The sequence below is a fragment of the Malaclemys terrapin genome, chromosome 10 (genome assembly GCF_027887155.1).
Source record: "Malaclemys terrapin pileata isolate rMalTer1 chromosome 10, rMalTer1.hap1, whole genome shotgun sequence".
NCBI classification, from domain to species: Eukaryota; Metazoa; Chordata; order Testudines; family Emydidae; genus Malaclemys; species Malaclemys terrapin.
The window spans coordinates 74,836,023-74,980,201 of NC_071514.1; the positions used below are offsets into that span (position 1 = coordinate 74,836,023).

At 46.3% G+C, this 144,179-nt stretch overlaps 2 protein-coding genes across 2 annotated transcripts in view; both read right to left on the reverse strand.

Moving 5' to 3' along the window:
• Positions 1-237: 237 nt before the first annotated feature.
• On the reverse strand, positions 238-115,723 carry ADAP1 (ArfGAP with dual PH domains 1). Its single transcript, XM_054042635.1, has 11 exons — positions 115,355-115,723; positions 96,727-96,857; positions 95,522-95,613; positions 82,521-82,603; positions 37,163-37,275; positions 31,740-31,886; positions 22,056-22,139; positions 18,025-18,087; positions 13,798-13,869; positions 7,077-7,305; positions 238-6,149 (listed from the first exon to the last, which is right to left on the reverse strand). Exons 1-11 carry the CDS (start codon positions 115,437-115,439, stop codon positions 6,121-6,123), a joined length of 1,128 nt encoding a protein of 375 aa, XP_053898610.1. The 5' UTR covers positions 115,440-115,723; the 3' UTR covers positions 238-6,120.
• Positions 115,724-140,755: 25,032 nt separating this feature from the next.
• LOC128844290 (cytochrome c oxidase assembly protein COX19) overlaps positions 140,756-144,179 on the reverse strand; it is a 3,488-nt gene continuing 64 nt past the window's right edge. Inside the window, exons 1-3 of the mRNA XM_054041878.1 lie at positions 144,055-144,179; positions 142,453-142,564; positions 140,756-141,414 (exon numbers count right to left, since the gene is read on the reverse strand). The exon at positions 144,055-144,179 is cut by the window's right edge and continues 64 nt beyond it. Coding sequence (XP_053897853.1) covers positions 141,327-141,414; positions 142,453-142,564; positions 144,055-144,136 — 282 coding nt within the window. The 5' untranslated portion in view covers positions 144,137-144,179 and the 3' untranslated portion in view covers positions 140,756-141,326. The remainder of the gene's footprint in view (positions 141,415-142,452; positions 142,565-144,054) is intronic.

Genomic DNA, 144,179 nt, shown 5'->3' on the forward strand with positions numbered 1-144,179 from the left:
TTGGATGGGGCGCTGGAACAATTTGTACGGTGTGGGGTGTTAAGAGCCATTGGCCCAAACTGTAAACCTTGTATATGATGAAAACCACAAGCCGGGAGGGGGGAGATGCGGCAGCACCCCCAGCTCCAGCACCTATAAATGTGGATGCTGTACGTTAAGACTGACCTAATGTCTATGTACAGCTCATATTTCCTTTCATATCACCTGTGCCACAGACTTAACATGACACATGTTCCATTGAGTTGACATAATAATTTATTGGTTTGAATGCCATTTAGTACCACAGTTTTATTACCAGTGACATAACAAATGTATACAACTGACAAGATGGATTTCAGATTACAAACACTAACTTAAGAAATGCATTTGACACTCAAATGTATTGTTCCGTTATTTAAGTGGACATGTTTCATTAGTTCAGGTAAAAATTCAAAACATGATATATACAGTACTAATATCCATTATATCCACCTGGACATTCCAAGACTTCCTTTAGTCACAATTTTCTGCAATTATGTTGAAATGTCACTTTAAGCAGCTTTTGACAAATAAAATAAAGAGAATTATAGTTAAAAAAGTGCAACAGCCAGTTTGTAGCACGAGCAAACCTGATGTCGGCCAAGGAGCTGTGAAGGAATGTATAGGATACAATGGGTCGAACTGTTTGTGCTGGACCTGTCAGTATAAAAGAACTGGAAAGATCAAATCTCATGCCTCAAGCTGGCGTCCCCCCAACCTCCCACCAAATCAAATTCAGCTCTTTTCACAACCGAGTGACACAAAATAACTGAACTAAGACCTCCCTCCCCAGCAGGGAGGGGAGTCTTCTCTGGACGCCAGTGGGGTGACTGATGATGAATACTTACGGCAAGTAAATCTGTCGTGATGCCCTTTTGTGGAGTGCAATATTTGTTTGCCAAAAACCTTTGAGTCATGTGACAATTCATTCATGCAGGGCTCTTGGCACAGGCTTAGTATGGCGTTTAAAAGACCCCGCTCCCTCCATCCCCCCCAAATCTGTAAGGAAAGTGTGGTCAGGGTTAAGGACAGAGTCACTCTATCCAGTTAAAAAAAAAAATCACCGTGACTGACTTGGTTTCACTATCACGTCAGCCTCAGGCTGGTGGCTGTCTCCTACACATCCTGATGCTCAATTACTTTGTTCTTGTGCTTGGTGGAGGGGAACTTAGCTTCACATCACCTCTGTGGTCTGGAGCCAGCCCTGGGTGCAAGTTAGAGCAGCCTCAAGGGCCCCTATGGCCCAGGTAAGAAGCGAATAGCTATACTGTACCGTTCTCGTGCCACAGCCCTGCCACAATCTTTATGCTGGGGCAGGTGGTAGGGAGACCTCTACCAGCCACGGTGGCCCTGTAGTGTTTTCAGGGAGGCCTTTTAAGGTAACTCCACAGAGCAGTATAAAACGGCCTTGTTGTAACCGAGAACTAGACCTCCTATTTTTTACCCTGCCATTGGCCAGATGGTCTATAGCTTGCTGTGCCTATGAATGAGGCTCAATGATGCCCTCCCATGGATGAGCTCAAATGCCACAGGTAGGGGCACAACGTAAGTGAGATTAGCTAGAAAGAAATGAATGTGAGATAGTTCGAGAGAATCTGTTGACTTTCTAGGGCAGGGGTGTCTACATTTTTGCTGAGCCAAGGCCCGTTTACCAGGAGGCCCCACGTAATTTGACATATAATGGACTGGACTGCAGCCATGGAGAACAACAGGTCCAATTCCAGCATCACTTACACAGGTGGATTCCTGCTCCAGGCCATGGGAGTCACCCTCCCCCTGTATGTGAAGTCTCCACTGGTGCCCAAGTGTGACTCCCCAGTGTGTTCTGGTCAGCGAAGCTCCCCAGCTCATGGTCTAGTGTTGTGGGTTGGGATCTGCATTTTCCACAGGGCCCCCCCACCCTCACATTATGCCACCCATTCATCCTGCCTTACTACCTCCTTTGTCTCTCCCTTGCTGAATTTTTCCACACTGCCCTGTATGCTTGGAACCCCTCCTGCATCCAGGCCCCCTCATTCCTTGCCTTTCAACACACCCTCCCTGCTGCCTCACAGCCTCTGGGAAGCCCACACACGTCATCCAACTCTGTATATCAAATCTAAACCACTCAAATGGCGTCATTTTGTACTGACCCCAGGGTTAAATCCTTGGGGGAGGGCTCACATCTCCTCTGATTTGTTGCTGTGCTGGATGCTGTACGAGGCAGAGAGAGAGAGAAATTTACTGCCGCAATCAATGCTCGATAAAGAAACATGAATCAGGGACCAAAGATAGAAGAGCACCCGCAAAAGATTGGCTGGGTGGCCTCGCTCATTTCTGGATCTACCTTTTCAGTGACATTTTTCTCTCTCCCCCTTCATAATCGTCTTGCCCCACTAGACTGTCTGGGTTGCTCCACACTGCACAGGAAAGGCCTGTGGTAGCAAGTCTCAGAGCCCAGGTCAACTGACTTAGGCTTTCGTGGCTCACACTATAGGGCTAAAAATATCAGTGTCGATGTCTGAGCTCGGTCTGGAGCCCAGACTCTGAAACCCAGCAAGGGGGGATGGGTCTCAGAGCCCAGGCTCCAGCCTGAGCATCTACGCTGTTATTTTTAGCCCTGGAGCAGGCGCTCAAGTCAGCTACCTGGGTTCTGAGACTGACTGCTGCAGGTCTGCCGGTTTTTGCAGTGTAGACATACTCTGTCTGTGCCTTTCCCTCTCAGATTTAGCAAAGCTCTCAGTGCACTTACAATGAAATTTACCCTTGTGCAGAGGTGCCACAGAAGCCCTATGCATTGCTTAAGTCCTTAATGTTGGACATAAGTGGTGCATAAGCCTCCTGCTTGGCCTCTTAACTGGGCTGAATAAATAACAATGGCGACCATTGCTCAAGTGTGAGTTGAGAAGATATAAAAACCCAACATACACTGACGGGCCTGAGGCCATGGACCGTGGGCATCAGGAGATTTATGGTCGTGGAGGGTAAGTGTGTATTTCAAAGCTAGTCTGATTGTTGGGTCCCCTCCCAGCATGGAAATAGCAACATGCAGATGCACTAGGAGGGTATTGCTCAATCCCCCCAGCTTTTGTGCAATGTTCTCTCTTGGGAGTAAACTGGAAAGCTCTGAACTATAATTAGACCCACGATGCCCTGCAAACAGGGCCAGGGTTGCGCCCAGCTGAAGGACCGTGAGTTTTTGTCTGTGCTTATCGACTGACTCTGAATGCTGAATTCTCACACTCCACTGTGTAGGCCCAGGGCCAGCGCTTCCACTAGGCGACCCGAGGCAGTCGCCCAGGGCGACAAGATTTGGGCGGTGGCATTTTGCCATCCCCGGCGGCAATTTGGCGGTGGGGGTCCTTCTGCTCCGCGTCTTCGGGGTGCTTCGGCGGCGGGTCCTTCACTTGCTCCGGGACCCTCCACCGAAGCACCCTGAAGACGTGGAGCGGAAGGACCCCCACCGCCGAATGCTCTGAGGAGGAGCGCTGCTGCCTAGGGCGGCAAAAACCCTGGCGCCGCTCCTGTGTAGGCCTACAGTGTTCCTACGGGGACATGCCACAGTCATAGTGTGATTTCTCTGAGCGGACATTCCTTTGTCAGTCACGGGCACTTCCTGGATGTGCACTTTGATAAGCAGCTAATGAGGCCAACCCCACGGATTTCTTTTTAAAATCCCATTTGAAACTAGCCTACATCAAGTTAGCATGACTTACAAGGTGTGACGGCCACTTACATTACATCAATGTATTTATAAATTCACCTTTATGATAGCTTGAGAATGAGTCATTAGCAACATTTACACATCACAAGACCACGGAAGCCGAGCTATTTCAAATGCCATTTTGGCTGAGCTTCCGAGGAAGTGCACATGCAATATTCTTCAAGGCATGGCCATTGTGTGCTTCTGCAATGCACTGTAAAGCCATCTGGCTGGATCTGCTATGAATAGAGCCCTTTGTTTTGGCTAGTACCTCATTCAGCTCAGCCTCTCCACAACTGAAGAAACGCCGAGATAACATGTTAAAGTCACAGACAGGCACTGGCAATACAGAAGGAATTGTTTGAAGGAATGATCTGTGCAAGTGGCATGCGCATCTGCACCGAGTCACACTTTAAATCATGCCCTAAATATACCCCCAATCCTGCATTCCTTACCCGCCCCCCATCGGAGTCCATTGGCGCTGACATTGTGCAAGGGATGCAGGATCAAGTCTTAAATGGATTCTGTTCAAAGTGTCGGCTAAGTTCATTTCTCCAAGGTACGCTGCATATCTCTGCCTCAGGCCTGGTCTACACACGGCGGGAGGGGGGGGGGAATCGATCTAAGTTACGCAACTTCAGCTATGTGAATAATGTAGCTGAAGTCAACGTACTTAGATCTACTTAACGCGGTGTCTTCCCTGCGGTAAGTCAATGGCTGACGCTCTCCCGTCGACTCCGCCTGCGTCTCTCGCCCTGGTGGAGTACCAGAGTTGACAGGAGAGCGCTCGGCGGTCGATTTATCGTGGCTAGACTAGACACGATAAATCGACCCCCGCTGGATCGATCACTGCCCGCCGATCCGGCCGGATCACTGCCCACCGATCCGGCCGGTAGTGTAGACAAGCCTTGGCGTCAGCATCCTGGATGTCAGTGAAAGCTCTTTGCTTGGCATGATACTTCATGCAACAGTAAGCCACACTATGGTGTGAGGAGAATGCTCCCCAAAGCCTTTGGAGTCAATAAAATTTCTTGGCAAATCATTTCCTCATCACCACACTTTGAACAAAAGCAAAACATTTAGTCACTTAACCACCAAACAGAATAAAAAAAGAAGCATCTGAGACCCTGTCCAGTATACACGGTCTGTATGGAATAACACAGAAGCAATTTACCATTGAGACCCTTAATTTAAGCACCTAAAAGCAGTATTTACGTTACTTGCTTTTTAAAGCATTTGCATCATCCGCACCACAGAGCATATTACACTGCTTTCCGACGCGTCATTGCTAACTTCAAACTCCCCTTTCTGGTTATAGTTCATCATTCCTTCACTTAAAGACAATGGGTTTTAAGCTTGTGCTCTATATTCTGTTAGGACTTAATGATCTCTTGGGAGATGAGAAAATGCTTCGTAAAAAGAAAGTTGGGACAGTGAGTTCATCAGGGAAAACCCTGTTGAATTCGAATACCCTGGCCCTGCCAGGAGAAGGTATCCCAAAGACTAATGTGTCTAAACTAGAGGCTGAGAGCAAAGCCAGAGATGTGAACTTTGAGAGACTTCAGAGTCGGATGAGAACTTCACAAATTTGCCCCTGTGACAATACCAGGTCCAGACTCTCCAGAATGTTGGGAAAGTTCAGATCTGAAAAACTAGGATCAAATTAGAACCATTCCTGATCTAAACTATTGAATCATTACAGAAGATAAAGGGCAGGTAGCCAAAACCCAGTCGTCATTAGTAAACTGTTTTTGAAGAGGTCTATATATATGAGAGACAACATGAAGCGCTTTTTCTTCCCTTCTCATCAAGAGCTAAATTGCTCATTTCCATATTCCACAGGATGTTTTGCATCAGTTGTTTCTAGCCATTGACCATGTTTACAGACTGTCAAGCACACCATATCTTTGGGATGTGCCATTAATGTTTTCAAGTCAATCATCAATACCCTGTGAAAATGCTACTTAGGGAAAACAGCCAAATTTGTTTCACAAAGTATTCTGGATCACTCTGGACGGGGTTGTGCTATTATTACAAGTTAGCACAGACCCAGGGGCATCCTGGTGCACATCATTCAGAGTCTACGATGTTGACAACGTGCTCAGGTATTTGTGGTATTTCTTTACCTAATGTAGTGAGATACACAAAATGGCGGCACATGGAAGTGTAGCCTATGGACGAGCATTAGGTGGTGCTGTAAACAAGAGCCCCACAGCGCCTACCTAGAGAAGTGCAAGGTTTGTTTTTGCTATGGCTCAGCAACTTCTATGTGATGTTTGCCGCTGACTTCTTGGCTTCCAACAGGATTAAGTGAAGGACTTTTTTCTAATTTTCTTTTATTATTTTTTAAACATTTCAAATAAAACCATCTTGTGTTGTAAACATAATCTCATTCCTTGGGTCTGCTCCGACAGTCCCAGCTAAGGTTTATGCTTGAAATGGGCTTCCACTGAAATGAAAAAAAAAAAAAACCAAAAATAACGATGCAATGGATGTTAGAAGACGGATTATCATGCAACCCTTTGGGATCCAATCCACCAGCCGGGCTTAGCTTTGAACAAGTGGCCGTAGGGGCTTGTCTTCACTACAGAATGTTGTTGTGTTAGAACACGACTGCAAAGAGTCGTGTTCACCATTGCGTCAGCTGGTCGTGGCTAAACCCTGATCCCAGAAGCGTTTACTGATAATCGGCTCACAAGATACTGAACATGACACATCCTTGTATACACTGATCTGTCAGCACTTAACTCGATTGTTAAAAATCAGGTTTACGCACACTTAAGTGGATTCCCATGAAAGGTTCCTTATAAACTATTTTTTTAACTTCAACTGAATGCCGTGTTCATAAAGGTGCCGGAGAATGGGTAAAGCATAATAGAGCTTCCTCTATGCTGCCCCTACCAATGGGCCTCCACTCTAGACTGGCAGCACCACCTCCAGGGTAGGTTTCCTCATCCTGCCAATACTGTTGATAGGGGTACCACTTTCAGGTGGTGGTGATGGGGATCGTTATTACTACAGTAGCAGATAAAGACCCCAACTGTGATCAAGGCCCCATTGTGCCCCACTGTCCATACACATAGGGAGAGAAAGCCCCTGCTCTGAAGAACTTACAATCCAAAAAGACAAGGAGACAAAGGATGGGACTAAGGGACTGCTATTGTCCCATTGATGTGGACACCTATCTACTAGGAATTTGACACATTTTGCATAAGCTACTGAACCGGCAGCAGATGGTAAGGACTCCCCATGCAGACTGGATTGGATTTAGAGGTGGAAGGCTCTGTCTCTCCTTCAATCTCCCCATTCTCTAATGTATGGAGGATAAATGGAGGCCTTAATTCTCCAGGGGTCTCAGTCTGGCAGGGTGACTTACCTGCATATTCCTGAGGCAGCATCGGCCTGCTTATGACTTTCTGAAAAGCTGTAATCCATTCTTGCTGATCACTTTCTGTCTCACAAGCAAAGAGAAATTTTCTGTCTGGGGTCACAATGGTTATCCCATACTGCCAGTGATTTCCCTGGGTGGATGGTGGGAGTCCTTCCAGGACCTTGTAGCTGTTTTCCTTGCTCCCAATAAATACTTCCCCTCTAGCAAAGGCATCCTACAAGATATAAATAAATGATTCAGAGCCCTTTCAAAGTTCCTTGACAAGGTGATGTGGAATATGGATCACGCAGCAAACTAACATTAGTGTTCTCCCTGCAGAGCCTCCAGCACTCACATCAACAGAAAACAGTGAGAGAGGCCTACGAAGCAAATTCCCAAGGTCAAACACCCGCAAAGATTAGAGGTGTTTGAAATCCACCAGATTTCAGTTTTGCAAATATTGTAGTTCCTACTTAATAATGAGCCAAACCAAGCCCCTGGATTCCAACCTTCCCCCCCCCCCCCCCCAAACTTCAGGTGTTCTAAATCCAGACATATTTTGTGCTTTGACCTCATTCCCAGAGAGAGAGAGAGAGACCTACTACTGCCTCTATCCTTCTAACCTCTCACCCCCAAAACTCCTCATTAATGCGGATCAACTCCAACGGTACGTCTACATTACCCGCCGGATCTGCGTGTAGCGATCGATCTATCGGGGATCGATTTATCGCGTGTAGTGTAGACGCAATAAATCGATCCCCGATCGCTCTCCCGTCGACTGCTGAACTCCAGCAGTGAGAGAGGCGGAAGCAAAGTCGACGGGGGAGCTGCGGCCGTCGATCCAGCGCCGCGAGGACCCGAAGTAAGTCATTTTAATTCAATCTAAGATACATCGACTTCAGCTACGCTATTCTCGTAGCTGAAGTTGCATATCTTAGATCGGACTCCCCCCTCCCCCCAGTGTAGACCAGGCCCAAGAGTTTGTGGGTCAGATCCTCAGCTGATGTAAATCATCACAATTCCATTGACTTCTGATTTCACGGCCTCCATGCCTTCAGTGGAGTTCTTTCGCTTTACACCAGCTGAGGATTGGGCCCAGGGATTCTGCAGCCTCTCAGGCGCTTGCTCCAATCCCAGACTCTTCTATTTTTGAAGTTTTCCAACCATTTAACCTGCACGTTCCTAGCTGCATTTTAAACTTTTCAGCTTGATATTTTTCTAGCCTGCAAGATAGAACTCTCTCTCTCTCTCTCTGATATATAATCTTTGGTGTCATTAATTCCAGTGAAATGGAAACATTGCATGTACTATTATAAAGGTCTGTACTATGTGGCAATTATTCTCTTACCAGACCTGTCAGTCAAGACAAAAGAGAAAAAGGTGGGTGGCCAGTTGCTTAGAGCATGAAATTAGGAGCCTTGAATTCTAATCTCAGCTCTGCCATTGATTTGATATGAGGCACTCATCAAGTTACTTAAATCATTGTTGGCCCGATTCTGATCACATACTGGAATAAATGAGAAGTGGCTCCAGTGGAATGAGATCAGAATCAGGCCCTTTGAGGGGATAATAATCATCATGCCTACGCTGGAAGGATGAGGTGAAGATGAGTGTTTTTACAGTGCTTTGAAAGGTCCCATGGTCAACATTAAAATCTTTACAGCTTGGTGTTTGGAATAAACAACTGTCTATCTTAAGTTCTTACGCGGACCCCATTCCCATATTTCAGTATTTCAGCACCTCACTATCTTTAAAGTATTTATCCTCACAACACCTCTATGAGGTAGGGCAGCACTATCGTCCCCATTTTACAGATGGGAAACTAAAGGTATGTTTACACTGGATCTGGAGGTGTAATTTTCAGCTGTGGTACACAGACCCCAGCCAAAAAGATCAGTGTAGTGGTGGGACAGGCTAGCCCCAGGGCTGGATTTAGGGGCAGGTGACCCAGACGACCGCCTGGGGTGCCGGGTTTGTGGGGCGCAGGGCTGGCAGATTTACAGATCCTAGCGTGCAAATTTATCGTCTTAAGGACAGGGATAAATTATGCAGGCAAATCGTGCATCAAAGTCATGAAACGGGCTACAAATGCAATAAAAAATTAAGGTATTCAAAAGTTTAACAAATGGGGGGGGGTGACGAACTGGGACTGTTCTTACTGTGGTCTGTGAATGCTGACAGGGGAGTGGGGCTAGGATAGTCTGCCCGAAGGCGAATACCTGGGCGTGTAACATGAGAGCCCAGGTGACACCGTGGCCCGGGGAAACTGAACAAAGGCTGTGGGAGGGGTCGCTGAAGGCAGAGTCTTGGAAGCTGGGTGGTGGGATGGTGGGGAGGCAGAGATTGCTCTGACCTCCCAAGGGGGCGGGGATGCCCTGGGACCCCAAGATGGACCTAACTGAGGGGGTCCCTGTTGTCTGTGCCTGCAAGACCTGTCTTGGACTGTATTCCTGTCATCCAAATAAACCTTCTGCTTTACTGGCTGGCTGAGAGTCATGGTGAATCGCAGGAAACCGGGGGTGCAGGGCCCTGAGTTCCCCAATACTCCGTGACAACTGGTGGCAGCGGCGGGATCTACTGCACCCCGTGGACGGCGCTTCCTGCAGTAAGTGACTGGGGAGCAGTAAAACGAAGGGGGATTGACGGGGACCAGGCGTGCTGAAGAGTGAGAGAGGGACGGTTATTACCCCTGGGAGTGTGTGACCAGCGAGAAGGACTTTTGCAGTAACAGGGTCCCCCGGGGGGATCGCAGCGAGTGGTCCCAGGGGCGGAGGAGTCTGCAGCTTGACCCTGGCAGAGAGGTGGTGACCTCGAGAAGGGCTGGCACACTAGGGGGCCCCCTGGGAACTGTGGGGAGCTGTGAGCACACAGGCCGGTGAGTGGCCAGCAGGAAGATGTATGCCAAGCGGCTTAAGAGCGACCTGGTGGAGCTGTGCAAGCAGAGGGGGCTGTGCATTGGGAGGCTCACCAAAGAACAGCTCATTGCCCGGCTGGAGGCGGAAGATCGCGCGAATGAACTGATCCCTGTGCCTCAGGGAAGCAGCCTGGCAAATGCAGCGCAGGCATCAGAGTCTGTCCCAGCTGGGAGTGGTCAGCCGGCTGCTGAGGGCTTCCCGAGACCCCTCCTTCCTATGCCTAGGGGAAGGGTGGGGAGGAACCCAGCAAATACCGAAGGCGCCGTGACCCCCTGGGCCAGCAGGGAATCCTCCCGGCGAAGCTCGCCGGCCAGCAGAGGATCCTCCCGGCGACATTCGGCATCCGTGGAGCGGAATTGGCTGGAATGGGAGAAAGAGCTAAAACTGAGAGAGCTGGAGGATCGTGAACAACAGAGACAGCATGAACGGGAGGAGAAAGAGAGACAGAGACAGCATGAAGAGAGACAGCGTCAGCATGAACGGGAGGAGAAAGAGAGACAGAGACAGCATGAACTGGAACTGGCGAGACTGAGGGGCAGCGAACCCCCAGCTGCGGTGAGTGAGGGGGGGCCCAGGACTGCACGGAGCTTTGATAAGTGCATCCTGGCCCCACGCAAGGAGGGGGAGGACATGGATGACTTCCTGGAGGCCTTTGAGATGGCCTGCGAGCTGCACCGGGTTGATCCCGCGGACAGACTCCGGGTCCTTACCCCCTTACTGGACCCCAAAGCCGTGGCATTGTACCGCCAACTGGAAGAGGCAGAGAAAGGGGACTACGGACTATTCAAAAAGGCCCTGCTACGTGAGTTTGGGCTGACTCCTGAGATGTACTGGGAAAGGTTCCGGAGTCAGGATAAAACCCCTGAGATCTCATATCTGCAACTAGCCGTCCGCATGGAAGGATACGCCAGCAAGTGGGCTGATGGGGCCCAGACGAAGGAGGACCTGGTCAAACTGCTGGTACTGTATGAGCGGTGCCCATCCGACCTGAGGCTGTGGTTGGTGGACAGAAAGCCAGAGAACCCGCGACATGCAGGCCGGCTGGCCGATGAGTTTGTAAAGAGCCGGTCAGGAGATAGAAGGGAGGAGTCCCAAAGGAACAGTCCCACCACAACGCAGAGAGAGAGTCACCATGGGACATCCCCGTGGGAAAATACAGAAAAACCCCATCAGAAGGGAACATCCGGCGTCAGGACCATCCGACCCACCCGGGGGGACCCATGGGACATGGGCTGCTACCACGGTGGCCAAAAAGGCCACATACGGGCCCAGTGCCCCAGGCTCAGGGACAGACTGAGCAGACCGAACCCGCACAGGGTTAACTTGGTAGAGGCCCAGACGGACGAGGGGCAGGCTTCTCACGCAAGAGGGGCTGGCAGCTTATCAACTGCTCAAGAGAGAGAAGGGCCCCAGGCCAGCTCCTCTAGGGGGCTGGATGCCCAAGACTCAGGGTTTTTGGTTTATACGGTGGGCGCGGGGCTGTCCCTCCGGAGAGAGTACCTTGTTCCCCTGGAGGTGGATGGGAGGAAGGTCGATGGATACTGGGATACGGGCGCAGAGGTGACGCTAGCCCGGCCCGAGGTGGTGGCCCCAGATCAGGTGGTGCCCAACACCTACCTGACCCTGACGGGGGTGGGCGGAACACCAGTCAAAGTGCCCGTGGCAAGGGTACACCTGAAGTGGGGGGCCAAGGAGGGCCCCAAGGATGTGGGGGTACACCCGTATTTGCCCACTGAGGTATTGATGGGGGGGGACCTGGAGAACTGGCCAAGCAGCCCCCAAAGGGCACTGGTTGTGACCCGCAGTCAGAGCCGGCGAGGGGCACTGCGCCCTGGCCTTGGGGGGGGTGCCTTGCCTGAGGCGCAGGACCCTAGCCTGGTGGGGAGGGAACGCCCAGGGACACGGCTCAGGGAGGCTGCAGCTTCAGACCCAGCGGGCGAGAAAGAGCAGGTGGCCATCCCTGTCCCAGCTGCTGAGTTCCAGGCCGAGTTGCAGAGAGATCCCTCCTTGCGGAAGATAAGGGACCTGGCCGACCTCAATGCGGTACAGACCATGGGACGAGGTGGCCGGAAAAGGTTCCTGTGGGAGAAGGGGTTCCTGTACCGAGAATGGGCTCCCCCAGGGGAAATGGAGTCAGGGGGGATCAGGAGGCAGCTGGTGGTACCCCAGAAGTATCGCCGCCAGCTGCTGTGCCGGGCCCATGACATTCCCCTCTCAGGGCACCAGGGAACCTGGCGTACCCAGCAGAGGCTGCTACGGAGCTTTTACTGGCCTGGGGTCTTTGTTACTGTCCGACAGTACTGCAGATCCTGTGACCCCTGTCAGAGGGGGAGGAAGGCCTGGGACAAGGGGAAAACAGCTTTAGGACCCTTGCCCAGCATAAAGGATCCTTTCCGGAGGGTGGCCAAGGTTAAAAGGGCGGCTCTAAACCAAGGGAGCCCAAAGCACAGACCCCCAGACTGGAGCGCTGGGAGAAGACCACAGCCCAGTTGGAACCCCAGAGGTATGGGGGTGGAAAAAGGGCACAGGCCGTATAAACCTTCCCACATGCGAACTGCGAGTGCCATCAAGCACCCCCGACATAAGGGGGGGCGTGAAACTCGAGGGGCCTGGTGTAATTCCCACCAAGGAATGGGAGGGATGCGGGGGCATCCATGGGAACGGGGGTAGGTTCGAACTTCCCCAGGTCACTGGCTAAAGTGACCCTGCTCAGTTCGGTCTCGAAGGGGGGAGAGATGTGACGAACTGGGACTGTTCTTACTGTGGTCTGTGAATGCTGACAGGGGAGTGGGGCTAGGATAGTCTGCCCGAAGGCGAATACCTGGGCGTGTAACATGAGGGGGGAACACCATTTGGTCTAAGGCTACCCCCAAGTACAATCCCATCTAAAGCCCTATGCATGTACGTAGTCCTGCTGCTTGCACTGCTGTGGCTACACTGCTACGTTTAGCGCACTAGCTCGATCAGAGCTAGCGTGGGTATATGTACCTGAGCCAGCTCCAGTGTAGACATACCCCGAGGAATAGGGAGGCTAAGTGAATTGCCCAAGGTCAAACAATAAGCCTGTGGCACAGCAGGTCTCCCAAGTCCTAGCTTAGTGCCCTAGCCATGGCCCATCCTTCCTCTCAGTGGTAATATTAATTAATACTGTGACTACCACGGCAACGTTAATTACTAGCAACGATTTTAGTTTGGGATTTTCAAAGAAGCCTCATGGAGATAGGGACCCAGTGGAACTGGGCAAGTAACTCCCCTGAAATCCTTTACCAATCCCAGCCCCGATGGCAACAAGGCACAGAAAAGCCCTGCAAAAGAGCCGAGGGAAAGAAAAATCTGGTGAATGAAATAAAGGTCAGGAAGGGGGGAGGGATAGCTCAGTGGTTTGAGCATTAGCCTGTTAAACACAGCGTTATGAGTTCAATTCTTGAGGGGGCCACTTAGGGATCTGGGGCAAAATCAGTACTTGGTCCTGCTAGTGAAGGCAGGGGGCTGGACTCAATGACCTTTCAAGGTCCCTTCCAGTTTTAGGAGATAGGATATCTCCATTAATTAATTTATTTTACTAGATGACCTCCTGAGGTCCCTTCCAACCCTGATAGTCTATGATTCTAAGGGACTCGTTTAAAGCCATTTAAATAGGGGTTCATGGATGTTTCCGTGACTAACTGTGAACCAGGCTATTGTGCACTGGGCTTTGGACCAAAGTCAAACAACCTGCCCCAAGTATTTTCACTTTATTCCCAAATTAGACCAAACTTCATTACAGGCTATTCCGTGCAGACGCGCGCTGAGCTCCAACGCCCTTGCCTTACCAGAGGATCTTTGAAATACATCAACCTTCGGTCGTCCATGGTGAACCATCGCTTCTTGAAACCTTCTGTTTGCTAAAGAGTTGGGAGGGAAAAAAATGATTGAGCAAAGGCAAAGGGAAACCTGGCTCGCTTCTAGGGAGAGAAGTTGAGGGAATTTACGGGGCGCTAGTGTCGTTCAAGGTACACCTCTACCCCAATATAACGCTGTCCTCGGAAGCCAAAAAATATTACTGCGTTATAAGTGAAACCACGTTATATCGAACTTGCTTTGATCCGCCGGAGTGCGCAGCCCTGCCCCCCCAGAGCACTGCTTTACCGCGTTATAGCCGAATTCGTGTTATATCGGGGTAGAGGTGTCGTTCTGGTGGGCGAGACGTACTCAGCCAGTTCAGAAAGGGCCGGTTCCACACTAACTTAAGGGCAGAGTGGCTATTATCTGCCAATGGGTGATAATACTTCTCAGTACAACAGGACCATTCATTTCAATGGGAGTTTTAGGGAGGGAGAATTGACAGGCTAATCTGTCAATTGTTTTAAGATACATTTATATCCCCTCCTCCACCACTCAGCCTGTGCCTCCGCACACCCTAGCACTGCTGTCTCACAGTTCCTCCTTATCAACATTTCCCACACCAGGGGTCTTTTAGGTACAGCATTCGCCGCTTCACAAATGTGTGAAGTCAGGAAAAATGACCCCTATGCACCTTATGATGAACAAATGCCTTGGGATGTATGTTTCAAGGAGAAAGAGACACCACCTTAGCACAGCTTTTGTGTGGCTACAATCTACAGTTTGATCAGCTGCAACCTCCTATCCCACAGCCCCTGATTTTCCAATGTAAATAGATTCAGGGTCTCATAGCAACAGAGCTTACTGAAGTTCCGACCTCAAGAGAAGTTGTAGAAAAGACCTGAATTTCTCATACGAAAAGCAAGCAGAACCCTCAAATGTTGTGCTTTTGGGGCACTGTGTGTGTGTGGGGGGGAGGGGAATGGAAACCACTCAAGGCCATATTTGTACCTTATAGAGAATTAAAAGAAAAAGACATAAACCAGTTTTTTCCTCAGTGCAGGTTGCCTTTAAGCTTTTTTACCTCCCTCCTTCAAGCTCCTCACACTCCGAGAGCTGTTCCTCCCAGCCAGTATGTCAATGCCATTCCTCTAATAGCCAGAAGAGTGCTGGAGAATGGCAGAAGATGCTTCCTCCATTCCAACTCCAGAGCCTCCAGCACCCGGCCAACCCAGGAGTTTGAGATCCCTAGATTGTAGCACAGGCAGTAAATGGCCAGGCTACTGGCCTCATTAATTTCAGTGGATTTGTCACCATTAGTCAATTCACCAGCTGATCCCACTGAATTCTAGAAGGTCTGGAAAAGCTCATGATTGGCTGGTGTTTTGATTGGATTAGCAGATTTCTAAATTGGTTCAGGTATGTCATGGCCCTTGCAGCTCTAAATCTCCAGCAGGGTTTGTTTGTTTAGGGTAGGATTGTGCATTTCTTGGAATGCCCCATTTACCTCTATTAGACATGAAGACAGGGCATAGGTGCCGATTCTGTGAGTGCTGGAAAAAAAAATAGTGGGTGCTCAGCACCCACCAGCCACAGTTAATCAGGGGTGCCACCAAACAGCTGTTTGGCGGCTCGGGAAGGGGCTTGTGGGAGGCAGAGAGCAGCGAATGGTGCGTGGGCAGAGCCTTGGGGAGGGGGTGGAGCAGGATGAGGCAGAGCAAGGGCAGAGACTTGGGGGAGGGGATGGAATGTTGACAGGGCCTTGGGGTGGAGTGGGAGTGGAGCACCCCCAGAGAAAAGTTCAGCGCCTATGAGACGGGGCTTTTCTAAGCGAAGTGCTGTTTGAGGAGCCTCATCACTCAGTCATTTGCAGAATGCTATAATGGCTGGAGCTGACACTGAAGGCAGCTTGCTCTTCAAGTGTGCGAGTCACCAGGATTGATGGCAAATGCCTGTCCTTGAAACAAGAGACCCAAAGCATAGCCTGGAGGTCAAATGTGGCCCTCAGAGTTCTAGCAAGCAGACTGTGGCCATCCTTATCTTTAACAGGGAGCTTCACCTTGCAGATCCCAGCATGGAATGTTCTCAACCCAGCCATCCACGTGCATCAATTTGTAGAATTGCATGCTGGGATCTGTAGTCTCCAGAGACCTCAGCTCTGTATTATATAAGTGGATGGCTGCAATCTGCTCCATGTCATGCAAATTATGCATTTTATGAAGCTCTCTGGCCGTGCCCATGTAGCTCTCAGTTGAGCTAATTATAATTAACAGGTGTCCCAGTCCTATAAGGGCTGATCACAGAATAGACATCAGAAGGAAACAAAAATGACCATAACCAATTTATCTGGCCTTGATTTCTGAAATGTTTCTGTTCTGACAACTACAATCTCTTGTTTCCTCCCCTCCCTCCCCCCCTGGCTTTAAAATGAAGAAAAAGAATTTAAAAAGATAATAAGAAACAGAGTGCCACAATGTTAAAGAAATGCTCCTGCATCTAAAAAGATGGACTCAACCTCCACCCGCTAAATGCTGCCCAACACTTAACCGGGCTATATAAGGAGATCCTCTGTAGCTGTTTAGTAAGACAGGCCCCATAACATGCAGCAGCTGTTAGGGGAACTAGTCATAAAAAGAATAGATGTAAGTCATGTAAATCAATGGTACGTACATTACTACTATCCAGGGCCTGCCATAAATTATGGCATCCTCCTTTTCACACAGTGGTTTTTAACGCTTTGTTTACACACAATAGTTGCACCACTTTATATCAGTTAAAGCGGTACTGGTACCTGGCATCTATGCAGTGATACTGGTATCAGAGTGCTTATACTGATGTAGCTTATTCCAGTAAGGGAAGGGGAATAAACGTTATAGGTATACGGCACCTTTATACTGGTATAACTGTGTCCACACTAGGGGTTGTACCAGTATAATGGTAAAAAAATCCCACCCCTAAGCGACATAGTGATACCAGTACAAAAACCAGGTGCAGATCAGGCCTAAAGGTTTTTTCATGCATAGATGACATTTACCACTATGAAGAAGGCCAGCACGAGGTCTATGCCTACTGGGCTTAAGCAGTGTTTACGCCATGCGCTAGCTCTCTGCATGGGGATGAATTTCACCCATGTATGAAGAGATGATTATACTGTTCAAAATGCTCCTCCTTCACCTGATTGTGTCCCCACTGCAGCTGTGCACTCCTGTGTTAATGAATTTGGGGGGCAGGGCGGTGATCTCATATAATAGCTACCAAGAAGAGGGGGTTCTGAGTCATAAGCGGTTAGTCCATATACTAGAGAGTGTGAAAACGGGCATTTACTTGGCAGGAAAGGTGAGAGTCCAGCTTCAACAGCGGAAGCATTTCCTTGCCTTTCCTTTTCCCCAGAGGGATATAAAGCCCAAAGAGAAGAGTCATTACTCAATTCTTGGCACAGTAGGAGATTTTATTCTCTTTTTTCCACTTGCTGACAAGGAGGCCTGAAAAGCCAAACCCGCTCCCTGGTTGGAGACTGGCAGTGAATCCAGCGATGTGGGCATTTCCCACGTACGCAGCAACCCCTTGTGCTTCCACAGAGGCCTTGAACGCCTTCAGACACCACCTTTTCCTGGCTGCCAGCTGTGCAGGGGAACCTCCCATTCTGCAGGCATGCCATCCACATGCCCTCCATTCCGAGGGGGCGGGGAAAGGCACTACAGAGTAGCGAGCAACAGTGGCTCTGTGCATGGGATTTGCTGGGAGCGCGGTGAGGGGATTGAGCTGGTGGATCTGTTGGTTCAGAACACCATGTAGTGGGGGCACAGTGATATGGAACGGTTGCACGTGCTACCTCTGATGTGGGGCTGATGCAGGGAGAGACAGGTTGAATCTCTCAGTCCCACACCAAGTTCTTTTACTCGTGCATTGCACGGGGGAATGTGGATTTTACCTTTAGGCTATCTCTAGCCTGCTTACAAAACTAAAAGCGCACAGGAAAGTGCAATGAATAGTGGAAACAAGGGTGGGTAGCGGGGAGAGCACAAGAAACTGGGATATAAAATCCAGTGTGGGGTGCAGAACAAAGAGATAGTTTCAAAGGCATTGAAGTGTCGGTATGTGGCTGGATTTCACACCTTAACCCTCCCAAAGCACATCTGCCCCACTGTTATGTGGATCACAACGCAGTACAGAACAAACTCATTTTTGGTATGAATACAAAATACATGATGTCCCACCTTTGGCCCAGTTTTTTCCATGTAACCTTCCTTCAAGTAGTTCCTAGAAAGCTTTGGCACCAACTAGAGTTGTCAAAATAAGAAAGCAAAAAAAAGTACAATGTTAGTGCACATTAGACAGATGGAGACGTGATGTGTTGCAGACACAGGCTTACGTGATGTCATGCCAGAGCCCCCAGTTATCATTTCAATGGGAGCTTATGGAAAAAAATGTCAAGAGAAAGAGTTACCTACGGCCCACATACAGGCTGGGGACAGCTTATGACACTGCTCTCAAGGCATACTAAAATGGATTTATTTATTCCTATTGTTCTCTCATCTTCCCATAAGAATTTTTCAGTTTCTTTGACCCCGTGTTAGCTTTGTAATACAGGTATGACTACACTGCAAAAAAACCCCAAAACACCCGGCCACTGCGAGTCTCACAGCGCAGGTCAACTGACTCGGGCTCGCATTTCGGGGCTAAAAACAGCAGTTCCTGCTCAAGCTCTGAAACCTGGTGAGGGGGGTGGGTCAGAATATTGAGAACTGGAGGCCTTAAGTTAGGTCTATCCATCGTCTGGCACCCAAATAAGTGGCCTCGTTTTCACATGTACGGAGAACTCACTAGCTCCACTGACTTTCATGAGGACTACTGGGTGCTCAGCGCTTTTGAAAATCAGGCCACTTATTTAAATGTCAAACTATAAACTTAGGACCTAACTTGAAGCTCCCAGTTGTTAAATTCTTAGCTAAGAGCTCTCTGAGGCCTAATCCTGCCCCCCATTAAAGTCAACAGCACAACTCCCATTGACCTCAAAGAAAGCCAAATCAGTCTGCAGTCCAGGACCCTGTTGTCCCCAGATATTGTGAGAACTGGGGTTGTATCCAAAGATGTAGCGATAATATTTAATTATTCATTACATGTATTGCAGTGGCACCTAGAGGCCCCAGTCAGGGTCCACTGTGCTGGGTGCTGTAGACACATAGTGATCCCTGCTCCTGGGTTTGAGGAGGGAGCAGACCCCAGGGAAGCCCTGAGATGGTCCCAGTTTCCTATGCCCGCTGCCCCTCAGCTTTAGGGCCATGCCAGGGTTCCCTGGCTCACTTTTCAATAGTTACACTATGTCCTTAAACATTCAGCCTGGTTAAAGTAGAGACAAATCATTCTAGGTAGCCGCATTTATGGTTTAACTGTCCTACAGATGTTGCTCATGAAGTCCTTCAGCCCAGTCCTGCTTCCACTGAACTCGGTGCCAAAACTCACAGTAATTCCTATGGGGTTGGGATCAACACGATTTAGAATATTAGGGTTGGAAGAGACCTCAGGAGGTCATCTAGTCCAATCCCCTGCTCAAAGCAGGACCAACACCAACTAAATCATCCCAGCCAGGGCTTTGTTAAACCGGGCCTTAAAAACCTCAAGGATGGAGATTCCACCACCTCCCTACGTAACCCATTCCAGTGTTTCACTACCCTCCTAGTGAAATAGTGTTTCCTAATATCCAACCTAGACCTCCCCCACTGCAACTTGAGACCATTGCTTCTTGTTCTGTCATCTGCCACCACTGAGAACAGCTCCATCCTCTTTGGAACCCCCCTTCAGGTAGTTGAAGGCTGCTATCAAATCCCCCCTCACGCTTCTCTTCTCCAGACTAAATACCCCCAGTTCCCTCAGCCTCTCCTCGTAAGTCATGTGCCTCAGCCCCCTAATCATTTTCGTTGCCCTCCGCTGGACTCTTTCCGATTTGTCCACATCCCTTCTGTACTGGGGGGACCAAAACTGGACGCAATGCTTCAGGTGTGGTCTCACCAGTGCCGAATAGAGGGGTATAATCACTTCCCTGGATCTGCTGGCAATGCTCCTACTAATACAGACTTGGGAGGTTCTCATCGCAAAGGGTGTTTTGCTGGAGTAAGGGCTGAGTAAAACTCAGGGCCTGGTTTTGTAACCCTTAAACAGGAAGGCAGCCCCAGGGACACCAACAGGCTACTTGCCGGAGTAAGGACTGCAGGATCGGCCCCTAAGAGCTGGTCCCAGATCATTTTCACATCAGGTATGAGCCCCAGACACCCAGTTGTTCTCTCCTTTCCTCACCTGTTCTCAGATCAGTATGACCCAAAAGCTCATACAGAAGAACCACAAGCTCTAATATGCCATCTGCCTTTAAAGGCTATTACACATGTCTGTGAACTCCCCTTCTGCTGAGATCTACTCAACAATAATTACCAGGGCCTAGGTTATTTTTAAAAATGCTTGGTGCAGATGAGCTGCTAGCTGTGAGATCTCTGCAGATGGATGCGTGAGGCTCTTTAAAAAGAAAAGTGAGACTCACCAGCAAATGGAGCTGACAGGGCTGATTAAACACTTCTCACCTTCCCCCACTCCCAGCCTCGCATTTAAACAAGTTATTTATGGCAAAGCTTTAAAAATTATATTCCTGTGACATGCAATTCTGTCTAACAAAAGGCTCTGATAAACCAGTTATGTGATCACATAAAAAGCACCCTGGAGAATCCCACAGCCAGGTTGCGGAGATCCTGAATATCTTAATCTCCAGTCTTTAGACTGGCAGCCAGCTGCTTTCAGAAAGTAGTTTTGTCTTGACTGGAAAGAACCTTTATCACTTCAAGATTCTTAACCCTTTGCCGCCAAGCATCATGCTAAGCTGCATCCAGGGGGCAGTATTTTTGTGTGCAAAGTGTCCTTTCTGTTGGACACAGACTTTCCTCATGTAGCAAGGCCAGGCCAGCTTAAACCATTATAAAAGGCTGCAGGTTTCTTAAAAGGCGTAGTTTGTGGTTCTTGTGTCTATATCAAAATATCTACCCTGTCTCCTGAAGCTCTTAGCCTGATTCTCATTTACATTTAGGCCGCTTTACGCCACTCGAGCAATGTAAAAGAGCCTGAAAGTGGGTATAAATTCCAGTAATACCCTCTGTAAGATGCCTTAGTGTAAGTAACAATAAGGTCTGATCGAGTTTTCCACCAGCATAAAAATACGAGAATTTTACCTTCCAAGGTCATACATCCCGGCTTGCAAAATTCTACTCACAACCTAGCCCCACCAGGTAATCATTTCTTTTGATGGGCACGTAAAATCTCATTAGTTTTTCTTCTGTTGTCAATGGTATTGGGAGAGCAACCAGATTTCTAACATTAATCATCATGTGAATGGCCAGGCAAAAAGGTTTTGTGTTTAGGGCTTGTGAATTTTCATGAGAATTTTATATGGCAGTGTACAAACAAATTTAAACAGAATCAAGTACTTAGAGATGGAAAAGTCTTATTAGACAAAGGTTACACTGCAGTGACTATATGCGGCATTTGCACCACGAGTACCGAGTAATTATGCTTTTCAGTACCAATATTACCACTAGTTCATACAATCATTAGTTAGTTAATGCAAGTGGATTCTAAAATATATGTATTAGGTATAAAACCAAGGAGGTAATAGTGCATAACTCAATCATGTTGTTAACTTGGTGATTATATGAATTAGTGGTAATTACACATATCTAAAAGCAAAACCATCATGTAATTAAACTGTAATTGCAGTGTAACTACAATGTAATACACTCATATTATAAGGGTAACTCATCCTAATATTTTGTGACTATCCCTGCAAATTGTAGCTAGATCATCAATTCCAGCCTCCAGCAAATGCAAGGCAGATTCTTGCAACAGAAGCTGCATCAAATTGTAAAGCAACACTGCACTTGATCTCAGCCAGAAGGCCAGGTTTTGGTAAGACACTCTCCCCCTCACCGTTTTATTTTAAACTCCATTTTAAATGCGTAGCTTTGTAGCAAGCAGCCCTTTACAACCACAGAAACAGGATCTGGCACAATACAGAGAATGCAGGAATTAAAATGTACACCCCCACCGCAGTTTCTGTGGCTAGATGCAGTAGCAGGTGTTGCACCTGGACGCTAGTTCCCAGCAAAATCATTTTAACATAATAATTGTAAAGCAGACACTGAAGAATGGAGGGTTCGTCAGGCTTTCCAGCTTGTTAAGGAGATGCTAAAAACGACAAGGAAAAACTCACATCGACATCGCTAGCTCCAGGGAACGCCACTTGTAAATAATGGAACCGTGCTGCACGGATGGCATTGAACCAATCCACTGTTTCCTAATAATGAAAGAGAGAGGCTGGAGTCAGCAAACATACAATCTGCACAGTGATCATTGCGGTGATGTTGCTCTGACTTGTCTTCCCCATCATTTTGTCTCCGGTAACAGGGCTCAGCTGTGCTGTGGTTCCGAAGAGGGAGGGCCAGGCAAAAGCAGAGATTTTAAAAATATGCCTAAGCCCCACTGAGTTCAAAGGGTGCCTAAGGGCTTTGCCGAAGAGGGATGGACTTAAGCACATGCCCCAAGTTAAGCACGTACTCAAGTGCTTTGCTGAATTGCAGCCTAAAGATACAAACAAAATTAAATCAAAATCTAGAATGTAATTCAGTTTCCATGGCTGAATTGTACTACCCAGTATTTCTCAATGGTGTTCTTTGAACACTGTATTCTATTTCAAAAGAAGTTAGTTTTGCTCCTTTTGTATTTCCCCCCCTTCATTAGCCAGCAGTGATCAGCTTGAAAGACCTGGTAACATTCTGCAGCACAGCGTTCATATTCTATTGGAAATAGTGGAATGGCAATTAACCCTTTGAGTACAGGACAAAATATACATGCAGGTGGCAATGGCCACGCCTACACTATGCAGTAATCGTTTTCATTAACACATGGGGTGTAGTCAGCAATTTCTTCTACAACTGCTTAGCTCAGGACAGGCCATGGGGAGACCCTGTGTGGCAACCACAAGCAACACATGTTCTTCTAGTCAGACTGGAGGCTACAGTCAGAGAACTAACAGAAAACCTCTCTATGTTCACTACAACAGAGCCCTGTCTCTTCTCTCCTACATGGGATTGTTATGACGAGGGTTGGACAATACAGAACACACAGTATCACAGTGTACAGCTGCCATTTCATTGTACATATGTCTGAAGTCCCTGCACCAAAGCTTACCACAAAGGATTCTTACACAACATTTCATCTGACAGAGTGCATTTTATTAGCGCTTTGGTAACATGCAGCAGTCTCCAGATGCCACAACATAAAACAGTCACTGCAGAACTGGGAAGTTTCATTTCTCAAAATAAAACAAAACAAACACAGTTCTATTAGGGTTGAGAAAAACTTGTACCACATGAGTCATAATCCATAGCTCCCAGCCTGCAGCTCAACACCTCAGGCTACGTCCTCACTACGGTGTGTGTGTGTGTGTGTCGATTTAAGATACGCAAATTCAGCTACGAGAATAGCGTAGCTGAATTCAACGTATCGGAGCCGACTTACCCTGCTGTGAGGACGGCGGCAAATCGACCTCCGCAGCTCCCCGTCGACGGCGCTTACTCCTACCTCCGCTGGTGGAGTAGAAGCGTCGATTCGGGGACCGATTGTCGCGTCCTGACGAGAGGCGATAATTCGATCCCCGAGAGATCGATTTCTACCCGCCGATTCAGGCGGGTAGTGTAGACCTGGCCTAAGTCAAGCTGGGCCTGGGATTGACTAGGATGTGTGGTTTCCAGAAGAAAGCCCAGGTGCTGCAGGAAGTGAGGTTGGTGATTCAGAAGGTGCATTTATTATTATTTATAATTTGTATTACCATAGCACCAAAGAGTACCTGGATACCTGGACCAGGACCCGATTGTGCTACGCACTGTACAAACACAACAAAAAAGACAGTCCATGTCCCAAAGAGCTTACACTCTAAGTGTAAGACAACAGGTGGACACAGACAGAGGGGGAAATACAAGGAAACAATGAGACAATATTGGTCAAGCCTGACAGCCAGTGGTCTCAGCACACCAGCAGCCTGTGGTAAAATTTATTATAGGCATCACAGCAAAGGAGAGTTTTAATGAGGGAGCTCTGTGGCTATTTACGGTGAGTTCATCCCAAGCGTGAGTGGCCGTATGGGAGAACGCTTGCTTGAAAACATAACAAGTGAGCAACGTAGGCTGGCATCACTGGCTGATAGAAAGTGGGAGTCAACATTTCAATAGTGAATGAGAGAATATAGGTAGGTTCCAATTCAGCAAAGGACTTAACCATGTGCTTGAGTCTCATTGAGGCCAATGGGGCTTAAGCACATATTTTAAATTCTTTGCTGAATTTGGGCCTATTTTAGGGTTTTATACTGCCACCCATTGCCGTGATTTCTGACCACCTTCCATGTAAAAATCTATAGTAATAGTAAAGTCCTTAATGGACTTCCTGGAGTTTCTAGCACTTTTTCCTTTTTGGAGTAAATTCTCTTTTTATGTTATGTCTTTAATGATTTAGATTGTACTAGTTTCCCTTTTTTCCCCAGGCTGATTTGTGGATTTGTTTCTGGAGAGATTTCCAGATCTTGTGCTGTTGGATTTTTTTTTTAAGTTTCATTCAGGACATTTTAAATGAATTTAAAGTATATTACCTGCATCAGTGCACTTTCAACTACTGCATTACAATTCAAAGGTATGAGACAATGGAAGGTGTTCTGGAAGGGATGTCCGACACCTGTCTGCATCTCAATAATCATTAGTGTGGAGGAAGATTTTGAAATAACTGCATGTTATTAATACATGTGAAGACTTCACTAACTCACAAGTCTGGAACATTTTAAGTAAGCGAGACTTGAACCTACAATAAACATCTCAAACTCTTTCAAGTGAGGTTGTTTTAGCAGAGGAGAGAATAAATCAAACCTGAAGCCAACTTCTAGGGATGCTAAACTTTTCTATGCTTCAGAGCCAAGATTTTAAAGAGCAGCTAGTGATTTTGAAGGCTTTCATTGTTGGATGTCCAACCTGAGACACCTTAAAGGGGCCTGATTTTTCAGGACATGATGTGCCCTCGAAAACTCATGGGTCTTTTAAGTGTCTCAAGTTCAGCAAAAATAGAAGCACTCAAAATTGCTAGGTATTTTGGAAAGTCTTGGCCAAAGGTCTGAGATTTTACTTAGTCGTCTTTTACTCTTTTATCTGGAGTAACTAAACAGACCCAGCCCTCACCATACCACCAGAAAGAGGAAGAGCAGAAGGCAGTGGAATCTGATGTTAGTGATGAGCAAATTGAGTTAGAATTATGGGAGGAGGGAGGTTTTTTTATCAAAATGCAGATGAAGAATAAATACAATGCCACCAAATGGGTCAGTAGTTTGTTTGCTTGGGATCTCAGGTTGGAGGGTTGCCTCCCTGACCCTTATAATGTGTTATAGTGTTTTATGACATCTTTCCTCCCTACATGGGGGCAGGTCCCCTGCTAGGGTAAATTGTCATTGCTCCATTGACTTGTTTCATAGCTTATTAAACAGCTATCCCAACATAAGGAGGGCAATGGTAAAATCAAGTTTATTCTAGCAAGTCAGAAAAAAAATCTACAGGTGAGTATGGCAAGACAGGAAGATCAACCATCAGGAACTGAAATTAAATTATAAATATAAGGAAAATAATCTCAAAATAACATATCAACCAGAAAAACACGTAAAATTCCTTGCCTATTTTATGACTAAAAGGATGTCTTTTCAAACAGCCTCTGAAGAAAAGAGACTCATTTATCGCTTTATGCCTCTAATACCTCAGCAAGCGGAAACTAAGCTATTGACTGTTACATTTGACTTTGGTGGGGTCTCAGCTCTTTGCCACTTCACTTGTGAAGGAGAAAAAGAGCAACTGCTAACTCCAGATTCTTGATTCTAAGCAACCACATTGTGCCTCCAGCCCCAGACTTGAACTTCAACATCCATACATTGTGGGCCCCGCCTCAGATTCATGAGCCCAGGGAAACCTACAGCCTTCCAATGTGCCTTCCTACCTGACAGTTCCCGGAATAGCTGGCTCTCAAGCAACAGATGCTTAAGATATCTGCATCTCCAGTTGTATTAGAGATGCTATGCTGACACCTCTTTCAGTTCTATTGGACCCAGCACAGTCCAGTAACCAAACATTTCAGAACCTTACCAAAGCTCGGTGTAGGGCTTCGAAACAGGGGCAGCTTTGGGGAGAGGGGCTCCCCCAACTCATCTCTTCTCTAGCCTGGTAGTAACCCAGCAGCTTAAGGCTTTTCGCCTTCCAAGCAGGGTGCCCTACAGGAGACTTCCTGTAGAGAGGAGCTCAGGAAACCAATTCAGTAGCTAAACCCTGAACACTCCAGTAGCCATATGTAAATGGTGCTGTGTGTGAATGGTCTGGGCTAGCGCCAATGTCACCCAACTCAATTACTCGAATAGGTTTTAATGGTACAATAGACTCAGGAGATTGATTGTTAAAAGTGATCAATTCCCACTCCTCAGCCACTCCTACCCAAGCAGCGTGCATATTTCAAACAAGACTTTGCCCTTCCACAGCACCTTCCATCTGAGGCGCCAAACCCACTTTACAAACATTAATAAATTAAGCCTCACATGTGTGCGACAAGTAGGCATCTACCTGGGCCATGTCTGCATGAGAGAGCTGAACCGGTTTAATTTAAATCTGTTTTGAAACCAATATAGTTACATCAGTGCAAACTCCTGTGTGCATGCTCATACTTGTGGCACCTTAGAGACTAACAAATTTATTTAAGCATAAGCTTTTGTGGATGCATGCAGTGGAAAATACAGTAGGGAGATACACAGAGAACATGAAAAAATGGGTGTTGCCATACCAACAATTAAGGTAATCAATTAAGGTAAGCTATTAGGTGAGCTATTATCAGCAGGAGAAAAAAAACCTTTGTAGTGATAATCAGGGTGGCCCATTTCCAACACTTGACAAGAAGGTGTGAGTAACAGTAGGGGGAAATTAGCATGGGGAAACAGCTTTTACTTTGTGTAATGACCCATCCACTCCCAGTCTTTATTCAAGCCTATTTCAGTTTAACTTAAATCTGTTCCTAGTAGACTAACTAAACAACACAAAAAACCAAACCAATACAAAAAATGCCACCCTTATACTGGAATAAGAATCATAGACTTTAAGGTCAGAAGGGACCATTATGATCGTCTAGTCTGACCTCCTGCACAACACAGGCCACAGAATCTCACCCACCCACACAGTGGTTTGCACTGGTTTAAACTCTCACCTTAAGCTTTACCAGGGCAACTTGCCCATGTAGATGAAGCCCTAGGTATTTATGCCACACTCTCTCCTGGTTATAGCATCTGAGTCCCTCTGTTATTTGTATTACATTAGCACCTAGAGACCTCAACCAAGTTCAGGACCCCACTGTGCTCCGTGGGCTACATAAACAAGGTAAGAGACAGTCCCTGCAATAAAGAGCTTAAACAGATAAGACAGACAAAGGCTGGGAGAGGAAACTAAGCTACAGAGAGGTGAAGTGACTATTTGCCTCATTTTGCAGATGGGGAAACTGAGGCCCAGGTAGATGATGTGACTTGAATGAGGTCACCCAGGAAGCCAGAAACAGAACCCCGACCTTCTGAGTCCCATCCTGCCCTTTGGCCAGAAGACCACTCTTCCCTTTTAAAGCTAAACAATATCATCTCCAGCTTTAATACATTTTCCATTTAAAATTTAATACTAGCTTTTAACATTTAGTGCCATTTGAGATAGCAACACTTTGTTTCAGTGAAAACTCTGTGGGAAACAGTGGGGCTCTTTACATAACTATTTAACTGATTGAATAAACATTGAGATGGGCCTGTGATTACTTCACGTTCTGGACTACCCAAGCTCATGAGAGGAGCGTTCTGGCATTAGAACTACTTGGAGAGCAATCCCAGAGCGCTCTCAGTAAGTTTACCTCCCACCCATTGCATGCTGATGTACGACTGAGCTCCGACACTGTATTAATGAAACCTCCCCCTAGAGCTGGGCTACATTCAGTTCTGATGGGACATTGCTAACATCAGTCGTTACACTGGGGATGAATGAGGCCCTGTGACAGTAGAGGGAAAAGTCCCAAATCAGGTCACTCCTTTATAGCAGCAGTTCTCAAACTTCATTGCACCGCGGCCCCTGCCCCCTTCTGACAACAAACACGACCCCAGGAGGGGGGACCAAAGCCTGAACCCACCCAAGCCCCACTGCCCCCGGGGGGGGGCAGGCAAAGCCTGAACCCCATTGCTCTGGGCAGGGGGGCCAAAGCTGAAGCTCAAGGGCTTCAGCCCCATGCAGGGGGCCTGTAACCTGAGCCCCGCCATCCAGGGCTGAAGCCCTTGGGCTTTGGCTTCGGCCCTGGGCCCCAGCTAATCTAAGCCAGCCCTGGTGACCCCATTCAAAGGGGGTCGTGACCCACTCTGTGGTCCAGACTCACAGTTTGAGAACTGTTGCTTTATAGTCTACACAACAGCTCAGCATATAAAAGCTACATCAGAGGTCTGATTCTCCTCTCACTCACCTGAAGAAGAGCTCTGTGTAAGCTCAAAACTTTGTCTCTCTCACCAACAGATGTTGGCCCAATAAAGATATGATCTCACCCACCTTGTCTCACTGTTGTAACGCAGGAATAACTCCAGGGCGAGAGGAGAATCAGACCACAAGGTCCTTCTTAAAAGAACAGACAAAGCCACACAAACCACTTCTTCTATGAGGCTGTTCTGCAGGGAGTTTATCATTTTAAAAGAAAAAAAACTAGCCCTGTCTGGGTTTCCCTGTATGTTTCATCTTGTCTGTATCTGTCTTTCAGCTGTTCGGGACAGGGAAAGTTTCTATTTTGTGTGCTGTACAGGGCCAAGTAGATCATCAGCACTAAACCAATCATAAATAGTCACGATAACATCTACATCTTTCATAAGCAGGAGTCGCTGGAGTAAAATTGTTGCCAGGGAATTGACTGTCCATGACATGAGTGACACCTTGCCAATGTTGAACAGCTACCTCGTGATCAGGTTCATCACCTCCATTGTATAAGACTCTGATACCTTGTCACAGCTTTCACATGTGGGGCAGTGGGAGTTTTTGGGGAGAGCCCCTGTGGGGGGCAGCTCATTGAGATTCAGAAACACACTGCACTATTAACTGTGACTGTCTCCTTGTGCGCTGAGCAATGAACTGCAGTGTGCTAAGACGGAGAAGCCATCGCCACTTGATTCAGACCACTAGGCTAAAGAAACACAGCTCTGCAAGTATATCACCAAAGCAATCACAAGGTATGCAGACCTAATCAAGCACCCCTTCCTGCCTATGGCAAGACCTACCCGTTTGAAAATGGGGAATCGGTGTTTGCTTTCATCCATCCGTCCATCCATCCTTTGCTAGACAGAAGAGCTAACACCATGGAAGCGCACTATTCTACTGACTAATTTGACCGGACACACTAATTGCTGCCTACAAGGAGGGTCAGAACTAAGCAGGAAGCCAGTTCAGATCCACTGCAGCGCAGCACAAAAGCAAAAAGGTGTTCTCAAAAATTACCTCACCCTGAATCTGTCACAGAGGAAGAGAGATCGCTTTTGTTACAGATCTATCAATGAGGTATTGTTTTCTATTAGCACCACGGGCTTGTTTTGTCTGGAGATGAGTTGGGGAGTGAATCTACCCTGCATCTGGACCGCTTGCCACTAGGAAAGCTGTTGGATTTACGAGGTCTGTGTGGACAGATAGTGAGCAACTGGTTAAGCAGCAAGGTGATCCTTCTTCTGCAGGAATGGCTAGTACTGTGAAACCCAGCTGTGCTAGTCTGACAGTCCCTGCTTAGTTTCATGCAATGTCCAAGGATGAAGGCAGCTTGACAACCAAAGGAAAATAAATCCATAAACATGACAGCTGTGGGCTTTAATTTGATGACCATTTCAGGGTTGGCCTTATGATCCAGTGGGTTCCAAGTAGCTGGGGGAAGGAAATACAGTTGCGAGATGGCTCCTGTCACTCCGGTCCCACTCTCTGAAATGACACCAGTGATGGGAGCCAACCCCTGGATCCTATGAACTGCTAAGCTCCTTGGGTCTGGATAGTGACTGACCACTGCAGAGGCAATGCAGGGTCACACACACCCCTCCCGATTTCTGCCTCCTATTTAGCACAGAGTTTTTCAATCTGTGGAGCACACCCCCCTGAAAACCATCACCTCCTGCCAGGAACCGGCGGATCAGAACCTGCTGGGAGCCTCCTGGCCCACTCGGGCCCCTGGCTTTCCACTCTAAATGTGCTCTGCCCCCCTGACGCATTCTTGCCTCTCCCGTGACAGCCTGTCGCCAGCCAGCAATGCCCCCTGGAGCTGGCCCCTGCCCGCAGAGGCTGGCTGCCACTAGAAGCTCCCAGAGGCGCTTGTTCGCTGCTGCCCTGACACTCCTGGCTCTGCTGCTGCTCCTCAGGCCAGAGGTGACACGTGGGCGGTAACATCTCCCTCCTCCCTCCACCATCAAGAGTTACCTGTCATCTCTGGATCCCTGCTTCTAAGTCTGGGTCTCTCAGGTGCATTCTGAGGTGCAGACCCTGAAGCCTCTGTCCTCCTGATCCCCCCAGTTGTTTGGACACATTCCCTGCCAGAGACCACGTGGCTGCGGGAGTTCTTCAGGGACCACATGGCAGTACAGCAAGGCACACGGGCTTAGGAAAGGGATTTCACACACACACACACACACACTTACACTTAAGAAGGACAAGAGAGTTACAGCTCTATGAAAAATCACAAACTGCTGAACACCGCTCTCCGGCTGATCTCATCCCCTTTTGTGAGCCTGAGTTAGGTCCTTAGGGAAGGCACGGTACCTCCAGCCTCCACTCCTCTGCTGGGCTTTCTCTTCCTGGAGATGGAACAGCTTCCTTTGGCTTGGAGGAGGAGCACATCTTTTGAAACAATCTCTGCCCCTCTGGCTCAGGTGGTCAAGCCAGGAAACAATTCTCTCAGCCAGGTGTGTAGGCTGGAGGAGGTCCAGACCCCTCCACCCTCCAACTGGTTTTGGCATCGAATGTCTATTCAAAGTCACTGGCCCTATGGGGGGCAGCCCCATTGTTTCACCAGAGGAGAGCCACTCAGTCCGGATGGCTCTTGATGGCAGCCTGTCGCAGCTTTCCAGACACAGCTTCCCCACTACGTCACATTCCTGCTACAGAGTGGATGATCTAATCCAGAGCGACGGTTCCAATTACAGATCGTGTTCACACAACCCAACGGAATTCATAACTGGAGGCAGACATACCCCCCCAAACTGTCGCAACTGCCTCTCCAATCTGGCTGCCACACAGCTGAGGGGAAAGTGGGTTAGGACTACATTTTGGGGTGCCCATGGGCAGCGCTGCTCTTACATATATTTAGAGAGACAAAGTGGGTGAGGGAATATCTTTTATTGAACCAACTTGTTGGTGAGAGAGACAAGCTTTTGAGCTTTTACACAGTACATGCATTTATTTAGAGGCATTCAGGGACCACTTGGTTTCTTCCCTCCCCCTCCCCAGGAGGCTCTGCCTCTTCTGCCCCTTCTATTTGCTTCCTATTAAATAAAAAGAGAATTTTTATTGCCACTAACCCTGTAGTTCCATTGCTTGGAAGGCGCTAGGCAAGGGGGCACCGCATGTGGCTGTTCTAGTGCATCTAGGCTGGGGTGACCAAATGTCCCCATTTTATAGGGACAGTCCTGATATTCGGGGCTGTGTCTTATACCGGCGCCTATTACCCCCATCCCCGTCCCAATTCTTTGCCCTTGCTATCTGGTCACCCTAAGTACATCCCTTAGACCAGGCTCTGTGGAAGCACCCATGTCACCTGGGACCTAAACCAGCCTATTCCGTTAGCTCTGAGCTCTCACCTTGCCATCTTCATGATAGACAAAGATATTCCTTGTGCTGTTGTCCTTCAAGTAAGTGATTTGTAGTCCATGTGGGTTCCCTATTTTTGAAGGTTGGAAAGTCGCATTTAAATGTTCAATCTTCATAATTGCTTTGGGTTCTTTTGCCTGGAAAACACAGTTGAATGAATAAACATCTGAAAAGCAACCAGAAAAGCATCTTTCAAACCAGCGTGCAGTTCATGTAATCAGAAATGCTCCCTATTCAGGCTGCTGGTCAACAAAACGGCCTGGTGATTATGCAGCAAACTTACCTAGCCCACCATGAACAGCTGCCGTCGTCTTAGGAAAGCGCTTTGCAGCTCTGGGAAATTCAGCAGAGTTGGTGTAATACTATAGCACAAGGGGGAAGGTTCAGGCCAGAAGAGGGGTGAACCAGCTAGGTCACAAGACAAGATGCTGTGCAATACAGTGACTTCAGACATGCCTCCTCCCTAGCACAAGAACCCCCTCTCCCACGCCCTTCTCAGTCACCTTCCTCCAGACTCCAGATTCCCACTGGCATCTTCACCGGACTAGCAAATGGCCTGTATTTTTGCCTGGCTGAGCACTATTACCAATGTGCTCAACCAGGCAAAAAATACAGACCACTTACCAAATAGGCCAGGATGCTTTCAGCATCCCAAGCATCCTGGACCAGTCCACTGCTGGCCTGGGAGAACTGAACATTATTCCCTTGCCAATGACAATGAATCTCGTATTGCCACGCTATCTGTCCGGACGCAAAGTGCCAGTTTCCACACGGGTCATGCTCTCTCTCCTACACAAACACATTTGTTTGCTTTTAACTGAACTCCTCACATTGCTCTGATCTGCCCCCACACTGGGAGGTCCTTGGGCAGAGCAAGAGACAGCCGAGCACTTTCCAACCCTCGCAAAGGAGGAAAATCATTTATTTCTCTGGTTAGATCTGTTTTACGGATTAGGTCTAAGTAGGAGTCTGGGAGCTGGGACCTCCTGCGCACTAATCCCAGGGCTGACACAGACTCCCTCCAAGGCAGCTTACTGAACATCTGTAGCACAGGTTCCACTCATATGAAGTAGGTCTAACAATTAACCTGCCCCAAAGGGGCCCTCTGTGGATTTAGCTACTGAAGGTGAATAAAGCCCTTTGACGATTAAGGACCCTACTACTGTCCACTTGGTACCACTGGTTTTATGCCGCTGTAGCTCCCTTCACTTACAACTGGGTGCAACTGGTGTAAGACAATGGAGAACTAGGCCCTAAAAGCGCTATGCACCGTGCGTCAGAACTTCAACTGGTGCAAATCAAAGTAGCCCCACTGATGTCAGTCAAGAATCTTTCCCTGTAAGTGCTTTTATTTATTTAGCATGTGCATGGTCATCTAGCCAAGCGCTGTCATCTTCAGTGGCGTGATGCAGTTCTTCCAGGCCACCGCGGAACCTAGTCAGCAGGCATTCATCGACAACATGTGTCATCGTCTGCGTCGCGCCGCAGCTGCACAAAGGGCTGTGATGAAGGCCCCGGCAATACTGGTTGGCTGCACAGAGACCTTGCCCAGTCTGGAACCTGTTCAACAGGGACCACTGGCGATGGGGCAGGTCAAAACCAGGCGGGCAAATTGTAGGGTCGGCGACGAGGGACTGGCTGGGGATTATAACAGATCCATTCCTCTCGCCAGAGCATTCCTGCTCTAACGTCCTGGCGTGGTGGATGAGACCATAATGGGCGACGTGACAGCAAACATGCAGCTAGTGGTTTAAAAAGGTCGTTGTGCAGCGGCAGGCTTGAGTTGGCGCGAACTTTCTCCAGTAACTTGCCAGTGGCAACCTCTCATCTGATATGAGGAGGAGCGATATTGCTCAGAACTGGGAGCCATGGGAGTGGAGTCGGACGCAGGGTGCCAGAGATGACACGCATGGCAGCATGTAACTGCGTATCCACCAGTTTGGTGTGTGACGATTGACTCCAAACTGGTGCGCAGTGCTCCGCCACCGAATACAAGATGGCAAGCGCTGACGTCCGCAAAGTTGGAGCACGGGCACCCCATGACGAACGTGGCCAGTTTGCTAAGAAGATTGTTGCATGTTTTAACTTTAGCTGCTGTTTTCCTCAGGTGGGCATGGTAACTCAGAGTGCCGTCTAAGGTCAAACGTAGATAGACCGGTTCTACTTCATGCTTCACCTTCTGACCATTCAGATAAACATTCAGTTCTCGGGTTGCGCTGGTGTGATGAAGATGGAACAAACTGGAGACTGTTTTTATGACACTTGGCTGGAGGTTCCAAGTGCTTTAAGCCCTGTGATTAGATGCATAAGAGTGGAACAGCCACTAAACTTGCTGGAAGCCATGTTTATTCAGCGGTGGAAATTGGCCAGCAGTTTGTATCTATTTTGTTCTAACAGAAACAATGACCAGGAGGCTGGTTCGCATTCTTTGTAATCTCTTCTCCCAACTACTTCAACAGTGAATTTACACTAGTCATACTCCCTTGTCCAATGCCCCTCCTAGGCGAAGATCTCTAAGTGCTTATTGAAATAAGCCTCCCGAGGCCATCGTGAAGTAGGAAAGCATCATTACACCCATTTTTCACAGGGGGCTCAAATACAGCATGGCATGGACCACTTGGGTCCTGATCAAAGTTATCCCAAAATAGCCAAGTGCCCCTTCAGAGGAGAGACTGGTGATGATTTTGGATTCTTTGGCTTTAGAGCCAGAAGGAACAGACATGCCCTTACTCTGTACAAGTGAGAGCCCACTCCACCTACAGCCAAGAAGAAAAATAAACCAGCTCCCACCTCCTGTAGGTGGCCTGAATTCAACGAACAGGCAATACTTCAAATATATCTAATATGCCTTGGAGATGGCAGCCAGCCAGCCATGACACAATACACAAGCAGGCCCAATAGAAATGGACCCTGGAAGAATGGGCCTAAACCAAAATCCTGGATTTATGAACATCGCTATCTCTGTGGACAGGCTTCGTGAGGGGGTTTTCTTTTCCCATGACTTGGCTTACAACTACTTGCTTGAGTGAGATGCGACATCTGCCACAATTATTTTTGGGCAGGGAGCAGAGTACATCTAGGATCACAGCAGCTGATTTTTACCATGTGCATATGGTCAGACTAGCTGAGCTCCTGTATCCCAGTCACCAGAGGGTAAGTCCCCACCTCACAGCGAATACAAGTGTGCAGCCCTGTGCTCATGAAGCCTTTCTGTGGTTTCGAAGTGGATGTGGATGTGAGAGGTGGTGGGGAAATCCAAGCAGGGTGGAAGTGTGTGGACAATATGGTTCCCATCACACCCGTGGTTGGTGCTGGCGTCACATTGAGTACCATGAAAGAAGTTTTTAAACCACTGGAGTGGACGAAAGCAACTTCATCTGGGTTACCAGAGACTCTCACTTCCTTTTAGGCTGTGATTGCATTTCTCCCATCCACAAACCAGGACTGCCTCAAAGAGCACGTGGTGGAGATGACGACAGCGATACCCCTCTAAATTAGCCACTGGAAATGGAGGAGAAAGTACCGGGAGAGATGTCTCTCCCTCCATTACCATTCCTCTCCATGACGCCATCGCTCATCAAGCTGCCACAAAAGACAGCTGCTGGTTCGATCCACTATTATTTTAACAGAATTTTTGCCCACGGCTTGTTAACGAAAGATCTTACAATCATTAAGCCCGTACACAAAACGGCTGGCAAATCCTAGGATTGAGGAAATAAGGCTGACATTAAAAAAAGGCTGCAGGGGAGCAGAGGGATAATGCTTGAGGCGCGAGGGAGAGGGATCAGCATTAAAAGTGACACTGTTTCGATGCATCGGCTGGTTAGTATTGAATCTGAATGTCACTCCTGACACCACTAAATGAACTGGCCCAACGGTACTTACAGATAAGGACCCAGATTGGGGTTGGGGAGTTGTGGGGGGGAGTTGTGAGAGGAGGGGAGGAGAGAGGGGGGTGCAGCACTGCCTGGGTTTGACATTAACAAGAGTTCTACTTGGGTGAGAAGGAGAACTGTAGTGTGGGAAACTAACGAGAGGATTTGGGGGTAAAACAAATAAAATAATGTCCAGTGTCCACATCTCACCACATACTTTCATCCAGCATTCATACAGACTAGCTGCACCATCATGCGTTTAATGGCAGCGCTGCCTCCGGCACGGAATACTGTTCAGAGACAGATCATAGACTATGAGGGTTAGAAGGGACCTCAGGAGGTCATCTAGTCCAACCCCCTGCTCAAAGCAGGACCCCCAGACAGATCAGATTTTTGCCCCAGATCCCTAAATGGCCCCCTCAAGGATTGAACTCACAACCCTGGAGTTATCAGGCCAATGCTCAAACCACTGAGCTATCCAGCACAGCTATGTGTTAAGAGCAGGCAGTGGGGCAGGTGGCAAATCAGCTTCTCTTCCCTACTGACTGGGGCCCACAGAGGTGCAAGGTTTTCACAAGGACGGCAAGGCACCGCTGGGTTTATGTAAAAAGGCCAGGAAAGCACATTGGATTTCTCTGCTTGGTGAGTGCATGACAGTAAAGTTCCTGTCCATTCATCACAAATGTAATTTTTTTTAATGGCTCCACGTTTCACTTACAATAAATGAGATCCACTCCTGAGAAGAAGACAAATACTTCCTAGCCTGACACTGAAATATAAAAAACCAGATGGATTTTCCTTTATGACTGTTTGTCATGGTCTTTAAGGGAGCATTCAGAATCCAAAGGAGAACTCTTCACTATCTGCCCCTCTGTGCCCTTGGAGTTTACAAACCAAGGACTGCAGCTGCCGTAGGCTTTCAAATTCCTTTGCTATCCAAACACCACAGTGGGCCTGCAGCCTCTCCTCTGTTGTGTGATATTGCCGCCACCACAGTGTGGCCGAAGGCATAAAACTGATGTAGAGAGGATTGGCGGCTCCTTATGATCTAGCATCGCAGAGTAGAGCCAGGAGAAACTTCTTGCTCTCAGAAAACAAAGATGATGGGATCAGGGAGCTGCAGAACTCTACACATGTGGGCCCAGGTATTTAGATGTTGCTGTGCTCAGTGTTGCAATGCATAATTGATTTAGGAGCCCAAATATCATTTTGAAAGGGGATTTAGGCACTTAGGAGCCAAACTGTCACTGAGAGTTTATGGAATTTGGCCTCCTAAATGCCTAAATCCCCTTTTAAGATGAAATTTTGGCTCCTAAATCAGTTCAGTATTGTACCACTGAGCCCAGCAATATCTAAATACTTTTAGAAATCTGGGCCTTGGGCTTTCGGTCCTAGAGCAGTAGAAGAATAAACGACCTGGCGTCTTTGAAAAGTTAGTGACTCCTTATGACAAAATGGTTCCAGGGGGACTGTTTGATCAAAGACAAACCCACATGAACAAAACCTCTGGTGACTGTGCTGTGGTCCCAGATGCTTACATCATTTTTGTTGAAGTACTTCAGAGCGCCTTCCCGTTCCGATAACACAAATTTTCTGCTTAAGAACTGCCCATTGTCACGTCCTCTCTTCCAGAGAAGCCCTTCTCTGTACCCTGCAAAGGAAAGAAATAACAGAGAATCATGAATGAAAAGTTTTGTTTTTTTAAAGAGAAAAGCTGAAAAATGAACATTTTACAAGACACAGAGCCGACAGGCCACAAAGCCACTTTTCCCCTCAGATGTGCCTTCCTCACTCTGCTCTCTCTTTCTTTCTTTTGTATCTTGTGCTTCAAAGGTCGCCAGTCTTTGATACCGCGATTTGACAGGCGGTCTGGGATTCGCACTGCACATCACATTCAGAGACACTGGGGAAGCCTTCAGAGACACTGCTGAGTTCTTTCATTGGTTCCCAATACACCAACCTCACCAGAATGTCTCACCCAATAATCTTGCTCATTTTGCTTGCGCAAGGAGCCCTCTGGAGCATAACTGAGGCAAGTAGGATCTGGCCCCAAGTGTTGACATTACTAAGGAATCAGAGGGAAAAAATAAAACCCAGTTCCCGGTGGATAGTTGTTGATAACACAGAAAACCACAAGGACATAGCTGACTACTTTTGGAGTCTGTCTGCTCAGATAGGACATACCCAAAGCTCGGTGAAGCCAATGGGACTATTTCCACATACCTTAACAAAAAAACACAGGGAAAAAAACAACTTACAAGCTTTTCCACTGACTTCAGTGGACTTTGGATCAGCACCTGACTGAGCCATGGGACACTCAACTACTTTCTCCCGCTTTGAGCGGTTCCATCCAGCTCTGAGGTTCTTTAGCAAGACATCACAGGGAAGCATGCACATAACCCTCAGTGGAATACAATAGGGGCTATCACTAGAAGAAGCAGCTTTCACCACCCATATTGTTCCTGTTCGGTTTCCCCACACCGCTTTCACCAGCACTAAAGTCCATCCAAGGATTTTGTTTTTGCAGATTATTTTTAAAACAAATCAGGAAAAGGCTGATTTTTATCCTACCTCAGCATTCCCGAACAGCAAACACAATGGCAACTAACCACTGCATGCCCTTCTCCAGTGGCACGACAGCCGGAATGTGCAGGTTAGCCAGATTATGTGCAGATTAGTCAAAAATGATAACATTTTAAGCATTGTCCTTACTTTACAACATTTTGTTTGTTTGTTTTTTACAAGCAGTTTCCTACACAATCACTATAAATACTGATCGAGCTGTTTGATGCTCTCCTTCAGTTTGAGATCTTAATTATAAAAATATTCCCGTTGAGATTTCTCTCTCAATTTCTCTTCTCTCTTCTATTTAGTTTTTATTATTGACTCTCAGTAGCTAGGATTGTAAAGCGAAACAATTAAATGCTTTTTAACTTGTAACTAAGCTCTCTCTATATGCAAAGTAGCTACAATATTAGTAGGCAGACTATTATCTGTATGCACATTATAAAATGGCAATTTACAGAAATGCCATCCTGGGAGTGCATTTCAGAAATTTCTACCAGTGACTGTTATTGTAAATGTCCATCATCAAGCCAAATTTATATAAACCACAGACCAAAAAAAAAAAAAGGAAAAAAGTGCTATTCGCTTTCCAGGTATGAGCTGCATAAAAATGTTCTGTATGGATGAGAGCTTGAAGCAAGATAATTTAATTGTATATGCTACTGCTAAAGATACAAACAAAACCCCTAAATGTGCCTATGTTTATAGTCTGTAAACCAGTATCACACAACTTTCTTTTTCAAACTATATTTACCCCTTCTGCATTTATGAAAGCAAAGGCCAACTGGTCTCCCAAAAGCTGAAATGGACCTTTCCTGAAGTGTTAATCAAAGCCATTAATGTTAGGCATAAATAAACGCAATGGTGAAAACTCTACTGTTGCTAATTGCGAATGTGAACTCCACAGCACAGCATAAATCCAAAATACCCATCAGACTGCTGGAATGCAGGAGGTAAATGGGCCAATAACGTGATTCAGCTGTAAGTGATGGGACGATTTAGAGCCTGTCGGCAGTGCTTTCTTTTCCTTGTCCCTCTATCGGGGTCAGATATTGGAGCGGGTTTCATTTTTAAAATGCTGGGCCCCGTCGTACCATCCCCGACAACCCCTTGGCTGCCAGTAGGTACAGATGTCTGCTACTACTCTGGAAAGAGCACTTGCATTTTCACCCGTCGCTAGGGATATCCCATAATACATTATTGACATACCTATCATTTAAAATTAGTACAGATTGTGCACAGCCACACACACACAGCTATGAGGCATGCACAGCTGCAGATTTTCATTTTTCTGGGTGGGTGCTCCATCCCCACTCCACCCCTTCCCCCAAGACCCCACCCTTACTCCGCCTCTTCCTCCCCCCACTCCACCCCCCCGCACACCCCTGCCCTTGCTCCGCCTCTTCCTCCCTCTCCCCCCCCAGCACCTCCCACCCGCCACTGAACAGCTGATTGGCAGGTGGCTGGTGGGTGCTGAGCAACCACTATTTTTTTCCCATGGGTGCTCCGGGGCTAGAGCACTCATGGAGTTGGCGCCTATGGAAGCAGGTGTGTAACAGAAAGGATCCCTCCTTGGAGCTAGTACCCACTCATACACAGCACCGTACAATCCCCGTTACCTGAGGTCGGTTGAACCTAAGTGCCACAAGTCCCACGGACTCACTATCTTGATGCTAGCCACTGTGCAGGTCTCAGCTGGTCCCTCAGCCCACAGCAGAGCAAGTCTCTTGAGGAGTTGCTCACTACCTCTGTGTGCAACCCCTCCCTCATTTTTTACAGTCAAAATCCTGCTCATTGGTTTTCCTCAGACTCTGCATAGCCCACCACCCACCACCCGTGCCTTATTCACCTGCACTAAATCCAGGATAAATTAGTTTCTCTTTGTTTCCTCAGGGCTGATCCCAGTTACACTGATGTAAATGGTCAGTGGAGTTATTCCAGGTTTACAGGTTTAAAATCAGAGCAAAATTTGGCTCCATTATTCCATGCTTCTAGTCATCCTGCTCCCACGGGATCACCAGGATGTGTTACACAACTTCCTTTACAGTTACCAGATGGCCCCAGCAGGGCTATTGTCTTTACATTCTGTGGTCAGTGAAATTCTTCTACCTGCCAGCTCTCCTCTTCCCTCCTTTGCTGGAAAAGCTCTGCCATTTTAGGTTAAACCTCTGACTATCTACTGCCCGAGTACGAGCAACGGAGACACGTATGAATCCAAATAATGAATATAAAAAAACCCACAAATATTCTCTGCAGCACTGCGAGTTGGAACCAAAATTGTTCTGCACCATTAGTACCTCCTTCCCAATGACCTATACAGGCCTTCTGTCCTCGGACAGAGTGGGCCAAAGAATCCAATTCAAACTACAGGGGCATTTTTTTCCTCTTTCTCTTTCATTTTTTAATGAAAAAAAAAAAAATCTGAGCTCAACAAGCACCTGGGATCTCTGGGTGCATTTCACCAAGCAGTAGAAATGGGAGTCATAGCAAGCCGAATAGTCAGAAGAAGAGAAGAAGCAAACTGAACAATCCCAAACCTAATTTTGGCCTATATGTGGCCCGCTAGTATAGCAGCTAAAAGGATCTAGTGTCAACCTGGCCAACAACTGCAACAGCTGCGAATATCAAGATGAGCATGAAATACACTGATTGATGCCAGAGGACTCTCATCACCACCATGGTACAAATTAATTCACTTGACTTCATGAGGAACTGAAGCTTTGAAGGCTTCCTAATAAGACACATCTACCTGTCAAGTCTGTATCCATCAGTGAAAATGCTACATACTCTGTACGCGATGGATCTGAATGGGAATAATGTGTTTCTCCTTTGAGGGTGCTGACAGAAGACAGACAGTCTGCAGGTGACGCCTAGCTGATATGATATGAAAGTGCGAGATTTGCTTCACGTGAGGCAGAAACACGTACTGGGTTCTGATGGTCTATGTCTGTTGGTTGCTCTCTTGAATGACAAATGTTATACAGCTTATTCTCAAAGATTTGCCATGTGGTTTACAAATCAAGGGTAGATATTTAAAGCGTTTGTATTTTCTTGAGGAAATTAATATTCAGCATGGAAGTAATGGAAGGGATTGGAGAATACATCAGAATCCATTTCTAGTCGTCCCTTTAAACTAGAAAGGCAGCTCCAGAATCTCAGCAGTATGAGGCATCTGGGAAACAATAACACCTCTTAAAAAGGTGCATGACAGGCTAGCCAGAGGCTGAATTTCAGGGGGGGAAGGATATTGCCAGGAGAGAGTGAACAGGAAGAACATCTGATGCCGGCCTGACACGGTGACCAATATCAAAGCTAACAAAGCATAAAGGGGAAGCATTTTTTTTTTCCTCTTTAAAATCTCACCTCCAGTTTTTCAGAGTTGCCAACATTTCAGATGTTTTGTCTGGGATAAAGGGCAGCTGGGGGCCGCTGGGCTCTCAACTTCCAGGGCTGCCCGGAAGTGTTGCGGTTCAGACAAAGTTTAGATGATGAGGACAGGGTCATAATTCAAAATGATCTGGACAAATTGGAGAAATGGTCTGAGGTAAACAGGATGAAGTTTAACAAAGACAAATGCAAAGTGCTCCACTTAGGAAGGAACAATCAGTTTCACACATACAGAATGGGAAGAGACTGTCTAGGAAGGAGTACGGCAGAAAGGGATCTAGAGGTTATAGTTGACCACAAGCTAAATATGAGTCAACAGTGTGATGCTGTTGCTAAAAAAGCAAACATGATTCTGGGATGTATTAACAGGTGTGTTGTGAGCAAGACACAAGAAGTCATTCTTCCGCTCTACTCTGTGCTGGTTAGGCCTTAACTGGAGTATTGTGTCCAGTTCTGGGCACCGCATTTCAAGAAAGATGAGGCAAAATTGGAGAGGGTCCAGAGAAGAGCAACAAGAATGATTAAAGGTCTTGAGAACATGACCTATGAAGGAAGGCTGAAAGAATTGGGTTTGTTTAGTTTGGAAAAGAGAAGACTGAGAGGGGACATGATAGCAGTTTTCAGGTATCTAAAAGGGTGTCATAAGGAGGAGGGAAAAAACTTGTTCACCTTAGCCTCTAAGGATAGAACAAGAAGCAATGGGCTTAAACTGCAGCAAGGATGATTTAGGTTGGACATTAGGAAAAAGTTCCTAACTGTCAGGGTGGTTAAACACTGGAATAAATTGCCTAGGGAGGTTGTGGAATCTCCATCTCTGGAGATATTTAAGATTAGGTTAAATAAATGTCTATCCAGGATGGTCTAGTCAGTATTTGGTCCTGCCATGAGGGCAGGGGACTGGACTCGATGACCTCTCGAGGTCCCTTCCAGTCCTAGAATCTATGAATCTATGATTATCTCAACCACTGGAGGCTTCACAATCCTCCTTCCCTACAAGCCGAACCCCCACAACAAACTTCCCATGCCTGTTGCATGTTGGTTGAGCTGCTCTGGGGAGGCTATCACACCTTGCTAGCAGAGGTAGCACTCCTAGGCCCCAACACACACCAGAGCCATAACAACGAATTTTTGCACCCGAGGCAAGGGCTGGCTCCAGGTTCTTCAGCGGCAATTCGGCGGCGGGTCCCTGAGTCCCTCTCAGAGGGAAGGACCCGCCACTGAATTGCCGGCAAAGAACAAATGAAGCGGCGGCAGCAATTTGGCGGCAGGTCCTTCCCTCCGAGAGGGACTCAGGGACCCGGTGCTGAATTCCCGAAGCAGCGGTGGCGGTAGAGGTGCCGCCGAAGCACTGCCAATCGCGGCTTTTTTTTTTCCCCCCCTACGCCCCGCTTGGGCAGTAGAACTGCACCCCTCCACTTTGTGCGCCTGAGGCAAGTGCCTCGCTCGCCTCGCCCTTGTTATGGCACTGACACACACCTCCCCTCCAGCACAAAATGATCCTCTTCCCTGACTCTGCCCATCCCCACAGGGGCTCCTTGACATGCAGGAGTGCAAACTCCTTCTGTACCACCCACCCACCCCAAATATACTACCTACTCTACTGGTAGCCAACAGGCACTGGTTCCACTGCCAGGAGCCTCTCCATGACTGCAGAGGAAGGGGCAGGATTTCCCTGCAGGGGCCAAATCCTATGAGCTGCAGGAGTTGTCCAAAGGACCAGGCCCTAACCTGGTGGGGTCACAGTGTCAATGTGCAGCCCATGAGCACGGGTGGAAGCTCTGTGGCTGTTAACAGCAGGAGTTCCTTGGGCAAATCCCTGAGTGGGGTGAGCAATAGGCCCACACAGCTTGTGAGGTAATGTGGAGCTGCCCCTGAGCACTACAGCTGTTGAATTTTGGGGTGAAATGTTTGTTAATATCACTTTTCACAATGGACTTACTCGCTAGCAATAAATAAATAAATGACGATGATTTGGACATGTGTATTTGCATGTTTATTTGTTTTTCCTAAAGTGAATTAAATGTTTTAGGAAAAAGCATGAGAGTGGCCACCAGCAAGAGTTGGTGGCCGCACTCTGAGGCCACCAAAAAATATGTCCTGAGAACCCTAATTGCTGTACAGCCATACCTGCTAATCCCCATTATGCACGGGTATCGATTTTTATAAACACGTTGCTTGCTTCATTTCTCTCTTCCTTCCTTTAGGGCAATGTCCTTAGGAGTCACTTCTCTAGCCTGCCCAAAATGAGAGTCTGCACCCCTGTCAACACTGATAAGCAGAAAAAACATTGACTTGGACTTGAACTGAACATGAACTCATCCAAGTTCCCTAGGCAAATTAAATAGGTCAGCAAGAGGCTCTGATTTGAATGTCTCTGTCTGAAAGATCCTGAAAACAGTTACGGGAAGGCACTTAAAATACTGGCTGCAGAATGGGGGTGGGAAGGGGCTTCCCTAAAAGCAGAGCTTTTTACAGGGGACGCTATTAGGTTTGGAAAACGAAACCCCTTTCCCTTACTGGTTCAGAATGAAAACAGACGTTGAATGTCACAATTTCCCAAGAAGCAGAAATTCTGTTTTCCGACCAGGCCAACCTGCAATGCTGACTCACAGGGGCAGCCCTACATAAGTCAATGGGACTTGTTCAGTTACGAAGCACTAATCATAATCATCTAAGCAAGGGTTTGCGGGATAAGGCCCTAAATGGTCTCTTCATCTACCACAGAATGTCTCCAGCTCTCTTCCCTGACTGTAGTGGTGCTGAAGAGTTTAAGCTGCACAGCTTCTTACAAATAATTGCATAATCATTTCTTTGAACAAATGCACTTACTGCCAGTTAAGTGTTTACTGGTGTGTAGAAAAGACTTTATTGGTGATGTCAGCAACCCCATGTCAATTAAAAGGGAGTGAGTGGCTCGGGGACTTGCTAATGAGAGATTTTGCCTCTAGGTCACTGGGCCATACCTGGACCAGGTCGGTTGCAACTGATAGTTGTTACCAGCTGAGGTTGTTCAGTGGCCTGTATAAAATGAGAGTCTCACCAGAAAACGCAGAGTGAGCATGGAGACTGAACTACCCTTTCGCCCACTGAAGTGGTACCTAAAAAATCAGGTTGAGGCGCACTCGCCGGGCCAGTGGGGGGCACTGCGGCTACTTGTGTTATTGGTTTTTTGTGACTCATTGAATCTTCTATTGCTAGTTCTGTCATTCTGGCACCGGTCAGGATCACTCAAATACTTGAAACAACCAGTCTCCTTGGAGACTGGACGCATATTCTTCACATTGTAACTGGCTGCCAAGGCCCAGGTCTCCACGCACTAGCACCAAAATGGTTTCTTATGCATGAACATATTTCAAATGCAAGAATTTCCAGTCTTTTAACTAATCAGTCCTTTCCTAACAATCACTTAATATGCAAATTATCTTTCCTGAAGGCCATTTTAAACAGAAAAGAGTTTCCCATTGCCATCAAGTCTGTCTTCGCTGCCTTCCAGGAGCTAATAAACCAATTATTGTCCTGCTGCATTGTAGCACCTCAGCTATGGAACCAAGCTGCTGATTAAATTGATTGCTTCCACTATACCCAATTAACCCACTCACTCTGCAAATGATTGACTGAATCAGAGGCAATTAGCACTTGAATGGCTAAATCACGCAGGAAGAGATGTCTTGGAAGGTGATTGAGATGCCATGTTAGGGACATCTCAGCGGCCTTCCAAGGGATAATGTCATTATTAATGTATAGATCAGTACTGGAGCAGCCTGAAACGGTATGTCTGTGGTTTTAGCTGAAATATAAAATGGAAGACAGGAGGGGAGAGACTGCATGCACACGGAGGCTATTTTCTGACAGGATTTTAGGAAAAAATTGCCGTTATTGATGAAGGGAAAGGTAAGATGCGCGAGGTAGGTGAGGTAATATCTTTTATTGGACCAACTTCTAAAAGATACTACCTCACCCGCCTGGCCTCTCTAATATTCTCGGACCAACATGGCTACAACAACACTGCGTATAACATATAACAAAGGGAAATGTGTCATTTGCCCCTGGAGATGGAAGATTTGTCATTATCCACTGCGCACGTGGTTGTGGGGTGGAGTGAGCTTCCCCACATCATGCCGGCAAAGCACCTCCACCTGGTTCTGGAGGACCCATCCTCTACACATGAAATGTTCATTCATTTTCCATGCTCAGCGCTTCTGCTGAGAATGCCAACACGGGAGCCCAGTAACATCATTTGTTACTTTGTGTGTGTGCGGGTGGGGCCCATCAGCCCATGTGAAGCTGCATTGAGAACACTAACCCCTTTCACATAGGCCACAGAACCGCTATCAGGAGGCGACAGCATTTAATCACTAGTGACCCTGGCTGGACTCAAACTGGTAAGCTACTGGTTCCAGGCTCTCTCTCTAAGGGTACGTCCAGACTACCCATCATATCGGCGGGTAGCGATCGATTTATCAGGGATCGATATATCACGTCTCGTTAAGATGCGATATATCAATCCCCGAACGCGCTCCCCGTCGACTCCGGAACTCCACCGGAGCGAGCGGTGGTAGCGGAGTCGACGGGGGAGCCGCGGCCGTCGATCCCGCGCTGTGAGGACCCAAGGTAAATCAATCTAAGATACTTCGACTTCAGCTATGCTATTCACGTAGCTGAAGTTGCGTATCTTAGATCGATCCCCCCCTAGTGTAGACCAGCCCTTACACTATATCAATCCTTCAGGCTAAGTCAAACATATTTTACAAAACCATCTGAACACAGATTTCATGCAAGGTATTCTTTGCCACAACATAACACACAACAACTTAAAGACCGGGCTTGCAGGCAGTGTCAGGACTATATGGAGTTAGAGACAAAGTACATAGACATCATCCTTTCCAGAACCTATGTACTGGTCTGGAGAAATCATAGATCAAACACTAGCCCAAGAGACAGCACGTTCCCAGCTCTTTCACACAGAGTAATATAGCAAACACAAATACTGACCTCCAGGAGTTCAAGTGGTGTGAACTAATAGCCTCAGAAGCAAAAATGGAGACAGGTTTAGACCACATCCGGATTGACTTTTGGGCTGGAGCCAGGTTAATGGTAAGGAAGAAAAAACTACATCTATATAGATCAGTGCAAAAATACATATGCTATTTTGCTGTATCTTAAACAAGAGAACAGGAGTATTTGTGGCACCTTAGAGACTAGAGCATTTTGAAATGAAAAATGGGTAGTTTTCCTGCAACTCATCTGTTGGAAATCAATGTAGTGAAATGGAGCCAAAATACAGTGTCTCTAAAGGAAAACATCAGACAGAGCTTAACAGAACGTTGGAGTCCTTGGTTCACTTCAAAGAGCATTGGACCTTTCCTATGTGGATCTGTGTTGTATTGAAACACAAGGTCCGTTCCTGAGATTTAGGGTCCTGTGAACATGAACAAATTTGCGTTGCAGGCTCATGCCTGAAAATCCAAATTGCTTCTAAGTAAATCTCCAACAATAAAGCTAAAATCCTTTAAGCCTGTGATGTTTGCCACCATTTAAATCTGATTAAAATAATTCATGACACCAACTAAACCTAACAGTCAGAAAACATTCCTGCCAATTCTGATGTTACCCAGAGAAATCCAGACCCCCCTTCTCTCAGAGAATTGTCAGCTAAAGGGAACATAATAGGAGATGATGTATCTAATCCAGCTTTATACGTTGTTTTTAACTAGTTCCTTTAATCACACGTTAGGACTACCACTGGAACAGCTCTCAGCAAACAAGAAATTAATATTTTCATCAATACTCCCGGACGGTATCAGAGATGACATCATATTGTTCCTTCATTTATTGAATCTATAGTTGGCGCATACGGGATAACATATGGCAAGGTGCACAGGTGTGAAATGAAAAGAAGTCACTGCTGGGATGAAAGGTGGCCGCTATTCAAGTGATCAGAAGATTGCACTGTACAGGTTAGCAATTATAAGGTTAGCTGCTAGAAGGGGTGGATGCGCTCCTGGTTATTACAGCTTCCATGAATGCCCAAGGGATGGGGAAGAGGGGTTAGTTTACCTGTGCAGCAGGCAGCCAGAATCTTGAGACTAGCATTCACTGAACACAAAGGGAGAAAGGCGCAGAACCCAATGGCACTAGAAATCCCACAGGGTGCAGGGCTAGTACTGGGGAAGTTCATGCTGCACCCTGTGTGCACTCCCCAAGAAGGTATGTCCATGCACTAGGACGCAGCATGCACACACTGGTCCTGGTCACGTAGCTAGCACCACTGGGTTTGCTATATTTCTATCCTCCCTTGGACTCTGGGACTGCAAATACCAAGATTCTGGCCGCCCCCTGCACAGGTGAGCCAAGGTGCAAAGAGCTGTCTATGCCATCTTCTTTCTTGTGCATCATGCAAGAGCAGCCAGAAGCTCACCCAGTGATTGCCAGAACTTCAGACTCAGAAAAGGCCCCAGACTATGGGAGAGAAAAGATTCCTTTATTTATAGTGTTCCAGGAGAAAAAAAAAAATCACCTTTCAGCCAGTACTAAACCTTTCAGAAAATGCTGGGTGAGGGGGAGCTTGGAGAGGGGGAGGAAATATATTGAAGCTTAAAGTATGTTTCCAGCTCATCATCTGATCATTTCAGAGATATTCGATACAGTTGTACTACGGAGATTGCAGCCACCTCCTCCTCGTCTATCAGTTTATCCTGTAACTGATTGTCGATCTCGTAGCTTTCCTGATGACTGAATTACTGAGTGTTTACATATTAAAGATAACACAGCAATTAGCTGCTATAGTGAAGTTAGACTGGATCTGCTGGGAGATTCGGAAGTGCTCTCCTAAAGAGAATTTCTTTACTGGAAGTCTTGTGGTTGCATTACTGAGAACTGCGGCATGGAATCCAATTTTACAGAGAAATCAAATATTTTTTCTTTGAGTAGCTTCTGCATATTCCCACAAGGAGATCCAGGTGCAGTAGGAATATTGCAGAGGCCACTTGAAGAAGAACTACAGTTACAGTGATATTGATCTATCAGTCCTCATCCTCAAAGGAAACCTGCACAACTCTTTCAAAAGATGAGCCTGGAAGCTTAAATCCATTACTCTGCTAGACACTAAAAACGATGGACTGAACAGACACACTGGATTTATGGCTTATTACAACAATCTGTAACCCCCCAAACCTCTCCCTCCTCTTTGTCCTATGACTGCAGAGGTGTTAACGGGCCTACCTTGAGTGGTCCCTTAGAATATGTGCTAACTACTTATGCTAAGCTGTGATGCTGCAGTACCTTTCCCAGACCCGAAGAAGAGCTCTGTGTGCCTCAAAAGCTTGTCTCTCCCACCAACAGAAGTTGGTCCAATACAAGATATTACCTCACCCACCTTGTCTCTCTAATATCCTGGGACCGACACATCTACAACTCCGTTTAGCAGTATAGCCTCGGTGAAGCGTAGCCCTGTTCAAACCACAGTTGTGGAAACAGTCCAAACTATTCTCCAAGCCAGGAATAGTTTTAGATGAATCTCTGCATAGCCACGTCTGTAAATAAAACTCGGGCCAGGACAGCTGCTCACGTCGCTCAGGACTAGCAACGACTGGAAGAACTCACTCACTAGGCCTGATCCACAGCTTGTTGCAGTCAATGGAAAAGATCCCCACGGCCTTAGGATCAGACCCTAACTCCAGAGCACTCACTCTGGAATAAATTAGTGATTAAGTGCTGCCCTCTCCCCCCACTAGCAGTGGTCCAGTACAGTAACAAATCAAGGCAAATATCTTGCCAGAAATCTCATGCAGACAACATTCCCTTTCTGTTTGCTTTGAAGAGCAATCCAAAGGGCTTCAGCACATCTGCTGTTGTCTTGAATGGCTCCTTATCATCGATGATTGAGTGTCCCTCACATTTAGAGTCAAAATTGTTGCTTTACGCAGTGCACGTATGAAAAACTTTTTAAATGTAGGAATCATTCCGCTCTCCTCTGCCGGTTCTGCAGTTGTCCCAGACATCGGCTCAAACTGCAGGTTCCTGTAACTAGCAAGCTGATTTAGGTGATTCAGTGCACTGCACGGCTGCAACAATTTGCTTGTTTGACTTTTCTAGGAGCACTGCCACAAAATAGTGTCATCTAATTTTATGGAATGATCCAATTGTATGGACCCAGGGTGAAATCCTGGTTCCACTGAAGTCCATGGCAACCCCCCCATTGCCTTCACTGGGACCAGGATTTCATCTGTAGCTTCTGTATTTTTTGAAGGTTTAATTCTCCCCTCTCCATCGTGTAACTTTCTTGCCCTTTTAGGGCACGTCTACACCTCCCCACAGTTCAGACTAAGGGCGTCCGAACAGCAGTGTGCACTAAAACGCTGAGCTGCAAACCTCCCTCTTGGGGAAACTGTGGCACGAGCTTAAAGGTCTCGAGTTCGTAGTCTGAACTGTGGGGCAATGTAGACATGGCCTTTGATACTATGGGAACGGACACCATTAATATTTGTTACTGCCGTGGGGTCTAAAGGCCTCGTTAGAGATTCCCACTGAGCTAGGCACTCTCCGGCAAAAGCGCTCACAGCTCAGCAAGGTGGCCACTGTGTGTTGGTTCAAGACAAGTTTTTTAACCCCCAGCTTCGGACGTGCTGACAAAGTATCTTCCAATCCAGTGCTGACCACGGCTTCTTCAGCACTGTAAATACTTCTCTACAAGCATCCGAAGAAAGAAATTACTGTTGCAGATGTATCTGCTGAATCAGAGATTTCCAAGTGAAAACAGAGACATGCTTATTGCGGGGGTTGAATGCAGTGCACCTCTCTGCCCTGTACCACTGTCGGATACTCCTTCATATTGTTTTCATTAGCATAGCCAGCAGCAATCATCCTAGTATAACATTCCAAACCTGAAGCTTTGATATGGTAACAGTCAAACCTATTCTAGTAGCTCTAGCAAGCTGGCCTACTTCCCATGATGCTATCAGATGGATAGCCCCCAAATCAATGAATGTTTGCCTTGTTTCACTCTTCTCTTTTCCATTCAAGAAAAGGGCAGGCGTTCATTTCAGGGCTGATCTCAAGAGGTGCTGAGCGGCACACAACTTCAACAAGGGTCAACGGCAGTTGAGGGGGACTTCAGCACATCACAGGATGAGGGCTTATTCTACGGTCTGCAAGATCTGTGTTTTTACATGATTTTATTTGTTGGATCCTGGAAATATAAGGAGAGATGTGATGGTTCCCTACAAGCATCAATGTCAGCAAAATGCTGTTCGTTATCATCAGTTTTGACCTGTTATTTGTTAAGCACCAACTATACACTCAGCAACCTACAGAGGAAGACGTGGCCCCTGCCCCAAGGAACGCTTTATTTGGTAAGAGCCAAAAACTGCTTGGCACTGCACAGGACTCAAACGTAAGAGACAGTCCTTGCTTACAGGAGGCTTAGACAAGAAAAGTTGCACTGAAATTAAATTTGTCACAGTACTTAGTTATATTATTACTCGTCTACTCGCTTTTCCCTTACTGTTAAAACAGAATTAGCTGCATTGTAAATTTAGACCAACTTTTTGGCTCCATATTAGGAAGCATGGAAAAGTGCTTTGTACGGTGTTTAAACCCTGAACAACATTGAATGCAGAGATCCCCAAACTGCAGGGTCTGTTGGCAACTTGTCAGGAACACCAGGGGCTCAGCTAGTCTGCACCTAAAAGTGTACAATCAAAGACATATGCACACAAGCTTTATTAGTTCCTTGTATTTGTATCTTCCATTATGTCGGAATAGAAACAATATAAACCTGTTATAGACACAGGGCAGCCTTGGGCCATGTTTTAAGCCTCCCAAAGACTCACTTTAGATCATAGGCGCCAACTTTCCCTGGCGCTGGTGGGTGGTCACGCCCCCTCACCCCCTGCCCCACCCCCATTCCAACCCCTTCTGCAAAGTCCTCGCCCCAACTCCGCCCCTCCTTGCCCCTATTGGACCCCTTCCCCAAATCCCCGCCCCGGTCTCGTCTCTTCCCCAAGCATGCCACGTTTCCCCTCCCCCCCCTCCCTCCCAGCGCTTGCTGCGCAAAACAGCTGTCTCACGGCAGCAAGTGCTGGGAGCTAGTGGGAAAAATGGGCATGCAGCGTGCTCAGGGAAGGAGGCGGAGCAGAGGCGGAGGTGAGGTGGGGTGGGGGGGTGGGGAGCTGCCAGTGGGTGCAGAGCACCCACCAATTTTTCCCCATGGGTGCTCCATCCCCAGAGCACCCACGGAGTTGGCACCTATGCTTTAGACACCCTCTGGCAATACCAAAGTGTTTTGTTTCTAGTTGGATTGACATTAAATGGTGCCAACCTGAGCTATTGCAATGCCTCCTGGGAGCTATAGTTCAGGTCCCTTGGGCCCCTATTCTTCTCTATGGGCTGGGCCCCTTGGCTGGACTACATCTCCTCTGATTCACTGTGTTCCCACAGCTAAGCAGCCAAAGAGCATCATGGGACACGTAGAGAGCTTAGCTTGTGGGGAGAACAGAGGCAAGAGGGACCCAAACTATAACTCCCATGAGATGTTGTGGCAGCTCAGGCAGACACAGATTGATGTCAAACTGATCCAAGATGAGAAACATTTAAATTTGGTTCGGCAAACAGAAATATTTCAATTCAGGATGAGCCAACCTGAAACAAAATACTTCATTCCAATTTTCCGGATGGCAAATAGAAAAATTTGGGGGAAGAGGAGGAGAGCGGGAGGGAAGCAAACCACAAAACATGGATGAAAAAATTCCTGAGCAGCTATAGTTTCTATGAGCAGAGTTCACTACATCTCATGTAGCCTCCTTATTTTTAAAACAATCCTGCTTCTACTGTAGCAAATGAAGCCATTGATTTAAACTGTGCAAAAAAGTTACTATTGTGAGTACTTCATAGAATATCAAGGTTGGAAGGGACCTGGCCTCAGGAGATCATCTAGTCCAACCTGCTGCTCAAAGCAGGACCAATCCCCAGACAGATCAGATTTTTGCCCCAGATCCCTAAATGACCCCCTCAAGGATTGAACTCACAACCCTGAGTTTAGCAGGGCAATGCTCAAACCACTGAGCTATCCCTCCCCCCAGGCTACAACTCTACTTATAGAAGCCTTGGACCTGATTCAGCATTGAGTTAATCCAGTTGATTTGAAATTAGTTACTGTAGCCCAGTGAATCAGACCCCTCCTTTCTGCCTGCTAAGAGCCACCATGTTTCACATTAGCTCAAGGCATCAGCTCATTTACCTACTCATGTCAATTTCCTTCTTACTCGACTTTCACTTTCAGAGGAATATTGATTTCTTTCCACTTTGGCATGTGTTCAGTGTGTTAGTTTCCTGGAGAGTGAGCAAACACAATAGCAGACTCTGCCCTTCTAACTGTGGCCCACACAAGTCTCTACTGCAGTGTAAAATGCAGATAACGCAAGTCTTAAAGGGTACATCTACACTGCAACAAGAGTCCCGTAGCACAGCCGCAGCTGGCCTGGGTCAGCTGTCTCAGGCTCACAAGGCTCATGTCCTGGGGCTATAAAATTGCAGTGTAGGCATCCAGGCTTGGGTTGGAGCTTGGGCTCTGAGACCCTAGGATGGGGGTGGGTCTCAGAGCCCAGGTTCCAGCCCACAACTGGATCTCTACACTGCAGTTTTTAGTCTCACAGCCCAAGTCCCATGAGCCCGAGTCAGGTGACCCAGGCTCTGAGACTTGGTGCCCTGGGTTTCTTACTGCATAAGCTCTCTTTGGGTAGAGTGACCAGACGTCCCAATATTTCGCTGTCTGTCCCGCGTGCCGAGCAGCAGCACTGTGTTTTTGTTCTTGTTTTTTCTCAGCCAGGGCAGGAAGTTGAAGCTAGACAAATTCAGACTGGAAATAAGGCATAAATTTTTAACAGTGAGAGTAATTAACCATTGGAACAACTTACCAAAGTTCGTGGTGGTGTTTCTTTTGCTCTGCCGGCGAGCACCCCCCCCCCCGCAAGGTGTCCCGATATTTTCTTCCCCAATCTGGTCACCCTATCTTTGGGGTTGGGGTGGGATAATCTCTTAGGAGTGGACAGTATTAATATTCAATATAATCAGTTCTCAAATCCCATTTAACATCCTTGTTTTCATACACCTAGTTCCATAGAACAGAGAGGCTTTCATGTGTGACTAATCTGACTGACAACCCAGGTTTTACTTTAACTACCATATTAGGTGCATGCATTCTTTGAACCCACACAGTCTCTGGTGCTAAATGAAATGTCTAAAAGCTCTCCTATTAGAAGCACTAAAGCATGGTGTATTGTGTACAGCAGCCAACTCCCTGATGTCCAGTCCTGCTTCCCACAATGAGTCATTTCCCCTGCATGGCAGAGTGATGTAATTGACTAAAGAATACCAGCCCTCTCTCCAGTTCCCCTGCCATATGTACAGGAGGTGTCTGCCTTGTCAGTAATGCATTATTACTTCTGCACTGCTCAGCTGGGAAATTTCTGCATGTTAAACCATCCCTGACTACAGCACATCAGCATTTTTGTAAAGCCTGTATATCTGATAACCTTGACGTTTGTTTTTAGATATTTTCTTTTACCAATATTTAATGTCACCGTGAACGTGCATGTAGATGTGCACAATCTAAACTCTCAACCTGGACATGAGAGATTTTATAGCGCACATCCGCGCAGAGGGTAAAACTTACTTAGATTGCAAGTTCTTTGGGGCAGGAAGCATCTTTTTTTTTGTTCCGTGTTTGTACAGCCCTGGCACAATGGGGTCCTGGTCCATGCCTAGACCACAACAAAGACACTTAATACACACACACCCCCTCTTTGGAAACTGATAAGCCCCAAAGTGCAGGATAAATGACACATACTTGCTGTTTTCTTTTTAGAGATTTCAAGGCCAGAAGAGACCATCGTGATCATCTAGTCTGACCTCCTGTATGACACAGGCCATGGGACTCCCCCAAAACAATTCCTAGAACAGATCTTTTAGGAAAACCTCAAATCTTGATTTAAAAATGGTCAGTGACTGAGACACCACCACGACCTTTGGTAAGTTGTTCCAATGGTTAATTACTCTCACTGTTAAAAATTTTATGTTATTTCCAGTCTGAATTTGTCTAGCTTCAACTTCCAGCCATTGGATCATGTTATTCCTTTCTCTGCTAGATTTCTTTTCAGTGAAACTCCGTTTCCCTTCCCCATTGCTAGTACCCTGCCAGTCATGGACCCTGCATAAGCTGTTTATTATTTTGATATGAAAATACTGTTCCTCCATAATAACACCTCTCTCTCTGTATCTTTCCACCTATGCAAAATGTCACAGCCCGATCTTACCTATCTAAAGACACTGACATATTAAACCCCCATCGCCACAGCATGTGAACCTCTCACAATCTTTAGTGTACTTGTTCTTACAACACCCCGGTGGGGTAGGCCAGTGCTATTATCCCCATTACGCAGATAGGGAACATGACTAAGGATACGTCTATGCTGCAAGCAGAGGTGTGACGGCAGCATGTCGGCACGGGCTAGCCGCTCGAGCACATTCCCCTTGTACAGCCCGTGCTGCAGCTTCACAACTATTATTATCTGCGCTAGCTGGAGCCAAGTGCTGCAGTCACTCTTCTGGCTGCAGCGTCGACAGAATCTAAGGGTACGTCTACACTTACCTCCGGGTCCGGCGGCAGGCAATCGATGTTCTGGGATCGATTTATCGCGTCTGATTTAGACGCGATAAATTGATCCCGGAAGTGCTCGCCGTCGACGTCGGTACTCCAGCTCGGCGAGAGGAGTACGCGGCATCGACGGGGGAGCCTCCCTGCTGCGTCTGGACCCGCGGTAAGTTCGGACTAAGGTACTTCGAATTCAGCTACGTTATTAACGTAGCTGAATTTGCATACCTTAGTCCGAAGTGGGGGGTTAGTGAGGACCAGGCCTTTGTGACTTGCCCAGGGACGCATAGAAGTTTATGGCAGAGCAGGGACCTGGATCATTCTTCCTCTCCTGATGCTCTGGTCTTACTACATTTCCTGCCCCACTCCTCAACTCCCTTCACCAGCCTCCTCTTCAAGCACCTCATCCTGATCTTCCCGGTCCTGCCCAGCTCTGCTGCATGCATTTATACCTCTGCTCTTACCTCCTTGTGTTCCTCGGCTTCTCTCCTCTTCCACCAGGGGCGGCTCCAGGCACCAGCGCAGCAAGTGCGTGCCTGGGGCGGCAAGCCGCAGGGGGTGGAGTGCCGGTCTCCGTGAGGGCGGCAGTCAGGCAGCCTTCGGCGGCACGCCTGCGGGAGGTTCGCCGGTCCCGCGGCTTCGGCGGCAATTTGGCGGCGGGTACGCTGAAGGCGTGGGACCGGCAGATCACCCTCATAAACGCCGCCGAATCCGCGTGACCAGTGGACCGCTCGCAGGCGTGCCGCCGAAGGCCGCCTGACTGCCATGCTTGGGGCAGCAAAAAGCATAGAGCCACCCCTGTCTTCCACACACCTTCTTTCAGGCCATACACCTGAAACTGCCTCTCCCATCCCGTGCACATAGTACCTCACTCGTCTCCATCAAATCTTCCTGTCTTTTTTGAAGCCTCTGCTCTCCTTTGTTCTCCATGCCTTCTTGTCTCCCTGTGTAGGGCCTGATTCTGCAAACCCTTTTCGTGGGTTTCAGTGGAATTATGCACAGAAGGAAGCATGCCACCTGGTGGGGTTTGCAGGATTGGGCCCACAGACCGCAAGTTTTCTGGGTTCAGATTTTCAAGTCCCACTGTATTTTGAGTTTGGGCCCATCTCCATTTATCACGCAGGAACTGGGCCTTGGGGGCTCTGTATTCCTGCTGGTATGAAAGCTTTTCATCGTTAATACTTGAAATGGAACAAAGTCAATAGTAGATACATTTTAAAAGACCAAGCTTTTCCCATTGACTTAAAACAGACCCAGAGCCCTCTCTGTTAAATACTGAAGTGTCCTTTATCCGTGATAAACGTGCTCAAGACACCAACTTATGCAGATTCTCCTACACGCAGACCTCCCAGAGGGGCCCGGCATTCTGATCCTCAGCATACTTCACCTCAGTGTGAATACAGAAAAGGTCAGGCTGCCTTCAGAGACCAGGCCTTCTATTACTGCAGATTCTCTCTATATGGAGAGGCAGGGTGAAAATGCAAATTGCAGGTGTGTGCTAAGCAGGGCTGGCTCCAGGCACCAGCTGAGCAAGCTGGTGCTTGGGGCGGCAGATTGTCGGAGGCGGCATTCCGCCCAATCCTAGGGCGGCATGGCCACTGTTTTGTGTTTGTTTGTTTTTGTCTGTTTGTTTGTTCTGCTCCGGCCGCCCTGTAGGGGGCGGTGGCATGGAGAACCAGAGCGCCCTGCAGGGCAGTCCACTTCCTTCCCTCCCTGCTGACCGGAGCGGAGCCCTCGCGGCAGGCGGCAGCGCAGTGGGAGGGGCCGCGTGGCAGCCCCCTTCTCTCTCTCTCCCGCCTGCTCCCCCCCTCCCCCCAAGCCGGTCCCCCTGCACCCACACTCCAGCCACGCCGCAGGTTTTTTTTTTTTTTTTGCTTTGCCATTCTGGCCGCCCCGTTTTTTTTTTTTTTTTTGCTTGGGGTGGCCAAAAAGCCAGAGCCGGCCCTGGTGCTAAGGCCAAACAAGCAGAGCTGTTTAGCAACGGGTGCATTGAAAGCACATGATGCCTCAGTGCTGCTTCACCCAGCTAGGTCTCAGCTCTCATTTGCAAAGCTGATTCACCTTAGTGCATGCGTTGCTGCTTCTAGTCCAGTTGGAAATCTTCGCTACTCACTGATCCCTCCCAGATCCAAATTCCGAGCCATACCTGGCTCTCTAGGCTCTGGGAGCACTTCGAGCAATCACGTTCCAGTGCTCTGCATGAAGAGATGCCCCTCTGCTAAAGGTAGTTGTTTCAGGAAGGAAACTGGATTAAGAGGCCCTGATTCTGCTCTCCAATCAGCGGTGGTACTCCTGATATACACTGGTGTACGTGAAAATGGAATTAGGCACAGTATCTAGGGTTACAGGCTGAATGACTGAGATCTTTTAAATAAGGACGGGACTGAGCTGCAAACCTGCACAGTTCAGAGTTTTTCCAAAGTTCAGGTAGGTTTGAAGCTGGGGTGTTGGTTCAGCCCCTAACTGGTACATAGGCCAGCTGTGCAGCTGGGATTTCATTGGAACTATTCCACAGGTAACAGTGAAACAATGCTGATTTGCTTAATAAACAGCTGTACACATTACAAAAACAAATTCTCTCTTCACACTCCTACCCCCCCAAATCACACCTTGTATTTTACATGGACCCCAAACATCTGCCGTATGATAAAGAGATTATGAGAATCAAACACTATTTTCACGTTGAGGATTAGATCCTTTTCTTTAGGGTGCACGTCATATGGGCATGTTTTGTAATAGCAAGACTGTTAACTCGAGTGCCCTGGCCAAATTCCAACTTGGGAATTCTGCCTACACTTCAGTATGTAAATCGCCAATTACCTCTTGCCTACAGTTCTAGTCAGACCCAGAGCCGGATTCCACTCTCCTTACATGAATGTAAATCAAGACTTCGACCCACCAACATCAATAGTGTTACATTAGTGGAAGACACATCAGATGCAAGTCCACAGTTGTAAGCACTCTGTATGCAGAACCAATGAACTTCAGCCAATGTTCCATATACAGAGTACTGGCATGATCAGGAACCAGAACCAGTTGTGTCAGATTGAAGTAGAGTGTTAAAACAACTGCTGGTTTCCACCCCAGGGATGGCTGCATTTAGGGATGGGTAAAGTGTTCTTTGACCTATCACAGAGGTTGAATAGTTTGTAAAGTATTTTGAGATCCTTGGATTGAAGACACTAAACAAATGTGAATTCTTACATTAACACATATGGAATGCAAAAGGTTTTGCTTCTGTAGCAATTTTATCTGAATTTTAAGAGAAACGTGCAAAAAAATCTTTTACAAGAGCAAACACTGTATAAAATATGATAGGACTAAACCAGAGATCGGCAACCTTTCAGAAGTGGTGTGCCGAGTCTTCATTTATTCACTCTAATTTAAGGTTTTGCATGCCAGTAATACATTTTAACGTTTTTAGAAGGTCTCTTTCTATAAATCTATAATATATTACATACAACAATACTTTAGTTAAGTAAATAAGGTTTTTAAAATGTTTAAGAAGCTTCATTTAAAATTAAATTCAAATGCAGAGCCCCCCGGACCGGTGGCCAGGATCCAGGCAGTGTGAGTGCCACTGAAAATCAGCTCGCCTTCTGCACATGTGTCATAGGTTACCTACCCCTTGACTAAACGAATACAAATACTGGTGCCACTATGGTCTTTACCCACTTCTTATCTACAATTTTTAGGCCTACACTGTAAAAAAAAACAAAAACAAAAACAAACAAAACACTTGCTATCAAAATGGGGCAATGGCAGGAAATGCTTGAGCATCATTCAAATAATACAACTTTAATATTCAGCCCTTTTGAGTATGAGAAGAACATTTACGCCAATTTGAGACTAAGATCAGGTAGCAGTGATGTTAAAAGCCAAGCGTAACAAAGCAACAACTCTTCTCTGAAACTAATTAGGAGAAATAACTGGCTACTTGTTATTCAAAACTCCACTCTATGATCTCAGATCGAGGCCCAATATTTCTGATGACTCTTACTATTTGTCAGTCAGTAAGTCACACTTCTTTTTCTTTAAATAAAAGATTCAGTCATACACTCCTGAGGAAAACTCAGATCTTTTTGTCTGGGCCAAGATGATTAACGTAAATCCAGATCCGCTACCTTAAAAAACAAACAAACAAACAAAACCAACACAGGAGATCCAGTTATAACTACAGCTGGTCAAAAATTTTCAATTAATTTTTGTCTAAATTTTCCACAGAAAATTTTGATTTTCTTGGGGGGGGGGGAGGGGAGGTGGTGCATCCTGGGAATCCCTGGCCATAGTGCATCATGGGAGAAGTAGTCCAGATGAAAAGCCCAGTCCATAAGAGGAAAATGAGGACATGAGGCAACCAAACTACTATTCCCACAAGGCACTGCAGCAGCATTTCCAAATCAAAATATTTCAGTTTGAAGAAGTTTGGCTTTTTGATAAAAAATAATAATAAATAAAATTTTCCCTGGAAAGCTGACACTTTTCACAAAAAAATCTGTTTAGTCAAGAACCCAATTTTCCATTGAAAAATAGTTTCGGCCAGCCCTAATTATAATAACATCTGATCGCAAGACAATCAACACCTGCAGTGGGATGGGACTTAACTGTGTTGCACAAGAGTCACGTAAACAGACTAGTGCCTTGGACATGCTTTATGTTGTTGTGTAGATCAGCTCCAACTCACGATATCACCAAAAATAACATTCACATTCAAGATAGACAGTAAAACACCAAAAGGTTAAAGGAGGAAGAGAACTGAAGGGAATTGAAGTTATCCAAACTTGGAGGAAAAAGAGAGAGAGAGTGTGCGTGTGTGTGTGTGTGTGTGTTCCGAGAGCTACAGAAACTGCTCACTTCGACACTCTGCCATGGCTCTGCCTTCTCACCGCATTGGCTGATGGAACTGGAGGGGTGTGCCAAGGGAAGCACATTGCAACATCCATAGGCCGTGTACAGTGAGTGCACTTCACCTGCCAGCTGGCCAACTGTTGGTGGAAATGTTCCTCTTTGGGCACAGTCCTTCCCAGAACTTGCCTGGGAGGCGGTGACACACCACACACAGTCTGGCCCAATGCTCTTTTAAGAGGCTTAAACTATCTGGATCTTTAATAAAGGAAGATCCAACGTTTGTGATGTACCAAATACAGGAACAACCACTTTCCAGACAGACAGACAGACTTATAGTTTAAAACCAGTGATAGAATCCATGAAAACAGTGTTTAAAATGATCTTTTCCTAACAAAAAAGCCAGGTTCAGGAAAGTTCTATACGTGATTCAGCTGTTCCTTTATTGGACTTTAGTCTCCTCTCATTTACAGTGGTATAAATCAGGAGTCACTCTACTGAAATCAATCGAGTTACACCAATGCTAAACCAGAGTGAGCAGAGAATCAGACCCATTATTTATGCAGCACCAGAAATGTGCTAGGCACTTCCCAGACATGGAAGATGACAAAGCCCTGACCCGAAAGGCTTATGGTCTAACATTATATTTATATAGTCTTCTAACGTATGCCATGACACTTCCAGTCTAATGTTACTTAACGTTTGCAAAACACTTGGGGCCTGATTCAAAGTCCATTGACGTCAATGAGAATCTTTCCTCTGACCTCACAGGGTTTGGATCAAGCTTTTGATGATCATGGGACAAAAGAGGTAAAAATTATGACAACTGCTATTTAGTTACTTCCAAATTACTCAAAAGGAAGAAGCAGGAATTGGAGATTTGGAAACTGATGCATCTGTAGTAAATTGGCTTTTGTTAAGTGAGGGGAAAAATATTTATGGTTTATTACAAATTGCTCCTAGCTGCTATTATAAAGCATGCCACATTAGCCGCCTGATCTGCTCCCAGATTTAATATTCCTGGAAGCCTTTCCCTTGTTTATGTTGTCATCTTTTAAAACAAAGGGCAGCCAGATCTACAGGGGCTCTGCTCAGCCTCGTACAGCTGAGCAATGAAACAAGGGGTTTTGTTTTGTTTTTTAAAACACAAGGAGTTCTTGTGAACTCTTTGGAGAGAAGAAAAAAAAATGCAAAAGGATCTCGTCAGGTCATAGAACGAGAAAGATACTGTGTGTTCCCTAATGAGGCAAGTCCCAGATGCACACAGCTGTATCACATCCAGACCTACCCACCCTCAGCATTAACAACAATGTTATTGTTACGTGATGCACAGGATGAAAGGCAGAGCTCAGAAATGAAAGCAGCTCACTTCACACACATTACCCATGAAGAAAGGAGTCAGGCTCCTCTCACAGACCTCCTTACACTTGATGCTCTGCAAAAGTAAATACCTGCCTGGATGCGTCTGCCACAGAATTTCCACCCACCCTGCTTTCCCCAAGTACTTTACGGCGGCTTGGGAATTCCTGTGTTCAGATTGCACATCTAGGGTTGGATTTATTCATGATTTTCACTGGTCACATAAAATATTAAGTTAAGGGTCTCTATGGCTGAGTCTGGATGTCACATTTCATTTCCTGCTCACATTTTAAGTCTCCCACGTGTACACATTACACATGCATATGTTTCTTTCCCTGATGCCAGAGAGTTCTTTTTACTTTGCAGGCTGCAACTATTTCATAGCTTTGTGCCCAATGTTAGGCTTACGCAATGTCTCCACGACCACTTATGTCAGCAAAACTTAGGTCACTCAGGGGTGTGGGAAAAAAACCACACACACCCCCGAGCAACATGAGATTCACCGGTAAGTTGTAGTGTGTACAGCGCGATGTCAGTGAGAGAAGTTCTCCCGCCGACAGAGTTACCGCCGCTCGTTGAGGTGGTTTCATTATGTCGCTGGGAGCGCTCTCTCCCGTCAGCATAGCGCAGCTACACGAGCGATCTTACAGCAGAATTGCTGCATCCGTACGACTGGGCTGCTGTAAGCTCACTAGTGTAGATGGGCCAAAGAAATGGTTTGAACGTTTTTTTTTAAATTGCTAACTTCTTTCTTGTTCTCCCATAAGATGAAAAACCATAAGATCACAGATGTTGGGGATGGGAAAGTCTTCCTTCTCTCATGGGATTTGCCCTCACTCATCCTGCCCTTGCAGAGGGATGGACTGTACAGATGAAATTCCATCTGTCTCTGGGTTTTTCATGTGGTTTCTGAGCACCTTCCATATACATCCCTACTGGACTACGTGGAGGCTCTGGACTTTCTGCCTTTTTGGGGTGAAAACACTGCTTGGGGTAGAGTTTTTGGATTTTTTAATTTTATGAATTTACTTTTATTTATTTGGAGTGGGTTAGTGATTTATTTCAGGAGGGGTTTCGGTTTCATTTTATTGTATTGTTTTGGATGGTTGGGGTTTATTGGGGGCAGAACAGGTACTGTCAATGTTGTAAAAAGAAGAACAGGAATACTTGTGGCACCTTAGAGACTAACAAATTTATTAGAGCATAAGCTTTCGTGGACTACAGCCCACTTCTTTGGATGCATAGTCCACGAAAGCTTATGCTCTAATAAATTTGTTAGTCTCTAAGGTGCCACAAGTACTCCTGTTCTTCTTTTTGCGGATACAGACTAACACGGCTGCTACTCTGAAACCTGTCAATGTTGTGAGTAACAAGGCAAAAATCCCATTGACTTCAGTAGAATCAGGATTTCACCTAAGGTCTTTTCTAGGGCTTCAATTAATCACAGTTAACTCACGCAATTAACTCAAAAAAATTAACTATGATAAAAAATATTAATTGCACCGTTAAACAACAGAATACCAATTGAAATGTATTACATTTTTTTGGATGTTTTTCTACATTTTCAGATATATTTATTTCTATTACAACACAGAATACAAAGTGTACAGTGCTCTCTTAATATTATTTTTATTACAAATATTTGCACTGTAAAAATGATAAACAAAAAATACTATTTTTCAATTGACCTCATACAAGTACTGTAGTTGCAATCTCTTTATTGTGAAAGTGCAACTTATAAATGTAGATTTTGTTGTTGTTACATAACTGCACTCAAAAACAAAACAATGTAAAACTTTAGAGCCTACAAGTCCACTCAGTCCTACTTCTTGTTCAGCCAATTGCTAAGACAAACAAGTTTGTTTACATTTACGGGAGATACTGCTGACTGTTTCTTATTTACAATGTCACCAGAAAGTGAGAACAGGCATTTGCATGGCACTTTTGTAGCCGGCATTGCAAGATATTTACATGCCATATATGCTAAACATTCATATGCCCATTCAAGCTTCGGCCACTATTCCAGAGGACATGCTTTCATGCTGATGATGCTCATTAAAAATAAATAATGCGTTAATTAAATTTGTGACTGACTTCCTTGGGGGAGAATTGTATGTCTCCTGTTCTGTTTTACCCACATGCTGCCATATATTTCATGGTACACTGGTCTACAATTTTTGAGAAGTCGTCTGCTTCAGAGATAAAATGTGCTATTTATTATGTATTTTGATGTGCTGAATTCAAATATGACAATTAAAACAACTGATTGGCTACTGTTTCTAAGATATTTAAGTTTTTAAATTTTATGTCTATGTATATTGTGTAGATAGTAGAGTTTTAATCATAAATTGTAAACCTAGGTCTTTTCATGTGTTCATGGTTGCTTTACATGATAATATTTCACCTGTCCTGCTTATGTAACACTTTAAAAATCAGCAAAAGGGTTATATAAATAAAATTTATTATGAAACAAAAGGCAAAAAACTATTATGTACATAGTTTAGTCCTATTCAGTGTCTACTCGGCACTTCTTGGCTTGTCTCTTGTATTCATTAAATGCAGCATCTCTTGTCACTGTCCAGCAATAGTCTGCAAGCATTGATGGGCTCCATTTGCCCTGATAGCGTTTCTCCATTGTTGCAATGTCCTGGTGAAATTGCTCGCCCTACTCGTCACTCACTGCTCCGCAGTTCGGTGGAAAAAAATCTAGATGAGAGTGCAAAAAATGTATCTTTAGTGACATGTTGCAACCAAGGCTTTTGTATACCTTAAGGAGGTTTTCCACCAACAACCTGTAGTTGTCTGCCTTGTTGTTTCCGAGAAAATTTACTGCCACTAACTGGAAGGCTTTCCATGCCGTCTTTTCCTTGCCACGCAGTGCATGGTCAAATGCATCATCTCGAAGAAGTTCACAAATCTGAGGACCAACAAAGACACCTTCCTTTATCTTAGCTTCACTTAACCTTGGAAATTTTCCACGGAGGTACTTGAAAGCTGCTTGTGTTTTGTCAATGGCCTTGACAAAGTTCTTCATCAGATCCAGCTTGATGTGTAAGGGTGGTAACAAAATCTTTCTTGATTCAACAAGTGGTGGATGCTGAACACTTTTCCTCCCAGGCTCCAATGACTGTCGGAGTGGCCAATCTTTCTTGAAGTAGTGGGAATCTCTTGCACGACTATCCCATTTGCAGAGAAAACAGCAGTACTTTGTGTATCCAGTCTGCAGACCAAGCAAGAGAGCCACAACCTTCAAATCGCCACAAAGCTGCCACTGATGTTGGTCATAGTTTATGCACCTCAAAAGTTGTTTCATGTTGTCATAGGTTTCCTTCATATGGACTGCATGACCAACTGGAATTTATGGCAAAACATTGCCATTATGCAGTAAAACAGCTTTAAGACTCATCTTCGATGAATCAATGAACAGTCTCCACTCATCTGGATCGTGAACAATGTTGAGGGCTGCCATCACACCATCGATGTTGATGCAGGCTACAAGATCACCTTCCATGAAGAAGAATGGGACAAGATCCTTTTGACGGTCACTGGTGCATCAGGAACCGGCAGTCCTTCTCCGTGGGGTACTGGGCATATAGCTGATGGAATGTTTGGATAATGCACAGTCCACTTTTTCTTCTTTGACACACCTTTCCCAACTGGAGGCACCATGCAGAAGTAACAATTGCTGGTATGATCTGTTGGCTCTCTCCAAATCATTGGCACTGCAAAAGGCATAGATTTCCTTTTCCTGTTCAACCACTGGCGAAGATTTGTTGCACAAGTGTTGCAGCATATGTGTGGGGCCCACCTTTTGTCCTGATCTCCAATTTTGCAGCCAAAATAAAGGTGATAGGCTTTCTTAACCATAGTGGTTATACTGTGCTTTTGTGATGCAAAAGTCACTTCACCACAAACATAGTAGAAGTTATCTGCACTGTTCACACAAGTACGAGGCATCTCTGCTCACTTTGGCTAAACAGAAATGTGTCCCTTTGCAAAATCAAACACTGACAAATAAGAGAGCACGACACTATGATTTCTAGAGCGGATATAGGGCAATTTGTTCAACAGAGTGATGTAAGCTTCATTATGATTGCATCATCCATGACTTCTAGGAATAACATGATGCAATTCATATCATGTATGACGCAATACCAGCTTCAGATTGCATCATTCATTGTTTTGCCTAAAAAGCAAGTACTGTCCAAACCCAGTCATAGATTTATTCATAGATCCAGTCAAAGATGTATTTTAGTCATTTCTGGTTTAAATTGAGATCCTTTCCCTTTATAACTCACTTATCCTCCGCCATTCCCAAGTCAAGGGTCGTATATACTGACCCAATAGCACATCTTGAAAACTAGAGCCAATCAACAATTTTAAGCATCATTTTCGTTCTCAGTGACCCAGAATTAGTAAAGTTTGACTACATTTATTTCAGAAGCATTTTGGCTGTAGAGCAGTGTTATAGCAGTCTCAGATGATGACCCAGCAGATGTTCGTTTTAAGAACACTTTAACAGCAGATTTGACAAAATTCAAAGAAGGTACCAATGTGAGATTTCTAAGGATAGCTACAGCACTCAACCCAAGGTTTAAGAATCTGAAGTGCCTTCCAAAATCTGAGAGGGACAAGGTGTGGAGAATGCTTTCAGAGGTCTTAAAAGAGCAACACTCCGATGCAGAAACTACAGAACCCGACCCATCAAAAAAGAAATGCAATCTTCTGCTGATGACATCTGACTCAGATGATGAAAATGAACATGCGTCGGTCCGCTCTGCTTTGGATCGGTATCAAGCAGAACCCATCATCAGCATGGATGCACGTCTTCTGGAATGGTGGTTGAAGCATGAAGGGACATATGAATCTTTAGTGCATCTGGCACATAAATATCTTGCGATGCCAGCTACAACAGTGCCATGCGACCACCTGTTCTCACTTTCAGGTGACATTGTAAACAAGACATGGGTGGCAAATTGTAACCAAACTTGTTTGTCTGAGTGATTGGCTGAAGTAGGACTGAGTGGACTTGTAGGCTCTAAAGTTTTCATGGTTCTGTTTTTGAATGCAGTTATTTTTTGTACATAATTCTACATTTGTAAGTTCAGCTTTCATTATAAAGACATTGCACTACAGTACTTGTATTAGGTGAATTGAAATATTCTATTTCTTTTGTTTTTTACAGTGCAAATATTTGTAATCAAAAATAAATATAAAGTGAGCACGGTACACTTTGTATTCTGTGTTGCAATTGAAATCAATATATTTGAAAATGTAGAAAACATCCACAAATATTTAAATAAATGGTATTCTATTATTAACAGTGCGATTAATCGGGCAATTAATTTTTTTAATCCCACAATTAATCACGATTAATTTTTTTAATCGCTTGACAACCCTAGTCTTTTCTGTTTCCCACCCCAAGCAGATGTTGTACTTCTCTCTGCTTTGATAAAAGACTGATCTCTGCATCACAAGACTGAGCCAATGTCCACTGAATGCAACAGAGGTCACTTAATTTACTTTTGTGGGAGCTGGATCAGGCCCTGAATCTGGAAATATTTTATGCAGAGCACGGACTTGGTAAGGCCATAGTTTGCTCCCCACCATAAAAAACAATGTTGATATATTAGAGAAGCTCAGAAGAAGTGTGATGTGGGTCCACACCAGTTTTATAGAAGGGGCACAGCATGGCTTCAGTGCAGTAGGTCAATGGGACAGCTCACATGTTTAAGTTAAGCACATGCTTAAGTACCTGGCTGAACTGGGTCCTTAATGGGATATCTGTATGTTGGTTTCCCATGTGTTGTAAGTCCACTTGTTCTCTCTTGCCTTGTATTGAGATTGTAAGCATCTTTGTGTTCTGTACAATGCCTAGCACAATGGGTCTGGGCCTTATATGTGCTTATATGTATCAGTAATAATAAACTTACTATGAGAAGAGGAAATCACTGCAACTGTATGGTGTAAATCAGCAAAGCTTCACTGAAGTTGATGGAGATGCTCCCATTTATGTCAGCTGAGGATCTGGCCCTACAGGCCAATTTTGGCAGACTATGTTTGCGAAGTTGTGTTTGTCCTCTAGGAAAAAATAGGTAAGATAGATGATGCGATTTGGACCAGCCAACATTAAAAAAGAAACCATGCTAAAAGGAGTCTCCTCTCCAGCTGCTGGCAGTTTTGCAAGAGTGTAGTTTCTGAGCAGCAGGCTGTGTTGTTTTAACACATCTAGCTTAATGACCACAGTAGAGATGCTCGGCAGATAACACCCACACTCCTTCAAGCCACTTGAGAATAGGTGGTTTCATTTCACAAAGCAGCCTAGTGAACTACATATAACATAGCTCCTTGGGTTTCCCTATCACCATTTGATCATGTGTCATTAGGGACTGTGCAAGGGAATGCAGCTGTAGACAGAAGCTGACACGGTGTTGTGAAAACAAACACATTTGGTAAGTGGAGAGACTACTGATCTTCTTGGTTTCTAGATTGCCAACTAGCTTAAATCTACTTGCTGGTTTCAATGGAGCTATGTTGAGAATCTGGACCTTTATCTGGAGCAGATGCCACACCAAAAAGATGAACTATTTGGAGGGTCATAATGCTTGATAAACTTGATTATGGCCAACGCAGAGCCCAGCAAATACCAGACTAACAAGCTCCATCCTGCCACTAGGGAGCATTTTGTGGGGAACAGAAATGTCACTGTGATATTCTGAGCAGCACTTTAGAGGTGGCTTTTAGACAAGTCTTTAACTGCAGCAGTGAATTGCTATTCACAGAAACGTGAACTGCTATTCACAGAATTGCTATTCACGAGGCAGGCCACGTCCATCTCTTGCCATTTGTTTATTTCTAAAAGCTCCAATCTCCTGCTTGGAACATTTCACTCCAAAGGCCACAAGGGGTAAGAACTGTTTATGATCCCCTATCCTTTACACTGGAAGTTTCACACAATTCAGAATAAACAGCTGTAGACAGGCAGAGGAACAGAAGAATCAAGATCTAAATTAAGGTCTGGAAAGAGTGTTGTGTAGTCTCTAGAGCAAAGGACTAGATGACAGGAGCCCTGTATTTTAACCCCAGCTCCATCCCTAGCTCACTGAGTAACCTTGGGCAAGCCACTTAAGTTCAGTCTGTCTGCCTCAATTTATCCATCTGTAAAATGGGAACAGCCACCTTACAAGGGTGACGTGAGGCTTAGAGCCAGATTTTGGATACATTGAGTAACCACGGCTTCCATTGGCTTCAACTGGAGTTGTGGGTGCTCAGCACCTTTGAAGATCAGGCCCTCGTGAAATAACTGGTGTCTATAAAGCACTTTGAGATCCTTGGATGAAAGGTGCTACAAATGCTCTGGGTATTATAGTTTAACACTTTTATTGTAAGATTGCAAAGCACATGCATTATGGCGGATAGCAGTCTGGCCATGAGGACAGCAATGCTAAGAACTGCTCCCTACCAACGGCAACAGATGCGAGCCTAGGCCCTGACTGAATTAACATAGCAACTCCTGACACACTTCTTGACTCTTATCACCACGATGCAGCTGTGGTCTCAGCCAGAAAAGTGTCAGCTTATTGGAGTAACAGCTGCGCCTCTCTGCAGAGCCTTGAGAAAAGTGAGACCTGTGCTTGTGGTTTCTCTTCCAGCTTTGACAGGATACACAGGTACCATATAGTCACAATTTATTGCTTTGAAATAAGTAAGTTGTGTGTGTGTGTGTGTGTGTGTATTATATATATATATAAGATATATATATATATCTTTACCACCTCCATTGCCTTAATTAGAATAGCATTACCCACAATGTTTTGCAAATTTCCCTTTTGAAACCATACTGTATTTTTCCTTGTCACCTCACCCTCCCCAAAGTGTCTGAGTATGAACATCAGAGCTTTAGAAATGCTACCTGTCTATTACAGAGCCACTAATGCAACCAACTCTTTACTTCCCTGTACATTTCACTTTCACTGAAAATACTTGCATCCAAAACGCAGGAGTTCTCCACAAACTGAATCAAGCCCTTCAGTGCATATCATTCAGGCACCATATTAGCAGAAAGATTCAGAAAAGGGAAATCTTTGATTAAACATAGAAAGAAAACAGAAGCCAGGATACACATTCAGGGCTGAGCAAGCTGGTGCTTGGGGCGGCAGATTGTTCGAGGTGGCATTCCGCCTAATCCTAAGGCGGCACGGCCGCTTTTTTTTTTTGGTTCCGCTCCGGCCGCCCTGTAGGGGGCGGCGGCGCGGAGAACCAGAGCCCCCTGCAGGGCAGTCCTCTTCCTTCTCTCCCCGCCGACCGGAGCGGAGCCCTCGCGGCAGGCGGCGGCGCAGCGGGAGGGGCTACGTGGCAGTGGCCCTGCTGTATCCCTGGCTGCCCCCTTCTCTCTCTCTCCCGCCCACTCCCTCCTCCTCCCCCCCCCCGCCAGCTGGTCCCCCTGCACCCGCGCTCCGGCCGCGCCTCAGATTCTTGTTGTGTTTTTTTTGCTTGCTTGGGGCTGCCAAAAAGCCAGAGCCGGCCCTGTACACATTCATAGGAAAAACCCAGGGACTAGAATTTCTCACAACATGGATGCTATTTTAATGTACCTTTCTGCAGGGAAGCTAGCTACAATCAGAAAATACCACCACCAATTTCTTTGCACTTATCTATGTAACACTTTTCATCTTAGGAACCCACAGTGCTTTGCAAACATTAATTCTGCATAACAACATTTGTGCAGGGGAGAGAAAGTAGGACTCTACAAATGGATAAACTGGACATACAGGCACATAAGCGTCCTGTTCAGACTCAATAGCCAGACAGGGATAGGTCAAGGACCAGAACCCAGGGTGCTAATTCTGAGCGCTAACCACTCAACGCTCTCCCCTGTGAACAGCACATTCCTTTGCTTCTGCACATAGAGTTATTTCACAAGCAATTGTTCAAGATCTTGTGCACTACGCTTGCATGCTTTCTGCCACAAATCCTCACAACCAGTGTACGGGGCTAGTACAGTGTGGAACAATTTGCTACTTCCAGCATCTACTGCAGAAACCAGAATGCACAAATGGCTTCTACGCTTGACACTGTTCGAGGGTCCATAATTGAGACTTTGCAGCTGCCTCTTTCATAAAGACCTTTTCCCAAGCATCATTTTCTTTTTTGCTTTGACCTTCCTCCCTCCTGCCAAAGGAACTGCATTGAGAGAGAACGAAAAACATTGGAGAAAATTCCTTCCCTCCAAGCTCTGTGTTCTCTCTTCTCTGTTCAATATCTCCCTAGCTGGGGTATGGATTTTCCTCTCTCTCGCTACTTTCCCCCTGTGGGTTGCAATATAAAAACTTGCTGACTGTATGACAACACACTATTCATCTCAGCTTGCAGCTTTCAGTCCTAAGCAGAGCTCATCCACCCAAGAACATCACTGACTTAGGTAGCCTATTCTGCAGCCACCTCCCTACCCCTCTGGGCATCAATTCCAACTAGAAACTCTGCTACCTGGTGGTATCGCGGGGTCCTTACTGCCCCTTGTGCTGAAAGCATGGCCTGTTCTTTATGACCAGTGATCAGTCCAGTGACAATTTCATGAAACCACCAGGGCTAAAAATACATGATATATGTCACTAACAAGTTGGGCACAAATCTCAGCATTCCTGAAAACAGCTGCTTCATAATCCTTAAAGTTCCATTATTCTGATTACCTTCTTGCCTGCTATGTCCCGTACTTGTAAAGTACATCTGGAGACACAACCCCAGTCTGCCCCCATCTTCTACCTAGAGGTGGGCAGGAAATGTTTTTCCTGCATTGCGATTTGATTTTGTGATTTGAGATTTTAAATTTTTCCCCCAACCCAAAAAGTCAAAATCTTAAAACTCCAAAAATTATTGCAGATTGGCTCAAGCGCAATGTTTCGTTTAGATAATTTCAAGATGTCTCAGTTTGATTTTGACCTTTTACATTTTTATCCCCTTTGTCTTTTTTTAAATACTATAAATTAAAACCTACATTTCAAAATGAAGTAATTTCAACCCCTAAAATAGAACTTTTTCATTTTGAAAGTGTTGAAATGGGACATTTTGACAATTTTGAAACATTTTTGTAAACAAAGAAATTTGTCAAAACTGGCCCTTTCCTGTGAACAGGGTCAGTTTTGATCAACTGGCATTTTCCAATGAAAAAATGTCATCCAAAAATGACCATCCCACTCTACTTCTAGCCTCATCTCAGTCCTCCTTTTCCTTTGGAGGTCAGTGCCTACCTCCCTGCAGTACCCGCCCTAACAGTCTTTCCACCTCAGTCCTCTCTGCTTCCTCGTCCTTTTTCAAAATCACAGCTCACAACCAGCTCTTCTCTGCCACCCGCAGCTACCATCTAACTCCACACACTGACACTGGCTCTTACCAACAACTCATCTCTTTGTCTACTGCCCTCATCTATTACCATGCTTCTTACTCTAACGTTTCCGCTGCTGGGCTTTAGGGACAATTGCAAGAGTGAGGCGTTATGCATGTTTTTCGCACTGTACTGCACAAACCTTTGCATTGCCAAGACGGATGGCGCTGGTTCGGATAGCACTGCAAGCTCCCTTTGCTTAAGAACCCTGGGCGTTCACATTTAGACAAATGACTTTGTGCCTCCCAGCTTGTGCTGTATTTTCTTTGCGCTGGTTGGTTAACATAGCCCATCTTGTGTTATGGGCTGTGTCTGATGAGCAGTAAGCTTTGCCCTCGTTAGATTATCACTAGGGCTTGTTTGTTCTTTTGCTTCAGCTCAGCTTCACACACGGCTTGAGAAGCTAAAGTAGGAGGAGAGAGGAGCTTCGGTTTTGAGGCTGTGTGTAATATAACAAAAATACAAGGCTGCAGTGTGTTAGAGACGATGTGTTGCTCAGACACTTAGCGCTTTCGCTAGCTAGTCGCAGTCAGACCTCATCCTCTGTCTTGGACCTGTCAGTTAAAATAATTGGGGTTTAGCTGCTGTGCTGCTCACCACTTTGTCTGATCAGGCCCAAAATAAACTGCACCGTGTCTCAGCAGGTCAGACAGAGCTAATAAGAGCATCTTTCTCATAGCCAAGAGGAGTGTATTTATGTCTCATGCATTTTCGTTATTTCCTTTCCAGCAAAGGCTCCTTCAAATTCAAGTGCAGATGAGAAAGAATTCCAGCTGCGTTTCCCAAGTCACATGAAAATCTTTTTGGGCAGAAAACAGACAATATTTCCAGTACAGAGTAACAGATTTTGCTGGTATTTCGGGGTGTTGTAATATTGCCAAAATTCTACATTAATATCATATTCATATAGCCAACAATATGGACTAACTTATACGCTATTATTCTAGATAGCATTTGAGAAAAGTGTTATGGACATGCATACATATATGTAGCTAAACATTGCCTTCGTTTCCACCCACTCATTGCCTTCAATAGGCTTGAATAGAGTAAAAATTGGCCCATGCTATAAACACCTCCTCCACATTATATAATATCATCCTATATGTGTCTAGTCACATGCACATCCACCTGCTCTGGCTTCCACCTTAAAGGTCCCATTTCAGATCCTCTGCTGGCATCAATCCAAGTAGCCCCATAGATTTTAAGGGCGCTATCTGGATTTACACCAGCTGAGGATCTGGCCTGCCATGATTCAAGGTGGCTTATTAGGAATGAAAGGTGACTTCTACATAAAGATGGACACTGATCTTTACACCCCTCCCCTGGCAAATGATTGTGACAATTCAGTGTCTGGACTAAAGCTTTTTGAAATCAAAATGTCTCATTATGGATCCTTAGTAACAATGAAGGGAGTGATTAAGGGAAGCCCACTGTTTTCTTATTCTGTTAGAGCGATTTCACGCCAGCACACAGGTTTGGTAGCAGTGCATTTATCCACCTTTCCTGCCACTAAATCCTCTCCTGTCATTGATTGTTCTTCTGTAACCTGGTAAAGGGCGTATGGGAATTAACATCAATGTGATTTATAGGATTAAAAAAAAATACAAGAAAGTAGCACTGCATTAAATTCCATAGCAAAATTGCAGAAGGCTGAACTTTTCATTAGACGATGCTGTTTTACTGTCAGTTTGTGTTGTATTTAAAAGCACTTGCACTCTCTGATTTAAAACACACACGTCACTTTCTAGAATTGTGTTAATGATTTATTAAATAAGAAAGCTCTACACCAGATAAACTGTTGCACAGTCCACATTTCTCCCATGTCTGTAGCTCACCAATGGGTTTTCTCCTTCCTATACCCTGAACTCTGGCCCTTTAAGAACAATGAGCCAGATTCTTCTCTCTCTTACACCAGTGTAAGTCAATGAAGTTACTCCGGATTTACACCAGTTTAACTGAGAGCAGTATGTGATCCAATTACTATGCATATGCCTTTGGCTGGTAATAGGGTATGTAATATTTAAAATGTCCCCCTCTCCTTGTTGGCACTCACTCTATGGTACCCCAGTCTTTAATAGCAGCTCTCAGTCTTTAATATACTTAATTGTGAGGCAGGGCAGTGTTATTACAGCCATGTTACAGAGGGGGAACTGAGGCACAGAGAGACTAAAGGACTGTCCCAGGTCACACAGGAAGTCTGTGATGGAGCAGGGAACTGGATCTGGATCTCCTACAACCCAGGCTAGGGCTGTGACCACTGGGAAATCCTTCTTCTCCCACTCTCCACAGAGATTGTTTTACACACACACACACACACACACACACACACACACACACACACACACACACACACATCGTGTCCTTGGTACCCGTTACCTGCCACATACGAATATGATGCAAGGTACTTGTATTCACTAATTTAGCCCAACCACATTTACACCAGCAGATGGCAGAAGATCTCTCATCTACAACAGCATCATTTTGGCAGGCGAAATACTTGGAGTTCTGTCCTAAGCTGTGCTGAGTTTACACCTAGCCTGGGGCCTGGGGATGCCCCAGGACTGCTCCGGGAGGAGACAGAGTGCTATGGGTTCTGCCCCGCTCCCTCTTTCCCTTCGGCACATCCACTCCCTTGGTTAAGTTTACAAAGGATGTAGGGAGAAGCGGAGATGGTACTGCACCAACCCCTCCTCCCCTCACATTTCCACTCAACCACTACAGCTTTCTTCAACCCCCAGTGCAGCTAATACACAAATTTGCCCGGACTGCCCATAGTTATCACCTAGTGGTGCTACGAATACACTTCAGTGACAGTGCTCCAAGGGTCTACAACAATGGTTCCTAACAGTACAGCTCACAACAGGGACACGGCAGTTTTCTGGGCTACAACAATACTATCCGGCCATGGTTTTTGTAATATGTGCAACTTGCAACAAGATCGATAGGATTTAAGCACAGGCATTGACAGAACTATGCAATGCTTCTTACACTCAGCACAACCTGTGAAGCATCACAACATCTCACACCGCAGCAGGACCTCAGAATTAGGGCATTACCTTAGCAGCTACCCAGCCACAGTGACAGTTAGCAAGTGACAGCCCTGACATGAATGGTTTAATGAAGGCCAGAAGATAATCGGGGGTAAGTTTCAAGGGCCTGGATAATTGAAGCCTTCTGAAATCAGCCTTCCATTTTACACAGTAGAATTCATAGAGAGCTTTTTCCGCCCAGTGATACGTTATATATATTCTGCCCCATAGATGCTCCATCCATTTATCTGCCCCGCTCAGTTTATCATGTTCCAGGCTACAGCATTCCGGAGCGTCTATAATGCCATCTCCTGCTGAGCGATCGCAAGGCAAAATAAATCCAATGCATAATAAGCAGCTGGAGCGCCAACAAGCCTTGACTCCTGACAACATAGCCTCTTGTCCTATACGGCAGCAGTGCCGGGTCAGCCACCAAGAGTAAGATGATCTTAAATCTTGCCAAAACAGATGAAAGTTAGTGACTGTAGCTTCTACATACAGAACACCTCTACTGCATCGGTTGTGATCTCCCCGGCGAACAGGAGTTAGACACCTCACCTTAAGGCATCTTTGAGAAATCTCAGCCTTTATAAGATGCCTGACGACGATGAAACAGGAGGAGGAGGGGAGGGAAGCGAAGGATAGGCTGCTTCCACCAGAGAAGGGCAATAGGATAAGGACAAGGGAAACAAGAGTGAAAGCTGGAGGGAACATTTAAAGCTGGTTTAGTTGCTGCCAGTCATTTCATTCTAGTTTGCTGGGGACAGTGTTTAGTTAGACCGGGGTCGGCAACCTTTCAGAAGCGGGGTGCCGAGTCTTCATTTATTCACTCTCATTTAAGGTTTCGCGTGCCAGAGTAATACATTTGAACGTTTTTAGAAGGTCTCTTTCTATAAGTCTATAATATATAACTAAACTATTGTTGTATGTAAAGTAAATAAGGTTTTTAAAATGTTTAAGAAACTTCATTTAAAATTAAATTCAAATGCAGAGCCCCCCCGGACCTGTGGCCAGGGCCGTGTGAGTGCCACTGAAAAATCAGCTTGCGTGCTGCCTCCGGCACCCGTGCCATAGGTTGCCTACCCCTGAGTTAGACAATAGATTCATTTTGTTTGGTCCTATGGGAATAGAATAAAAATTTTAAATAAAATTACTGATGTCCATAGGGTGGGTTGCATTTGTCTGTGCTGGTGAACGTATAGTGTACGTACAGGCACGGATCCCATTAATGTGCTGGACAATAGAGAGAGCTGAGAAAGAGAGATGTTACTGCCTTCCTCGGCATACACACATACAGAGGCAGTTCTGTTAGCTTCCCAAGACACAGATTAGCCCTCTCAGAGAGAGCACTCACTATATCAAGCCTTTGAATGGATGCTTTAAAGATCCTAACAGTGAAGTCAAGTCATTTCTCCTCGCAAGGATCAAGTGACTTACTACCCGCTGAAGAGAGGAATCACCAGCTGTCCCTTCTTGTTTTCTTCTGTTAAAGCAAGTACAAAGACAAGCTGCACATGCATCCTCCAGAGTATCCCCTTTACCTGTCTTAGGGTCCAGCATGCACAGTAACACAGCACACACACAGCACTGGTCTGGAAGGGATTTATCCGGGGACAATAAAAGGGACAGTTGGAATGTTGGTCATTTTCAGATCATTTAACTTTTCCCATTTGTACCCACCACCAACTCCAAGCCATATATCCACACCATTCTCCTGCTCTTTGCCCGGCATGCACAAAGCGCTGCAACCTTCATCACTTCAAAATATTGTATTACTTTTAACCCTGAAGCTGGCACCCTCTCCCTCCTCTCACCATACTTCTCCTCGGTCACAAATATACATGCAGCTGATTTTGAAAGTGTTACCCTTAAGCACCTAAGGTCTGGTCTATACTACCCGCCTGAATCGGCGGGTAGAAATCGACCTCTCGGGGATCGATTTATCGCGTCCCGTCGGGACGCGACAATCGATCCCCGAATCGGCGCTCTAACTCCACCAGCGGAGGTGGTAGTAAGCGCCGCCGACAAAAAGCGGCAGAAGTCGATTTTGCCGCCGTCCTCACAACGGAGTAAGTCGGCTGCAATACGTCGAATTCAGCTACGCTATTCACGTAGCTGAATTTGCGTATCTTAAATCGACTCCCCGCTGTAGTGTAGATGTACCCTAAGTGACTTGGCTTTCAGTGGGATTAAGGCACTTTTGAAAATGTTCCCCTAAATGCCGACAGCTAACTATGATATTCCAAGGGAAAATGTTAAATTTTTCAAAATGATTGAGGGAAAAGTAAAACCCTCTCTGATGACTTCTGGTTCCAGATCTTCCCTATACTTTGTTTGGGATTATCTCCATTCCCAGTTCCAAACAAATACAAAACTCATGCTCCATTAAACTGAGTTAAAGGGAATAATGAGCTGTAGACTGACAGTAATTTAATCAGCTCATTTATCAAAAGAAACTGAGCCAGGCTGAACCACACACAACGATCTGAGACACTTTAAAACTAGTATCATTATATGTCATTGTGCCACTAATGTTTCAATTGCCCGAGGAATGCAAACTTTCAGCATTAATCTAAATTACTGAGATGCAAATAGTTCTCTGCTTCAAAATTTGGCGAGGGGGAACAAGTTATTTAGCTCTAATACTACATTTGAAATTAAACAGCTCCCACAGATCAAAGGTATAACTCAGTTAAGTATCCATAGCAGATCACTGAAGCATTTAATTGCTGTTTTGCTAATCTTCCTGCGCCATCTGAACTCGAAATGACTCCTCACTCTAAAATCTATGGGGCTAGTATACCCATTCATGATGGTCCTTCTGAAGCAATGAAACCATCAGAGTGTGTGTGTGCGTGGCGGGGGAGAATCCAAGCATGGGAGCTGAAAGATACGGATGTAGCTGGGAACACCATGAGGCCTTACAGCTACAGAGCAGGAGAGAAACTCTGCAAAATTCCCTTCATGGGGTTTCCAGTGCAATCCCCCTTTGGAGAACAGGGGGGAGGAAATGACTGTTGCTTCCATGTCACTGGATGGCTCATCGGTAGCAGGGACTGAACCCAGGGCTTCTGGATCTAAAAAGCACAAGCCTCTACTGCCTGCGTTAGAAGGCCCAGGTGTATTACTTCAAATCCAGTAGTAGACCCATAGGTCTGCGTAGCCAGCTATAGAGGGGGACAGAGAGCCAAATGTAGTAAGTACAACCTACACATGGAAGAAGGCCAGGATCTGGCCAGCAAACCCTACAGGTGCTTAAAGGGGTTATGCTGCATCACAACATAAACGCATAAGTGGGAGCATGGCGGGGGGGGGGGGGGGGGGGGAGCTTGAATTGATCTGAATTTGGGTTACACTCCAGATTCCGGACAAGGAGTCCTGTACTTGGAGGTTGTTATTTATTACTAATGACGATTTCCCTAAAGCACCATTATCGCTAGATGCTAGAGACAAGACATCCAATTCCGAACCTCATCCCTCCCCCTCCCCCAATCAAAAAGAAGGGTTTATTTTAATAAACATTAAACTAGGTACATTGGATGTTGATTTCTGAAGCCAGTAGACCCTTGGGGGGGGGTAAGATGGGTGGGGACGTGCTCCCATAGCACTTGGGGTATGAAATCAGAGCAGCAGTGCAAGTCCCAGCTTACTCCGGCTGTAAGAGTGAATTCCCCCTCACCGCTCCTATCCCCCCAGGCAGACTAACCTAGCAAAGAGACCCAATGACAGCCGGCTCAGGTGCTCTGCAAAACCGCTATGGGATGGAACCTTTTATTCCCTGCACAGCCCGGAGTCCTTCCTCCTCTTGCTCTCTGGCAGCTGTAGGGTTTACTCACATCCTCCTGGCAGACTCTGTCCCTGCTTCCCTGTGCATCTCAGTCCTGACTTGCAACATCTGACATTCCAGTCCCGAGACTCCTTTAAGCGGTGACTGTCAGTCAGGCTGCAGTAGTTTTTGTTTGGCATTTACAGACTCTAGACAATCTCTCCCCAGAGGCTGTTCAGAAACAGAGTAAGCTGAATTTCTGATCAGGGCTTCAAAAAATACTTCTTGTTATTAGACTGGCTGGAAAAGGACCTTGCTTGGAGCTACTTAAAGAAGAGCTTTCTCTTATTTTTTATGCAATTATTGCAAAGATATTAGAGCACAAAGTTGCCCCTGGGATTGGAAGATGGAATTAAATCTTCCAGCAAACACTAGGAAATGGAGCCTGATGTCTCTGTTAGTAGCAAAATGTTTCATACTTGGAAACTGGCAATCTAGCGCCTCTCCAGGGAATCCAGCATGGTGAGAAAAATCGTCAAACATAGTGTTAAGGGGGAAACTTCACATGGAACACAAAAGAGGGAAAATGCACACTCCAGTGAGATGTGTTATGCATGGTTGTGATATAAGACACCTTTTGTATAGGACAGAGGTCATTAACGACCACCAGCGGCCCAGATCCCCTGATGTGTTCCTGCAGTGCAAAGAAGCCATAAGCATGGGGCAGCCAGCCACATACTGCTCGTTCCAGCATAGGGGGAATTGACCAAACTGGCGTTGTGGTTCCTAAGTCACTTCACCCGGCATTTGGTGGGAGGGGTATGGCCGGAGCATGCAATGTGGTCAGGGCTTGGGCCGGATGGAAGTGTTGCACTGAAACAGTTTTTTCGATAAAAAATGACATTTTCTTCAAAATCAAATCATTTCAGAAACTGTGTTGATTTCAAAGAACAGTCTCACGGGAAGAAATATTCAGAAACGAAAAGCTTTTTCCTCAGGACAATTTTCATTCCAGGGAATGTGTTCATTTCAGAACTCCAAAAGTTTGTTTCATAATTTTATCGTATGGGTTTTCGTCAGTTTCAAATTATTTTTACATTATTTCATAGCACGCCAGTAGTAGCAGTGCATAATTTGTGGCTCCTGTTGAGTCGTTGACACAAAGTGTCAAACTGTTTCATAAGAACAGGGACAGTAGAAACTTTGATCTAGAAAAACAAGATAAAATATTTCAACGTGTACTAAGCAGCAACCGCCCTTAACGACTGAAAATTAACAAATAAAAAGACTATTTTCAATTACTACATCAGATTATGATAAGTCAGCAGCAGTAGCACATATTATGCATTACTAGTACTGCCATGTTGTGAAATAATGTAAAAAAAGTTATAAATATAACAATGAACAAATTAAAATGAAATTTTGGAATTCCAAAAGGAACATTTTCCAAAACTCAAATCTTTTGGAAATTCTGATTCATGGGAAATTTTGAAAATATTTGTTTTCATTCTGATTTGGACCAAGAACAAATTTTGAAATTTCCCGTGAACTGAATATTCCAAGTTTCAGCCATCTCTAGTCAGGACTTTCCTCTGTCTTGACAAACTGCAGTTGATCTTGGAGCCATTTGCAGGCAGTGTAAATTAGAGGAGCTCTTAGGCTGCTCTAACTTGTGCCACATGACCAAACTGGCATGCAGCTGGCTCAGGACTGAGGGACAGTAAAGTGGCTAACAAGTTTTTTTTTGCAACCCCACGGCTGATTTGTATTGTGCATTCATTGGCCATTGCTGCAGATCTTGGCTAATATTTCTAGATTACATTTGTGGCTAATATACATGGGCCTGTGTCAGGTCTTAACTGTGACAAATTCTCCCCCCCCCCAAAAAAAAAAAAAAAGATGAGCTAAAAGCATAAAGCAATACATATGCATGTAGTTGCATTCCTTTTTCCAGAGACTGGCAGAAATGGCTGTGGTGTTCATTTAAAAATGTCTCATTATTCTATTTTGTTCTTTATTTAATTTTTCATTAAAGCTTTTTAAAAAAAGCAAAAAAAACAACAACCCAGAGTGCATCAATACGTGCTTAAACAATGCATAGTTTTTCCTGACTAATGAAGTTATCAGACAACGCCTGTAAAATATGCCGCTAAAATTAACTCCTGTTTGAATCCTTGCTACAATATCTGTTTAGAACTCTCAAAACACGTAGGCCCCAATCCAAAGCAAAGCACTGATGCACATGCTTAACTTTAAACCCCAGTCATTTTATGGAAGTTAATGGAATTACTCACACGTTTGAAGTTAGGCATGTAATTAAAGTGCCTTAACACTAAAGATTAATATTTGGTGCACAGTAAAGTTGTCTTGGGGATTTATATAGAGAGATCCATTTTAATGGATATATACACACCATCCATTAAAATTAACAGACTGTATATAAATCTGCTAGGCAGCTTTGAAAATCTCAAATACACCACTTTTATGCATACATACATATATTCACACACACTCTCTCTCTCTAATATGTACATTATATGTAGTGACATATAAACATGAAATGGCCTAGCAGAAATTCTTTGACCATAAACTGGGTATATACGAGGTCAGATTTTAATTATGGTTCAATTAGCAGCAAACCACTGGTGCTACCTGCTTATTATTAGGCTCCACAAGCAGCACTAAATTAATATTTTAATCTTTTCGTCACTAACAAGGTCCTCGTTAATAAAATTATTCCGGCGCCATCCATGCACATAGCTGGTGTAAAAATACAAAAAACAGTACAATATAAATGCAGAATAAATTCAATGCCACCTTCATCTGGTGAAAAGAAAAGAACAGGAAACCAGCCAATTTTATGTCTTCTTTCACGTCACCCACAACAGCCTCAAAAGTAACGTTCGCCAAACCTCAAACTTCCACTTAAAAAGATCCCCAACAAACTCTTCTGAAGATCCATCTGTTCCACAAGTCAATCTATCTACAGCCACCACGGTTCCTCGCTATATTGTATTGCATGCACGGATTTGAACTATTTGGAAGAGAGACTTTGATGGCTGCATGGGAAGCCTTTTCAACAGTACACTTGCTATGCCATGGACTTGCCCCTGCTCCATTGAAGACAATGGGTGTTTTGCCATTGACTGCAATGGGAGAAGGATCAGTCCCTATATACATAAGTAATAACCTCCTGGCCTGAAGTTAATGGGGAGGTAGGAAGGATCCACACGTCTTTTGAATCAAATCAGATGGCTTAGCTATCATTGTGATAATTCTAAAGGATAACCCTCTGATTTCTTTTGTTAAAAACAACAGTCAACTTGGCACTTAAATGTGGGCTGAATTTTAGACCCTAATCACAAGAGCGTGTGTGTGTGTCTATATATATATATATAGAGAGAGAGAGAGAGAGAGAGAGACACACACACACACACACACACACACAAGAGGATGGCACTCACACATACATACGCACACACATATATATACTGTCACCTTGCATGAAAAACAATTTAAAAATATTGCCCCCAAATACTTACGTACAAAGACATCACAACAAAACCAAATGAGTTAATAACCCCAATGGAAAACTCTTCCTGATGATATTCTTACCAAATAGTGACCTATATTTTAATTCCCATTAACACACCCAGCTTCCAGATTTGTACTTTTTTTGTTGGTCACGGGCATGGTCCAAAGCCCATTGAAGTCAATGAAATGACCCCTCCATTGATTTCACCGGGCTTTGGATCGGACTCTAAAGTCTCGACCCAATCCCAAGGGGAGTCTTTTCCCAAAGAGTTGCACTTTCCCCTCCTGTCTAGGGAGATGTAATTTTTCAGTGTTACCACAGAAAGGAAATGGATGCTTTTGTACACAGCAAAAATCATCTGCTGAGAATTTCTTTCACTACCTGCAGAATAAGGCTCTTGCTTCTCAGTGTAAATGAATTCTTTTCTTTCATATTTGGCTCTGATCCACTGTTCTCGTAGCAGTCTGAAAAAAAAAACACACAGAAAAGGAGACATAGTCCAGAATAAGCTAAAAAAGAATTTATGATCATTAATTCTTCAATGGAAATGCGAGTGCAAGTTGAAAGCCCTCCAAAAATTAAACTGTACACCAGCCGGAGTCATTGGCTTGGCTTGTGTTTCCTCTGTTTGTCATTTAGACCACAAGTTGATTCTTGTACACACAATTCTAATGGAACTTTTTAAAATTTATATGCAAAAATTAGCAGAGTAACTCAGCATCTAGCCTCGGTGCAAGATGTCCTCCTTAACATAGGAGTAATTTCAAATATTATTTCATTTCAATTCGGAATTCTGGGCCAGGAAATACATTTGCTGGATTGAATTCTTTAACAAGGGGGATCAGTCCAGGAACAAAAGGAGAATATTGTCTCAGTGCTGACGGTATACAGCAGAAATCGGGCATGCTTATGGCAATGCATTCAAATGGTTGACTTTTTAGCAATTAAAGATTGAGAGGTATCATCTCTTCTCAATGCCTGGAGCCTATGCAAAGAGATCTCTGTGCATCAACATGAGACGGTACTTCACAGTGTAAAAGAGATGAACTCAAAGCTCATAGCAGAAAACTTTGTAGAAAACCATCCGTCTATTGTTAAATGCCCTACATTTCCAACTGAAATCTCCAGAAAGAAAACTGGTGTCATTTATATGGCACACAAGATCTTTATTTCCAGAAAAACCATTTAGATCAAAGATTACAAATAAGTTAAAAATAAAAAAGTGACTGCTAGCATTAATCAGGGGACCTATGTGAGTTCGGCCTGAAATTTGCTGTAGCCTCAAGACTGTTTTAATTGTTCCTGTCTATTGACCTACAATCTTAGGAGTAACACGTGTTACTCCAAGTTTGTTTTTTGTGGAACATTTAGAAATAGGTTAACTGATCTCAGCAAGAGTATCACTTAGCTATGGCCTCGTATGGGGTTAGATTTGCTCATCATTTGCAGAGCTCATTGCACTTCTACCCCATCATATCTGTGTGACCAAATAATGTGTGCACGGAAGGAGTGTCTGCAAACCCAACATGTATTTATGCTTTTACGAAAATTAAACACAGTATCTGCTTGGCATAACTTCCTCATTCTCAAAAAATGCTTCAGAGAAAAAAAGTGTTAATTTTTTAAAAATTGATATCTTTGGATAAAGAATGCTGAGATAGCTCAAATGATGTCAGACTTCTATTACATCTGACCTCTCTGCCTTTTCACCTCCCTCTTCCCATCCACTTGTTCCTTCCTTTCCTTTTTTGCCTATTTGTGTATTTCTTTTTATTTTATTGTTACCCTCACCCTAACGTATTATGTCTGTGTAATATTGCCTGATTCTGTATTGTCTGGTCTTGCAACTTTGACAAGTTGTAAAGTTGCGTGATTGCATAATCTTATTGGATATCCTGTGAAATGTGCAGTATTTGGGTAGCACATACAAGCTGTAATTCATTTATCTTTTGTTTTTATTTGTTTCCTTATGAAAATTAATACAAAATTCATCATAAAAATTCATTTCTAGCTTCAGCGAACAACTTAATCAAATTTACAAGAGAATATCCATTCATAACTGTAGGTATAATCATTTCCTGGTCTGTCAACGTGGGGATAGTGATATTTCTTTTCTCCCATCCATTGTCTGTTTTATCTACTTAGATTATAAACTCTTCGGGGCAGGAACTGACTCTCATTATGGGTGTGTCTACACCACAAATGAAGGTGTGACTGGAGCATGGGTAGGCATATCCATGCTATCTTTAATATAGCAAGCACAGGTAACAACAGTAGTGTAGACATGGTGGCATGGGCTAGCCACCTGAGTTCAAGCCTGCCAGGGAACTTGGATATGTACTCCGGGGGCTGGCCCATACCAAAGCCCATGTCACCATGTCTACACTACTGCTGTTACCCATGTTAGTCAAATTTAGGCTAGCATGATCATGCCTAACCATGCTACCACTACACCTTCACATGCTGTGTAGACATACCCTGTGTAGACCTACAGAGCCTAGGCCAACAGGGCCTGATCTTAGTTGTGAAGTCTAGGCATTACTGCAATATAAATGTATTGGGTCTGCCTTCCCCCTCTGCCTCCAAATCCTTTTTCGTCTTATTTTCACATCTGATCCTTAATTGTTAGGTTTGTAGCTGTAATTTAGACTGTAAACTCTACAGAGGAGCACAGATCTTGTCTTCTTATGTTTGTAAAGTGCTATGTGGCTGGATTTCTGCGCTGGTGTGAGCGGGAGTTGCAAGTGGTTAGGACCAATGAGGATCATGCCTTAATTGAAGGCTTCAGAACACAGAGCCCACTGATCTCAATGGGAGTCCTTCCACTGGACTTTGGATGAGATCCATGTTTCACTTTAACGCACCCTTGGGGCTGCTCTACATACGTGCTGTAAACTTATTTCTGCATGTTTGATTTTAGCTGTATTTACCATGACGTAGGCTCTACATAAACTGAACTGAAGGGTAAAGAAGTAAAGAATTAAAGAAGTTGGAACAGACAATACATGCCAATACAGGACCAAACATGCAAAACTCCCATTAAATCAATAGGAGTTCTCTAAGCAGAAATAACTGCAGCCATTTATTAGGTTTAGTGTGACCAGTGGGCCCACTAATGAGGTTGATATTTCTAGGAATGATCCAATTTCTATTTCTAAACTAGGAAGATACACAGCTTTTGCAATCTGATCCAAAACTTACAACCCACCTAAAGTCTGCCAGACTGTTAGATACATGGAATGTGTCATTCCTGGCAACTGACTAGAAAGATGGTAGTGGGCTCTTTGTTCTGTAATCAACACAATAGCAAACTGAAATCAAAAATCAAAATGAAAGCAACATTTAATGGAGGAGAAAGAGAAAACAGAACATGAGTAGGCTACCACTAAAATAAATGGAAAACTCCCATTTGAAAGAGATGGCAGAACTAGAGGTCTAAGAAGGGTCAGATGGCATTATCCTTGAGAACTCCAAATCTCCTAATATTTTGTTTACTTGCTTGCCTTTGGAAATGAAGAATGTGCCATTGACAAAGCAGATGGTTTCAGGTCAAAGGGACAGCAGTAAAGGTTCCAGATGGAGTCAGTTGAGTCGTTTTAGTTCTGAGTCAGATGCCATTTAAAATGAAACAAGTAGATGGCACAGGTTCAGGACAAGTCTCTGTCTAAAGATGTTTTAAAAAATACCACATCACAGGAAAAATATATTTATGGAGGTGAAATTAATAGGAAAGAAACAGATGTCTTCCTCCCTTCCTCACTGCTTCAAAGCTATTGTCCATTGAAAATATAAAGCAAAACCACCAGAAGTGTCCAATGAAGAGCTGACTGGAGAATAAGGTATTTTCCCCATGAAAAATGTTGATGAAAAAATTTCATTTTCATCCAAACAATTTTTCCATGGAACATTTAGGCTTATTGTTGAAAGCCCAAAAACGTTTGGCTGAAAACGTAAAGTTCTGGTTGGGAAAAATTGAAATGAAATATTGGGTTAATCCAAATAGAACATTCCATTTTGAAGCAGTCTGACAAACTGTATCTGCTTGCATTGCCACCGTGCTTCATGGGAGGTGTAATTGGAGTACTTTATGCCCCCGTTCTCCCTGGTTGGACACAGGGGCGGCTCTAGGTATTTTGCTGCCCCAAGCACGGCAGTCAGACGGCTTTCGGTGGCACACCTGTGGGAGGTCCGGCTGGTAACGCGGATTCTGCAGCATGCCTGCGGGAGGTCCACCGGTCCGCGGCTTCAGTGTACTCGCCGCTGAATTGGCGCTGAAGCTGCGGGACCGGCGGATCTCCCGCAGGCACGCCGCGGAATCCGCGTTACCAGCGGGACCTTCCGCAGGCGCGCTGCCAAAGGCTCCCTGACTGCCACCCACACAGCGACCGGCAGGCCGCCCCCATGGCTTGCCGCCCCAGGCACGCACTTGGTGCACTGGTGCCTGGAGCCGCCCCTGGTTGGACTACATCTTCCATGATGCCCCAAGTCTCCTCTCTTGCATCATGGAAGTCACGTGGCTCTGAGGCATCATGGGAGATGTAGTTCAGCTAGAAAAATCTAGCCCATATAGGAGAATAGGGGCATAAGGCACCAAAACTAGGACTCCCATGTAGCACTGTGATGGCTCATGAGAACGCAGTTTAATGCTGAATCAAGCCAAAACAAAGCTTTGGGATTTGGGACATGTCCTTTCTGAGTTGAAAGTTTTGGTTTTCAGGTGCTGGGTTTTTTTGACAAAAAGTTTCCACAGAAAGTAGACACATTTCACAAACAATTTGGTTTAATCAAAAACTCAGTTTTCCATCAAGAAACTGTTTTGATTGAAAATTTTCAACTTGCTCTAGTCCAATGCCAATTTTCCTTGAAGAAATGGTCTCCCTCCAGCTTCAGTGTCACAGATATGAAGAAAAGCAAACAAAAACCACTTATACTCTGGTTAAAAACAACACCTGCTCAGTTAAAATTATTGCATAGGGATGGGCCAATTAAACACCACATCTAGCTCACAGCAGCGTTATTTTTGAGAATGTTGAGCATTTGGGTTAGAAATGTGCAGGAAACAGCCTGTGTATCTGTACTATTGTAACACAGAACTCCTCTGTGAATTAAATAAATCAATATGAATGAATAGCCTTTAGAATTTATGACAAAAGACAAGATGATTTGTATGGGGGGAGATTCCCATAGCACGGAATTGAGGAAAGTGGGTAGATTACAAGCAATCATGTTCCAGTAGAATTTTCCAAACTCAGCCAAGAGTTTCAGAAGTGACCAGTGATTCTGGGTGTCCAATCTGAGACACCATAAAGAGTTCTGATTTAGAAAGTGCTGAGTATCCACTCTCTGAAAACAGGCCATTTTACAATGGCTCAAGTTGGGCACCCAAAAAAGCCAATGGTGACTTTTGAAAAGGTTGGCCTTAATACCTTAGTAAGTAGGCAGGAGTCAGGTATAAAATGAAACCCTTTAACCACAACGTTTTATGGCTAAGGGGAAAGAAGATCTTGTTAGTATTGATACCAGATTCCAGTAGCATTGGTTATTGTCACATTTCCATGACATACCCTTGTTTTCATAGGCTCACAACTTTCTGAAACATTCACCTGGGGAAGCGACAATTTGGAAACTGTGCCTCAGAGCCATATGTTGATAACAACTAGGGTTTGCACAGAGAGCGGCTGACAGTATGGCAGCAAAGCTATGGAGAACGGCAACTGGTTAATTCTGCAACACATGCAGGTATCCCACAGCCCTTGAAGATTCTAACCTTTCTCGCACCAACCTATGCTGCTGTTTGCCTTACCAGGACTGCACTTCTGTGTGCCAAGCAGGACTTACTCTGACATATTATTTGTATTACAAGAGCACCTAGGGCAGTGTTTCTCAAACTGGGGCTGCCGCTTGTGTAGGGAAAGCCCCTGGCAGGCCGGGCTGGTTTGTTTACCTGCCCCGTCCGCAGGTTCGCTGCTCCAGGCCAATGGGGGCTGCTGGAAGCGGCGGCCAGTACGTCCCTCGGCCCGTGCCGCTTCCAGGAGCCCCCATTGGCCTGGAGCAGCGAACTGCGGCCAGTGGGAGCTGTGATCGTCCAGACCTGCAGACGGGGCAGGTAAAGAAACCGGCCCAGCCCACCAGTGGCTTTCCCTACACAAGCGGCAGCACCAGTTTGAGAAACACTGACCTAGAGGCCCCAAACTGAGACTGGGGCCCTGCTGTGCTAGGGGCTGTACAAACACTTAACGAGATAGCGTCTGTGCCTCAGACAGCTTACGCTCTCAAAATGCAGAGCATGAGTGTGGAAACACAAGCAGCAATGGGATATGACTTGTCAATGGTTATAGAGCAAGTCAATGGTAAACTGGGAGTATTACCCAGTTCTCCTGATTCCCAGTCCAGGGTCTCACTCACTGGACCTCACTGCCTCGTCTCAGTGCAGCTTAAGCCAATGTAACAGAGGTTTTTCTGGCTAGGTGTAGTAGCACCAAATTGGTGCCGGTGTTGTATGATGCTTCTCTTCAGGTTGGACCTGAATACCTAGGTGAAATGCGAAAAGACCCCGAATGGGATGTGTTCACACTACAAAACAGATGAAGCATAGAGGCAAATAAGAATGGAGGATTTTTTTTTAAGTTTGACACAAGCCTTCTGCTAATTACCTACAGTTTTCACTGTCAAGTGCCACAGGCCAACTGACCAGACAGAGACTCCTTGTGACTTAGGTTACCATCCAGTCCCCCTGTAGCACCCTTTTTAACAGGTGGGGGAAGCAAATTTTCAAACTCCATCTTCTGTGTGAGAACTGCTTTGCTTAAAAATACAAAAACCCAAATGAGAAAAAAAAAAAAAAAGTTGTGTTTTTTGTTAAAAGGCCCCCTGTTGTGTGATTCAAGTATGGAAATTTCACAAAAGCACAAACATGGGACCTGGCTAAAGGAAGCATGTGGCCTGTGAGACAAAGGACCTCCTGCAACAGGGCCGCTCCAGCATTTCTGCCGCCCCAAGCAAAAAAAAAAGCCGCAATCAGCGGTGGCAGTTCAGCGGCAGGTCCTTCGCTCCTAGAGGGAGTGAGGGACCTGCCGCCCCCGAATTGCCGCAGGTGCCGCCCCTCTCCCTTGGCCACCCCAAGCACCTGCTTGTTAAGCTGGTGCCTGGAGCCGCCCCTGTCCTGCAATGCTTCATATCCTGATGATTTATTGAGCCCCAACAACTGCTCCGTGCTGTTCAAAATGTAGAAGACAAGGTCACCGTCACCATAGCTACCTACATTAGCTAATGCCTATTTACGATGGTTTCAGAAGTTCTCACTTACTTATTTCTAAAAAAAATGACTACACCAAATAAAATAATCGTCCTCCACAAATCACAACTGGTATCTCAGAGCTGGTGCGGAGGGCAATCAAAACAACTTTGCTTAACATAGACCGACTACAGTGGCATGGCTAGAAAGCACAACACAAATTAGAACGCACTGCTACAGCCTGGCTTAATAGGCCTAATCCAAAAGCCCTTTAAAGTCCATGGGAGTCTTTCCCTTGTCTTCACTGTGCTTTGGTTTTGGCCCAAAAGTGGCTATGTAAATGGGTAGATAGTCTTCTCCCTTAGCAGATATGTTCCATGCATGTTTTCACACCTGCTGCCTTCAGAGACATAAATATGGGTCCACTGCGTTTGCTTTTGTGAGGTCTGAAGAGGTGACCCAGCTATGAGAGTGTGAGCTGAATCCTAGCTTTGTTTGCAGAACATCAACAGACTGGCTTCCTAAATTCCAGTCTGTTACATTTGTGCAAATCCAATTAAGGCAATAGAGTTACACAGTTGTAACTGATGGCATGATCTAAAGACAATGGGATTGCACAGACAAAAGGGAAAAAAATTGGGCAGAATTTGGCAAACAGAAGCCACATTACTGATGCTGCTACAGCTGCTGCATGGGCAGGGGAGGACTCAACTTTACTTTCAGGGCCCAGCATGGATTTGCAGGGCTGGTAGTTAGGGAAAAAACAAAAACAGAACAGAACAAGCGAGCATCTAACTATCTGTGAATTGAGCACATTAAACCTGGAAAAAAATATCAATAAATATACATCGTTTGCTTTTCCAACTAGAACAGCGCTTTGAATGACTGAACACATTTTTAAAGTACTTATAATTTCACAATGGCAATGATATTAGAAACCACTTTTTTTCCTACCTATAATTATCTCTCTTTATATCCACAGGACTATCCAGGGCATCGACCCTACTGGGACATTGCTTTTCTTGGAGGATTTGAAAGCACCTGACCGCTCTGGTTTGTCATCTCATCGCAACCCAGGTATGGCAAAAGCCCATGGTACTTTGTGCTCTTTTATTTAAATCTTATGTGTCCCCCACTCCCACCATAAACACTTGGGCACTGAATGCTGATTCATTAAAATATTATGTTGTTAAAGATGAAGGGCTTGGCGCTGCTTTCACTCACATCAAAGTAAGCCTGGAATAATCAAGATCAAAGCCTGGTCCAAAGAACTTTATAGACTGAGACAACACACTCGATTTCACTTATAGCATTAGCCATGCCCAACCTCACAGAGTGCCACCGTAGGATTACGACTCCATCTGAACATCTTGCTGCTGGTAAGTAGTGAGTGAAGGTGTGGATTTAGATCCACAGAAAGTAAAGCCATATACAGAGGGGCATTTCTGTATTTTTCTAATCAGTTTTCAGCCAGCTGTGTGGCCAAATTAAGACTTGTCTTTGCCTCTGTTGAGAAGTATTGGTAGGTTTCCTTCTTCATCCACAGCTCACCTTGGGTATGTCTACACTGCAGCTGGGACTGAGCCTCCCAGCCCAGGCAGACAGACTCACATTAGAGAGGCTCAAGATAGCACACTACATAGAGCAGCGTGGCTGTTGCAGCTCTGGTGGAGACTTGGGCTAGTCATCTGAGCTCAGACCCTGGGGGTCAGGTGGCCTTGAGGCAGGAACGCCAGAAGCTCCTGAGAAGGGGACCCCTCCCCGCTCCACCTCTTTCCCCGGACCTCTGCCCCGACCCTGCCTCTTCCCCCGGGTCCTGCACGCCACTTGCTCCTCTCTGCCCCTGTCCCCCTCTCCCTTAAGACTATGCCCTCCCACTTTTAAAAGTGATGGTGCCATGGCCCCCTGGCCCTCTGGCTCCTCTGTTCTGGTGCCCCTGACTTGAGGGCTCCAGCCACTGCCCGACCTACCACCCGAAGTGCAATGTCCACATTGCTATTTTTATCATGCTAGTTCCAGCTAGTGTGAGTCTGTCTACAGGGCTGGAAGGCTCCTCAGGTTAGAGCCTGATCCTACAAATCCTTCCTCACACGTGCAGTCCTTGCTCGTAGCAAAACGTGAGTAGTCAGAGCGTAGTCTTTCCCAGTAGGGCCACTCCTGCGAGTCAGAGGCTGCAGGAGCAGGCATGTCAATCGCAGCTCAGACACCCTCCATGTCTGACTGTTTCCTGAGTAGCCCTCTGCTCCCTAGCAAAGAGGGGTGGGTAGATACTGTAGCAAATCAATGTGAGTAATGAACACCCAACCTGGATTCCTGTGGGCTGCCAGATGACTGATAGCTGTTTTCCTGTCCTAGCCCATCTCTAAAGGGGCACTTGCCTCAGGCCACTCATGTACCTGTATTGAAAGCGTCTCCCAGTTTCAACAGGTACAATGGATTGTTGCCTTACTGTTCTTGATGTTACTAGGACAGTTTAATAAGCTGGCATGTAAAACACCCAAAGCACATGGACTCTCCTGAGAGGATGCTATGGAGTGCATTTGTAGACAGGGTTCCAGGTATGTTTTAAAGCACAGTGTTGCTTTTCCAATTTTGCTCAGAGTAAGTACAGACAACACAGTGGATGAAACAGCGCCAGCATCTGGCCTGTGTTAGGCTCTCCCCAGGAAAGCCTGATATGCAGCAAACAGAGCTAGACTAACGGGGCTTGGAAACAGCTGCAGACGTGGCTACAGGCCCTAAAGTGGACAGTTTGCTCTTCTAGCTACAGACTATCCTATAGTCTCAATTGCATCGGTATCAAGTAATTTCTGTGTATGCTGGTAGGAGGACTGAATTTCAGATCACTTTCCTCATCTGTATCACAAGAGATGCGAAGGCAGGAAAATTAACATGACTAATGTTCTGCACAGAAGCTGTAAATAGATTGTTGGTTTTAGTCCAGCAATGCAAGAGAGAAAATCAGCAGCCGTTTCTTCTCGCACAGTCACAGAGCTGAATGATGGCAACCATTCCCACAGCAGTTAATGCATAGGGGTGAGCTGAGTTAAGAAGCTGCAGCCTTGCAATGGGGCAATGCAGAGCTGCACCACTCCAGTGGGGACTCTGGGAGACATGCTTCAAGGGTGTTACCTGGTCTGTAAGAGGACGGAGGCTGTTGAACCATTCAGTAAGGGGTGCTCCCCTCCATAGCCGGCCAGCATGGCTTGTCCATGGGGAAAAGGAGTGGCTGGAAAGTCAAAGTGGCTGGGAAGGTTCTTGTGCCCTTTCTTCTTCATATGCACCTGGGGGGGGCGGACACTATCTGATCCCTTGCTTGGTGTCAACAAACACCATTCTTAGAAGAGCCCCGTCCCTTCCTTAGGTACAGTGCAACCTGTCTGAAGGGATCACCCCAGGGGTGAACAAAAACTTGGCTATCCACCAAGACGTGTCTTTAAGCAAAGGTCAATCAAAACTGCATGAGACACCTTGGGGATGATTATGTAAGTATTATTGTCACTACTTGTGAACAGGGAAATTGGGTCAAAGAGACTCAGTGGCTTGCCTAGGGGGCGGGGGCGCTGTGCTCTTGTCGATTCAGCATGGGAATGGCAGGCAGGCAGCACCAGATTGTGTCACTGTTGGGCTGTGCGACCTTGGACAAGTCACTTCACTTTCTCCAAACCTCGGTTGGGACACAATCGCATTTACATAACTCCCCGGGGGGGGACTAGGAGGCCTTATTAAATACTAGGCCTTGTCTTCCAAACGTATTTGTGAAAGTAGCTCTTCATCACAGGGGAAATCCCATTGACGTTAATGGGACTCACTCACACGAGCAGCATTTACAAGGTCTGGCTCAACATCTGATGCATGCAAGCAAAGCATTAAGGCCAGACAGAGGCAGGAACAGATCCTGGCAGGTTCTGAGTGCCCATCCCTGTAATCAAGGCTCTGGGCCATGCTCCCTCTAGGGAGCGGCAGAAAATTTGGGCAAAAAAGTAGCAAATTGTAGAAATATCTTGAATTTGTAAAGAAGCACTTTTTTCCCATTGAAATGGGGACAACCTTTTGGAGATGACTCCAGTGTTCCAGCCTGAATTCTGTTGTTTTTCCTACGAATACAATGGCCACGAGTCTAGGTTCTTGGGAGATGTTTTCTTAACCAGTCCTTAGAAACGTTACCCTCCGGGATGAATGGGACTCCAATTGTGCCCCAGGGGCAGGCTGTTTGTTTTATGGTTTGGTGTCACACCAGACTCTTCTGAGAAGGAGCAGACTTTTTTGAGAATTGGAACAGTAACAAGATGAGGTTGTTTTCCATTTGACAGCATTATTGTTCTAAAGGAGTCGTTTACAGTGATTTACCCATACTCAAATCATTTCTCTAACTGTCAGTACCGGGATCTGATACCAAAAAAAATTTCAGACCAAAATCAAGATCTGCTAACACTTTGCAAATGAACAATTCTCTAGTGCCAGGCCAAGACAGACTCAAGCTGGTGCTTCCAAAATCCTACACCTGGGATTGGGTATTTTAGAACAGGGGGTGGGGAGAAAAAGACACACAGATTCTAGGACACAACAAGAGCAATCAGTTAGGGATCCCATATACTCTCTTCCTCTCCATGGAAGATTTATTTGGAAAAAAAAGAAAAGAAAATTAAGAGAACTTTTCTTAACAGCTATAGCAACAGGATTAAGAATCCAGTAAAAGTAGTATCATGCACATGGGTTCGATCGCCGAGTTACTGGGAGGTATTTTCTGGTCTGCTTTAGGCAGGAAGTCAGATTCGATATTCAATATGGGTCCTTCTGTGAATCCTTCAATCATTTCCCCCACTCTCAGCAGGGAAACAGAGCCAAGGCTCCGGCTTGAGAACAAAGGGAAAGATGACAGGTGGCAGGGTTAAGAGATGCCCTCTGCAGACAGACAGAGCCCTCACCTTGGACTGACAAAGGGACAGAGAGACAAAGCCTAGAATGGAATCTATAGCAGCTTGGCTGGCTGACTGCACTGGCATGGCCAGATGGACTACATCTTAACCTTTCTCTGTGATAACCCAAGGACTTCCGATGCTGTGTTCCAGTTGACTAATAACCCTTACTCTGTTTTTAAAAGGCTGCCAGGTGTCACTGCATATACTTGCTGAGGTGCATGGGTCCCTGAAGGATGCACAAGTCCCTGACCAGGAGTCTCTCTCAGTTGGACTCACTGGGCAGAGCTCCCAGCATGAAACAAGAGTGCTGGAGCCTAGAGGCTCAGTCTCAGAGGCATTGAGACCATGTGGCCCAACCTTAAGTACAAGTATGACCCCTTGGGGGGAAGGGAAGGACTGCCACACAGAAGGGGTTCCTCCAAGGGACTGGTTAAAAGCTGGGGCGGAGCACACATCTTGTCGATCCATGACAGAGTGACAAAGTGGTGTTGTCATTTGCCGATTGGCCAACACTATGACCTCGTTCTTGGAAGTACCGCCTTCCAGGGGCCCAATCCTGCAAAGTGCTGGCTTCAATTGGTGTCAAGGGCACACTGGATTTTGCAGGATCAGGCCCTAGAGATGGGTCTAATCAGACAAGCAACATAAACCGATATTCTCCCCTCCCTCCAAATGCTGGAGCAGGGTAATTCTGGACATACTATGGCACCTTCGTCATGTTGGATTCCACTACCCTAAGCGTTTACATGCATAATATTGTGTAGAATCTCTCTTTTATTGTCCTATCCTGGAAGATTATGTCTTGGGGATATGATGCTAGCTTTGGCACTACGGAAAAGAGCATCTTGGTATTACAAACAACAACATAGCATCTAGTATATCAGATGGTAAAGCCACGTTTTCATGCAGAAGGGCTATTTAAAAAGGTGGGGGAGGGTCTAAAAACCATAATTAAAAATTGACATTTTTATAGCCTTAGAAAGCTGGAAGGGTCTAGGGAATGAGCAATCTATTGACTCTTCCCTGTCCCATCCAACTGTAGTTATTAAATAAAATCTCACGCGTAGTACTAGCCTATCATATAAATCCAGAGGACTGGAACTTCTCAAGGCCCTTTATAACTGAAACCAAAACCAAACCAAACCCTGAAAACTAAAATATTACAGAGGCTGCAGTTGCACAAACAAATAAATGCTGTTTACCAGTGAAAATATGTAGTTACTTACTGACAGTCAGGAAATGTTGGCTTGTAATAAAATGGTGGTATTTTAGATTCATATCTTGCTTTTGCTACGTTGTTTCCATTTGCAGCCATAAACTGTAAGGGGGGGGGGGGAAGAGAGAGAAAAATTAAGCAATTTTAGCTCTGGTTCCTTCACCCGTCTCTGGTTCTACAGAGTAGTAACAGTAACCAGTTCTGCACACACGTATGACAACACTCCACTGGGGCTTCTTATGGAAGATCTTGTAGTAGTGTGTCTGCAGGATAGCACCCATAGATTGCACTTCTATAGCACTTTACATCAGAGGATTGAAAAGCAACTTGTAGATGTTCCATTCGTTTCACTCTCTGTTGCCAGGTTGTATCATTATGTCCATTTTACTGATAGGGAAAGAGAGGCACAAAAGATAAAGAGCTGCTTTCTCGACACCAACAGACGTACATCTGGTATGGGATGGCCCAGAGCAGTCTGTTTCTCATATACAGCAGAAGCGCCCTCAAGTCACCCAAGTACAGCTTCTATTTAAGTGGGTTTCCATCTCTCTTAGCAGCTGTTGTCAACATGATGCATCATTCATCAGACAGGTGACTACATAGGCTGCTACAAACTTGGGAACAACCTCTTCCATCAAGATTGGACATTTCATCCCCTTAACATCCCTGGGGCCAAATTCTGCCCTTGGTCACATGCGTGATCCCCACTGGTTTCAATGGTAGGTCAATGCATGTAACTAAGGGCTTTAAGAAAAAACACCAATCATGGGACTCAGGATGAAATTGAGAGTTGGTAGCACTGCTCATGCCTTGGAGTATAATATACGTGAGAGCCTACAGGTTTTCTAGTTAGATTTATTAATTATTATTATAACCCCACAGCCAGCTAGCGAGGTGTTTTTCATACAGAGAAGAGTTAAGGTCTCTTTTACAGAGAGCGCAACGTAAGAGCCCAATCTGCAAGATGGGATTTGAGGGCTTTCAGGCCCAAATAGCCAAGATACTGGAGGTGACAGAATGCAACTAAAATTACATGAGTTAGCATCAGGACTGGTTAAAAGTTTTTGAAATTTGCAATTTTAACACCAAAAAAAAAAAAAAAAAAAAGTCAAGATTTCTATGGGAGAAAATAAAATGTGCCCAACATCATTGCTTATCTAAGGTTGTAAAAAATGGGATCACATTTTTTGTGACTTGTTAAAAAATAATGTATACCTCAACTTGAACATCATCCCACGAATCTAAACGAACTGATTTCACTTTGCTGACTTGTGGGATATTGCGATGGATTCCTGAACAATTTAAACAGATAAACACTCCTAGAGTATGCGATGCCCAGTCTGGATCTGAAAGACAAAAGAAAATAGTATTGCTTTAGTACAGCTTATTGGAGTACAGAATTTAGCGAGGAGAAGAGTGGACTAAAAGACAGTGGCATCTGGAGATCCCCCAGAGCCCAGAAGGGCTTTATGAGAGACAGAGCCTGCTTTTGAAGGCATTTGATGTGCAAATGTACATGCAAAAGGCAGACAAGTTTGTGTGTCTAATTTACATTCAAAATGACCATGCAAAGGGCTCATTTATGCACACAGTTACTGGATTTGCATGCACAGTCATAGTGAACCCAATCGCTGTAAAGTTCATCTCTCTTCATTGTCAGCATTTGTTCATGAAACGAAGAGAAGAAATTCTAACTTTTATGATAAAACCTATGTCTCACTAAGGTGCTCAGGCACTGCAGAAAACAATTATAATTATAGTAGACACATCACAATAATAATAATAATAATAATAAAATCCCCACACTATTATGCCAAGAACAAGCCAGACAAAGAGACATCATCAAGGGGCTGGGTTAGAGGACCTCTTGAGGTCTCTTCCAGCCCTACATTTCTATGATTAGAATAAAGGAATTCTACACAGGGCCCCAAAGTAACCAAGGTAGAAAAGTTTCAGAGTAGCAGCCGTGTTAGTCTGTATCCGCAAAAAGAACAGGAGTACTTGTGGCACCTTAGAGACTAACAAATGTATTAGAGCATAAGCTTTCGTGGGCTACAGCCCACTTCTTCGGATGCATAGAATGGAACATATATTGAGGAGATATATATACACATACAGAGAGCATGAACAGGTGGGAGTTGTCTTACCAACTCTGACAGGCCAATTAAGTAAGAGGGGAAAAAAAACGTTTGAAGTGATAATCAAGATAGCCCAGTACAGACAGTTTGATAAGAGATGTGAGAATACTTACATGGGGAGATAGATTCAATGTTTGTAATGGCTGAGCCATATTGAATTTATCTCCCCATGTAAGTATTCTCACACTTCTTATCAAACTGTCTGTACTGGGCTATCTTGATTATCACTTCAAAAGTTTTTTTTTCCCCTCTTACTTAATTGGCCTCTCAGAGTTGGTAAGACAACTCCCACCTTTTCATGCTCTCTGTATGTGTATATATATCTCCTCAATATATGTTCCATTCTATGCATCCGAAGAAGTGGGCTGTAGCCCACGAAAGCTTATGCTCAAATAAATTTGTTAGTCTCTAAGGTGCCACAAGTACTCCTGTTCTTTTTTCAAGGTAGAAAAGGCATCTGAACCAGAAGGGTTTTCAGGCTTTGCTTGAGCAGAAGATGAATTCTTGAGCTACAGCTCTGAATTTCTGCTGAGCCAAGCCCCACTGTTTACAGTGCTGGCCTCTGAGCTGACAAATAGCAAGGGCACTTTAAATTTGATTCCACTCCCACTGAATCCCTGTTTTGTTCTTTAGCACCTCAACTGAGAGACGTCACATTCTACTGATAAACGCAGGGTTAAAGTAACTGAAGGAGATTAACAGAGAAAAATAGCAGGTGTTACAGCAGGACACACACGCCAATGTCTCTTGCACTGCGTCACTGCTAATGCCAATGCAATGATCTCTGTTTGAACACCCAGTAATAAATGTCAGCACTTGCTATTCCAACTCAAATGCAAATTGCCTCCTTGGTGCAGATGAGCTTCCTTCTCAACCGTCCCCCGGCCCTAGTCAGCAGGAGCAGTGAGGCACTCTGCACCTCACAGGATCTGGCTGTTAATGAATATGGGGAACTACCATTTTCTTGAAAACTGTCATAACTTGTTTATTCCCTTGCAGTAATTATGCTAAACATTTACTCTATACAGAGCAGTAATTATTTATAAAAGGCAAGGGAATGTGCTTTTTCTCCGTATGCATATTTAATGGCCCCCTTGTATTGCAATTAGTGCAACTGAACAACAGGAATTGGGTTAGGAGGGGTTGGTCAAAGAAACTCAACTGTAGGTAGTTTCTGTGGTTCTCCCATGCTAGCTTGGAGCTGCTCGTTGGGATCCACTGTTAGAGTCTGTCTTAAGGAGAGGACCATGAGCTGCTTCCCTGGGCACACCCCAAAAGAGGAATATGGGTTATCCACATCAACCTGCAGTTTTGTTGTTCTGATTTAAAACCAATTAAGCAAAATGAATTGCCTGGTCAAACTCATTTTATGACCACTATGCCCCATTTTATTCTACAAGTTCTGTCACATCTGCACAGGAGGAGAAATCCTACTCCCAGGGAAACCCTAGTCCCGAGAACCAGCGACAATTCTACTGTCACAGGGTTGTAATCCAGCTTCCAGACCCTATGGGCTCCTTTCATTCTGTGGAGTCTACCATCCTACGGGACACAACCAAGGCTCAAGCCTGGAATATATCCATGAGCCTGTGAAATGCTGAGCACTATTGTCCGGTACCAAGCACCCTCCAGCCCCATCAAGATCCATGGCAGTTGCGAGTGTTCAGCATCTTGCAGCATCAGGCCCTAAGAGAGGAATACAATTTTCATAAGCCAGCACCACCAGCCTGGTTCTCCTCCCACTTACATCTGTGTTACTCTATTGAGTTAGGTGGAGTGACTCAGATTGACACCAATGAAATTCAGAGAACATGCAGGGTTTCCACCACAAAGGTAACGAAGATTGCTATCAGGGGCTAGATCAGTGGTTTTCAATCTGTGCTCTGCAGACCCCTGCGGTCCACAGACTATGTCTAAATTCCAAAGGGATCCACACCTCCTTTCAAAATTGTATAGGGGTCTGCAAATGAAAAAAGGTTGAAAACCACTGGGCTAGACTATAGGCGTACCCAGATGGGGATTAAAATATTTGATAGGCGTGTACACAAACACACACTTTAATTTTTTGCATCGGGTGATCTCAGAACATACCAGTAGAATCAAATCCTGTTCTAAGGTACCTCCTAGAATCTGTGGGCTTCAAACAGCGAGTGAGTCCAAAGTGCAACAATAGCTCACATGCAGCCTGGGCCTTCAGAACCTGCTGAGGAACGCTGGGCAAGGTCAGAGCATCAAGGACTCAAAAAGTTGCAGGTCTTTCACTTCTACCTGCACAGCTTGAAGGAAGGCCGGACATCAGCTTAATAGCACAACGGAAGGGTCGCATCTCTAACCTGTCCCTCTAATACAGCAGCCAGCACATTAGCCCTAGTCCCAGTGTGATGCTCAGATCCAGAACCTTCTGGTGAGTGGTGCTTACTACTCCCTTCTCAAACAGGAAAGAGAATCTTACCGTGTGCTTCTCTTTAAAATTCCTCCTGCACTGGGCGTGGATATGATCATGATGAAACCTTATTCTCACTCCAGCCCCACACAGGTAGGGTCTGTAGTTCTTGTTGACTTTGGTTTGGGGAGGAATTAACAAGTTGTATAGAGATGCTGACCACTTTTGTAACCACAGACAGCCATCACCAATCACACCCGGGAGTCATGGCTCATAAAAATTAAGTGTGGCACGTCCGACAGGCATAGCTACAAAGGTGCAAGTGGTGCAGTCGCACCAGTGCCCGTGAGGTCTGGGGGGCCCACTCGACCTTCGGCCCCGTTGTAGTAAGGCCAGTCTACCTATCGGCAGACGAGGCTCCAAGGACAGAGCAGGACGTGGCGTCCTGCCAGGGAAACGCTTCCACGCCTACCCTAGGTACTCCTCATCCCCAGCATGAGTAAGATCAAGGCCACAGCTCCTCAGACATTGAGTGGCTTGGAGCTGCTCCTGGCAGCACCACCGGTGTGCTGCTACCTGGGGCTTCAGCCAGCATAGCAACCCACCCGACTCCAATCAGCGCCCTGCTCACCTGCTGGTCCGTGTCCAATCCCCACGCAGGTCTGCTGCCCAGGAAGACCCTAGCCCCTGCCCCGGCCGCTGCTGCCTGGACTCACATATTGAGGCAGTGAGGAGCTCATCTGGAAAAGTGCGGCGGATGGACCGGGTGGTGTGGGTGTTGCTGAAGGCTGACCAGCGGGTGCAGGCTGAGCTGGGCTGGGGGTGCAGGGTAGGGGTGTGGAGTGCAGGGGACCAAAGAGGGATCCCCAGGTCCAACTGTGGTTGAGCTGAATGGCTCCAGGGAAAGGGTTGTCGGGGGCGGAGCCATCTTCCAGGGCAGCCCGTGTCTGGGGCGACAATCAATTTCTCTGATATCTCCTACCGGGATGTGCTGACACACATATCAGTATCGGTGTCTCTTGTTCTGATGGCAGCGTGTGTGTCTTAGAAATCAGCCCCTGCCCATCCCCCACCACTGTCTCGGTCTTGAGGCTGCAACCCTCTCGCCCACAAACCACTGCCCCACGGCTGCTGCCTTGCTGCAGCCCAGGTGCTCGAGAGGGAACTAGCCCTACCCAGGACGTGCAAGGCACTTACACCCCGCATGTGAGCAGTCTGCAGAACAACCTGCCACAGGACATTTCCTGGCAACGAGGACACCAGCTTGTGACACAAGAACTGCCCAGCAACCAGGCCAATATCCTGCCTCCAGCTGGGGTTGATGCTTCAAGAAACCTGAGCAAGGTGCTTCCACCCACCGCCCCACTTATTGCTTTGTTTGTGCCCAGAAGCATGAGGGTTGATAGACAAACTCTTGGAAGACTACAAGGGGAAACTGACCGGGATGGCTCTTCCAGCTATTTTGAAATAAAAATCACTTTATTCCAGAACAGGTATTCCAGTCTATTTCCTCAGGTAGACAAATTCTTCATTTTTTAAATCCTACTGACAATAGCTGTGAATCTTCTAGTTATCCATGTAAACGGATAATTCTTGTTTGTCGCCTACCAAACTGTGAAACTTTCCTATGTTGTGTAAAGCAAGATATCTGTAGCCTTTTTAAATTTGCTACCTCTCCATTGCCTTGAGCATCCCACTTGAATGGGTGGCAGTAAAGAGCAGCCCCCAATTTACCATTAATTGTTGTGTGCACCTTTCTTAAGTCCCTTCTGATTCATTTCCTGTCAACTACAGTTTAATTCTCTCTTCATGCAACAGCCTCTGCCTGCCTCAGTCATTTTCATTATCACTCAGAACCCCTTCTGGTTTTGCTATTTCTATTCCGGAGGCAGGGGGGGAGGATTACCTGAGCTGTACACACTGTTTGAGTTGAGGACACAGGGAACACATCTGTGTGTGTTATGCTAACTTTAGTATTTTGTGGGATGTCCCTATATATCCTACCTCTTTGTTTTGTTGATTGCCCCAGCATACTGAGCAAAGATTTCCAGTTTCCATTGTACTTGTCACAGGGATGCCTAGTTTTCTATCCTGTTAATTTAGTAGTCAGCAATGTAGAACTCAGCAATGTGTATGAGTAGTTCCGATTTATTCCATCCAATGTGCCTTAACGGGCATTTGTCAGCACTGAACTTCATCTGTCTGTTATCATGTTGCCCAGTCACCTAGCTTTGTTAGATCTCCCTGAAATTTCTCACGTAGGATTTTTTAAACATGAATATTTATATCCCTTATGCTTCAGTGTTTAAACCAGCCACTAACTGCTGGGATTTGGAACACACTTCCCTATGGAGAGGTTATTCTGTGGTATTGTCCGCTGTGGTATTGCACCTTCCGGTGAAGCATCTCGTACTTGCAGTCTCAGACAGTGGCATGAATCATTGGTCTAATCTGGTGTAAACAAACCTTAATTAGTGCTAAACTAATTCATGAGTTATCAAAACAAAATAAAGTATATGTAGCAAAGTATGTTGCAAGTTTGCTGGTGCACTTATGATACCGCTCTGTCAGCGCACCACTTAGCATACATGTGTAAGGGGACTGTTGTCTCCTTACTAACATTCAGTGGGGGTTTTGGTGGGCTAACTCCCAGTGCCAAAAGAAAGGGGAAGATCGATGGGAAATCAGGACCCTGAGACGGACAGTCCCCAGGAACAATGGGGAGAGGCCAATGCTCCAGGTCAGCCTGATTGACAGGGTGGGCAGGCTAATTAGGGAGTCAGGGGGCCAGGGGGACCCCATCCTGCGTGTGAGCTGGAATTAGGGTGACCAGATGTCCCGATTTTATAGGGACAGTCCCGATTTTGGAGTCTTTTTCTTATATAAGCTCCTATTACCCCCCCACCCCCATCCCGATTTTTCACACTTGCTGTCTGGTCACCCTAGCTGGAATTGCCTGGGTCAGACAGAGTGGGGCCAAGCTAAGGAGAGAGCAGGGGCCCGAGCTGAGCTGGGGAGCAGAGCCATGCCAGAGCCAGAGGGGCCAGACAAGCAGCCCAGGGAGCTGGAGGCAGAGCAGCAGCAACAGCCGTGCTGAGGCAGAGTGGAGCTGGAGCTGACAGAGTGGAGCTGGAGCTGGGACTGGAGCAGTCGGGAACCAGGTGCGGTGAGCACCTGGGAAGAGTGAGGGGGACCCTGGGCAGCAGGCCAAGTGCAGGGAGATGCCCGAGCCAAGAGGCTCTGCAGGCCAGAATTGGAGGGGGATCGTAACCCCGATGGGACGGGCGCAACACTGGGAAGAAGGGTCCCGCCACCTAGAGCCTGAGAGCATGTGTCCACCACCAGAGCAAGTGTCCGACCCTCAGCATCCCTGCAGCACAGCCAGGGCTTGAGAAGGGGCCTGGGACTTGTGAGGAACAGACTGAACTTCCCTTACATTCTAGAGACGCTGGTTGTGATGTCCCCGTGCCACAGAGCGGGGTTATGTGTTTTCCTTTAACCTTTCCCATTTTTTCCTTGTTTTTTTTATTGATTGCTGTTTAATAAATTGTATTTGCTTTGAATTGTATGTAATGATCCATGGGGTCAGGGAAGCATCCAGTACAGAGAGAGCACCCCAGAGTGGGGACACCCTACCCCCTGTCCTAAGTGACAACTACAAGGTTGGGGGTCAAGCTCCCCCAGGAATCCTGGCGCAGCCTTGTTGGGGTTACGAGGACTCTGCCACGCAGGAGAGTGGAAGGGGAGCCCTTGAGGTCAGGCAGGGCTCTGAGTAAAGGAAGTGGGAGCGGTGACTCAGATCCTTTCGCTAGCCCACTTCACCGGGGTAGTGTATAAGCCAGGAAAGTTCCCCACAATAGTGGGACCATTCCCCCGCTTACACATGTGACAAAACAAAAAGTGAAACTACAGGAAAGTAATTTTGACAAACTCTTCTAAACCCTTTTTTGGTCTCTTGGGGTTTTTGTGTGTAGTTATTATAAAGAACTATATCAATTTGTTAATAAATATTCTCTCTCAGTAGAGAGGCTCTTAAAAAATCTGGAGTGCACTTAAGAGTTTCTCATATGAGCTTTTAAGCAATTTTACATGGTTTACACGGTTTTATTATCAAGCTAACCCGTAACCCCCAGAGAACAAAAACCTTATATAGTAACAATGTTTAAATACTCCTCTAGCAATTTTTAACCAAAACTAATATCCGGGGGAGGGAGTAGCACTTATAAACACTAGACTTCAAAAATTCCAATAAAAATAGACATTATTCGTCCCGTTTTGCCTGTGTCTACCTGGCAACCGCATCAATCTGTGGTGATGAGCTCCCCAATTCTCCCATGCATTCCCCCTGCTTGTTCCACATGGGGGCTATTTGCGGACTCTCCAGTATCCTTTACTTTTGTTTTGTTGAATGTATGATTTGACTTTTTTTTTATTCTTTGCATTTCAATACGCTTTAGTGTGGAGAAATAAACTAGACGTTTAAAATTCCTTCAGTCTTACTCTAAAATGGTGTTAGAAGCAAAGGTAAGGAAACATTTAAAAAAGATTAACTTGTCTCTTTATAAGCATTACAACAATGTTACCTGTGACTGTATAGTTTTGACAAAAAAAGTGTTATAAAATCTAAACTGAAGAGTGAGAAAGGAACATAAATTGCTACGAATGTGCCACATGGCTGAGTTATTGTTGCTGCAGAAGCCTTATGCTTTGAATTTCCTGACACTCTAATGGTTATTTTGCAAGTTACTCTTTAAGATAGAAAAGCTTGATCTAGTTCTCAACTCAAAAGCTAGAAAACAACAATTGTAGTTAAATGTTGTATAAATATGCAAATAGAATGTTTCTGTGTGTAGACAGCCTGCAAAAATGTATAGAAACATCCTATATATTGTGTTCATGGATTTGTGGAAAAGATGGACATGTTCTGATTTTCCAAGTTGGTAAATGTAAGCAAAATTTTAGATTTTGGAACTGGGAAGGGGGCCCCTTTGGGGGCTGGCTAGGCCCTTGCACATCCAAGATGTGCAGAAAGTGCAGTTAACTGCTTTTCTTTCACAAATACACAAAGAAGACTCAAATATAAACATCAAGGGCGGCAAAGGGTGTGTTTCACCACAAGGATAAACCTGTCAGAGGCTGACTCAAGTGATGGTTGGCACCATAGTCTCAGTAAAGCAATTCTGCAATGATGTTATCATGCTTTAAGATTTCTCAGAGTAATGAGATCAGATCAAAGCAGTGCCTATTTCAGCACAATTTCTACCAAAGTGCATATCAGCCTGCGTGAATTTTGTCAGAAGAGATTAAAAAAAAAAATACCAGGTTTGTCTCTTTACAAAACAAATGTTTTCTTAAACGGGCAGGAATATTTAGGGGGATTTTTTTTTACACTGTTTGAGCTGTCTAGGTGCAAGCTTCCAAAAACCTTTCTGGAAAAGCTCTGTTAAAATGTTTTATAGCGATGGGAGATGTCACATTTTACTCCACCCACTAGATCAGGCTCAAAGCTTGCAACTTGCCATTGATGAAATGTGGGACACAAAAGGAAGGACAGAGTATCACAGATCAAGGGAAGAAAATCCATATTCGAGATGGGATCACTTCAGGGGTTAAGGGTTCTCAATATTTTGTAGCTGTGACCCCTTTCACACAGCAAGCCTCTGAGTGAGATCACCCTTAAATATAAAAAGAAGTGGTTTTAATTTGTAACACTATTCTAAATGCTGGAGGCAAAGCAGGGTTTGGAGTGGAGGCTGATAGCTCACGATCCCCGCACATAATAACCTCACGACTGCCAGTTTGAGAACTGTTGGGCACTTGAGACAGGAGATGAGGTTTCAGTATCCAGCTCTGCCTCCTTGTGTAACTCTTGGTCAAGTCTCCATATGGCTTGATGCTCAATTAGCATAAATCAGCCACAATGATTTACACCAGCTCAGAATCTGGTCCTTAATATCTCTGTGCCTCAGCTTCCCACCTGTAAAATCGGGAGAGTTACACTACCTCTCTCTTTCACCCTTTGTCTGGTCTGCTCGGAGGGTCAGTTCTTGTGGGCAGGAACTGTCCTTTACCGTATGCTAGTACACCATCAAGCATCACGGGGTTCCAGGCTCAGGTGGAACCGCTAGGCACTGCCCTAGTGCAAATAATCAGTTCTGTGAACCAAATTCTGCGGTCCTTAATCAAACAAAACCCCTATTGAATTCAGTGGCAGCTTTTCTTGATTAAGGATGCAGAATTTGGGCCATTAGCAGGAACCACGTTTTCGAGAACTGTATAAACGTTTGTATTTCCAAAGAACAGATGGTGGCAAACATGCCAGGGGAGGGAAGACCCAATCTTTTGGAGCAACTGTACCAGTTTACCCGACAAAGCCTTCGGCTGTTCTTGCCATCTTTCTCTCTGCCACCTTCCTTTCAACCTTGCCTGTTCAGCTCTAACCTACAACGGAGGCTGTGTTGCTCCAAATTCAAGTCCCACCAAACTGCAGCAGAGCACGTTAACCTTTTCTATAGCATGATGAAAGAGCTGCATATTTCACTCTGCTTACCAGACCTGTCAGATATAAGGCAGAGGGACTCATTTTTAATGCTGGGCAGCTCTCCCTAGCAGTGCTGTGTGTTAGCGGTGACTTTCTGTTTATTGCTCTTCTGGTTTTCAAATATTTTAGCTGCTCCTAAACGCAGGATCGCAATGGGGAGGAGGTGGTGGGGAGAGGGGAGATGTGCATTGATGTCTGTGTTTGGCTGAACACCGACAGCCGCGGCCCTCTCACAGCATAACTTGGTGATTGTTTTTGGTGCCAGCGGGATGAGTGGAAAGGCACATACTCAGAATGTGTCAAGAGTGAAATTAATCCCTCCAACCTAAGCCAGGGGAGAAAAGAACTGTGGAGAATTAAAATTCTCCAGGACTGACTGCTCTGCAAGAGGAACTGGCCCTCAAAACTCTATTGTTAAATAATCTGCTACTGATTTCTCCACTCTCCTCCATCCTCCAATTACCCCTGGTCTCCCCCTCCCCAGCTTCTTCTTTTTTTCCTCTTGCCTCTGCTACTGCGTAGTCCTCTGGTACACATTTATAACATTGTTATTAGAGCATACAGGGAACTCCCATTGGAGTCAGAGAGTTCCCTGCACAGTTTATAGGTTTGGTCCCCAGCTCTGCATGTATTATTCTGTAATGTGCTTTGCTCTACTTTTGGATGAAGGAAGCTATAATAATAACCAATCATAGCCTCGCTGTCTTCATTTCTGCTCCCCAGGGTAACAGGTGTTGAAAAATTCTCAGCTCAGACATAGAGCAACCTAAAACACACCCAGACCTCAGGGTAGTCACAGGTTTCATCCCAGCAGTTGGTTGTCTTGATGGACCACGATCAGATTTCAGAGACAGGACTTGATGTGACCAAGCAAATGACTACACTCATGAAGCTGTTTTAAAGAAGAGCCACCAACGAAGTAAAGAAGTTTTGCAGCAAGTTGTAGCTAACCACATTGATTAAATCCATGCTTTGAAAGAGAAGGTTCTTTTTAAAGTGCCCCATAGTTAAACTGCAGTTGCACAGGCTGTCTAATGTAAATCTAGGTAGTTCAAAAAGAATTGTGTCTCAGTCGACTTATGGGCTGTGCCCCTTTTGAGCCAGTAACAAATACTGTCGCTCACAGGCACTTTTTGCTCCATTAGTTTCGATTTATTGCAGTTTTATGTCTGCCCAAGATAAAGTTTGACTGAATCAGTTCTTGCTGTTAGTTTTACCATCATCATGACCGCTGTTATCAAGCATCTCCCTTTAGTAAATAGCAGTAAAACCTGATAAAAGAAAACCTCCAGGCATTCCTAAGTTCCAACCAAATGGCTTTGTTCCCTTAACATGGAAAATAACATTGATAGGGGAATATTAAATAGAACACACCACCACAAATGCAATAAGCCACTGGTCTTTAAGTATCATTGCTACAGTACAACAGATGCCAATTTCAGACTACTTCCACTGCAAAACACTACAGATAATTATGGTGTTTACTGATCAACTATACTGGTTTTAAAGTTACAAATTTGCTGTTATCATGCCTATCTTTACAAATTAAGCCCAGGAGTAAGATATTCAGATGGCATTTTTATGCTTCATTCATCTTTGAAAGTACAGAAAATGAAGTCACTGCTAGACAAGGGCTAGAGAAGGACCCAGGACATATGGGAAATTCAGAGTGGATTCAGAAATTAACTTCCCCAACCAGCCCCTACCTCTGTCACATCCCAAAAGAAAACTCGGTGCCTAAAACACTCTTTAGCCCATCATTACTAAACACACAGTTGTCCGGAAGGGAGTTTGGGTGCAGGAGGGGGCTCCAGGCTGGGGAAGGGGATTGGTGTGTGGGAGAAGGTTCAGGGTGCGGGGTCCCGGCAGTGCTTACTGTCGCTCCTGGGAAGCAGCCACCAGGTCCCTGCAGCCCCTGGACACATGGGTGGCCAGGGAAGCTCTCACACCTACAGGCACCACCCCTGCAGCTCCCATTGGTCACGGCTCCTGGCCAATGGGAACTGTGGAGCCAGCCCTCGGGGTGGAGGCAATGTGCGGAGCCTCCCTGGCCACCCATGCATCTAGGGCAGTGGTCTTCAACCTTTTTACACCCAAGATCACTTTTTGAATTTAAGGGCAACCCAGGATCTAGCCCACCCCTTCCCCAAAGCCTCACCCCACTCACTCCATTCCCCCCCCCCACCACCACGGCTTGCTTTCCCCCACCCTCGCTCACTTTTATTAGGCTGGGGTGGAGGTTGGGGTTCAGAAGGAGGTACGGGCTCTGGGCTGGGGCCAAGGGGTTCACAGTGTGTGAGGGTGCTCTGGGCTGACCCTGGGGCAAGGGGTTGGGTGCAGGAGGGGGTGTGGGCTCTGGGAAGGAGTTTGGGTGCAACTCCCCATTCCCAGCCAACGGGAGCTGTGGGGGCGGTGCTTGCAGGCAGGAGCAGCACACAGATGGGGATCCCTGCCCTCCTGCCCCTGGGGCCACGCTGCTCGCATCCGGGAATGGCGTGGGGCTGGGGCAGGCAGGCAGGGAGTAAGCCTTAGTGTCAGCCCTGCTGCACCACCAGAGATCGCGATCAATCAACTGGTTGGTGACCACTGGTCTAGGGGCTGCAGGGACCTGGCGGCCATGTCTGGGAGCCATGTGGAGCTAGGATAGGCAGGGAGACTGCCTTAGCCCCAGGCCCCCACTGTGCCAGCAAGGTTCCTTTTCAACTGGGAGTTCCGGTCGAAAACGGGATGCCTGGCAACCCTAAGTGGGGATCTTGTTCAATGGCCAGTAACGCTATAACATGTTAATGCGTCCTCCAGTGGACATCGCTGGCCCAGACATGTCATGCTGAATAAAGGGCCTGACCGATAAGCTCAGTACGTTTGCATCCATTTGTGGCTGGCGTTGATGTGCTTTTAAGGAGACAGCAACAGTGGTTCAGTAGGAGGTTTATAGTTCCTGATGGTAAAAAGAAAACCTTGGGGGGAGTTTTACAGGTAGACAAAACATTTCTTTCCACGTAATAGGAATGTTAACTAGCTACATGGTGTAACCATGGGAATTTTAATACAATTAACATTATTGAATCAATGGCTGACATTTCTTTCGTGAGTTTGGCCCAGTCTAGAGCAAATGGCTCTTCAGTAGCTAGCTAGCTGAAAGGCTTGATTTAATACCGGAATCAGAAGACGTTTGTGTGCAGTCAAGATTTTGTTGCTTCTCGAGGCTACTGTACTTTAGGAGAAAATGCTGGGGTTTTAGAAAGGGCCTTTGCTCCTTACACAGGAGGATGCACACTGCAGACAACCACTCCCTGTCAGCAGAGCTTTTATCCGGACATTTTTACAAATATGCCAAACCCTTTGCATCCAGCGCTCTGGGGCTGAGTGCCCCCCTCGGCTTGTTATCCGCAGATCACAGCAGTGCTGCAAGCTTAGCGAGTTATGAAATTGGGGTGGACAGGCGCACCCCTGCAACATGAAGCGTTCTTGTAGTTCAAAAAGCCCTTCTCCCTGCAGAGATGGTCTAAAGCAAAACACAAATGCAATGGGAACCTTTCCTCTCCACCTCTGCCCACTAGCTCCTTACCCATCCTTTTGATTGATCTTAACCCTTCCTCCCCCCCAGCCCACCTCTTTCAATGCCCTCCTTCTCCCAAAACAAGGCAAGGAGTTTCTTGCACTTCTTTACATTTTTCTCCTGTCATCAACCTTATGTCATGTGTTTATTGCATTAAATGGCTCTGCCTAATTGGAGCAACAATTTAAGCACAGAAAGATGCCCCAGGTCCTGGGTATGTGGGAGCTACAGTTGTAATGGTCCCTGCTGTAAGCTCTCTCCTCAACCCTCAGGCTGTTCCGAGTGGCCTAGTAGAGCAAGGTACTAAATACCCTCAACTCCAGTGGGAATTGAGTACTCAGCACCAGGGATAGCTCAGTGGTTTGAGCAGTGGCCTGCTAAACCCAGGGGTTGTGAGTTCAATCCTTGAGGGGGCCACTTAGGGCAAAAATCAGTACTTGATCCTACTAGTAAAGGCAGGGGGCTGGAATTTGATGACCTTTTGGGGTTCCTTCCAGTTCTATAAGATAATATATGGAGATATACCTAATAACATGGTCCTGCCCCACTATCATCTCTGGCCTCACTGTTGGTCTTCCTTTCCACTATCACACATCCTGTTAGAATTAGATGAAATTCATATATATTTAAGTGGAAATTACACATTTGCCCATTTATTTCAATAGTTCCAGTGTGTGGTGGTGGACAAACAACCCCAGTCAAATGGGAAAGATGAGAGCGCATGACAGAAAATTAACAATGAATGCATTGGAGCCCATAAAAATGCACTTGACGAGCTCTAAGGTGTAGAGCTCCAGTGGTATTTGCACTTTTGCCTGCAGGTCCAGGTTTCTTCCTCCCTGCCTCAATGTAAAAAGATTTTGAACCAGTGGAAATGCAACCCTAAACCAGATAAGAATGGAATATGAAGAGAAACATGCAAAGCCTTGGTTGCTATGCCCCCAGACAATCATCCATCTCACAATGTGCAGAAAGATACTGCCGGAGACAAAGAATGGTTTAAAACCAATTGCATTGCCATATTAGGGCTAGTCTAAACTGGCAAAAGAGCTGCAACTTTAGTCTTAAAGAAACATTCTAACATATTGGGAGACATTGCACGCCAGCCATTAGGAGAGATTATTCGCTGTGCCGTCAGACGGCACACTGCACTCTACCTTCCCGGATGACAAACACCTTGGTCCAGTGAGACAGACTTGCTGCAACCTGGCTTCCACCAGGTGAGACACACAATCTAACAAAGAGTCCTGCAGTGTGTGATACCCAGGGCCATGCGTTCCGAGTAACAGTTTTATTACAATGGTTTATGCATTGTAATTCAGTCTCAAAGACTCGGATAACGTGCTCTCTCATTGTTCACTATAGCAGGGTGGAATTCTTGGACAGAAAGCACTAATAGCCAAAAATGACCTTTTTCTACAAAAATGAACTTTTGCGCACACACACACACACACACCCCCTCCCCAAAAGAAAACTCCCACAATTAGGTTTTTACTAAAACCTTTTTTTTAAAAAACGCTCAATAAAAACTGCAAATGAAAAAAATTTGCCCGTTAGTTTGTTTTCCAATTGTAGGTATTTGGTTTTCACTTTGGTTTTGGTCTCCATAAGGCTTGGGAGGGGCAGTTAACCTAAGTGGTCAGGGGAGGGCAGGGGGAGCACGTGGACCAAGTTGCCAATACAGCCTGGAGGGAAAGGTGCTTATTGCAGGTTACATTTGTATGCTCATTTACCATTCTGGGGACTATTTTTTTCACTGCGCCATTAGGTTGCCACAGCTTAGCCACTCGGAGAGGTTAGATTGCAAGCTCTTTGGAGCAGGAGCCATCTCTTTGTTCAGAGTTTGTACAGCGCCTAGCACCAGGGGGTCCTGGTCCATGACTGGGGCTCTGGAGCATTACCACAACAAAAATAATCAACGATAAGGGAGAGTTTTTCCAAATTGACAAAAATGTAACTTTAAAAAAAAAATCACAATTTCTAAAAAAAGATTTGATTCTGCAGGAAATTTCAAAAAGCGAGAAGTGAGCTGCTTTCTACACAAATGGAATGAAAATCATTTGAAAACAGTAGCTATTTTGTTTTGTTTTTCCAGACAGCTCTATTATTTACCGTATTGTTAGAATCCCTTAGCTAAATAGCTGCATCTTGGAGCGGATACTCACTGGCTCATGAATTCTCCCTTGTATTTTAGTTAGAAACACACACACTCCGTACTAGAGAATATCAGCCTTTAGTTTCACCAGATCCCTGATTGCACTGGACTGGCAGCTAGATGCCTGTTCTCTCTGTCCCCTTGCACCATCTGCCAATTGGCACCGGCCTTCCTGTCTTCTGTTTGTTTTCTCCCCTCTCTTCTCCCATTCTCATCTTGTTTGCTTCAATTTTTTCCTTCCCTGTTTCTATTTTGTTGTGTGTGTTCTCTCCCCCGCCCCCCAGTTCTCTCACTAAAAGGAAGGTTACTCTCCATTGACTCTGTGGGTTTTCAACTAGTGGTTTTCAACCTTTTTTTCCATTTGCAAAACCCTAAAAAAAAATTCAAATTGAGATGCAGACCCCTTTGGAAATCACAGACATAGTCTGCAGCCCCAGGGGTCCGTGGACCACAGGTTGAAAACCACTGCTGTAGACTACATGTGGCCTCATGCCTGAGCTAAGTGAGACAAGATGAGAAGGGAAACTTGGGCTGATATGCCTGCCCCTGCAGCCCTGTAAACAGGAGAAACTCTTATGACTGACTGTATTGGGAGCCACTGCAGGATCAGGGAACTACACCACCTGCTATTTAACCTGCACATGGCAGGATGTAGCATAGGGCAATGCAAGTCAAGGGTCATGTAACTGTTCCCACCTCACAGCTCCTTGCCTTGCCTAGATTTGAAAGCCCTGCCCCAAATCCACTCTCCTTTACCCCAATGCAAATAACCAGATTGGGTCCACTGATTTTATATGTAATACACATGCACACTGTGTGTCTCGCTCATCTTTAATTGTCCTAAATAACCCATAACATGCACAGGCATGTCGGTCTACAGTCACTGAACCTCAGTCAGAGGCATAGACTACAGTAGACTTACTGTGCATGGTTACAAAAACTAAAGCGGAATGGTCAATGAGGAAATGGGGCTTTAGAGCAGGGGTACAACGCAGGAGAAAACCGGGCTGTTAAGGTTATGTTAGACCACATAGAAAAGGAGCTGAATTACAATAATAGTACATCCTGCATCACAAGACAGTGGCTCCAATTTTTCTCTGTTACTAGGTGCAATACCACTGAGCACATCTCTGCACCCAGGTGTGACCAACGGCAGACTGTGGCTTCATAGCTTTAAAACCTGCCTTTGGAGTCCCTAATAACCTAACCACAACATAAGCTATTTTATTGAGCCATAGTTTCATCTTAATCATGATGATACTGGGTAACTGCTCCCTGTTTTGTTGGGTGGGTTTTGCATTACTCTCCCCTTAATAGTTATGCAATCGATCTGAACAGTCCCGGCCTGAAAATTCTCCTTCAGGAAGGTTTTTAGGGAGATTTCTACTGCAATCAGAGCCAAGCTGTGTACAGCAAGATGCCTAAAAGGTGGGTTAATAAGGTTATACCGCAAGAGGTGGGAGTGACTAGGTGGAGTTCTACCAGCCAGCAAAGCCACACACACTGTGTAGTAGCAGGTTCTTAGGCATCACTAGCCAGGTACAATGTGATTGAAAGTATCTTTAGGGGATCCCAGTTTAGCTTCAATGCAGATTAGGGACACAAACCCACAGTTAATGATCCATCCCAGATCCTATCTATATTTGACAAGGTGGAAATCAATAAGGTGCTACAGAAAGGTAATAACATTCTGTCAATGTCCTAAAACCTATAGAGTGTAATAGCTTAAAATAGCCCTTCTGCAGGTTTGATATTTTAAAGTCAACCTACCAATTTCTGCAAGAGGGTATCATTCTCTGTCACTCTCCCCCGGAAGGTTATTTTCTATTAAACTCTGCAAGACTTTTCCCTAGGGGATCTGTCCAGACACCTACAAACACAGACCTGAGCATCACCACACTCAGTAAGGCATTCAAACCACCGGGCTAAGCCCCCAGTGACTTCTCTGTTCAAAGGACAAGGAAGGGTGTGTGTCTGGCTCAGAATCTCCCCCAGCCATTCCCTCCCCCACCCCCAGCAATGAGCACAACTGATAGTTTATCATCTACAGCTATGAATCATGAAGAAAGGGGCAAAGTCTCCAGCAAACACCTGTGTGGTGGTCAAAGGTTGGCTGGCAGGAAGTGGCACAGCCAGGCATTGGGAGCACCAGGTCTGTTGATTCCCTGAGAAAGGGAACCTTGGCTACTTGGCAACAAAAGCCCCACACAGTTTGCAGGGAGGGAACAACGACAGGAGCAAGGAGGGAGAGCCCCCAGCTTGACACGGACTAGATCGCCCAGCCCCACGCCTGCAAAGCTCACCGCTGCCTGCCTGCCCACCCTGGCAAAGTAATGAAGTGTCATTGTCATCTGAGCGTAGGGCTTGATCTGCACTGCAGCTCTCACACACAAACCGGCTGAAGTAGCCGGGGATGACATCAGCATTCATAAGTCAGCCCCAGAGAGCTGAGGGGGAGGAGGCGAGGTACCCCGGCTTTCCCTGCTGGGACTCCCCGGCACCCTCTCTTTTCTGGCACCCCATCAGGGTCTAGGGCACGGCTTGGCCGGCCAGCTGCCGGATCGGGGGCTCACCCCTTTCCTGAGTCGCCCCCTCCCTCAAACGGTCTCCTGGGGCATCCCCTTCATCACCTCCCCCAGCTGAGCAGCTGGGAGACCTTCCTCCTGCCCTGCCTCGCCCATGGGGGCTGGGAACCGAGGGTGGGGTCGGACCCTGCTCACGCGGTCCCCTTCCAGAGAGCCCCGCGGCCGGTTTCCTCTTTCTCCAGAGTCCGCAGTTTTGCAATAGCCCGGCTAGGGGCACACCCCCCGCGGCAGGCTGGCAGCTGGGCTCGCCGCAGCAGGGCGCCCAGCCCGCCGGGCTCTCCCCGAGCGGGCGGCCACCTGGCCGAGGCAAACTTGGACGGGACCGCGCCCTGCCCGGGCGGCAGGCGGAAGGGGAGCAGGTGCAGCCCTGACCCCACAGGGCGGCGGCCGCCGAGGGATCCAACTCCCCTGCCTGCCCCGGCCACGACGCTCCTCCACCCCGGGCACTCGCTCCAGCGCCGCGGTCCCCCGCTCTCCCTTACCAGGTGCAGAGCAGTCCGCGCACAGCTGGTTGCCCGGTCTCTGGAGCAGCTCCTGCAAAGCCTTCCTGGGCTTGTCCTTCGCCATGGGGACGGTGCGAGTGAGCAGGGCTCGGCTCTGGCTTCTCTCCTCCCGCTCTGCTAGATGAGCTTCATGGGGCTGGGCTGGGGGCGCTGGAACGGCTACCTCGCCGCCGGGGGCTGCTTCATTTGGCCCCGGCTCAGACGGGCAAGGCGGACCCGCTGGGCAGCAGCAGGGCGCTTAGGGCTCCCGCTTCCCCATCCTCCTCACTGGGCTCTGAGCAGCCTCCAGCCCGGGCAGCAGCCGCAGCTCTTCGCACAGGGCTGGTTCCGCATTCCTCCCGCGGCGGCGGGGAACCGTCTGCCTTTCACAGGAGACCCGAGCCGGGCCCGCTCCTGGCCAGCCTTGTTCACCCGCGACCTCCAGCGGCGAACCCGCCCTCCTGCAGGCGGGCACCCCGGAGCCCCTGGGCGTGAGAGCAGCGCGCTGCGGGGAGGACAGAACAAAACCTTCTTCCCACCTTTTGCCCCCGAGCTAGCAGAGACGGGTAGCCCCACTGAGACCACAGCTGAGCGGCTTCAGCTTAAGCCTGCCTAAGCGTTTGCAGGCTGGGGCCCTCGGCGACATGGATCTGTCTGGGCACTTCTCCGATTGCGATGAAGCGCTGGCTGGGTGCCCAGACGGACCCGGACAGATCCATTTGGGGCCTTAGTTTGCATGAAACCAAGGGGCACCACTCGCAGTGCCTAAAATTAAGTATGAGCAGGGCCTTCTTTTGTGTTTATTTTAGCGGATGTTTGGGGGGGGTTGATCTTTGGGATTGTTTTTTGTTTGATATTGATCATTTAGTGTATTTTTGTTTAGTAAAATTAAAATATCTACCCCTCTCAATTAAAAAAAAAAAACGTGACTGATGTCCACACTTTTCCCCTGACCCTCCTGCTTCCCCCCCTTCTTTATTGATAAAATTCAAATAAAAAAAAAAGCTGATTAGTTTATTTCAATAGCACTTTCCTTGCAAGGGTCTCAAAGCACTTTACAAATCTCTTCATCATCTTAGCACCTGAGTACCTTCCAATTTTTACATCTTTATCCTCACAACACCCCGTGAGGTAGGGAAGTGCTATAATCCCCACGGTACTGATGGGGAGCTGGGCCTAACGGACTTATCCAAGGTCCCTCAGTAAGTCTATGGTCCAGCAGCAAACTGAAGCCAGGTCTCCCACATCCTAGGTGAACATGCTAAATACTGGCTCATCCTTCCTCCCCAGCTGTTAGTCAATTGCATCGAGATCATACATCACCTAGAAATTACTGTGCCAGAATAATTTTTGATCCATACAACTTCAGTTTGGTTACAGAACCCTTTTTGGTTTTGTGAAGTGAATCCACTTGTTCAATTATACCCCATCCCCTTAAAAAGAAAAATCAAAGCTTTCATGGTGCAAAGCCTTTCTTATCTGTCTGACTTTATGATGAGGAATCCCATTGGCTTGACTTCCATCCAAAGTTAACCATGTATGCAAATGTTTTCAGGATCGGGACTCAAAAAACCCAACAGAAAACCACCACTAAATTCAAATTATGATCCTGATCCTTCCATCACTTAATCACATGTGTAACTTCACTTCCGGTAAGTAGGGCCTTTGATTTCAATGGGACTTCTCCTTAATCTCGAAATATTTCCCTAAATTATCTTGCCATTTTTACTGATAGATACTAAGTTTAACTGCATTAATTTCTGATCTTTTTAAAAATTGATATTATCATGAAGTGACCCTCTGTACATTATAGGTTGCTTCTTCCATCTAGCTTTGAAAAACCTGGCTATCATGTTAACCTAGGGTCCAATCCTGCAACTCTGACTCCTGTGAAGTAATCCTACTCTAGACTTTATCTGGACTATCTACAGAATTGGGCCCCCCACTTGTATGTCAAACAGCCTGTCGCCTCCTTAAAACTCAGAACCAAATTCTTTTTCCAGTTATACTGGTGTAAATCTGAAGTAAAACCACTGACTTCAGTGGAATTATTCTGGATTTATACAAGTGTAAATGACAACAGAACTGGCCCTGAGACAGACTCTTGGCCCCATGCCTGCAAACACCTGCATATGTGAATAGTTCCATTAAAGTCAATGGGATTACTCATATGCATGTTTGCAGGATGAGGGTATTATGCAAGTCTGTGTCCGGTTGCTGGGTTTTCATCTACCCTTTAATTTTGATGCAGACCAGTCCCTTGGCCCTTCCTGCCCCCAGAAGCATCCATTGTACATAATGACCTCGCCATGCTACAGCTGAGATATTGCAAATCATTACCAGAGGAGGAACAACAACAACAAAAGATTTTGTTTTAAAGTCCCTGTTTAGCTTTCCATCCAGGCTTATTGATTCTCTTAATTTTTTGTTCTCCTGGTTGCTAGGCAATTCTGCTCTCCTCTCTGCACTCTGTGTGCCAGGGCTGCAGAAAGAAATTTATATCTTGTAATAAAATCAAATATAATGGGGACTGTTGCAGATGATCAGAACAAGCCCTCTCATAAAGGAAAGGGGGATGGTAGGGGTGGAAGATTGATTGAGAGCAATCATCATAATTTAAATCTAATAATAATATAATAATATAATTTGTGGAGCATGCCTTGCCACAATGCAAGAAAAACTTTGTAGTAAAAATCCCACTGCAAACTTCAAATGAGGAGAACAAAAAGTGCATGTGAGGAGAGAGGACGGGGGACCAGCATAAGAAGAGAATGGGAGGTGCAGAAGTCATAACTATGGGACCCAAAGCAGTCATAGTAAAAATGCTTTGGAAATAAAGGGCCCTGATCCTTTTTCACTTACACCAACTTTACACAGGCCTAACTCCGTCTGGCTTCACTCCTGATTTCAGCTGAGTTAGTACTCCTGATTTACAGAACCTTAGTCAATCAGCATAGCTCCATGAAAGTCAACAATGCTATGCTGTGTGACAGACCCAGACCAGTGGGGTACAGGAGTCTGGTAGAGAACAAATATACTGGTCACTGGATGAGTAGTTTTCTGTTCCCTGAGTGACCAGAGCAGGGACTGCACTAGAGTAATCAGGAACCTGCTAGAACCAGTTAAGGCAGGCAGGCTAATTAGGACACCTGGAACCAATTAAGAAGAAGCTGCTAGAATCAATTAAGGCAGGCTAATCAGGGCACCTGGGTTTTAAAAGGAGCTCACTTCAGTTTGTGGTGTGAATGTGAGGAGCTGGGAGTAAGAGGTGCAAGGAGCTGAGAGGGTTAGGGTGTGCTGCTGGAGGACTGAGGAGCACAAGCGTTATCAGACACCAGGTCCTGTGGTGAGAATAAGGAAAGTGTTTGAAGGAGCCATGGGGAAGTAGCCCAGGGAGTTGAAGCTGTCATGCAGCTGTTACAGGAGGCACTATAGACAACTGCAGTCCACAGGGCCCTGGGCTGGAACCCAGAGTAGAGGGTAGGCCTGGGTTCCCCCCAAACCTTCCAATTGACCTGGACTGTGGGTTCTTTCAGAGGGGAAGGTCTCTGGGCTGTTCCCCAACCCACATGGTGAATCTCTGAGGCAAGAAAATCCGCCAATAAGCACAGGACCCACCAAGATAGAGAAGGAACTTTGTCACACTGGTGTCATGAGTGGAATCTTGGGGTGCACAGCGTGGTGGAAGAAGGAGGGTGATTTTAAAAAAAAAAGTGGTTTATTTTTTTCACCACAATGGATGACGTAGTGCAGGCACTGATACAAGCTACGGCGGCCCAGCAGGAGGCAGTGCGGCTGAAGCAAGAAGCTAATTGCCTGCTGATGGACCAGGCTGCTCAAGACCGAGCTATGTTGTGGGAACTGGTAAACCAGGTGAAGTCCCTTACAGAGCTGAATCACGGCCATGATGGGACGCGGCTCATACGGGCCAGCCACTGGCTGCAGAAAATAACACAAGATGATGATGTAGAGGCATACCTTCTGGCCTTTGAGAGGACAGCCCTATGGGAGGCCTGGCCTCGAGATCAGTGGTCTGGCATCCTTGCCCCATTCCTGTGTGGGGAGGCCCAGAAGGCCTACCATGATCTGCCTGAAGAGGCTGCGGCAGACTACCCCCAGCTGAAAGCAGAGATCCTGGCCAGATCTGGGGTAATGACAGCAGTGCGGGCTCAGCAGTATCATGGTTGGAGGTACCAGGAAGACAAAACCCCGCGGTCCCAATTGTATGACCTCATCCATTCGCATGAAAGTAGTTGCAAACAGAGTCCCGGAGTCCAGAAGAGATACTAGCGGTTCTGGTCATCGACCAATACATGAGGGGACTACCACCAGACCTTCATGCCTGGGTAAGCCAGAACGAACCCTCCACCTATGACGAGGTTGTCGCCCTGGTAAAGAGGCGAAGGACAGCGAGGGAGCTGACCTGACCAGTTAAGGAAGAGGCACCCCGGGTTAAACTAGCAGCACCAAGCCCTAAAGTTTGGGTGACTGGGCCACCAGGAGGGTCCAGGTGGAAAGAGAGAGGCTGAAGGCCTGTCAGAGGCCACAAAGAGTCGATCCTCTTCTCCCTCAGTGCTCCGTGATGTTAGACTGCCCAAACCAAGAGACTGGGGAATGCCTAGGGCTCCATACAGATGTTATGCCTGCAGGGAGTGGGGACACATAGCTGCACAGTGTCCCAATGCTGAGGAGCCTATGCAGTGTAACCTGGGGAACTGGGCAGATCCATGCTCCCTAATCCACCTTGTGGGGGTCTCACTAACCCCACATATGTATACCAGACCAGTGAAACTAAATGGGGTAGGGACCACGGCACTGGTTGATTCGGGGAGTGTTATCACACTTATCTCAGGGAAGCTCGTGAAGCGTAGTCAGCTGCCGCAGGCTAAATGTACGGGGATAACGTGTGCCCATGGGACAGTTAGTTACTACCCCACCATCCCAGTAAAAAGCGAGATCCAAGGGAACACTACTAAGGCAGCAGCAGGTGTAGTCCCTAAACTCCCATACCCGGTGCTCATAGGGAGGGACTTCCCAGGGTTTGGAAACTTACTCCCAGTAGGGGGATTGGAGAAAGATGGGGACCCTACAATTGGTGAGGCATCCACAGCAGACTGTCAACCCCCAATCTTCTCTGAAATATCCCCAGATTTGTTCTCCACTCGCAGACGGGGTAGAAAGACAAAAAGAGAAAACAGGGCAGCTAAGGCCTTGGGAACTTGAATACTGACCCAAAGCCAGAGGGTCGCTCTTGTAGGTAAGTGGACCCGCGGAGCTGAAAAGGAGGCCACGCAGGACGGAGAAGCACCTGAGTCTGACCCCCACCCTAACGCTTCTGAACCAGTAGAGGCAACAGAGACTGGGCCCCTAGATCTTGGGCAGATTAGCCCCGGGAGAGGAAATTTTGGACGGGACCAGGCAGAAGATCCAAGGTATGACAACATTAGGAAGGAGGTGACTGAACTAGATGGGGTCCCCGTGGAAGGGAAAACCCAGGGACCAGGACCCTACTTCATAATGAAGAAGGATATCTTATACTGGGTTGCACAGGGGCAGAAGGTACAGCAGATCCTAGTACCTCAAAAACACCAGAATGCTGTATTAAGTCTTGCTCAGTCATCTTTTTGGGGGGCATTTGGGGGTAGAGAAGACCCTGGCACGAGTCCTGTGATGGTTTTTCTGGCCCGGAGTACATGAAGAAGTGCAGAGGTACTGTGCCTCCTGCCCGGAGTGTCAGCTGCACAATCCCCGTCCCCACTTGAGGGCACCTTTAATACCCCTTCCCATCATAGAGGTCCCCTTCGAGCAAATAGCCATGGACCTAGTGGGACCCCTGGAGAAGACGGCTCGGGGTCACCAATATATACTTGTTGTTTTGGACTATGCTACTCGCTACCCAGAAGCCATCCCCCTGCGGAACACGGCCTCTAAAACTATAGCCAAAGAGCTGGTGGGGATCTTTGCCCAAATGGGGCTACTGAAGGAGATATTAACCGACCAAGGAACCCCATTTATGTCGAAGCCAATGAAGGACCTCTGTATGCTGCTCCATATACATACCCTGAGAACTTCGGTCTACCATCCGCAGACTGATGGGTTGGTAGAAAGGTTTAACCGAACCCTCAAGGCTATGATAAGGAAGGTGGCAAGTCGGGACGGGAAGGATTGGGACACCCTACTACCCTACCTTATGTTTGCTATCGAGGAGGTACCTCAGGCCTCAACTGGGTTTTCCCCCTTTGAGTTATTATACGGGCATCACCCCTGTGGCACACTAGATATCGCCAAAGAGACCTGGGAAGAGGAACCCAATGAGGGGAGAAATATAATAGAGCATGTAATGCAGATGCGAGACCGGATAGCCTGGGTTACCCCTATTGTACGGGAACATTTGGAGAAGGCACAGGAGGCCCAGCGAACCCATTACAATCGCCAGGCAAAAGTGCGACAGTTCCAACCAGGGGATCGGGTTATGGTGTTGGTACCCACGGCAAAAAGCAAGCTTCTGGCCCAATGGCAGGGGCCCTATGAGGTGGTTGAACCCGTGGGGGAAGTAACCTACAAGGTGCGGCAGCCAGGACGCAGAAAACAAGAACAGATTTATCACGTTAACCTTCTGAAACCCTGGCATGCACAAGAGGCATGCACAACAGTCCAAAAATACCTAACCCAGGAAAACAAGCCTTCCAAACAGGTGAGAGTGTCTCCCGATTTAACACCAGACCAGAAGAATGAGGTGTCTGAGATGATCTTCCGGAACCAAGATGTGTTCTCGACAAAACCGGGTTGAACAACTGAGACATATCACCACATCGTCACGAACCCTGGGGCCAGAGTAACAATGAGGCCCTATCGGGTGCCAGCAGCAAAAAGGAAGGAAATAAAAGCAGAAGTAAAAAAAAATGCTGGAGTTTAGGATCATCGAAGAATCCCACAGTCAGTGGTCCAGCCCAATTGTGCTGGTGCCCAAACCTGATGGCACCACAAGATTTTGCAACGACTTCCGGCGACTAAACAAAGTATCCCAGTTCGAGGCGTACCCCATACCTCTCATAGATGAGCTAGTGGACCATCTGGGTAATGCCCGGTACTTGACTACCCTAGACTTGACAAAGGGGTACTGGCAGATTCCCCTTGCAGAAGACGCAAAGGAAAAGACTGTGTTTTCTACACCAGAGGGTCTTTTTCAATATACTGTCCTCCCTTTTGGACTACATGGGGCCCCAGCTACCTTCCAGCGCCTAATGGACAAGCTATTATGCCCGCATAACAGTTATGCTGCTGCCTACTTGGACGATGTGGTCATTCATACCCCAGACTGGGAAACCCACCTGGAGAAGGTGGAGGCAGTCCTCGATACCTTCAGGAGAGCTGGCCTTACAGCAAACCCTGCCAAGTGCGCTGTAGGGTTTACAGAGGCCAAATATCTTGGCTACATTGTGGGAAAAGGTCTGGTAAAACCCCAAGTGAACAAGTTAGAGGCCATCCAAAATTGGCCCCGACCAAGTCGCAAGAAACAAGTCCGGGCGTTCCTAGGTGTGGTGGGGTATTACCAATGATTTATCCCCCACTTTGCCACAAGGGCAAGCCCCCTGACAGACCTAGTGAAAGCCCGTAGACCTGATCTGGTGAGATGGTCTGATGCAGCAGAGGAAGCATTCACAGACCTACGGACTGCCCTCTGCAGTAACCCCGTACTGATAAACTCCTTGGTGAAATCAGAGGCTATCCTGCAGACGGATGCATCGGAAGTAGGGTTGGGGGCCGTTCTATCACAGATGGTCGGGGAGGAGGAACACCCAATTCTATACCTCAGTCGGAAACTCCTTCCAAGGGAACAAAAATATGCAGTGGTGGAGAGAGAATGCCTCGCTGTAAAATGGGCCATGGAAACATTGCGCTACTACCTGCTCAGGCGCAGATTTGTCCTGTGACCGACCATGCCCCTCTTCAATGGATGCAGCGGAACAAGGAGAAGAACACAAGGGGGACCAGATGGTTCTTATCCCTCCAACCTTTCCAGTTCTGTGTGCAACACAGAGCAGGGAGCCGTCATGGCAACGCCGATGGCTTGTCACATGTGCACTGTCTGGCGTCCCAAGCTGCCCAACCCCTTGGTGTTGAGCAGGGGGGAGGGATATGTGACAGACCCAGACCAGTGGGGTACAGGAGTCTGGTAGAGGGCAAATATACTGGTCACTGGATGAGTAGTTTTCTGTTCCCTGAGTGACCGGAGCAGGGGCTGCACTAGCGTAATCAGGAACCTGCTAGAACCAGTTAAGGCAGGCAGGCTAATTAGGACACCTGGAGCCAATTAAGAAGCTGCTAGAATCAATTAAGGCAGGCTAATCAGGGCACCTGGGTTTTAAAAGGAGCTCACTTCAGTTTGTGGTGCGAGTGTGAGGAGCTGGGAGCAAGAGGCGCAAGGAGCTGAGGGTGTGCTGCTGGAGGACTGAGGAGCACAAGCGTTATCAGACACCAGGAGGAAGGTCCTGTGGTGAGAATAAGGAAGGTGTTTGAAGGAGGCCATGGGGAAGTAGCTCAGGGAGTTGTAGTTGTCCTGCAGCTGTTACAGGAGGCACTATAGACAGCTGCAGTCCACAGGACCCTGGGCTGGAACCCAGAGTAGAGTGCGGGCCCCGGGTTCCCCCCAAACCTCCCAATTGACCTGGACTGTGGGTTCTTCCAGAGGGGAAGGTCTCTGGGCTGTTCCCCAACCCACATGGTGAATCTCTGAGGCAAGAAAATCCGCCAATAAGCGCAGGACCCACCACGATAGAAGAGGAACTTTGTCACAGCTGATGGACAGCAGCTGAGGATCTGGCCTCGTCATGCCATGGATTTCAGAGGAGCTATGCTTGCCATACAGGAATATGAAAGCACAAACAGCAGAAGTGGGGCGGAATGATCTGTGGTGGGGGGAGCAAGTTCCACATGGCAGGGCCCATGTCAACAAAGACAATCACCTACTGACCTGAATCACAATGATGGGACCTTTAAAGGCAGGGAGGGAGCTAAACACACAGACAAAAGGAGGCCCTGCTATCATGCTGCCTATGGTTCTGCTCCACTGCCTACTGAAGTCAATGGGAGCCTTTCCAATGACTTCAACAGGTGCTGGATCCGCCCAGAGAGCGTAACCAGCTGGGGGACTTTAGCAAGCTCTGCAAAGCTCTCACTAGCTCCACTGGAGGTGGGACCAGCTCCGGTGCTAGGATGTCCTCACACTGCTGGTTTCTGTCTTTTTCCATTGCCAATCAGCATTTTTAGTCAGATTGAATTAAAAATTAATATTTTAAACCTTTTTAATCCAGCAAATATTTTCTGAATTGCTAAATCGCGGCCTTAGTAACAGCTATTATGAGCCTGATCTTCAGAAGTGCTGAGCTCCAAGCCCACATGATGAAGTCAGTGGGAACTAAGCACCTTTGGAAATGCTGGCCTGTGCGGCAGAGTTACACTCAAGCCGAGAAACACTGAAGGTTTCATAGGAATCTTTCTGCCTAGGCGCTCCGTCCTTCTGGTGATACTTTGAAAATATCTGACCGAGACTACCAAAAAGGCCACCTTTTCCTCCCCAGCGTCAGCTCTTTCCTCTCTGGGATTTTGGCTGCTTCCCTTTTATTATGGAGGAGCCATTTGCACTGTTTAAGCATTACAGCTGTGTCAGCGTCTATTATGAAATTCTATTTTTAGGCTTTACTGGCCATAAAAATCTCGTCTAAGCTGCAACTGGCAAGAGCCAAGAACAGTTGTTTTACAAAATAAAACTCCATCGGTCTGTTATTGGGAATTGCAAAAGCCGCTGTCCCAAAAGGGGAAATCTGAGATACACCTACGTGAAACCAAGAGGACATATTAGCAATAATAACTCAAAGAAGCTGAGAGAGAGAGTCTCTAAGGCCCCGATCCTGCAATGGCCAAATCAATACCATGATTATGCAAGTAGAAAGGTATTAAACTGAAAGCCTGTACGTGATTCTAAAGGGTATTCGCTCTATTACACAAGTAAACAGTTCACAGCAAATACATGTACAGCAAAGCCAAACCGAAATATCCACAATTCAGGCAGACAGTAATTGCATACAAGCAAAACTGTCTGGAATATTATATCATCTGGAAAGGACATTGTTCGCTTCCCAATGAGCAGAAGACAGGCAGCCCTCCCCCTTACCCTTTTCCTTATCAGCAGATGGATAAAAAGCAGTTCCTCCCACCAATTCTAACTGAATTGATAACAGTTACACTGTGGTCTTCCTGTTACATAGACCAAACCTCAGGGGTTTCCCTTTTTAAGATATGCTTGTTTCTTGGATTATTAAGTTCCATCCATAGACAAAGGATGCATTTCAGAGAGAGCTGCAGTAGTGAGTGGAGCACAGGCCGGGGCATTCCTGAGTTCTAAACCCAGCCCTGACACTGACTCCCTCCGGTAACCTTGAGCAAATCTCCTTTCATAGAACAGGGACAAGAATCCTCAGCTCCCTCCCATGAGGAGTCATAAGGATGGATTTATGTACATCAAGTGTTGCCAAGATGAAGCAGGCTATGAAAGTGCAAAGGAAAATTAGCCATGGGTGATAAAGTAGCAAAGTAACAATCTTCGGCCTCACCTCTGCAAATGGCTTTCCCAGGCAGACCCCTGCACCTGTACCAAAAGTCAGGGAGGATCCATGTAAATCCAGAACTCCACACAGATGGGGCTTCTTGGAGGCTCAGGGCCTGTGTGATTTCAGCATCACTGCATTCCAGTAGCACCCGGTCCTTCTCAAAAGCACAGTGCCACGAGCACAGAGACCTGGACTGATTGTGAGCCCCGTCCTCCCGCTGGCTAACAGTCACACAAGCAGACCTATGGACTTCACCGGGACTACTAGTGCACGCAAGAGTGAGAGAACAGGAAGAGTTAGGCTGGTCGTGGGCAGGAGGAAGGAAAAGAGCTTGATTTCTCTGATGCTTCTGGGAGGTTTGTCTAGGTATATTGGACACATAACCCACATTTTCAGTCTGTTACCATAACTGCCAAAGAGCTCTGCCCCCAGCCGCACCCTGGTCATGTCCTGAGTCTCACTCATACAAAGTGCTCAAGGGGAAATCACAAAAGGGAAAGTTAATGCTCACGGCTGCTTTAATGACCACTGGTGAGGGAACTAGGGGTGCTGGAGGTGCTGCCGCACCCCCTCGCTTGAAGCAGTTTCCATCATATACAGGGTTTGCAGCTGGGTTCAATGGCTTTCAGCACCCCCACTACACGAATTGTTACAGTATCCCTGCTCTGGCTAGTACCACTGCATCCAAATAATCCATTTACAGTTGGAAATCAGTACATGGAGGTGACAGTGTGGATTCTTCTTGGTTAGTGCACAGCCAGCTCGGTATCTGAACAGAGCCAAGGGGAACAACAGGAGATGATTGTTACTTGGTGCCTCTAGGATACTTGTATATTTGTATTCCTCTGCTTTGTAACAAACTATATAACACACTACATGAAACTCACATAGGTGTGCGGATCCCTTGTCATTAGTGAACAGAACCAGTTTTGTATGTGTGAAATATTACATCTAGGGGCCATTTCCTCAGCTGGAGTAAGGTGGCATAGCTCCATTCAGTTTGATGGCGCTACACTGTTTTATATCAGCTGAGAATCCAGCCGTATCCATGAGCCCTGTTCTGCTCTCACAGCAGGGAAACTAGGAGTAATTCTTCTGAAGTCAGTCATTTACACCACTGTTAATCCACTAACCTCAGCGGAGTTACTCCTGATTTACAGCGATGAAAGTGAGAACAGAATTGGCCCAGTAGGGGAAAGTTGGAGTGAGTGAGAGGAGACGCAGACCCTAAGGGTACGTCTATACTTACTTCCGGGTCTGGCGGTAAGCAATCGATCTTCTGGGATCGATTTATCACGTCTTGTCTAGATGCGATAAATCGATCCCGGAAGTGCTCGCCGTCGACGCCGGTACTCCTGCTCCGCGAGAGGAGTACGCGGAGTCGACGGGGGAGCCTGCCTGCCACGTGTGGACCCGCAGTAAGTTCGAACTAAGATACTTCGACTTCAGCTACGTTATTCACGTAGCTGAAGTTGCGTATCTTAGTTCAAAGTGGGGGGTTAGTGTGGACCAGCCCTAAGTATGTATCAGCTTATTCAAGTAAAGCTGAAGTGATTTCTCAGTGCTGGCGATCATCAATTCATTCCTAGTAGGAGACTGCAGCAGGACAGGTTCCATAGTGTGCAGCATGCAAGGCAAGCACTTATCAGGGAAATTGCTTTTGCTCAATTCCAGTAATTTAATCTCTTCCTGTTCAAATGCACATCCTTACGGGAACAGTTCTGAGACATTCGAACCAGCCGTTTGCACGGCACAATGTCTCACTGCACTTCAGAGATGAAAGTGAAAGTAAGCATGCCCAGGGCTGAATGCTGCATGCAGATGGGGAACTGGTGGTTGCTGTAAGTGATGCATTATATAGAACATGGAAGTGATAACACTGCCTAGGAGCATTCTGTGACAGAGAGAAAAAGGAAGTAGCAAAAGGTCACTTCTGGCTAGGGTGACCAGACAGCAAATGTGAAAAATCAGGACAGGAGGTGGCAGGTAATAGGAGCCTATATAAAAAAATGACCCAAAAATCAGGATTGTCCCTATAAAATCGGGACATCTGGTCACCCTACTTCTGGCCCTAGTATCCCAGAAAGAGGACTTTAAAAACTGGGCCCAGAGAAGAGAAAAGTAGTAAAACTTTATAATAATACGGTATGTGTGTCAGTAGGTCTTCCAACCATGCTTTGTACCAATGCCCTCTGCTGGTTGGAATGTCAGAACCATTCAAACATATAAGACCATGTTGCCCTCTGTGGCTAAATGCTAGTACTGCGTAGCATTGATGGGGATACAACATTAGGCAGAATTTAAGGTGTGGTTCTCTAAGAGACTGTTTGGAGGAGGAAAGAAGCAGAGCTAGTTGGAGAAGGGTGGCAAAGGTCCCCTCAATTTCCACTCCCCTCAAAAAAATGTTTCATGGAAAAAATTCACCACAATGAAAAAAAAAATTAAGCATTTCTAAGTCCCAAGTTGCTGTAACAATCCTGCCTTTCTCATACCCTAGGGCAAAATGGTCTGAATAGCTTTGGGAAGGCTTTATAACTTGGCATCTAACAGACAACATAACCAGAAATATTTGCTGTACCCTTATTATATTTGTTAAATATTTTTGCTTTCAGTCATGACTTCTAGCAAGAGGGGGCAGCACTGCTCCACAGCCAAAGCCATGCGGGAGCATGAAGCCAACATTGTGAGAACCTGCAGCCAAACTTCTTCAGTGCTACAATAAACAGGTGCAAAAAATAAAGGTTATAAAAGTCAGCCAAGCCAGCTTAGAAAATGGCAGGAGAGAGACAGACAGGGCAACCAATTCCAGGCTCTTTGTACCCATGGAGTCTTTAGACGAGATGCCTGCCTAGGGGACCTCTGCAAGAGTGCTTTAATAAACCAACCAGCCCAGGCTGTAGGTGCAAACTTGATTCCATGTACCAGCCAGCCCCGGTTATTACTGCAGTAGTGGGTTTAATATATCAGTCAGCCCACATGTGTAGTGCCACTGAGTGATTTGCCGTACCAGCCAGCCCAACCTATTAGTGCCAGAATGATTTAAAATATTAGCCAGCTCAGGATTCAACAATAAACAACATCAGCCCACTTATCACTTACACACACTGGCAGCCTAGATGAAGCCATCAATCCAGAACCCTTTCTGCTTTAAATTAGCCATGTTAGCTGGCAATGGAGCAGCTACTCCTGCAAATGTCCTGGAGTGAATATTTAAGAAGCTGGGGACAGAGATTCCAGGCAAAATTCCTTCCTTCCTCTGCAGATTCTTTTTGAGGGAATGGGAATGAACTCTGGGATTCCCCCAGCACCCCATTTACCCCAAGGAAAGGCCCTACATGGATTCTGTTCTAAATAGGTTCTTATAACGCACACACACCACACGCCTCCCCAGGTAAGGAGGGCTGGATGTAGCTCCGTCTAGAGTGGATCAACACTGTTCCCATGCTGTCCACTTCCAGGGCTGACAAGAGGCGGGGGAAGCCAGTACAAATTACTGGGGCCCGGCGGTCCGGAAGGGGGTCCAGGCCCCGGCTTCCCCCCCCCCCCCCCGTCGGCCCTGTTTAGCCTGTCTGCCCTTGCTGGGGGGCCCCAAAATTTTTTTCACCGGGGCCCGAACCCGCTCTTGGCGGCCCTGTTCGCTTCTACATGGAGCAAGGCACTCCCCTTGAGTTATGCTTGCTGCCTCTGCAGTAGGGTTACCATTCGTCCGGATTTACCCGGACATGTCCTCCTTTTTGTGCTAAAAATAGCGTCCGGGGGGAATTTGTAAAGCACTCACAATGTCCGGGATTTCCCCCCTCCCCCGGAGCGGCTGGGAGGGCTGCAGGAAAGTCCCGGGCTGGACTCCGGAGCAGCTGGAGAGGAGCTCCGCCCTGCATTCTGAGCAAGTGTCTCAGCACAAAGTGCAGCCCTCCCCTTTTGCAACTGGGAGCGGTTTCTGCCATGCAGGGTAGCAAAACGGGAGCGAGAGCACTTTGTGCTGATACAAGGGCAGCTCTCCCCTGCAACCCGGTCCGGACCTGGGACCGGGTTTTGTTGTGCAGGGCCAGGGACCGGGTTTTGTTGTGCTGGGGAGCTCAGCCACGTGTCCGGCTCGCACAGAGCCCAACACCCTGTTCTGAGCAGCAGGGTAAGGGGGGGCAGGAGAAGGGGCAGGGAGGTTCTGGAGGGGGCAGTCAAGAAACGGGGGGGGGCTTTTGGGGGGGAGTGGAGAAAGTTTTGGGCAGTCAGGGTACAGGTAGGGGGTAGAGTCCTGGTGGGCAGTTGGGGGGGGGGTTTAGGAGGGGGCAGTTAGGGGACAAGGAACAGGGAGTCTTAGGTAGGGGGTGGGGTTCTGGAGGGCAGTTAGGAGCAGGGGTCCCAGGAGGGGGCAGTCAGGGGACAAGGAGCGGGGGGGTAGGGGGCTGGGAGTTCTGGGGGGGAGCTGTCAGGGGGCAGGAGTGGGGAGAGGGATCGGAGCAGTCAGGGGACAGGGAGCAGAGGGGTTTAGATGGGTTGGGAGTTCTGGGGGGGGCTGTCAGGGGGCAGGAGTGGGGAGAGGGATCGGAGCAGTCAGGGGACAGGGAGCAGAGGGGTTTAGATGGGTTGGGAGTTCTGGGGGGGGCTGTCAGGGGGCAGGAGTGTGGAGAGGGATCGGAGCAGTCAGGGGACAGGGAGCAGAGGGGTTTAGATGGGTTGGGAGTTCTGGGGGGGGGCTGTCAGGGGGTGGGGAGTGGTTGGATGGGGCGTGGGAGTCCCAGGGGTCTGTCTGGGGGTGGGGGTGTGGATAAAGGTTGGGGCAGTCAGGGGACAAGAGGCAGGGAGGCTTAGATAGTCCTGGGGGGCAGTTAGGGGCAGGGGTCCCAGGAGGGGGTAGTCAGGGGACAAGGAACGGGGGGAGGGTTGGGAGGTCAGGGGGGGCGGGAAGTGGGAGGGGCAGGGGCGGGGCTAGGGCAGGGCTCCTCCCGTCCTCTTTTTTGCTCGCTGAAATATGATAACCCTACTCTGCAGTGCTCCCAGACTCTCAGGGAGGCAGGGACTGAGCTGAAGACCAAATTCAGCTCCTCTGCATAATATCACATTGACTCTCAACAGAAGCCACAGGGGGCATGCCAGGGTAGAGTGTCATAGTCTATGCACATAGACCAGTACTACCTGAGCCAACGATGGCCACCATGTGTGTATTGGTACTCTTGGTTGAGATAATCTGAGGTGGGTACTCACAGGCACGATGGCATAAACACCTACTGTATCTAGATGAGACAGCTGCAGATTGTCTGGACAGAGATGGAGTGACAGAAATATATAGCCAGGATATGGGCACATGCTGATGCTGCCTTTGCAGTATATCTGAGTTCATGCTCTGGAGACATACACACACTGGGCCAGACTATGGGCCCCTGAAAATGGGTGCGCTGTAAGTGGCTAGGACGTAGCACAAGGTGGGGAACTCAAAGGGTTAATGACACTTTCCTACACCTTTTAGTCAGCAGCCTGTAGGGTGACCAGACAGCAAATGTGAAAAATCGGGACGGGGGTTTGGCTGAACAAGAAGTAGGACTGACTAGACTTGCAGGTTCTAAAATGTTTCATTGTTTTATTTTTGAATGCAGTTTTTTTGTACATAATTCTAAATTTGTAAGTTCAACTTTCATGATAAAGAGATTGCACTACAGAACTTGTATTAGTTGAACTGAAAAATACTATTTCTTTTGTTTTTTTACACTGCTAATACTTGTCATAAAAAATAAATATAAAGTGAGCACTGTACACTTTGTATTTTGTGTTGCAATTGAAATCAATATATTTGAAAATGTAGAAAACATCCAAAATATTTAAATAAATGGTATTCCATTATTAACAGTGCGATTAATCGCAGGATTAATCATGATTAATTTTTGTAATCGTTTGACAGCCCTAATCACAATTAATTTTTTGAGTTAATCGCGTGAGTTAATTGCGATTAAGTGACAGCCCTAATTTCTATGCTTTGTCCCATACCAAGAGCCATGAACACTCCCAGAGCAGCTACACCAGAACTTTCTATAATCTGGAATGCAAACAATTGGAGAAGTTTTTGTTGGGCCTGCTGCCAGTCTCCCAGAGCACTGGCACCTGTGTACTTGCCTTCCAACGTGTTCCTCTTGATCAGCAGATGTATCAGTGAGGTCAGGATCCGGCCATTTGTATCAGGTCTGATAGAACAATGAACTTCCATTCAACAGGGCTTGTTAGCACTGGGGAATCCAAGAAGCAAATAAGGAACCTCATCAGCCAGCTCCTGGAAAGCTGTTGTTGAAACTGAAAAAAAAAAAAAAAAAAAGAAGTACTCTGCCCCCTGAAAGGAGGGAAGTGACAGCCCACATCTGGTGCTTTGTTAAACCACATCGATTAAAGGAACAAGCCTGAATCATTCCAATCCATCATACTGACTTCCCTCGAGGCTGACTGTTGATAATTACAGCATTTACTTCTGCATCTGAGGGCTTGGCTACACTTGCAAGTTAGAGCGCATTAAAGCAGCCCCAGGCCCCCTAACTCCTGACCCGTCCACACTGGCAAGGCACTTAGAGCGCCCGGACTCTGCAGCTGGAGCGCTCCTGGTAATCCACCTCCACGAGAAACCTAACTCGTTCTGCGCCCCGGCTGAAACGCCCAGGCGTCAGTGTGAATGAGGTGTTGCATTACTGAGCTGTGATCGGCCTCCGGAAACGTCCCATAATCCCCTGAAGTCAAGTGGCCACTTTTCTCATTATTTTGAACTCGGCTGTAGGAATGCAGATATCCCCGGCATGCTTATCTGCTCCGAGACAAAACAACCATTACTGTGGAATGCTGTGTGTGAGAGAGAGAGGCGGGGGGGAGAGGGGTCTGCTGCTGTCTGAACTTACAAGACAGCATGCTGACAAACTCTCAGCACTTCAAAAACCCACTCTCTCTCCCCCCACATACACACAACACACTCCCTGTCACACTCCACCCCCCACCCCATTTGAAAAGCATGTTGCAGCCACTTGCACCCTGGGATAGCTACCACAATTCACTGTTCTCTGTGACCGTTGCAAGAGCTGCTAATGTGGCCACGCCAGTGCTCTTGAATCTGACAGAGTAAACACACGGCAGCATTTTCCCTGCTGTGGTCTCCGAAGGCTGGTTTAACTCCCAGCGCTCTATATCTGCAAGTGTAGCCAGGCCCTAACTCTTCTCTTTGCTAGGCTAATTCTCATCTTGGCTCATGACAAAACTAAGGCTCACCGATGCAATACAACAACTGCCAGGTCTGCATGTTGTTTGGACTATGGCATTCATTCAAACAGACCCAGGTGGGGGTTAGTAAGCAATGGAAATTGATACACACATTAGCTCATCTGTTGACCGTGCCCCCCATTGACCTTACGATCTCCTGAAGAAGTGACGTCATCCAGAAACCAATGGCTAACCCAGAAGCTAGACAGAAAGAGAGATATCAGTGAGTTGTCTAAAAGGTCCCATGAAGAACAATCTCCCAACACCTGCAAGAGAAAGGGAAAAAATTAGAGATATGTTTCTCTTCTGGGGTGATTGATTGCCTCCCTGCCAGAGAGGGCAGACCTAGGTAATGATCCATTAGGTATCTGGACCTTATAAGCAGGCTGAGGGAACTCAGTTAGGAGAGAGACCGTAGGACTCTTCTGCCAGGGAAGGCCTAGCAATTTGGGGCTGGAGGTCTGAGCTACAGGAGTAGCACTAAGCCCTGTGGTGGACCCCTGGAACAAAGGACCAGGTGTCCAGGGAGGTACTCCTGGGGCAGTGTTATGGAAGGGGAACAGGGAATAGAAGAGGCCCACAGGGAAGTCCTGAGCTAGGGCTTCTAAGAAGCAGGGAAATTAAGAGACCATTAAGAAGAACTATGAGTTGAACCCAGGAGAGGCGAAGGATCTTTTGTTTATGTTGGAACGTTGAGTGTTCCGGAAGGGGATTCACTTTTCTATGACCTGGCTGGAGGTCCAGACTACAGATGACCCAGAGGGAGCCAGCCCATTGAAGGGCTAAAAAAGCGGTCACCAGGGGAGTGCCAGGGATGAGGATCCCGGGCAACATTGCACACTGAGTCACGAAGGGGTGCTACTCGAGGTGAGGATGTGCCATTACGCTGCCACTGCACCATAAGAACAGTGGGCCCCAGGAAATTAAAGCACAAGCTGCGGTTTAACAGGAACTCTGCATGCCTACACAACTGATTTGGATTGCTATCTCCAAAGCCTTTGTCTCGAGCGATGACGCTGACATTTTGCGTTGGAAGCCATATGGCATTATTAGCTACATTCCAAAGCATTTTATCATGAAATCTGCAAGCCAAAAAAACAATAATCTCTGCTATGCTGATGGGAACTCAGCTTTGCCAGAGTTCCTCAAAGAAACAGGAGTGATTAAAAAACCTGGGGGAAGGGTAGCGAGGCACCCAACTTCCATTGACAGCCACTGGGAGTGGGGCACTTGCTTCCCATTTGTGCTTTTGCAAATCTCCATGTTCTTAACCTGGATCTAAGGATAAAGACTCTTATGGATAAAAATCTCGAGACTTAGGATAAAATTAATCAAGCCAGGTTAATAGTCTGCCAGGAATATTTCACTTAAGAGACACTTTGGTGTGGCTGAGGTGGAGCAGTCCACACTAATTAAACATTGGATGGAGCTCTTGTAAATCTTATAATAAATTACAAAGAGTCAGTGTATTAGTGGGGGTTCAGCTCATTCCCAGATAGCATGAGTGAGAGAAGTAAAGAAATGCACTGATATTTGTTAGGAATGGGAAGGATCTGTGTGGTAACGCTTTCCTTGGTGCATGTAGCATTAAATGACACAGGGAAGTTCTCTGCTTGGTGGGCAGTGCTTAGCATGAAAGGAAACTATCACTAATAGGCTGTGTCTTTTTTCCTGGAATTGAACACTGTTGCTATCACCAGTTCAGTTCCGCTAGTGACAGCAGTGATGGAATCCTAGTGGAGACAAGGCATTAACCACAGTGTTGTCTAACCCTGCTCAGGGTAGATCTAGATGACATGCTGGTAAAGCATGCTAGTAGCTGCCTGGCACCCTGTCTAATCTAGCACCCCATGGCTGCTAACATTGAACCATACGTAACAAGAGTGTGGGGAGAGGGAAGGCTAGTGTGGACACAGACATACAGCGCTGTACATTTTCACATAGACTAAGGCTTGCTCCCTGTCAGAGCTTGCAATCTTAAGCCCCCCTAGAAAACCATTGGGATGACAGCTGGTAGTAAACACTATGCCCAGTAGTAAGGATATGGGTAGCCCTGAAATAGACAAGAAAAACAAGAGACGAGTCATAGGAAAAGAATTTAGAGGTGACAGCGTCAGCTTGCGTAGACTTCTTTATACACCATGCCGAATGTTTACCCTTATGCTCGTGAACGTCCATTTTAATTGTTTTGTTATACTACATATCCCACTTCCAGACAGATCAGCTGCACCATAGAAGAATAAACCCAACTGCTAATAGCAATGGAATAATAATAATCCTGCACAGCCTTGCAAAATTCAACCCATCCATTTACCCAGCTGAGTGTGGGGTTTTGGGGTGAGTAAAATATCAATGGTTTTTTTCCCCCATTCTCATCATTATGGCAGAGGAAGGTCAAGTCGATTTTGTGCCTGGGCTGGTAGTTTTGTGACCATTTTGCAAGACTATTATAGTCTATATAGAATACAAAAGGAAGTTACAGGCCATCCTACCAAAGGGTTGTTGCCTGAGGCCAGCAATTCTCACCTTTTTTCATACTATGAGCCCATGTCAGAAGAGAAAATTTCAGGCCTCATCTCTCCATAATGAAAGGGTAGGAGGTTGAGACCTCCATGATGAGAACCCACGCATCAGGCCTACTTGGCAGGTCTCACTCTTCCAGAGACCCCATCCCACCCTTGTGTCTGACTGGTGCCAGTGCTCAGACACAGTTCCACAGGTGTGAACAAAAACCACACAGGATCTCAAAGGCTGCAGAGGGAGGAGCCAACAGTTGCAACTGAAGCCACTGTGGCTATCTACAGGAAGCTGTGTAGGTGGATGTGCTGTCCAGCTCATTTGCTGTGGCCTGAACTCGCCTGAGGGTCTGATTACCATGTCTTTTCATCGTTTTTGTATTTGTCCCCTTCTCAAGGCAACAGGTGACTCAAGGAGAAACTTCTGCCTGTAACATCTCATAAATCATGCATTGCAGGTTGTTATGATTAACCAGAACACAGCTGAAAACAAGCGCCCCATGATGTGGTGTGTGAGTTTAAGAACTGTTTGATAAAGATAAGTTGGGTGGAAGGAACTCAGCTCTCAAAACTGTACAATACCATCTGTGGGGCAGCAATGTTGGAATGGAATGACTCAATGAGAGCTGGATCAGGCCTTTATATAGTACTTTTCATACAAGGCGTTCCAGGTGCTTTAGAAATGTTAATGTCTGTAAGCCAGCTAAGTCCCAATAGCCCCATTACATGGGTGGATAAATTGAGGTACTGAGTGGTTAAGGTCACACTGCAAGTCCAAAGAAGGGCTACCTCAGGGCAGTATTCGCTTTGGGGAAATAACTGCAATATTCACATTTAAAAGGTTTTGGCTAAACTGACTTTAATCATAACTAAAAGATTCCTTGGGTGATGCTGTCATTAGATACAGTGCTCAGAGTTTTACTGAGTTACAACCTCCCAGAGGGTCTTTGTGATTGGAATATAACTAGTAGAAAGCCTGGAGTTACCATGGGAATTAAACCACATAAAAAGGAAAGCTGTAGGCATTAATAGATTAAGATCTCTTAGATTAAATGGCTTGATTTCCACTATTGCCCCAGACAGCCAGTGCACGAGTCAGTACTGGGTATATAGGAGTAAGCTATTTTTCCCCACACCAGGCAGCTAGAACTACATTTAGTTTAGTAGTTTGAACATTGAAGTGTCTCAGCGGATCCCTATTCAGCAACCGTTTGCTTCTCCACAGTTGCCCCAGCTTTCCACGAGGTGGCGCTTTGCTACAGCTTTAGTAAGTGAATGAAGGCGGTGGAAAGTACAAAGGCACAACCCCACTTAGGACTCAGTCTGACATGGAGCCAACGTTGAGGCACAGAATCGACCTTGCTTCTCTAGGGTTAGGGTTAGGGTTCTGTCAGGAGCAGAAGAATGGCAAGTTAACTCATACTGCTACGGGAGGTCGGGGAGGAGATCGGTCAACCTGAGACACAGCAAACCCTCCGCTGTCCTGCCAGAATACACCCTACCACAAGAGGGGCTTGCTCCTGGATCTAGAAACAGTGAGATAAACCACTAGCTCATTAGTTTGCTTTGGTTTAAATGCAGGTGTCATTTTAAAGCACGCCCAGGAGGCACAAATCCTGATCCCACAAGCAGAGTTGAAGTTTAAAAGGAACTTGCCTGACAAAGGATGGCCTGGATCAGCCGGTCTTCCTGCAGGACCTGTGGGAGTAGGGAAAAAAGAGAATTCTGGGAAGTTCCACTTGCAGGGCTGCACCCAGATTGTTCCATGGTGATGGGGAAGGGACTTAGAATGCCCAGCTCCCCCACCCCCACCCCTTAGTTGCGCTGGAGCATCTGTATCAAGACCTTTCCCGAATCACGGCTGTCCTGGGGCCCACCTTAAACCCTGAACTACACCCCAGAGTATATTGCCTTCTCCAGGTAATCACCACAGAGCCAGAGGATGTGTGCCTCCACTCCTCCCCAGACACTTACTCTCCACAGAGCCCAGGCCACAGAGAACCCTCTGCCTTAGGCCAAGGGGAATGGTACTGGGGAGCTGACTGACCTTTCGGCACAGGCAGGGCAAGATTCATATGTGGATTGGGGCAATGAAAATTGGATCCAATGGGGGGGGGGCTCAAAATTCTCAACTCCTCTGCTGAAGGATGCAGCATGCTGTGACATTCCTCAGTGGTTTTGTAGTCCAGTCAATCAGTGCTGGGCAGGCATCCCTGCCCATAGCAACAGCCCTTTTGCAGTCAGACACCCACTACAGACTTACTTGCAGCATTCCAAAGGCTACTTTGTTGGGCCTTCTTCACAGCAAAACTGTTTTTTTGGGGCCTGTCACGCCTGTTGAAGTTGACTTAGGATTTGGGTTTCAGGGATTACAAATCAGAAAAATGCCCCACCTCAAATAACCTGAGAAGTTTAAAATAACGCACCTTTTATCATTCCAGCTCATCAGATGCAATTCAACTATCCAGGGATTTAGTAACAGTTTTATTTCTCCTGCTCACATGGTTACAGAAGCAGCATCTGATGCATGTTTTTCCTAATACAAAGTAAGTCATGGAGTAACTATCTTTTCAGGATAAGATCTAGAGACAAAACCAACTCTACCATGGAGAAAGATGTGGTTTATTCCACTACCACCAGTGGGCTCCTTTATTGCCTCAAGGGATTCTCTTCCCCTTGTAATATCCGGGGAGCACAGAGGCATGAAATTTGATTTTTTTATTCTAAAGATAGTGGAGATTATTTTAATTATTTTCTCTCACACTATTACTCTGAAAATTTCTCATTCAGTGGTTTAATATAAAATCCTTTAATATCTGCTTCAGCAATAAAAATCTCTGCTTTCTTTTCTGTAAAAGTATTAATCTCAGTAAAGGATATAATTTAAACAGTGAAAAAGAATAGTACAAAAATATAGGGGCAAGTCTGTTTCCAAACAATGACGCCTCTGGACTGTTGAGGGTCTGTTCAAATCGCATCAGGTTGGAACAAAATACTTTTGTATGCCACGTCCATCCATCACGGTGTACCTGTCGAGTAGGACATCCAAGAGCGAACCAGAGAAACAGACAGATGCGACAAGAGTAGCAGAAAGAGAATGTGAGACGCATCAAATACAGACTGTAAACTTAAAGAGAAAGACCAGCAAGAACTAGAGTGAATTACTGTTGGATTAGCACCAATATTGTGCTCATCCCCAGACAGATCAACAGCAAATCCTGCCCCACACTACTTACTTTCTAAGAGCTACATGGGGTACTTTGGAAGAAAACAAATGCACAGAGGATTTTGTGGCTGATTTTTTGGTTTTGAATTTTAAACCCACTTCTAGATGGCCATCTGACTGGCCAAACCTTATTGGTGCATACTTTTGGATTAAATGTCAGCATCGACTAAGATTCATTTTCCTTTGAGTATAAGAAATGGCTCCGTCTCTGTGGAAATCCACCAGAAGCAACGAAGTTCTTAGAGGCCATGTCCACGCTATAGCAACATATCCTGTAGCGTACACACGCAGACTACAGCGACGGAAGAGGAGTTTCCTCACTGTAGAAAATCCACCTCCCCGAACTACAGTAGCTAGATTGACGGAAGCATTCTTCTGTTGAATTGACACTGGGGGTCAATTCGGCATACCTACAGCGCTCAGGAGTATGGATTCTTCATACTCCTAAGCACCAAGGCTATGTTGACCTAAGTATAAACCAGGCCTCAGATCCAATATGTAGATTTCATTGCAAATCTATCTTAGGGCAGGTCTCCACTAGAAACGCTGCAATTGCTCCAATGAAGCTGCACCTGGTGAAGACACTCTATGCCAGGGGTGGCTCCGGAGCCACATGCAGCTCTTCAGAAGTTAATATGCGGCTCCTTGTATAGGCACCGACTCCGGGGCTGGAGCTACAGGCACCAACTTTCCAATGTGCCAGGGGATGCTCACTGCTCAACCCCTGGCTTTGCCACCGCCCCACCCCTACTCCACCCCTTCCTGTCCCCTCACCTGAGCCTGCCATGCCCTCGCTCCTCCCCCCTAGAGCCTCCTGCTCTCCACGAAACAGCTGGTCGGGAGGTGCAGGCAGGGAGGGGGAGGTGCTGATCGGTGGGGCTGCTGGTGGGTGCGAGGTGCTGAGAGTGGGGGAGCCAATGGGGGGGCTGCTGGCATTACTGTTGCTCTTTGGCAATGTACATTGGTAAATTCTGGCTCCTTCTCAGGCTGAGGTTGGCCACCCCTGCTCTATGCTGAGAGGAAAGCGCTCTCCTGTCAGCATAATTACTCCACCTCCACGAGAGAGCGTCTCCTACCGACATAGCGCCAGTGTGGACAGTGCTTAGGTCGTGCCGCTCAGGGGGACATCCTTTTCACACCCCTGAGCAACATAAGCAGTAGTGTAGACCTGCCATTATTGTTCTGTAGTAATACCCATCACCATGACAGCTGAGCACCCCCTACAGAATTACGTTAGCAAAGTGAAGTCACTAGTTGATTTTTTAAGCATGTTTTCTTTCCTAGGCTTAGAACTTTTGTTCTGCTCGTTTTTAATATACATGTTTTGCTTTTAAAGATGCAGAATGTAAGAAGAGAGATGAGGTATCATTTTTGGGGAGCAACACAGAGCCACACCCTGGCTGATGTCATGGGGTTCTCAATTAGCCCCAAATTCATGTTTTATTATAGACGTGCATCTAAATACTGTCCATGCCTAGAGTCTGGTTTCTCCATAGAGATATCCAAGGGAAGCTGTAGCATGCAAAGACACTCCACCATTAAGGAGCTATACATTGTTATAAAGTAGAATCAGTTGAATGTTCGTATACTGGTTAAAGAGGGAGTTAGTGTGTATGATATAACTAGAGTAAGAAATTGATAACAACCTGCAACATTCTCATGGTGGTGAAAGAAAAAAGCTGCACAACCAGGACATAAGTGGAGAGGGCAAACCCCAAAGGAAGGTGAATTTAATACAAATGTGTGTTTAATATATATATATATATAAGCATCCTATTTCCAGCTAATTTGTGCACCAGTACTGTAAGCAAATTATTAAAACCTGCATCATGTTCACCTTTAAAAACAAGTCTACATTTTGAGATTCCAACAATAAAATTAAGTTTATTATAATGTTTTGATGTCCAGTTACACAGATACGGAAGAGAATAACACTTGTCTTACATTTGTAATTAATAGAGAAGAGAAAACAGGCCTGAGTCTCCTACTAGTAAAACCAGCTTTTTCATCTTATAATGCAATTTGCCCATACAAGAGATTTTACCTTTTAGATCCATTTTTAGTGGAGGATCTTTGTTATTTCAAAGAGTTACTTATCTAACAGAATAAGAACACTTTGATAAATGGCATTTGTTTTCTCTGATGCAAATTTTTCTTATTGCTCTGCAAGCCTATGCTAAGAAATTAACTAAATATTGTTTTTCTTGTGAAATAGCTAACATAATGTTATTTTCTAAGGAAAGCACTTTTATTCTTTCAGAGCACTTACTTTAGAATAAAGAGCTTTGATTTCCCCCAACCCCTTTAGAGAATATATTAAGATATAAAAAGAATGTACAATATGTACTACAATATTGTTATGATTTCCATACATGGGTAGAGTTGTCTTTTCTTCATTATAATTGTTTATGCTTTGCTTCTGATTTCTCATCTATTAGGTCTTTGAATCCCAATTTTTCCAATGGTTCCTTAGCCATAAGTTGCCTAAATAAAAAAAAAAAGCATAAGCTGCAAAATGAGCTTCGTTACCAACTTAGCAATATGAATATCTAATTCAGTAGCAATAATGTCACTTAAAACAATATTTACTTTTAAAGGGTCCAACAGTGCTGCTGAGAGAGCGTTAACCGCATACCCCTATCCATCTCCCTCAAACTCCCAACACCTCACAAGACATCAATTCAGGAACAGCAATGTCCAGTAAATGCTCTGTTGTCTGGCCAGAGCTTCTCCAGTGAAATGTGTTAAATATCCCACACTGCAAGACAATAGGCTATTTAGGAATTGAGCTGAGTCTTGGAAATGCACAATAAGAGTAAGAGCTGATTTTCCAAGATAGCTGTAGAAACTGCTAAGTGTGAAATGCTGCATGTCTATGAAAAGTAGCGCTATTTTACTATAAGGGAGGCGTGAAAACCACCATATGTCCCTTCAAAAAGAATTTCAATACTTCTCCCTCATCCCCCCAGTTGAATAACTCAGGAACAGGTTAACTTTTTAACTTTAAGCATGGTACGGATGTGATCCACAGTGAGGACAAGTGTCATTGAGGTGTCAGAGGAAATTGGTTCCCAAGAAGAAAGAGCTGTGTGCATCTGAACTCGCTATATATCACAGTGACACCGGCCCTCCAAGAGGTCTGAGTCCGTGATGACTAAAATTTGAGCTAATGCTGTTAGAGTTCTCCAAGTCTGTTTTTAAAGGGGATACGTGCTCTTTTCATACTTCCATTACCCAAGAAAGGCACTATGTGAATGCCTATGTGAATTCACTTCTGATGCTTACTGATAGCCAAAGTGGGTGTGGTCACTGAAGCTAGCTTTAAAAGGTCACCTTTGTTTCAAGTGGAACTAGCAACAAGAAAAAAAAAGGGAAAATCAGTCACCTGCAATATCACAGGCGAATACAGTCACGCACTCAAAGAACGACACTCTGGCAATGATGCACACATGTGCCAGCCTCACACCAGTGAGCCTGGAGTGAAAACTCATCTGCTCAAGTGCTTATAAGAGATTTACTTGCCTCTCCATTCTGCATTCTAAATATTCCTTTGATTCCTGTCTGCACAAAGCATTCTCAAAGCTATTCTCTCTCAGACACTTCATGAATGCCTCTTTAAATCCTTTACATTCACCTAGAACAGAAAACAAATTTAAAAACAATTAAAGAAAAAAGAAAAAGCTGGAGTGATGTTCTAGCACTGATACAAATTGTAAAGGAGACAGGGGCAGCTCTGCGTATGGTTGGACCCTGCCCCGCTCAAGCTGTTTGTGAGTTCACAGACCAACCTATATGAAAGTCTGGACCTGATCCTGCAAATTATTATGAGTGAGCAGTTAACTCTATGCAGTCAAGAACCATGAATCAGCACCCAAAACACGATTTATAACAATCTTGTGATTTTTAAGGCAAACAAATTCGGGGTCTTATTTGCCTTCTGGTGTTTGAGCCTTTCAGGGGTCCCGTTTTCAAGCTTTACTCTGCAACCAGGAAGGCTGGAGAGTTTCTGTTTTTCAGTGAAAGCTGAGATTCTCATGTGAAAACCTAACTCAAGGGGCTGGGGCTGTGAGATGAATGGCTAGTATCACAAGATGTGCAATGTCAGGAGAGCTGGCAGTGCTAAGTACTGCTCTCACTGTCAATGGGGATCGGCAGTACAGGCCCATGGGTGGTGAATTTGTTCCACAGAGGTAGGGCCCTACAGAATTCACGGTCCATTTTGGTCAATTTCATGGTGGTAGGATTTTTAAAATCACAAGTTTCACCATTTCAGCTATTTAAATCTGAAATTTCACAGTGTTGTAATTTTAGGGGTTCTGAACCAAAAAGGAGTTGTGAAGGGGAGGGGGTTACAAGGTTATTGTAGCGGGGGTTGCGGTACTGCCACCCTTACTTCTGCGCTGCTGCTGGTGGGGTACTGTCTTCATTACTGGGTACCCGGCCAACATCCACCACTCTCTGGCTACTGAGCTCTGAAAGCAGCACAGACGTTAGGGTGGCAATACCACGACACCCCTAAAACAACCTTGTGACACCCCCCCCCCCGAAACTCCCTTTTATGTCAGGACCCCCAATCTGAGAAACACTGGTCTCCCCCGTGAAATCTGTATTGTATAGAGTAAAAGCCCACAAAAGATCAGATTTCATGGGAAGAGACCAGATTTCACTGTGCAGGGCACGTTTTTCATGACTGTGAATTTTGTATGGCCCTACACATAGGACCGGGCAGGCCCCCAGAGAACTATGATGGCGGGTCACCCGGGGGGCGGGGACGGGGGGGGGAGAATGGATCACCCGGCGGAGGACGGGGGCGGGCTGCTCGGCGGGGGGTGGGGCACTAGGGGACCGGGTTGAGGTAGGTTGCTCTGGGGGATCACTCAGTGGAGGGGGCGGGATGCGCGGGGGGGGGGAGCTGTCACCCTGCGGAGGGGGAGGGGCGGGATGCGCGGAGGGGGTCACCCGGAAGAGGGGGTGGAGCGGGCTGCCCGGTGGGGGGTCACTCGATGGCGGGGGCGGGGCGGGCTGCGCGGGGGGTTGCCTGGCAGTGCGTGTGTGTGTGGGGGGGGCAGACTAGCTCCAGGCCGGGGCACTGGGGGCGGGGAAGGGCCCGATCCCGCTGCGCACCGAAGTGATCCAGGGGGAAGGCGCCCTTGTCCGGCGGCCGCGGCGTGAAGCTCTTGCTCCCGAAGGTCATGGCCGTGGACATGGTGCCGCTACCGGGGTCTCTACCGGGTCCGGCGGCTGGCCCA

What these genes read in the sequence shown, in the direction of transcription:
- ADAP1 (XM_054042635.1), bottom strand. Translation starts at nt 115,439, where the DNA reads ATGGCGAAGGACAAGCCCAGGAAGGCTTTGCAGGAGCTGCTCCAGAGA. An exon ending in GGGATGATGTTCAAGTTGAG is followed by an intron (nt 95,614 to 96,726) that starts GTATACATTATT and finishes CCCCCCTTACAG; the next exon opens with TTTATGGCTGCAAATGGAAA. An exon ending in GCTGCCTCAGGAATATGCAG is followed by an intron (nt 6,150 to 7,076) that starts GTAAGTCACCCT and finishes TTTTCATTTCAG; the next exon opens with TGGAAGCCCATTTCAAGCAT.